The 132,226-nt window shown below is 40.7% G+C and overlaps 12 protein-coding genes across 40 annotated transcripts; 7 read left to right on the top strand and 5 right to left on the bottom strand.

Annotated features, from left to right (window-relative positions):
• Positions 1-32,579: 32,579 nt before the first annotated feature.
• Positions 32,580-42,730, top strand: si:ch73-60h1.1 (calcium/calmodulin-dependent protein kinase type IV). 4 transcript variants are annotated; one of them, XM_026996449.3, is made up of 11 exons: positions 32,580-33,400; positions 34,771-34,849; positions 34,947-35,009; positions 35,204-35,286; positions 35,866-35,938; positions 39,358-39,448; positions 39,645-39,719; positions 39,839-39,914; positions 40,158-40,284; positions 40,535-40,687; positions 41,390-42,730. In XM_026996449.3, exons 1-11 carry the CDS (start codon positions 33,294-33,296, stop codon positions 41,816-41,818), a joined length of 1,356 nt encoding a protein of 451 aa, XP_026852250.2. In that variant the 5' UTR covers positions 32,580-33,293; the 3' UTR covers positions 41,819-42,730. The 4 variants fall into 4 exon arrangements, with proteins under 4 accessions (XP_026852250.2, XP_081564649.1, XP_081564650.1 ...); XM_081708525.1 differs by lacking the exons at positions 34,771-34,849; positions 34,947-35,009 and having other exon boundaries at positions 33,286-33,400; XM_081708523.1 differs by lacking the exons at positions 34,771-34,849; positions 34,947-35,009; positions 35,204-35,286.
• A 1,399-nt stretch (positions 42,731-44,129) lies between these two features.
• elavl1b (ELAV like RNA binding protein 1b) lies at positions 44,130-50,375 on the top strand. Of its 3 annotated transcripts, none has more exons than XM_026996464.3 (8): positions 44,130-44,282; positions 45,521-45,584; positions 45,760-45,825; positions 45,945-46,122; positions 46,978-47,081; positions 47,899-48,052; positions 48,232-48,457; positions 48,592-50,375. In XM_026996464.3, the coding sequence occupies exons 2-8, from the start codon at positions 45,549-45,551 to the stop codon at positions 48,914-48,916; spliced, it is 1,089 nt and encodes a 362-aa protein (XP_026852265.1). In that variant the 5' UTR covers positions 44,130-44,282; positions 45,521-45,548; the 3' UTR covers positions 48,917-50,375. The 3 variants fall into 3 exon arrangements, with proteins under 3 accessions (XP_026852265.1, XP_026852259.1, XP_026852271.1); XM_026996458.3 differs by having other exon boundaries at positions 45,942-46,122; XM_026996470.3 differs by lacking the exons at positions 44,130-44,282; positions 45,521-45,584; positions 45,760-45,825; positions 46,978-47,081 and having other exon boundaries at positions 45,985-46,122.
• Positions 50,376-52,259: 1,884 nt separating this feature from the next.
• On the bottom strand, positions 52,260-59,806 carry slc1a8a (solute carrier family 1 member 8a). Of its 4 annotated transcripts, none has more exons than XM_081708060.1 (12): positions 59,544-59,806; positions 58,051-58,130; positions 57,743-57,955; positions 56,851-56,893; positions 56,535-56,618; positions 55,596-55,803; positions 55,344-55,443; positions 54,557-54,790; positions 54,170-54,364; positions 53,538-53,672; positions 53,252-53,348; positions 52,260-52,895 (listed from the first exon to the last, which is right to left on the bottom strand). In XM_081708060.1, exons 1-12 carry the CDS (start codon positions 59,793-59,795, stop codon positions 52,737-52,739), a joined length of 1,800 nt encoding a protein of 599 aa, XP_081564186.1. In that variant the 5' UTR covers positions 59,796-59,806; the 3' UTR covers positions 52,260-52,736. The 4 variants fall into 4 exon arrangements, with proteins under 4 accessions (XP_081564186.1, XP_081564187.1, XP_035379047.1 ...); XM_081708061.1 differs by having other exon boundaries at positions 59,508-59,686; XM_035523154.2 differs by lacking the exon at positions 56,535-56,618.
• A 1,742-nt stretch (positions 59,807-61,548) lies between these two features.
• LOC113568323 (zinc transporter ZIP3) lies at positions 61,549-64,511 on the bottom strand. The gene is made up of 2 exons (XM_026996516.3): positions 63,501-64,511; positions 61,549-63,291 (listed from the first exon to the last, which is right to left on the bottom strand). Exons 1-2 carry the CDS (start codon positions 63,705-63,707, stop codon positions 62,554-62,556), a joined length of 945 nt encoding a protein of 314 aa, XP_026852317.1. The 5' UTR covers positions 63,708-64,511; the 3' UTR covers positions 61,549-62,553.
• Positions 64,512-64,660: 149 nt separating this feature from the next.
• Positions 64,661-70,086, bottom strand: sgta (small glutamine rich tetratricopeptide repeat co-chaperone alpha). 4 transcript variants are annotated; one of them, XM_026996497.3, is made up of 12 exons: positions 69,750-70,086; positions 68,408-68,548; positions 68,217-68,320; positions 68,035-68,125; positions 67,490-67,589; positions 67,291-67,395; positions 66,756-66,894; positions 66,599-66,661; positions 66,478-66,515; positions 66,262-66,369; positions 66,020-66,139; positions 64,661-65,098 (listed from the first exon to the last, which is right to left on the bottom strand). In XM_026996497.3, the coding sequence occupies exons 2-11, from the start codon at positions 68,505-68,507 to the stop codon at positions 66,031-66,033; spliced, it is 957 nt and encodes a 318-aa protein (XP_026852298.1). In that variant the 5' UTR covers positions 68,508-68,548; positions 69,750-70,086; the 3' UTR covers positions 64,661-65,098; positions 66,020-66,030. The 4 variants fall into 4 exon arrangements, with proteins under 4 accessions (XP_026852298.1, XP_026852283.1, XP_026852305.1 ...); XM_026996482.3 differs by having other exon boundaries at positions 69,626-69,759; XM_026996504.3 differs by having other exon boundaries at positions 69,691-69,759.
• A 159-nt stretch (positions 70,087-70,245) lies between these two features.
• On the top strand, positions 70,246-77,640 carry thop1 (thimet oligopeptidase 1). Of its 2 annotated transcripts, none has more exons than XM_081708629.1 (13): positions 70,246-70,353; positions 70,931-71,137; positions 71,637-71,785; positions 72,081-72,188; positions 72,321-72,423; positions 72,559-72,719; positions 72,931-73,066; positions 73,285-73,651; positions 73,943-74,090; positions 74,257-74,443; positions 75,724-75,852; positions 76,392-76,528; positions 76,626-77,640. In XM_081708629.1, the coding sequence occupies exons 1-13, from the start codon at positions 70,341-70,343 to the stop codon at positions 76,785-76,787; spliced, it is 2,007 nt and encodes a 668-aa protein (XP_081564755.1). In that variant the 5' UTR covers positions 70,246-70,340; the 3' UTR covers positions 76,788-77,640. The 2 variants fall into 2 exon arrangements, with proteins under 2 accessions (XP_081564755.1, XP_026852235.2); XM_026996434.3 differs by having other exon boundaries at positions 73,943-74,144.
• A 153-nt stretch (positions 77,641-77,793) lies between these two features.
• On the top strand, positions 77,794-87,633 carry nwd1 (NACHT and WD repeat domain containing 1). The gene is given in 20 exon segments (XM_026996413.3): positions 77,794-78,308; positions 78,682-78,767; positions 79,052-79,168; positions 79,273-79,621; positions 79,769-81,035; positions 81,213-81,416; positions 81,554-81,713; positions 81,794-81,911; positions 82,026-82,190; positions 82,546-82,743; positions 82,947-83,069; positions 83,149-83,351; positions 83,500-83,642; positions 83,644-83,737; positions 83,828-83,918; positions 84,073-84,221; positions 84,428-84,701; positions 85,404-85,957; positions 86,176-86,281; positions 86,551-87,633. Coding segments are annotated over 20 exon segments (4,824 nt in total). The 5' UTR covers positions 77,794-78,190; the 3' UTR covers positions 86,856-87,633.
• Positions 87,086-90,294, bottom strand: zgc:113223 (tetraspanin-33). 7 transcript variants are annotated; one of them, XM_081708636.1, is made up of 9 exons: positions 90,035-90,294; positions 89,792-89,896; positions 89,439-89,496; positions 89,227-89,351; positions 88,991-89,065; positions 88,788-88,883; positions 88,533-88,661; positions 87,949-88,110; positions 87,086-87,340 (listed from the first exon to the last, which is right to left on the bottom strand). In XM_081708636.1, exons 2-9 carry the CDS (start codon positions 89,816-89,818, stop codon positions 87,224-87,226), a joined length of 789 nt encoding a protein of 262 aa, XP_081564762.1. In that variant the 5' UTR covers positions 89,819-89,896; positions 90,035-90,294; the 3' UTR covers positions 87,086-87,223. The 7 variants fall into 7 exon arrangements, with proteins under 7 accessions (XP_081564762.1, XP_081564763.1, XP_081564761.1 ...); XM_081708637.1 differs by having other exon boundaries at positions 89,792-89,881; XM_081708635.1 differs by having other exon boundaries at positions 89,792-89,877; positions 90,035-90,293.
• A 277-nt stretch (positions 90,295-90,571) lies between these two features.
• On the top strand, positions 90,572-96,637 carry reep6 (receptor accessory protein 6). Of its 7 annotated transcripts, XR_014120178.1 has the most exons (8): positions 90,572-90,964; positions 91,983-92,069; positions 92,210-92,303; positions 92,442-92,986; positions 94,273-94,460; positions 95,515-95,591; positions 95,773-95,796; positions 95,958-96,637. XR_014120178.1 is itself a non-coding variant. In XM_081708632.1 (7 exons), the coding sequence occupies exons 1-6, from the start codon at positions 90,763-90,765 to the stop codon at positions 95,791-95,793; spliced, it is 702 nt and encodes a 233-aa protein (XP_081564758.1). In that variant the 5' UTR covers positions 90,572-90,762; the 3' UTR covers positions 95,794-95,796; positions 95,958-96,637. The 7 variants fall into 7 exon arrangements, 3 of the variants coding, with proteins under 3 accessions (XP_081564758.1, XP_081564757.1, XP_081564756.1); XR_014120179.1 differs by lacking the exon at positions 95,515-95,591; XR_014120177.1 differs by having other exon boundaries at positions 94,273-95,591.
• A 255-nt stretch (positions 96,638-96,892) lies between these two features.
• c26h19orf25 (chromosome 26 C19orf25 homolog) lies at positions 96,893-99,280 on the top strand. The gene is made up of 2 exons (XM_026996779.3): positions 96,893-97,305; positions 97,852-99,280. Exons 1-2 carry the CDS (start codon positions 97,161-97,163, stop codon positions 98,031-98,033), a joined length of 327 nt encoding a protein of 108 aa, XP_026852580.2. The 5' UTR covers positions 96,893-97,160; the 3' UTR covers positions 98,034-99,280.
• A 475-nt stretch (positions 99,281-99,755) lies between these two features.
• apc2 (APC regulator of WNT signaling pathway 2) lies at positions 99,756-124,389 on the bottom strand. Of its 5 annotated transcripts, none has more exons than XM_035523187.2 (16): positions 124,311-124,389; positions 116,982-117,140; positions 114,949-115,039; positions 114,391-114,667; positions 114,006-114,114; positions 113,582-113,695; positions 112,986-113,081; positions 108,854-108,946; positions 108,217-108,598; positions 107,988-108,086; positions 107,560-107,699; positions 107,367-107,444; positions 107,093-107,209; positions 106,793-107,007; positions 101,115-106,701; positions 99,756-99,894 (listed from the first exon to the last, which is right to left on the bottom strand). In XM_035523187.2, exons 2-16 carry the CDS (start codon positions 117,120-117,122, stop codon positions 99,877-99,879), a joined length of 7,557 nt encoding a protein of 2,518 aa, XP_035379080.2. In that variant the 5' UTR covers positions 117,123-117,140; positions 124,311-124,389; the 3' UTR covers positions 99,756-99,876. The 5 variants fall into 5 exon arrangements, with proteins under 5 accessions (XP_035379080.2, XP_026852526.3, XP_081564752.1 ...); XM_026996725.3 differs by lacking the exon at positions 99,756-99,894 and adding an exon at positions 100,517-100,795; XM_081708626.1 differs by lacking the exon at positions 99,756-99,894 and having other exon boundaries at positions 100,517-106,701.
• A 2,014-nt stretch (positions 124,390-126,403) lies between these two features.
• diras1a (DIRAS family, GTP-binding RAS-like 1a) lies at positions 126,404-131,461 on the top strand. The gene is made up of 2 exons (XM_026996537.3): positions 126,404-126,678; positions 129,653-131,461. The coding sequence occupies exon 2, from the start codon at positions 129,709-129,711 to the stop codon at positions 130,294-130,296; it is 588 nt and encodes a 195-aa protein (XP_026852338.1). The 5' UTR covers positions 126,404-126,678; positions 129,653-129,708; the 3' UTR covers positions 130,297-131,461.
• The last annotated feature ends 765 nt before the right edge of the window (positions 131,462-132,226 follow it).

The raw sequence follows: 132,226 nt of genomic DNA, 5'->3' as shown, positions 1-132,226 counted from the left end.
TCAGTCACACTACAAATAAAAGCTTTTATGAAAGCTTCTACTTTGATTGGACTTGTAAAACATTTCTTGACCATATCCCATAATGAGTTCCTAAACATGGCAACACCTAGAATGGACAAATTCCTACCTTTTGATATTCAACTTTAAAGAGGCAACTACTCTCTGTCTGTCTTTAACAGCTGACAGACACATTCAAGTCTACACACACACACACACACACACACACACGTTTCTGAATCTTTAGAGCTCGGTCACCCAGCAGGCAGGAAAAAGGTAGATGCCCATGAACAGCTTTTATTTGGAATGATGGCAGAGAGGGGCTTTGAAATGGTGGCTGATGGCTCTGAAATCAGAGTGTGTTTCATGCAGAGATAGTAACCGCTAGGCTAGCGAGTCTGATCTTGCAGTGACAGAATAATAGTAAAAGTGTATTTGGATGTTTCCGCCACAATTGTGGTTATTTTCTTTCTTCCTGCAGATGTAGCTCTTTAAAAAAAGACTAAATGTGTTGTCGGATATTGGTCGCAAAGGCTGTGCGGCCTTTATATCTGCAGAAAAAGTTTCTGCCTTGGAGTTGTCTTCATGTGACTGTTAGATATGTGAAAAGGAAGGTCGTTTTTGTTTTTTATTATTAAATTCTCTGCAATATAAGTCAAGGCTCTGAACGAATACAGGCTACAGTAATGCCTCAACTTACCTCTCAACGCTGGAGTAATCAGCCTACAGTCATACCTACCACCTTTTACGACCTTTTTAATGCCTCTGAAGTCCAGCTAAACGACATTGGTCTTGAGGGACCACTGTGTACATGCTGTGGCTATGACAGAGTAGCGAACTGAGTAGCCACTCCAAGAATCGTGCGAACAAAACCCCTCTCCCCGATGACGGAGAAGTGCCACTCTACTTCAACAAGTGTGAAACGTAAAGTATAGCATTTAAAGCAGATGAAACATGAGCTAATTGGTATTCCTGGCTTCCACCTTCTGATGGCTCTCATCTCAGGCGACCGGCCGCGAGCGGCGGCAACGTTCCCTCAGCACTCCCTCGCCAGATAACGAAGCTCAGCTTGACCTTTCCGCGATCAAAAACCCAGCAGCTGGGGCCCCATCACCATCCCAGTGTGGGGCGCCTGCTCCCGACTGCTGCGCGTCGGAGATCGCACCCTGGGCGAACCCGAGATTGCCGCTAGTAATTGGAGCGAGCCACGATCTCTGCTTTATCCAGTCGGGCGCCGAGTGACAGCACACATGACACATCAGCAACAATGGGAATAACATGCTCCACAAATAACAGGACCGCCCTGTCATTAGATAGATGAGTGGCTTCCAAAATTCCAGTGGAATATAGCAAAAAAAAAAAAAAAAGTTTAATAAATGAATGGTGTAGACTTTGTAGGCTCTAATTGTTCATCTACTCTCACAGCTTGATAAGGGATAATCAAAAAATCTACTTTTTTTCAGAACACATAAAAAATTGATCATGATTAGCATCACACTGCTGATTGCTTATATCTGAGACTGCTAGCAGTATGAATTACTGATGTCCTAAGGATGTGATAACTTGTACCAAATTGGGGTTTGGTAAGGTCATTAAACAACATATCTGAATTACACAAGTAATACAGAATAGAGGAGCTAAATTAATATAACATATGCAACTCTGCTATGTCAAAGTCCTGCCAAAGGTACCCCCAAGGTACTTATGTCAAAGGGCATGTTGTCTGCAGGTGTTCATTCTAATCAGGCCCCGCCACACCTGCTAATTTTATTAGGTCCCCCGTTTGTTGAGAATGTCTGAGCATTGGCCTTGAAGTATAAAGTTGAGCGGCCCTATGCACTTACATTGCCGCACACCAAGAAAATCAGCCCGTAAGCCTCTATGTTCCAAATACCAGCGAACTGACGGCCCAGCTGCTACGGTTACGACTAGAGCCAGCAGAACAGCGTGCATATCTAAAAAATACATGATGGTTCTGTAGCAACAGAAGAATCTACACTTCAGACCAACATTAGCCATGCATTTTAAGCAAGAAGACAACCCTGGAACATCGTGTCCACACCTGCCTGAGGTACACTGATAGAAACAGGGATGACACTATCTGGTCTCACGTATAATGTCTCTCCATGCCAGAGGTGGGTAGTAAGATTCTTTTAAGATTTGTTTTAAAACAGGATACTTTATACTCCTACTTTTACTCCGTTACATTAATCAACATTTCTCAAATTACATTATTAAATCATTTTAATTCAACACGCATTTTCATGCGTTTCATTTAACTCTGGGTGCTGACACAGTCTGAGCTGTCACACGTGGGACGGGTACTGAGCTCCCTAAAGATGGCACTACTTTGCTTCAATAAAATTAGCCAACCTAACAACAGGAAGTAAGCCAAGATGGCGCATCATTTGAAGTTGGCAACAACCCTAATCTGAAGAGAAACTGTATTAGACATTTAATTGGGTGTTCCTCTGTGCTGCCTACATCAGGCTGTGAGTTCGCAATTCTCTTTTGATTGCCAAATGAGATCTGATGACTTGCTACTTGAGTCTTTTTTACTAGGTACCTTTTTATGCTTCCTTACGTGTTCATTTAAATGACTTTTATTTGAGTAATTCTTATCTTGAAGTAACAGTACGTTTGCTTGAGTACAGGTTTGGCTACTATCTCCACCACTGCTCCATGCCCTTGGTCTGGGAAACACACCTCTCCTTTACAGGTGCTCAGATCTCCACCATTAATGGCTTTATCTTTCCTTATACTTTATCGTACAGTTACAATGCGTTGTTGACCCCCTTAATTCCCTTCATTTAACAATATTTTAACATGATTAACAGGAGCAAGACAATCTGCCAATTGGTTCTGCACTCAGGCAGCTAATTCTTGCTCACTGGAGATATTAGTTTTTAAAGCCCCCCCCCCCCCCCCCCCCCTCTCTCTCTCTCTCTCTCTCTCTCTCAAGCACAAGGGTGAAAGGCTGGCCTTCTTTATTAATGAGGACCATCTGTGCTGTGGAAGGAAGGAGAGAGTTGGAAAGAAAGAAAGAAAGAAGTAACGGAGGGAAAGGGGAGGAGGAATCAAGTGAAGGAGGGATGAACGTTCAGGCAAGCACTCCAACACAATGGTAATGGATAAAGCTTTAAGACCACGGCTGTCGTAGAATGCTGTTTTGTAGTAAAGTGATGATATGATGGCCTGTGTATCGATCTTTAAGAAAGTGCCTACAACAAATCCGTTTTGGTTTTAGCACAAACGTAATTACATACATGCATCACATCACTGTACGCTGAACAAGGGTATTTTGAGAAGTTCAGTCTTTCAGTAAGTCATATGATTGATCTGAATCTGTCAGTCAGACACAACTGTTTGAAGTGTGCAGATATTTGAAAGTTGTGTCAGATTCGTTCACACTGCTCTGACATATTTTATGGTCTTTTGCCTAAGGGGTGTTTGGGACAGAGCTATTGGTTGGAACATAAATGTATTCATTATTGACATATATAATCAATATACAGGAGAGAAGGGGATTAATCATCGTTAATGAAACCAATACAAGCTCTTAATTGGTGAGGGGGATGGGGTGTTGAATGGCTCTGTGTGTTCTGCGTTCAATATTCCAGACTCTGGGTTTCATGTCCAGTGTAAGGAAGCTGGCTGTCAGTGCTTTGTCCGATTGGTAATGTGAAGCATTAATCTTTTAGAAGAAACCGTCCGAGATATTTCCTCTCCAGAACGTCTCAGTTCATCTGCCTCTCACGTCTGCCTTGGTCTGTTCTGGGGATCAGTTGGACTTTGGTACAGATACAAAAAGCAGGTAACGCAGCTTGGGTCTGACGGCGTCACACTTTGTTGATGTCAGCTGGGACCATGACTCCTTACTATTTGTAATCATTATGGCTCTGTAGAACAATTTTGTGTACTGCATATACTTTAAGTGAAATGAATGACATATTACTGGGGGTAGCAAGGCTGTGTAATAACGGTTGCCTCTGCTGTTTTGGGCTCCTGCTGAAGTTGGCTTTAAGGGTGGCATTCAGACAAAGCTAGAGGCAAAAACCTCAAGAGCTCACAATTCAACTTTTTGAACTAATAAGCTTTATGTGCTTTTATTAACTTTTTCTAAGAGAAAAAAAAACGAGTGAACGAGTATGCGTGATTGGAAGATCAGCTTTTGCACTCAAAATAGTTGTGGTTAAGTTCAGTTTTATCCAGTCACTGTTCGATACCCAAACGCTCAAGACAGAGACGTCTCTAGCAAAGGCATCAAAAATCATACCAAGCACAGACTAGGCCTAGAAACATGAACTCACTTCCATAGATTCAGTAATTGCCTGTTCCTCTCTCAATAATCCAATTAGTTTGGCCATCTGGTGGCATTTTGAAAGCATTATTTAGTGATTTTTAAAAAGGGCAAGCTGACCATGCTATCAAAGTCATGAGACTTGTAATTATATCATACCACTGGGTCATCCATGAGAACCACGGGCGGCTCAACACAAGGACAGAGTAAGACCACAGGCTATACACACACATCTTTTGAGATGTAATTAACTAAAGTCTTGAAAGAAGAACAGCATGGTAGGGACAAGGATTTTTATCTCAACCTACCAACAAACAGGGGAACATTTTTACATATTTGAGAGTTGATAATAGGAGTTGATTTTTTTTAAACAGCAGGTCACCTAAGTGAATAAAGACATTAATCTGCATGTGCTACTGCACTCCTTTAATAGCAACAAAAGACTGCTACAATATCCCCCAGTTCTTGTGGAAAGATACTGGGGTGGTTATGGAAATTTGCTTAAAAGCAGTAGGGCTGAACCTTCTTAATAGACTTCATGCTAAGATGTAACATTTAAAATTAAGAGATAACATATAAAAATACTTTTTTGAAAGAGAGTGAGAAAGAGATGGCAGATTCTTATTGACTTTCATTTTAGCAGATCATTATAATTACAAAGTCTACAATAGATTGTTATTTATCAATTCGTGCTTTTTACTAAATGTTTTTAAAAACCCTGGAATCTACCTTTTTTAAGCCAAAGAGGAAAAAACTTCAAGGTCTAAACAATCGCAATATGGCTTTCAAGTTAGTCTGCTTTTTTTATCTGGGTTGTTTTTTCCCCGTTTTGAACAATTTTAATCTCCCACTTTAAGTGTGCCTGGTTGACTACCCAGACCTAGAGGAGAAGTTAAGGCACAGGACCTTCAAAAGTGTGTTCACTCATCTGCCTCAGACCCCAATGTGTTCTCCTGCTGTTTTTTAAAGAGATGTTTGTGTTCAGTGCGTCGGCCTTGACCAGCACGGACCGTGAGCCGACTAATGGAACGGCAGCCCTGCCCAGGTCTCTGTAATATGTCACTAATTGCTAATGTGGAGTGGTGAAATATTCATGGCCATTCGCACAGCCTCAGGTCTGCATCTCTTTACTTCTTCAGCACAATGTGGATGGGTTGGAAGAGCTGCTTACTTTTAGAGGAGCATTTAGCACAGCTGGCAGAAATGGACCATTAGCAAGACCCACACCCCACCCCACCCCCAAGCCCTTAAAATCCAATTTGAGAATGTAATTGCAGTCACTCTGTGTTTTTCCCCCTTCTAGTAATTGTTCAACAGAGGATGTCAATTGAAGATTGCGATCTTGCCAAGTGAAACCACAACGCTTATTATAACAAACAGAGTCTGGAGAGGGCAAGGTCTCTCTGGGTTAGCCCCAATGCCCGGATTTGCAATATGATACACCGTGACCTTTGCCCTCCTGCTCCATCACTTGCCCTCTGAAACAAACTCCACAATAAGTAGGAAATTGAATTAATAGGCCCGATTCATTGCAGGCTCGTGAGACCCCAGACTTTTCCTATCAGATATTTCAAATGTATCTCTTGCAGTATAAGTAGCGTGTGACCAAGTATGGTCCAATCAAAAAGGGACCGAACACAGCGAGAGTCTATCTGTGGAGCAGAGGAAACTGCATGTACTTTATATGAAGATGACCTTTTTTTTTCCCTTCTGCCCTCGTCCCTAAAAAACACCTGAACCTCCAGTTGCTTCGATGGTGCTCAGGGGGAGAGACTGCTGGTCTGATTATCATTCTGAACAGGAGAGAGGGACAGAGCTGGCGAGCGTGGGCTTCACACGTGTGCACGCGACCGTAACTGAGATCGCCAACACCTCCCGCTGCACAAAAACAAAAGCGCTCCAGCGTGTGTGCGCGCGTGCGCGTGTATGTGTGCGCGCGTGCGCATGTATGTGTGCGCGCGTGCGCGCGTGTGTGTGTGCGTGCGTCTGTGTTGGGGCGTTGGGGTGTGTGTGGAGGGGGATCAGTCGAAGACATTTTTGTCCATCATGTTTCTCAGGCTGATGAAATCTCCAGAGGTAACCCCCACCCTACCCCACCACGGCCTGGCAGCTTCGGGCTGATAAAGAGAATTAACAGAGTGTGAACAGGCCGCGTTATGGGCCGATAGCTAACCTTGGTGAAAGGCAAACGCACTGGTGCAGGCAGAAACTGGGCCAGGTGCTAAGTTTGCACAGGCACAGACCCAAAGGCACGGTGGGCGGGGCTTGGGTGGGGCGTGGGCGGGGCTCCTGTTAGACAGGATATGTAAGGTGGGAAGATATCAAAATAACAAGAAGGCCTGCCTAGGAACAGCCAGGGAATGTCAGTAGAATGCAGCGGAAGGTACCTCAGTCGAATAAGCAGGGATATCACTGATATGATGCCGGAATACCTTCTAATTTGATTGGAATTGGACACCTCTACGCGGCTCTTATATAGCACGCGCCAACTTATATAGACCAGCTTGACTCTTTGTTTGACTTTTTGGTATGACGTACACCTCACATTCCTTTATTGGCAAAATAGAGAAATAAAGTGTAGACTGCAAAGCCAGACCTGTGACAGGCTACATTTGTCGAATAGATTTAATGATGGATGTTTTTTAGTGAGGTGAGTTGAATAGAAAAATCCCACTCTAGAATCAACCGCCTGAATCTTGTTCCATATCTGCCCTCTGCACATTGTGCTGCACAGAACTGGTCCGAAACCAGCAAGCCGAGGATATCTGTCACCATGCCCATGTGACGGGGGCCGTAGAAACGTCCCAGGCCCGTTGAGCAGAGCTGTGGTTTTAAAAGTGCTTCGGCATCTGCCTCCAAACCCAGCTCCGCAATAATGGCCCACAGATGTGCCAGACTAGCCTTCAGCAAGGACAAAGCAAGAGTTTAAAGGAAAGCCAATTAATCCTAAGATCTGTCATTTCTATTCCCTTTCTACGGGGAAACGCGAAAAGGTCAATTATACTTTGAAGTTGTGATTAAACAGTTGGAGAAGGGTTTTATTGTGGGGGGGTGGGGGTGGTTGCCTTTATTTTTTTACTCAGGCACTTGGAATCCAAAAGCTATCCATTTCTATTGTGAAGCCCCACAGAAACAATGGATCTACAGTGTGGCTTTCAGAGACGTGGCAGTGATGTGCTTGCGTGTGTTGTGCTGGGCCTTTGGTTCTGTTTAACTACCTCAAGCGCAACACACAGGGACATTAATTGACACAGTTCACCTTATTGTTATTATTTTTCCAGGCACCTTCGGTGTTTTATCTGCTGTCTGGTCAGGCTCAAATTGTCCTTTTGCCTCTACGCTTCATCGGTGTAACTGAGGCAGTTGCTCCATATGTGTGCATAATGTATTTGTTCAAGTGCGCCATGATCATGTCTTCTCCTCACAGACTATTTTGACCATGTTCATATGTTGGTTTATATCACCAAAAAAAAAGAGCTTTACAGATCCACATAGTTATAGTTTCATTCCAAACTGAGTAATAACGTTAAAGGTCTTTTTTTGTCGTTGTTAAATGATGTCTTCACTTGTTCGTTGAAGTTATTGAATGCTGACCACATAGACAGTCTGGCTTTCACACCCTGCCTTATTGATTGGACTGCTGGACGGAGGGAAGTTCTAACCCACAATGCCAATAACCTCAGTGACTCCCGCATTCATCATCCACGTCGAATTGTCACTTGTCCTTCAGGATCCATCACCTGTTTGCTGTTTTCAGAGGTGCCAGGCAATGACTCACATGTGCTTGACAAGGCAGATTGACTGGATTTGACTCAATTCTGTTTGTACAAACTCCGTAAAAAGTACTTGGCTATACTTGTGATTGGCACTATTTGTAATCATAATCATACACCTAGTCACTCTAAATCTAAATTTTTTTGATGACATCTGGATATAAGAATAATTTAATAGGAACATCAGGAACTGTTAGTCATTTTTATTAGACTTGCAGCCATTTCCTGCATTTGGATTTGTCTTCGTGCGCTGCCTATTTTTTGTAGTCAATTTGTACTTTATCTCCTTATCAGTGATGCGTTCTTATACGGCAGATCATACTGGAGGGAAAGTCTCTTGAAAGGTGTATTACATTCAAACGCTGTGGCAATAACCACACACGATATAGATTAAATGTTCTCAGAAATAAGAGAAAATATCTCGGATCAGCCTCTGGATTTGAAGCTCCGTTGAGGTAGCTCACTTCTGAGAGTCTCGGTAGAAAGACTCGTGTGACCTTGGCGCTAAACGCTAAACATCCAATTTATGTTCAGCAGGGAGCGCAGCAGCGGGGTGTCATAATCTGTCGGGGCCGGGAGATGAATGCAGGTGCTACTTTGCTGAGGGTTCAGGGGTGTCGTGCTGACTGTAATTCAAACACCCTTAACTATTCAAGTGGGAGCTCCTGCCTTTGAACCATCTTAGAAGTGACAAAAGTAACAGGAACCCAGGTTGTCAGAGCCTTAATTAAGTGGGGGGAGTCGAGGGAACAAGCCGGACCCTGACTTACCTAATGAGGTGAGGTTTGCTGATCTTAGACAAGAATTCTCTGCTCTCCTAAAACACAAGGCAATAATCATTGTCTTATGACATGTGTAAGTGAAAATAGGGAATTATAAAGATCCCATTTAGCATAATAAGACATGCTGGATAAAAGGATCGAAGAGATCATATCTTTTTCATTCAGTGCAGGTTTCCAACCTGTGTAATTATCAGGAAAAGACAAGTGTTTGTTTCTGGAGTTTTCTTTGTGTTAGCTTAGAGATTGGCCCTCAGACATGCTAGATTAACACAAGAGTACACATGGAAGAAGAGTAAAGATAGGTGTGTTTCTGATAAGAAAAGCAGAACATCCCTTCATCTGGGGACTATCCAAAAAAGGGAAAAAATTCAAACACCTTGACGGTTTGCTAATTCTTGTGCTCTCGTTGCTGGAAACTTGTGATCACGGGCTTGGCAGGTCTCAACCAAGCGGGCGCTAATTCTGGATAGCGGCTCGGAGTCGCGTTGTGGACAAGTTAATCCTGACGGCGCAGGCAGCCGTGGCCTAGGCAGCTTTGACCCTCAATGGGGAAAACACAGTGCGTCAGCAGGTTTCTCCATTCATGCTGGGTTTGAAAGGGTGAGAGAGTCGCACGTCGGTGCTCTGGGCACAGCGGAGTAGGGTTGCCAGCGCCGGATTTTGTCCATGTCATTCGGCGATGGTGGAGGTGGAGAGAGAGAGACTGAGCAGGGCTGGAGGCTTCAGCCAAGGAGAAGCCATTCATCTTCCATCAGCTGTAGTGACATGAGGCAGGGATCGTAGAAACCAAAAAAGGAGAGAGAAATAAATACGATCAAAGGCAGATGCAAATGTCACCTCAAAATTAATATTTAAGAGGGGATTAATATTTATGCCGGCACGTTTGTTGTCGGAATTTTCACCCTCTTTTCGGCAGCACTGGGCTTACTGAAAAGGAAAGGAGCCAAGTTGCAAATTTGAATCCCTGGCCACGCTCCAGAGAAATGGTGTGATGAATATACACCAACATTTTCCCGTCAAATATTTTATCTTATTTTATCGCCTGTCTATCTCCTTCTCTCTTGTGTAAGACAAATCCCACCCAAAAGAAAAAAATGTTGCTTTGAGGAAATCATTTAGTTAAAAATGATCTAACAGCTCAATTTTACTTTGATTTAATTTTGGCAAACTCAGATTGTCCCTTTGTGTTGTCCTTTATGATATTGCTTTTTGTTGTTTTGAAACTCAAAATATAGCAACATATTATATTCTTAAATCTGGCCAATTATTTTTTTAACATATCTGTTATATGCTTTGTAAAGCAATGCTGGCAGAAGGAAATGTTCATCAGTTGCCCTTTGTTTTCTTGTACACACACTTATGGCAGAAACAACGTTTCATGTGTCTGTCCCAGATCCTCTAAGACCTCAGTGAGTGTCTTTTTAATTTTGCACTTTTCTCTGAGCTCAACATCCGCTTCGTACCAAGCATCACTACATGACAACCAAAGCCCTTTAATGGTCTTTACTGTAAGTGTTGCATTTATTGTTTAACCAAAGACAACACTATACTCTATTTATGTGTCATACCAGGAAGAAAGTGCCAGTACCTGCTTGGTAACACTGAGCAAAGCCTAGAAGCAGCTTTTATTTCAACACCCTCTTCCTCGAACCCCAGTCTGGAGCTTTGAGAATCTTCCCTCCCCACCAAAGCTTCAGCTGCAAGGCTGCACATCTCTCAATGGCCCCCGTGTCTGTCACCCCTTAACAGGCATCACCCTGGAATCCTCCAAGGAAAGGGGGCTTTGCACCCCCGCCAACCCCCACTACCCCCCGGTCATGTCTCCCCTCACTGACCAGTCTCTGACCAGACTCTGGCCTTCAGCAGGCTTGGCGCGAGCCATTGTTTATTTATTTTTATTAGGTCTCTGGCGAGAAACTCACTTTGATCGCACCACGCAGTGTGGAGCGCATTCCTGCCGTGCCCAGGTGCCGAGTGAAGCCGTTTCCTTTGGGCTTAATTTCTTGGCCCACACAGTCCCCTTTTTGTTGAGACTGAACACGCTAGCCTGGCTCCATATGCCTGGCCGTGACACTCTGGAAGTCTGCTGGGTGACAGGCAACGCTAAGCTGATGTGTAGCGCAGACAGAATGCCAAGTCAGCCCGAAGTAAGCCGGGGCTTACACTTTTGGGTGTGGGACGTTCCAACCCATATGCAACTCCCATCAGAGATAAAAGCCACACGAATTGGCTTCAGATGTGCTTGTAAAATGGGAGGATTTATCTCTTTTCACTTGCTTGTGGAGCCACAATGGATGCTCTTTTCAGGCTTCCCCTTTTCCATCTTTTGGCCTGTATATCCATGGAGGCTTTTTGGAAAATCAGTACAATGTGGAGTGTAGAACAGACTACACTCAACTGTAGGAACTCCAGAAATGACAGGACATATCCTGACAATTACTTCTGTAACGAGCTCAGGGAGAGATTGTGTATCTTAAAACCATATTGCCAAGACGAGAGTCTTTTCACAGAGACTTGAAGGTTTCCATATTGACACAATTTTACAGTTTGGATGGAAGGAAAGTTCTCAAGGCCTCATGACTTCATCCTCATCTGTGATTTCATGGGTTAGATAGGGTTAGCAAGTGGTCAGGGTCAGGGTCCCTCTACACGGCCACCTTCAAATATACATCTCCCATCTGTATGGCGCTCTGAAACAGTAGTGGTCCCGATGTGTAGTACAGTATGCGGTGGTTTCCTCGTTATGTTGAGAACTCTGTGCCATTTGACCTACTTCTATAAACAAGCAACAAGGTAAGCATTTGGGCATTTTCGCACTCCTTAAGAATTAGTTGCAATGGCAGTAGGAAAGAAATACTTATAACTCAGTGGAACATGTCATATGCAATCATCTTTAAGCCCATTTGTAATTCGGGAATGAGCGCTCTTGCTTGTATAATATCTCTGGAGAGGCCTTTCGCTCTGAATTATTGAGCGCTTGGAGGTAGGAGTGAAAGTTGAGCCGGGGCAAGGTGGCGTCGACGGCGCCCCGAATGCCCCCAGGTCAGGTTCCCACCGGAGGCAACCCGTGCCGGGACCACCGCGGCGGACCCTGCTGCTCACCCCGCCACAGGAAGCCCCGGCCCCTGGCCCCCTGGTTTCGCCCTGGCCTCCTCACGGCAGGGACCCCATTGGACCTGTTTTTAACTGTTCCACCTTGACTTCAGTTACAGCCTGTTTTCAAGAGGAGTTTGGAGAGAGGGGGAGGGGCCTCTCTGCCGATGTTATCTTTTGATCGCGGTCTTGCCTTGCATGCTTCTTTGCAGCTGCAAAAGTGTTTATATTAAAGCATATGGAGACCTCTCCCGCGGGCGCCATAACAACCCTGCGTCAGGCCTACAAAGGAACAAGAGCCGATTTAAAGTCAGAATGAAATAAAAGATGGCAGGAATAAAAATACATCAAGATAGAAATATGTGATCAAGCCATCAAGTTGAGAGGTGTTAAGTTTTCCTTTGGGTAATCTTGGTGAAGAAATCGGTCTTCGAGACTGGGCTCCGTGTCCACAGTCCGCTCAATGGCTTTAGCCTGCGCATTTAGAAAATGTAAGGGACTAAAGTTTCTTACATTTTCATGTGGTATTGGAATAAAATACTTTAATTGCCTTTTTTCTGTAAGCAACTCCAAACTCGAGCGTGTAAGAGGTCATAGCATAACATGATCATCCAATTATTTCGTATTCAGAGGTTTTATGTGAGAATCTGGAGTGAAATTGGAAGCATGTCCTGCTCACTGCTGTGTCTTGAGACCACATACGGATCTTTGCAGGCCCCTTTGCCCTTTCGGGGATTCCTGCTCACAGGACGGAGCTGTGTGTTCTGTCTGAGCTGCACTATAGTCAACTCCAGTCTGCTCATGGCAGTCATCATCATTAGCAGTGAAACACATACTGACATCGCAAATTTATTTACTCAATATCTTATAAAGGGCAATGGGAATATGTCAGCGAGGCTGCACACAGACACACTGGTGGTCACATGGAAAGATGACTTTTGTCCAGCTATTCTCTTAGTCTTATACACAAAAAAAATGACGTTGTGGAAAAAAATGTTTTTTTTTCCTTTAATGTAAGTCTACTTTCTGCAAGGGTCTCCGTGGGTGCCCTCCAAATATTACCATTACTGTTGGTGCAAGTGAATTTGGGATTGACTCACAATGGGGGAATATTAGATCCTCAGACATGGGGAAGCAAATCCTGTTAAAACACACCATGGAATGTGTCAGTCCTCTCCCACCCTCAACCCCTCCCACTCTGCATAGGTTCTCCTTTACCCCCAAACTTGACTGACAGGTGATGGGGGCCCCCTTGGTTTGGGATGCTTCAAGCTGTCAATCAGGCGTCTGCTTCACCCCGCAGGTCGCTTCCTGTCTCCCAGCATTCCTGTGTAGTGCTAATGCTAAAACACAGGCGGCCTGTTGGGGAGGCGTTAGCATTTTTAGCATTTCCCCTCCCGGCGGATGAGGCCGTATTGATGTGGTTTAGTCAAAGCTGGATTTCGATCTCTTGAGAAGGTGTGCTCTCAGAATTCACAAAATGAAGAGTGAAGGTCAGTTGTATGTGTTAAAAAATTGTTGTGACATATCATATGCAAGAATTGCTTATCCTACTGGATATGGTTATTATTCTATACTAGAAAAGGCTAAATCATATGGAATGGTTCATCAGTGTAAGGGCACGAAACAGCAGCAGAAATCTAAATGGCCATTATCCCTTTCAAATCGGTGAAACATTAACTCTCTAGGATTAGAAATGAAAAAATAGATTTGTAACAACAAATACAAGTTTCACTTTATTTAACAAACACTGAGTGTCTCTTTTAAAATCATCACCTATCATCTATTATATTTGGAATAAGAAAAAACTTGTAAAACCTAGTTACTAGTGGCTTCCTATAATACTCGTTCATGGCGTCTCTTAAATTGGACGGAATTGCTTTTCAGCATGTCCAGATACGGCCCTGTTGAATGGTAGTGGAGAAATAGCACTGGGAGTGTCTTGGGAGTTGAAAAAGAAGCATTTTGTGGGGACAGCAGTGCTCGTGAGTCTTTCAGCCCTGATAACCGGGTGCCGACAGGAAATGGCGCTGTTACGGGGATTGCTGTAGGATGCGCATGAGAAGAGGCAGAAGAGCTCAAGTGATTTTGCTGTTTAATCATAAATGCCAGGAAAACTTTTGCCTTTTTGACACTGTATTAGCATAGCATAGCTGCAGCCCACCTGTCCCTGGTGTTCACATACTACCAAGGACATTTTCCACATGTTGTCTCTCCTTAAATGATTCATTGAGTCATTCTTCAGGGTATGTATGCACAGTGTTTCTTTTTAGCTGTGTCTTCCAGTAGTCCTGAACTGTACTCTCCTTTTCATTGATACAAATTTTAATGCAACATATTCTTTCTGTACACACAAGAACAGGATATCTCATCAAAACTAGTTATCGTTTACTTGTATAACACCACCACAAAATGCTCCAGAGAGCTCCAATTAGCATTACCCATTAGGACTCATTAACGAAGTGTGTGTCGCCCCCCAAATCTAGAAGGATTCAGTGCTAAGGCATTTAAGCACCGTGGGACATTGAAGCCACTAAGAGCTGTTACATAGGAGGGCCTTCTCCTGCTCCTGTCTGCCTCTCCATGGCGTCCCAGAGCACGTGGAGACACAAGGTCCCTTGCAGCACATCGACCCAGATGAACCCAGGTAGTGGCTTGTGTCACTATCGGACTGCGTCTCTGCGCCATCGACTGGATCCCCAGAAGCGCTGCCTTCTCCGGGTGAGCGGAGGATGGGCCTGAGCAACCATGGAGAGCCTGAAGGAGGTGATGAAGTCATCTTGCTTCCGCCTTCACTTTGTGGTATGACTCTGATATCCCTCAAAACGGTAAAAATGTTTGGCACGGGTCTTTAATGAGTGAGGATCCAATCAGCTGATATTTTGACAAGCTATTCATACTCCATTACTTACACAGTGTATTCCGCTTATTTTACCATAAGCCAGGAATGTATTATTCTGCAGACGTAGAGACTGACTGGTGAAACTCGTTTTCATGTCCAGAGTCATTAATGGAAATGCCTCACTTAAAGGGATTCCTTTCAATTGTTTTGGGGTGCAGTCAGGCCTTATCAATCGGCTGGGTAGAAATAGGAAAAAAAACACAGCCTCCTTATTATGTAAATCAAATAAACCCTACACATAATCAATAATTTAGTTAATGAAACCTTCCAAATTGAAGGAAATGCAAAACTGAAAATGGGAATGTCATTTTGAAGCTCATCCAATGCTTCTGGAGAATGGTGAGACCTGACAAAGCTTTCAGGAAAGTTTTATCATTACTAGTATACATGCGTGTGTGTGTGTGTGTGTGTGTGTATGTGTGTGTGTGTGTGTGTGTGTGTGTGTGTGTGTGTGTGTGTGTGTATGCGTGCACGTATGTGCAGATTTTTTATTTTTTTGCATGTCCCTGAGAGGCCAGGTGCTCTGATATGGCATAAAACCTGTCAGCAGAGTGCCGATGGCGATGCGTTTTTTAAGAATAACTACACTCTAACCCAGGTGTCAACTGCCAGGTCTTGGCACAGTGCACAATTGCCAGACAGTCGTCCTAATGATGCATTTGACCCTGCAGTGCGTTTCCTCCCCCATTAACCTGTCAATTAGACGTCACCTCCGGGGCTGCGTCTGCCGCAACCTGGGAAGCAGCAGTGGGGCACGTGCGGAGGGTGGGGGTGCTCCACAGCGAGGATCGCGTTGGCTGTGATTGAGACCCCCTTCGCTGTGCTCTCTAGACCTGTCCTCCTCTCATCGCCTGGCTTGGATTGCTCTAACAAGCTCTGACACACAGCACTGGGCTCAGGAGAGAGCCTGCGGCACTCTGTGCGGGTGTGTACGTTTGTCTGTGTGTGTGTGTGTGTGGGTGTGTGTGTCTGTGTGTGTGTGTGTGTGTGTGTGTGTGTAAGGGAGGGGGTGGTCAGATTGGTGCTCATTGACAATCAGGTCTCATCCCTAGAGCAGCGGTCAAACAGTACATCCCGCATCTTCCCTGCATCGCTAATCCCTCCAACATGGGCCGGTGCAGGTGTCAGGGGCTTAGGACTTCCTTGGTAATTCGTGTCAAAAAAAAAAAAAAAGTCCAAGAGGTGCAAACACACACACACACACACACACAGACATACACACACACTCATCTGCTTTCTCTCTTACCTTGTCTCTTGTGTGATATTTAATTGGTTTATTTCATTGCAAAAATACCACTGACTTGTGCACTCTTGCACATGGCCTGATTTCTGTTTGTCAGAGACCCATCAGATGCAGCATTATAATGCACCTTATTTATATTTTGTTTTGCCTCTTTTATTTTCTTTCTTTGGCTAATTGGCAATAGATCTGCATGCTGCTGGTCCAACAAGCCTCATGTTTCAATTAAAATACAGAACTAACAGCAGAATCAATGACAGAAGCAAAAACGGATTTCCTTCATCATAATCGTGGTGGCAGAGAATTCTTTTTAATCCCAGTTTGACTTGCGTTATTTTCTAAGAGGAGTACAGGAGAGTTGTGCAGTACTCTTCTGGGTGCAGAATTCGATAGTATAGAAAGATTCCACTGCCAAGCTGCTTCTAGTGTCATTCTCAACATGCACAAAGAACACACATCCACATACACGCATGCACACAAAATCACCACAAAGGTCTGATCAAGGCTGTGCCCTGCCTGTTCAGTCAAGTGAGGCACAGCGGCTGCGGTCCCAAAGGCCTGGGCAAATCTGGATGTACGTTTTGAATTATTGATGCAATGTAGACTATGCATAATGCAAAATATATGGGCTGCGCAGACTGGAGGCGATGCTTAGGAGGCAAACAGCAAACCAGTTGAGAGCGTAGCCCTGGCACGGCAGGCACCAGCTCAGAGCGTTCACCAGCCAAGGCCTGCTATAGGGAAGGAAGCCCTGCTGATTCCCTTCTGTTGAAGAGCCAAAAAGCTGGGGCTGCAGTCATTTGTGAGTCTGTAATGGCTTACCGCGTTGTGTTATTAAGGCCATGTCACAGTGGTTCTGGGTTCTATGGTTTGGGTTACACCAGGCATGCAGGATGTTAAGACTCACTTTGATACTCTGATTAGTAGGTGAATAGGTACAAAACACCTGATTATTTGCCTTGTCACTAAAAACGTCAACAAGAGAAATTTCCCTCAATTGATGCAGTGATGAGTAGGCATTTTCATATCTATTGAGCAACCTTTCAGGTTATTTTTGGGATGAGCAAAACAAACTGACAAAATGACTGCAAAGTATTGCTATGATTAGGGGAAGATATCTAGCCAATTGTGAGCGCAATGGTTTTCAGGTATTTATTCATGCCAACAGGAGCACATATACATGCAGACTATTATTTCCACTTGAGAACTGTCTCTGAACTTGGGCTGACCCCTACATTTGAGCATACACGGACCCAGACTGACAATGAGACAATCACTCCCTCCTCTTGCTAGATGCCAAAACTGTGTTTACATATCATGGAAAATGTGCATATCATAGGCACCTAGCCAACAGAGCAGTGGAAGTCTTGCGCCCCCGTTGGGCTTATTGTGGTTTTATAGACACCTATTGTAAAGATGGGTAAAAAAAGGCTCTAAACTCTATCTTACCATCAAAATATGAAATTAATTTATCTCTTCATGGAGTTAAAAATAATTTTCTAAAATTCTTCTAAAAATATATCGCATGTGTCACAATTTCAGGCAGTCCTTTTTGCACGTTCCCTGTACACATAAAGAGCGGAAGGGAAATGAGACCATTCCTCCATGTCAAATTTCTCCAGAGCTCCAGAATCCTTGATCCTTGCTTAGGGACTCTTCTTCTACACACCTTACACGTCATGGAGTTTGTCAGGGAACTGGGATGGCCATTGCAAAAGTTTTATCCTCTGGTCCGTGTCAACCGCGTGGATCTGGAAGCGTGGTCTGAATCATTGTCTTGCGGTAAGAGTTATCTTAGGCTCCTGGCAGAAGAAGCCATATTCGGACCTCAAATCTCCTGGTATTTGATGTAATCCATTGGAACGTTTAATTTACAAGCTTCCAAGGACTTTGGAAGATGTGCACTCCCACTACAACACAGGTCCACAACCATACTTCACAGTAGTGATGAGACCCTTTTCATACTTTTACTTACCTTGGCTCACACCTCACACCTTGATTCGTTTTATAGCGTTGATAGAGAGTGTGGCAGTCCCCACAATACAAAAAACACTCCTGGTGTTAGTTACCAAAAAGCTGGGTTTTTTTCATTTACCCATGAAACTCAATTCCAGTCCCAATTTGAGTTCTAGTGATGTTTAGTAAACCCCATAGGCTTTTGCATTTGTGGTTCAATAACAACAAAACTTTACTGTGTTTTCCACATAGTTTGAAGGAAGAATGAAAGAGGCATCTAATTGTTGGAGATTTGGTGAGTTAATCTCTCTAGCAACTGGGCAGTTGAGATCTTTTGGAAATATGTTTCTGTTAGATTCCTGTGAATGTTAGGGTTAGATATACATTGTGATGTTGTTAAAAAAAAACATACTAATATGTACTAATAATTACGTCTGCTGTGTATAGTGTGTGTGCTTATGTATGTATGTATAAAAATATATATTTGTGTGTGTGTGTGTGTGTGTGTGTGTGTGTATGATCACACATATTGACAACACAATTCATGTCTATAATGTCATATGTGATGTACTCCTTGGATAAACTCATGTCATTTTATGGATATGAATTGTGCTGCCAATATTAATTGTTAGTATTAAAAAAAGCCCATCCTGTGTGAGAATAATAAGATTTCATTGGCACTGTGGATAATAGAGAAGAATATGAAAGTGAAGAAACTGCTCTCTTTTTTTGCCTTGCATTTTAAAAAAATGAAGAAAAATGATTTCAATTCTCTTTCCATGTCCCCACACACCCCTCCCAGGAGCCTGGGCAGCAATCACTTCATGCAACCACACGGCCGTATTGGATTGCGAGACAGGGACGGTACACAACGGCGTCGAGCCATGCTCTCATTTGGGACGAAATGTAATAAAAAAGATGATGTCTGTGGGGGAAAACAAGCCCTCTTGGTCAATAGATTCTAGTGAGCGAGTGTCCCGTTTCGGTTGGTAGAACGCATTATGGTGGAATACAATTTTAGCTTCTGGACCCCTATGTGTGTGGATCCTCTGGACAGTTTAGTGAAGTGGAAGGAGAGAATGGGGGGAGTTGCAGAAATGCTAAAGTGCTTCACTCAGGCAGAGGTTTGACAGGACTCGTCCTCCTGTGCCACCTGACTGTGTGTCATCTTTCCTCCTTGCTCCAAATTTTCTTGTGACTGCAGAAACGGAGGGGAGCAGAACTCTTACGCTTCAGGACTCCGACAGCCTCTTGTGAAACAAGGGCCCAGGGTTGCACTGCAACGTCCCAGGACATTCTCCCGCCCCCCGGAAGCCAATCTGGAGATGTAAAGAAAACACGTTGTGCAAGGAAAGTTACAGAATCTGCAGTTTGATGTGAACAGTTTGATGTGAACCCTTTCCTTCGAGTGTTGTTAGAGCAGGAGGAGATCATTGTTGTTTTTTTGTGGGATTTTTTTTTTTACAGCAGATAGGGGTGGGAGTGTGTGGAGTTGAGAAAGTTACAAAAACAAAAGCAGACCCTTATGAACGTATTAGTTGCCTAAAAATACAGTGCATAGGATTGTGGGTGTGGGAAAAATAGAATTATTTTGACTTTGCCCTTGTCGTGTGGGAAAACCCAGCAAGAACACTGTTGCTAAAGAGAGGTTACATGCAATAGCCAGGAGGAATTACACAAACACAAATATTCCTAGTTAAAAGAAGCGAGAGCCGGATCTCACATTTCGAGGTGTGCACGCTGGAGGGAAATGCACTCCACGCCTCAATCCTGCGACTCTGCTCTTTGGCAACTGGGGCAAAGTTTCCCCGGTCCAAAGCTACGTTGTTTTGCATTCTCCCTAACGCAACACATACTCGCCTAGCGGCCCTTCATACCGCTGGGCAGCTGGGTAATGTAATGTGGCGCTGGCTCCCGTGCCGCCGTTGTCTGCCCTCGTTAGCCTTATGATCATGGCGACAAGGTTTTGAGAAATTCGACCCAGGCCTGACGTCTCAGAGCGCTTCTAACGGAACACTAGATGCCTCCTTTAACGCTGGCTTCTCTTCCCTCATTCATACAGTATGGGCCTCCTCTCCCCACTGGGCTCCAGCTCTGCCTCCAGATTCCTTCAGTGACTAACTGACAGCCCTGTCGACTTAAAGCAGATGTCTGCATTTTTGCCGGTGCACTCCCACTTTATTTCTCTTCTTATGCTCGACACAACCGATATTTGTCTCTCACGAATTTTGCATGATATTGCTTCAGTCTCCTGGAGTCTTTTATGTGTTTGACTTAGATCACCCTGTAACAGCAGGGTGTCTATTTAATGTATACGGTCCCTTCAAAGACATTAGATAGAAACATAGGCTTATAGTAATTCTACTGCCAAACCATCCCATTTGGATGCTGTCCAAGAACAGTTTCCCACAATATCTAATGCTGCAGCCAAATTTTTTATTTTTTTTCCCTCCCACAGTTAGCTACGATTGTCTTTAGTGTGAGGATGATGATGATAATCTCCTGGCTACAGCAGACGCAGTGTAATTACAGCAGATGTAGTGTAATTACCGGGGACACAGGCCGGCCCGAGCTAAAAGACGCTCAACTGAGAAACACTCAAAACACGTCGCGCTCTCAAACAGATGTTTCCGATCAGCTGGGAAAAAGGCTGCCAATGTGCTCATTTTTTGGTCGCTTTGGAAACTATATCAGTGGCTCTGGCTTTTTGGATGTTTTACAGTAACGGTATCTGCTGTCTCAAGGATGTGACTTGCACACCTTCCTCATATGCTTATGTCCTGGAACAAAAACGGAGCCTGTCTTCTTGTTCTCGTTTTCAATACCTCGGTGGCATGCCGTAGCAACAGACAATTTATTATCTTCTGCATTTACTCATTCTCAAACTTCACCACAATTTCATCAAATGGCATTTTACAGCCCTGCAAAATGAAAAAGTGCGGCCTCCTTTCACTTAGTAAACATGCCAAAGCAAACGTCTGCTTCCATTGGAAGTAATCAGTTAAATTGGAAATGAGCTCCTCTTTCGAAACTGCTCCTTCCATTATGAGCGTCTTCCCAAAAAAATCAATACCACTGTAAATGCAGAAGGATGTGGCATGAATACGGCGATAGTATTCAGCGGGATGAAGTATCTCTCGGGGTAGGGAGTTAGAACAATGTTAAAAGGCATCCTAAGAACTCGGCTAAATGCGGCAATCAATACAACGCTGTACAGCCCTAGTGGGGGAAAAGCCAGAGGAAGGGAGGAGAGACGTGACCTAACTGTTATATGGGCCAGAGTTTTCTGTTTGATACACCATTTTCCCTCAAGCCCCTATGCAAAGTAAGGGTGATTATATGATGTTCACCAATTGCATTACAAAGGGTCTGCCAGGAAAAAAAAATCCCACCCTACTTAGTATGCATGAAAACATTTTTCCCTCTGCTGAAACTACGGCAGCCACCTTAGTCAGGACCCAAGAAGGGAACTTTCAAATCCAGGCAACCAGCTGTGTACACTGGTACAATTTCATGAAGCCCATAGTCTACTGCTAACCTATTTCCTCACCTGCTTTAAACATTCTCTTACCTGCTTTAAAATTCCTGTAAAGATTTCAAAATTAGTTCTGTTCCACTGATAAACGCTGTTAAAGTTTTTTAATGGCAACAAACATTGTAAATCAATTTTAAACTCAGGCTTATCAGTTTCATTTCCTCCTGCAAGTCCTTAGTGCATGGGCTCATACAGACACATGCTCCATAGAGGTTGGCCATGCATCCCTCAACACCCAAGCCGCGCAGTCTGGCTTCGAAGTTCCAGGCGATACAACTCTTACAGTAGGTAAGTCAGATATTGTTGCTGGTAAACTGAATCTGATAGGTTAAAAATAACCCAAAAAACTTTGAACTAAATGGGTGTTATGCAATTATGAGACCATGAGACGATGTTTTGTTCCCTACTAGTCACTATCTTTGCCCCACTTTCCAAACTGTGTGTTAGATTGTAATGATGCAATGTAAAAGCCATGCTTAGTGCAATCAGGATTTTAGATCAGGTCAGACCTAGAGTGGAGCATTCTCAAAGAAAGGGCGTTGTTCAATTAAAAAAAAAAAAAAAATTTAAAAAAGGCTTACCAAAACTTTTCCACTTCGTCTGGGCCCATGTTGCTGAGATAACATAATCTGTGTTTTTGCGTTGTGTAATTTAGTTTACCTTTCTTACTCTAAAGTAACAAGTCACTTTTTAAGAGTAAAAATGACAAACGTTTCTTTATAATACTAGACAAGAGATTTTCTCCAAGGGAGGTCTTGTCCTAGGAAAGGAAAGCTGATGAAGAATCTGTTTAAAGTAGGCCACTGTGTACTTAGGAGTGTTCTAATTCATTTAACTTGAGTGGAAAGATTTTTCAGAGTTTTGCATTGGGTTGTGATGTGGGTGCAGCACTTCCTGTCACCTGACATAATGAAAACCTAATGCAACGCTAATAAGCAGTTAACCCCTTACACTCCCCTGCAGGATTTAGGTCTGTCCAGACTCTGTCCCTTTGTAACTACTAATGGAATAGTAGATAGTGAATTCACAGAAGATACTGAATAATATGCCCTAATAAACCAGGAGTTTAAGAGGTTTTTAATATATTGGATAATTGGGTAATATACCATAACAGTGTATACTATTTGCTACTATTTAACGAAGTTTATATGACGTATATATTATTAACATTAAATTGATTGTAATTATTTAAATATAACATATTATTCTCTTCTCATAGCTACTAAAAGTGTAACCTCAACCTCGGTGATAACCCACAGATTCAAACTCAATAGTTTCAAAATCAGAGCAATCATATTTTATAAGGACCAAGGGAGAATGGTTCCTTTGTTGTCTGATAAGGTCAGGGGCTCCATTCTGACAGATCTGTGTTTTGGGGTAATATATCCAGGGTTATGACCCTATTGGACTCGTTTCCCTCAGGTGGGCATTGCTGAGATTTGGAATCAGAGGTGATCTGTCTAGGGACTGCTCGTGTCATTATTAAAGCTAACAGGCAGAATTTCTCTTAAGCCTGCGTCTCGCGAAGCTTTTAATGATGTTCTTGCCTTTGGTCATGCCCTGGGGGAAGAGGCAACAAGACAGTGGATCTGTCAAACAAATGCCAGGCCCCTGAGACAGCGCGATACTTATGCATTTATATATGTCCTTACTTCGTTTGCATTCGGGGGGGTGGGAGCAATGAGAGAATTTACCCCACCAAACGACGATGGCCAACATTTCAATATAGTACGATTAGGTTTTCATCTTTATTGTTTCATTTATCAGCGCCTGTTGGTTGTTATGCCTCAAGGGATAGTGGCTAATTTGCTTTGATACCCATCCACCCGATAAGAGCTAACGCATACGGAATCCCATGGAATGTGTGTGTGTGTGTGTGTGTGTGTGTGTGTGTGTGTGTGTGTGTGTGTGTGTGAGTGGCGTTACGTAGCACGCTCCAGACATCACGGAAATAAGACACACGCTCCATATGTAACCTGCAAAGATCCTTCACTGTAGGTCATTCTGTTTACAAAGTAATATCCATAAAACAGCCCATTCCCCTCCTACATGGCTGGTGGTGCTCTGCCCCACGGCTCGCCCTGGTCCAGGCAGATGCTTCAGTGAGTGACAGACTCTCCTTATGAATATTGCATTGGAAATTATGTAAACAACAATGTTCTAAGGATTTGTCACCATAATTGATTTTGGGTCCGGTTCAGTTTTATTGATCTTCTTAGCTATTCAAAGCAGGCAAAATTCCTAGACTTCAGATTGCTGGAGTTAGATTTACAGACAGACACCCTAGCATTAACAGGATTTTAAGGAAAAAGAGTGTCCTCGTGCATGTGAACCTCCTCCTGCATGCTTTTGAGCCGAAGCTGTACCATGCGACGCTTGACCCTGTTAATAACCACACGATACAGTGTATACAGCGTCACAAGGCATCTTGACATGTCAACCCGGCAGCCCGTTTCATGACCGCATCTGAGCAGGCAGTGAACAGAGATGCATGCAGCCCAAATAGAAAAGGTGCACTCATCTAGTCTACTCTTTGCTGGGTAGAGTGTTATTAATACTCCATATCTGCATTGATACCCCGTCCTTATTAGGCTCCTAATGAAGATAAAAATGCGTTATATGATTCTGATGCTGAAACTATATAAATGCAAATCCAGGTTGGGCCTTGCGGGCTGTTCACAGGCCCCGCAGGCAGAGTGTAAGTCCTATCAGGGAGCCAGCCTGTCGCATGGAGATACGTAAACAATTTCAACGACCAAATTGATTCTCTCTTATTACTTTTCTCTTTTCTGTTTTAATAATTTCAATTGTGTTGCACTCAGCCCACTCGAGTGCTTGTCTGACGGCTCTGTCAGTGAGGAAGCCTTTCGTACTCTGACTGGCCTTGAACCGCAGAGACAGACCTGGAGACGAGAGTCGCGGGATTCGTACAATGGTACCTGTGTCAGAGATGAGTCCTGAAGGCCTTCGTGTGAAACTCACCCCAAAACATGTGGCCCCACACCGTCACGCACGTTATCATATGTCTATGTGCATCAGCATGCATCATGCATACATTACATCTGGTCATTTTATATCTAAGGTGTCAGGTGCACTGGATGGTTTCCTATGCGTGCAATACAACCTCAATTCTAATCTCACCCTAAGGGTTTTAGGTAATGATAGACCTCTAAAGCATAGCAAAATAAACATGAAGCCATATGGTTCATTGTGGCTGTGACGGAAATAATAGCCTTTTTTTTGCAAGAAAAAAGGTTCCCTTTCACTGCCCTGTGTTTAACAGACCAGGTTCTTTTTTTCTTTTCTTTTTTTTTTCTAGTGGGCACGCGAGCAGAGTCGGCCCGGGTTCTGCCTCGAGCTGCCGTTGGCGCAGCGGCTCCTTCCGCGCGGCTCCTCCGCGCGACGCGTTTCTTAATGGACCCTGGCGCTTATTATCCACGAGTCTCAGGTGTGATTGCCTTTAATTTCGTTTAACACACCGGCTCTGTTTATTCTGCTCCCCTAGCTGGAAAATTGATTTCCTTGCTTTGCGTTGTTCATTATTCACCAGTCAACAAGCCTAAATGCGCCAAAATAAAACACGGAGCACTTGTGAGTTTTAATTAGCTTCCGCTGTTCTCACGGACTCAGACAAAGTGACACAGAAGCGTTGAGCATGAAAGGATTTTTCTTTCTTTCTTTAATTTTTTTTTTTTGGTCACTAGATAAAAACCAATATGTAACTCATTCAGCGAGCGATTGTTGCCAGTGTGAAAGGAAAACATACAAAGAGATATTATGCACTGGACAAGAACACGCTTTGTGTGCAGGTTCAGGTTATTTGGCAATTGGATTGGCCGATTCTGTTGTGGGGCCATTGTTGTTTCTTGTTGTTCGAACTTAAAAGCATAAAACTTCAGTGAGGGTCTATGCACTGGAGGAAAACCTGCCTTTGAGGATTTTAACTTTAGTTAGCCAAATCATCAGCAGTTCATCATAGTGGATTTCTTAGATCAGAAATGATTTTAAATGCTTTTCTACCAATAGTCTTACAGCTTGCTCCCACTAACCCAGTGGTCAATCGCTCATGATTATGAACAATCAATAGACCAAAAATCATTAACATTGCACACAATAAAGTCACCAGACTTAATTAACACCTCCAGTGTTTACTGGAGACTTGTATATACTGGAGATTACTCTAAACTAAGATCTACTGTGGTCTTAAAATAAAAGGTGAATGTGCATCAGATAGTTGCAGCATTTCTAAACAAATGTTGAAGACATACCTGTAAGTGGTTCTTGCTATATTCAGGCAAGCTGTTCACGCTCCAAACCTCCCTAGTCTAATATCAAACCACAGGGATCAAATATTCACCAGGACCTCTTTTTTTCTGGGAGGTTCAAATGCTTCTATGTGCCTCACCTACTTTACCTTTGAGCAAGTATTAAACATATGGACTCGATGGGTTTGGGTGTCCGTCTCCCCTCTTAGCCAAGCCTGTTCATTACCTGCTGAAGCGACATGCTCAGCATGGGATCCCCTGGTAGTAAATAATCCCCATACTGCATGCATGCTGCTTGTTTGAACTGTACCCAGGGCCCAAGGGCAGCAGAGCGCTGTATTCTCGGTGCTGCAATATAATACACAAAATGTGATAGCTTAAAACCATGCAGTTTGCTTCGGGATCAATGAAGTTTCTATCTATCTATTGATCGAAAAGATCAAAGATATAAAACACTCTTGAGACATCAGGCAGTGTGAATGAAACCTTCATCTGTATAACATTACTCGAGTGGATGAGTTGTAAATATCAGTTTTTCTTTTACATAATACATAATCCGAACTCTGTCTTTGTTAGTGACATAAATATAGATCGATTCACGATTCACGTCCAGTTTTTCTATGATTTATCTTTTCATGTCTTTTGTGTATTAATGGTAACTTTAAATAGGGATTTATTTATTTATTTATTTATTTATTTATTTATTTTTAGATGTAACCCACATTCAAGTATGATGTGAGAGAAGCATAAAACTACCTTGGCTTCCATTGTAAAAGCACAGAAAAACAGTCGCAGTGCCTACATTACTGCTAATGGACACTTTCATTCCCTAAGCTTGTAAAATCTCAAAGGAGATCTGCTGTGTCAAATTAGCCTGTGCAATTTGAGGCACTTATAGTGGTCTGAAAATATAGTCATTTAGGCCTACCTCACCAGTCCCAACCAGATGAATCACCGAGCCTGATAGCTCTGGTGATGCCGTGGAAATTGAATCAGTAATGCCCTTTAATAATACATTGGAGTCATTTAGAGGTATCAATATTTTCCAGACCAACTTCAGGAAGCAGTGAAATCCCGTGAACTATAACATTTTTTTGAAGATAGGGCAGGAGGCTGGGTCACGTAGATAATTGGGAACAGGTCTTGGCTCCCCACTGCAATAGTTAACCTATATGCTTTGCAGAATAAATTTGAAACAGCTGTAAATTCTATGAACCTCCACAAATCCAATAAATAACGTAGCCTGTATTTAAAATTTTCAACTCTGGGATTCTGAGAGAATATAAGGTGGCTTGGTTGCATGAAAACATGCTTCAGTTTGTGGGTTCAATGGTTTAAAACGTGTGTGTGTTTTTAAGCTTAAACTCTAAGTGCGAGTAAAAGAAAAAAAAAACGAGTTGGAAAATAATTTGATGTCTTAGTGTTTGCTGCCACCTGGTGGCTAGTGTGAAAAGGCACGAAATAATGCATAGCAAAGGTTTCCAACTGTGCTTATGGCCGTCTGCAAACTTGAGTTTAATTTTAGCTGTAATCTAACCCCCCTAAATGTATTCAGGTTTTCAGAGACATTGTGATCTGTTCAATGTAGGTGAACATTTTATAAGCAATAGATCCTTTCAAGACCATTAAGCAGATGTCAGTCTTGCATCCTTACATAAATTCATGCCAAAAGCCATTAGACTCAAAGGTGTGCAATGTGTAAGTAACTTCAGTTTTATTAGCAGTTTGTACAACCTAGGAGGAGGGAATGGGTGGATATGGTTGGAGGCAAAATTATTTATTTCTTGATCACCTCTGTTCAGTACTCGGTTAGTACTGATTAAAGGAAAATGCCTATTGTTCAACAGTGCCTTCAAAAGTTATTATGGTTAATTTGTTTATCCTTAAATGGTCTGTATCTATGTTCTCTTCAGTGTCCTTAGAAAGAGGGAGTGATGTGGGGAATGATAAGAAAGCATCATTCACACAATGAAATAAGCCCATCTGATATATTAGAACATTAGGTAATGTTTTTACTACAGTGCAAGCATCCTCAGACAGGTCCCTAATTTTGCTGTACTTCATCTCTGAGGACACCTGAAATAAGTAGCTAGTATTTGTTGAGTGGAATGGATTACTGTAATGGAGTAGTACCCCTGAAATTAGGTTAAAGCTAACCAAGGACAAGAGTAAGAATCAGGGAAAATGTTGTCATTTCAGTATGCTACATGCACTGTTACTGCAAAACGTTTTGATATTCATTTAAAAAATACATTATAGGTAAACATATACAGCAATTACTATACTTGACAGGGCAGGCAGCGAGATGAAAATTAATATTTTGCTTTTAATTTGGAAGTGGTGCACTGACTCTACAAGGTGTGTTGTTTGAAACATAGTTACAAACCAAATACAGTTCCATAACGGCATATGTAAATATTGCCATGGCAGGACATTGGGTTCAATACTTGGAAATACTTACTACATTTTAGCATTTCACGTTTTGCTCTAAGAAAGCATGTGTTGTGCTATGGCAGTGTGGTCCTGTTTTACTATGGTTCTGGCAGTAGCCTAATCTTCTTATCAGCCTGAGCCAAGCCCAGCACCTGGAAACATTACACCTAGATTACATCAGCTTCTGCTCTTGTGTTTGGCATCTTAAGTTAGATTCTGACCTCTTAATATTGGTTTCTCAACAATTGCTATGCGTATTTGTGTTCTGAAACAGTCTCTTGCCACAATGCAGAACTCATTAAAATAGTCATAATCATGAAAAGGTCAATAACTGATGTATCATTATAACTCTTCTTCTAAAACCGCTGTTGAAAATGCATTGGTGTCTCTTCAGATTTTGAAGAATGAATGATTGAATGCTTAAAAAGGAAAATGACACGAACACCTAAATTGCTGCTTTTGTGGATATCCTGTCCCCTAAACCATTCCCTGGTGCTTTTAGTTACAGCATTTCACACATTCACTGCATTTTACATATCAGATTTCCAGTTTTTTTCTGTCCCTCTAATGTCCCCCCGTGGAGAGATGCTTGGCATCTTGCTTCGTCAGGTTTAGAGGAGCAGCGGCCTGAGTCGCTGAACACTGCAACACTGACTGTTCAGCAGCTGTGAGGCTCTGAAGTGCTTCCACCGAGCCCCGTTCATCCAGCGGCACAGCGACTGTGGGCATTTGCTCCAGCATTCACAGCACTGTGTAATTCCCTTAATTGGATTCCTTTCCGTGGTTAAAAAGGAGAGCAGCTAGTGAAGCCAGGCGATGTCGTGCAGAAACAAAGAGCTGTATAGAGCACTCCTCGCATTAAGTGCCAGGACATATAAAAAGAGGGCATCTAGGGGTGAGCACTGCCTTAAACTACTGCGTTTGGGTGATGGAGATGTGTGATATGACTATAGCTGAGAGGGACATCAGAGATGTTTTATTGATCAGTAGGTAGTAAAGAAACTCACTTTCATTTTTAAAAAGGGCTCTCTGTGAGAATTGCCGAATTTCTTATCTCAAAAAGATGTGGATATATGTTGGGTGGTTGGATGGTTTTGCACTGAACAATGATTTAGGGTGAAGCATGAATACGGTTTGTGAACTTTCTGGAATTGTGATTGGCTCAAGAAAATATTATCTGACCTTTACCAAGTTATAATAATACATAAAATTGTAATTGAACAAACAATACACACATCAATTTATATTGCTATATATATATTGAACAAAGTTTTTTCTTTTTTTTAAAAAAAAAAAAAAAGGTAATTGATAGAAAAATGAATTATGTGAAAGCAGGATAATGGAATGGAATAAGAGTAGTTCCAATCAGCTCAGGTGTGGGCATTACCTGGACATAAAACCCCACACATTTGGCAACCTGCTTTTCACAACAGAATTCTTCTGTGATGGTATAATATTGCTTCATTTGTGCAACATGATCCAGTAAAAATTGTTTGGTTGGATTTTAAGGAAATTTGTTGAAGTTCAAAAGAATGTGGAAAATTGCAAAAAGATTTCCAATGATGTTTCCAGAGTGTTCATCAGTCCCCAATCAGGCACATTGAATAAACTACCAAAGTCAGTGCACTAAATACTCCTCAAGCATATGTAAAACAAAAAAAAACAAAAACAAAACTTATGGTATCAGCTGAAGATGCCCAGGGACCACTTGCACTTATTGTCAGTGTTCCTGAGAAAAACACTGGAGAGAGAGAGAGAAAGAGAGGTGCTCATTGTGGTTTGCAGAAAAGGCTGATGTCAGTCTCTAGTTTGCTAAAGACTACTTTAATGATCTACGGCAATACTGTAAAATATGTTCTGTGGGCAGATGAGACAAAAGTTGGATGGCCACTGCATGCCAACACCAATGCCCCCCAGCTGTGATGCCAACACCATCGTACCAACACCAATGCCCCCCAGCTGTGATTCCAACACCATTGTGCCAACACCAATGCCCCCCAGCTGTGATGCCAACAACAATGTGCCAACACCAATGCCCCCCAGCTGTGATTCCAACACCATTGTGCCAACACCAATGCCCCCCAGCTGTGATGCCAACAACAATGTGCCAACACCAATGCCCCCCAGCTGTGATTCCAACACCATTGTGCCAACACCAATGCCCCCCAGCTGTGATTCCAACAACAATGTGCCAACACCAATGCCCCCCAGCTGTGATGCCAACAACAGTGTGCCAACACCAATGCCCCCCAGCTGTGATTCCAACACCATTGTGCCAACACCAATGCCCCCCAGCTGTGATGCCAACAACAATGTGCCAACACCAATGCCCCCCAGCTGTGATTCCAACACCATTGTGCCAACACCAATGCCCCCCAGCTGTGATGCCAACAACAATGTGCCAACACCAATGCCCCCCAGCTGTGATGCCAACAACAGTGTGCCAACACCAATGCCCCCCAGCTGTGATTCCAACACCAATGTGCCAACACCAATGCCCCCCAGCTGTGATGCCAAAAACAATGTGCCAACACCAATGCCCCCCAGCTGTGATGCCAACAACAGTGTGCCAACACCAATGCCCCCCAGCTGTGATACCCACACCAAAGCCCCCCAGCTGCGATGCACACTGGAGGGGGTATACTGCTGAGGAATGGCCCTGTTGCTTTGGGGTTTATACAGCACCCAGTCACTGAGGGACCAATGAATTTCAGATTGTTTCATGGATATCTGTCTGCGATCTTAAATTCAAAATAGGTTGGGTTATGCAGGGGGAGAATGATATAAAAACCAAGGAGTAAATCAACCACAGAGAAATTCCATTTTGTAGAATAAAGTCCTGACCTCAACACCACTAAAATGTTGCATTATTATCATGTGCAGATCAATCACAGTCTAAAATATACATGAATTGAACAGTATTGTATAGAAGATTTGAAGAAAACAAAGTCTTATAACTTAAGAAAGCATTTAGTTGAGGTTATTGCGTTATTGAGGTTATGAGGAATTCCACTAGTTATTAAATATATGGCTTCAGAAATACTGTACAATTTGTTAAATAGGACTTTTTTATTTAGAATTATGACTTAATATTATGACTTGGAGATCAGATCACATTTAACATTCATACAGAAAGCCGTCATTTCAAAAGCTCATAAACCATTTCTGTTGAGTATAAAGGAGACTCCCATTGACAATAGTATAAATCTTCTACAAAACCTGAAATCTTTACATCTGTAGCACTGATTCTTCCTCACTCTCTGTCATGTTAACCCAGCTCTCTGGAAGATCAAGTCAAGTCAAATTGATTTTTATAGTTTTACAACAGCCATTGTCTCAAAGCAGCTGTACAGATGTCTGAATCCAGGTCCCCAGTGAGCAAGCCAAAGGCGACAGTGGCAAGAAAAAAATTATGAGCATGGGGAAGAAACTGGATTCTGGCAGATCTAGTTATGGCTAAAAGGATAGAGCCAGAAGGAAACACAGACATGAGGGCTCTCTGGAACGTCACCATCACTGCTCCAAGCCAGCAAAATTGAGTGACAGAAAAGAGGTGAAGTGACAATATCGCAACATCCCACCCAGTTTACCATAAGTCACAATGCCCATGAACCTAATCAAATAGCTTTTCAGCCCAGCCTTAGATGTTTGATACATTGTCTGGTTGTTCCATAGCTTGGGAGCTTTATAGGAAAAGGCTCTGTCTCCTGAGGTATATTTCCTTATTCTAGGTATTATCGTTTGCACTTTTTAATCTTAGCAGATGTTGTGGGTCATAACAGACCAGGTGTTTGCTACAACAATATTCCTTCTGTTGTGTGAATTTGTTTATGATGATCCTTAAAGTGCACATCAGCAAACGGAGGATAAGTTTAAACTCTGACTTCATGAATGAACTGCATTAACTAATAAATGACAGTCATGATGTGCAAATTGTTCCCTAGAAAATTATACCTTGGAGCTTATCATGTTTATAAACAAAAACATTCAGCTTTCATTAATTGACATCGTTGTTCACACGGGAGCTGTCTGCGGTGCTGAAACGACCCGCCTTTAACACACCAAACACAAACTCTTTACCTCCTATAACAAGCAACCGCAAAGACATGCTACTGATATCCTATGACATAATAGTGCGATTAAACCCTAATGCTGCGAGAGTATTAAGTCAGTACGATGACTGTTCACCGCTGCAACACAACCGTCTCACACAGTGGGAGCAATGGATTGGTTGAGAGCCTTGGAGGGCGTGTGGTTTAGGTGGCGGACCCACTCCTTGACGTTGTCACAGCATTCCCGCCCCTATCGCCACCTACCCAGCCCAAGCAACACCGGAGATGAACACATATAATATCCGATCTTTCGTGTAACTGAGAGTATTTATGTCTACATCTCGGGGTAGACCCGCAGAACCTGATACACTGTCATTATTACGAGATAGCGCCCGGCGATGAAACGCGCGTTGTGATCAAGCGCTACACTTGCTGATAGCAGGGCTGCGTCGCTGCATTCGCTGGATTTACGGTGTTCTGTTGAACGTTATGTGTCGCTGCTGGATATGAGACGAACAGTATCTATAGAAGCGCGATGGGACTGTTCTCGCCTCGCACAGGCCTTCCGGAGGCTGACAGGCTCCTCTAAAAACAATCGGCGTGAAACGTTATGATTGCGGTTTTTTTACTCAGCACTGCGAGTAAATATATTTAGTCAGATAGGCCATGCAAATATTCTAAATTAGGATCGACTGGATGTTGTAGGCTGCGAATAAACTCTTGCGGTAGCCTGAGAATGGTTCGTCTGGAGTTCTGATGCGCGCACTGTGAGTGAAATGGAAACCTTCAGCACGAGGACATTTTAAATCACCGAGACTTGTTTTGAAGAGATTCGTCAGTGATTCGTTAGAAAGGCTGTGAGCCACGTTTTACCGGGTGCGCATCCTGATGCGTGGGCTCCCTTGATTTAGGGGACCGTTCGTACTCTGAAGAGAGAATCGTTTCGTCTTTGGGGAGGATCCGCCATGCCCACCTCTCGTTCCGGCGCCGGTGCGGTGGAATACTGGGTCGAAGGCTCGCGCCGAGACGTCCCCGTGGAGGAGTTCTACACCACGGGCCCAGAACTGGGACGGTAAGTGGAACACAGCTTTGCATCATTTTACTCCATAGCTGTGGTCACCTTTGGTACCTTTCAGTTCTGGGACATCAAAAGTAATTGTTCTTCTGATTCTAACTTTTTTTTTACTCTAGTAAAATAGCTTCGGTTGAGTCATGTGAAATTAAATCATATAAATTCTATAACATATCAGCTGTTTTCTTGCAACAGAAAATAATAGTAAAGAAAGGCTAGGTCATGTTTCCAAATATTTGCTAATGTGAGTTTAATCTGTAGAGTGGTAGCAAAAAAAAATTGTGCAGACTTTTGATCGGGCAGTGAAAGCAAGTCTGTGAGGAGCAGAAAGCAAATCCAGCCGTGCTGTAAATGAGGGCAGGCTGAGATTTAAGGACAGAAGCAGAACGTGGGTGGATTACATGGGGAGGGGGGGAGCAGGTGATGCGGTTCGGTTTTCACCCCTGACCCGATACGCCCTTATAATGTTGGTGTTTCGGTCTCACTCCCGGATGACATGTTAAAGATCGTCTTTCTCGGAGACTGTGGCGCCGAAGTGTTAAAAATTCAATCGCAAAATAGCAACTGGATCTATCTGCTGACAATAATTGTTCACAGTTTCAGACTACGTCATGCCCGGGTCCCTGATGGAGATTTAAAAAAAATAAAAATAAAAAAAATAAAAAAACGAGTTGGGTCTATTCCGGTCCGCAGAAACCTACTAGAGAAGTAAACTGTCGAAAGCCAGATCTTACTACAATTTGCTCATGGATAATGGAGCAAGGATAATGGACATCAGCAGTTATTTATATTTTGAACTGCATTTTACCTCCTTATGTAACTATACTTTTAAAAGACATAATCATAGTCATAACGCTAGAAAAGCAGAACTTCAGCTCTATTATTTATGCCATTCTCATTGAATTTACGCCATTCATCATTTGATGGCTGCTGCCAGTTTTCCTGTGTTATAGAATTTGGGATTAGGCTTTCAGTTTGATGGAGGCAATGGTTTGGTTACAAAGGAGAGATACAGCTTCAGTGTGATTGGGCTTGAGGGAGAACTGGACCAGCAGGAAAGCTGTTGTTGGCATGATATCAACAATTATGCTCAAGTTTGCTACTCATCTTGCTACTGTTAAAATGTGGGCCATAGAGTAGCCTATGCACTCTCAGAAGCTCAAATGTGTTAGTGACCCATTGATTCCATATCGAGAGATTTTAAATCACTGAAACACATTTGGAATAGAACAGTCTAAACACATTTACATTATTTGGTTTACCTGGATTGTCTTCTCTGTCAGCGATCCCCTCCCCTGTCTACAACACTTTATCAAACCTTTGTATTATTCATCCTTTCATTGACTTTGCCTTGTTTGCTTTTGCTCAAGAGGGGCCACATCAGTGGTTTTTCGTTGTGAAGAGAAGCAAACAGAGAAGCCCTACGCAGCTAAGGTGTTGAAGAAGACTGTAAGTCAACTTGCCATTTTGGAGCAAGAGCAAATTCAGCAAAAAAAAAAAATTATATATATATATTGATCAAGTTTATCAATATCTTACATTGCAGATCGACAAGAAAATTGTGAGAACAGAAATAGGAGTTTTGTTGCGTCTTTCCCATCCAAACATTGTAAGAACTTGTGCATTTTCTTTCTGCTATGTACAAACAGAAATGTACACTTATGCATTTTATTAGGCTACCAGTACACAGGTTTCTTTCCACAGCATTACAAACACTTTGTGTCAGCAATACCTTTTGTTTCGTATAAAGCTTATTTGTATATTGTTTTGTCATAACCAGTTGTTTCCCTCTGTGGGCCATAGATCCGCCTGAAAGAGATCTTTGAAACGGAAACTGAGATCTCTCTCATCTTAGAGCTGGTGACTGGGGGTGAACTGTTTGACAGGTGTGGGATCCTACCCTGTGTCCCGCCACTATTATGGATGCTGACTGTATTAAAGGAAACATTAAATTGTAATATATAGGAAATGTCCTAAGGACTGTGCCATAACACAACTTCAGTTTCCTGGAGAAAGATAGGGTGTTTAAGACTGACTTTAGACTATGGGGTCTAGGCATATGGAGTTGTAGATTTTAATCCATTTTTTAAATTAACAGAAGACTTTTCATTACATCATAATCTATTTTTTATTTTAGTACAACAATACTTTTACTACAGATAGTCAGTACTTAGTCCTGCAATGCTTAACCAAAATTAATAACATCTTAATTTATAGTAATATACCAACAATGGTCATTAATTCCTTTCCATTTACAAACATATCCCTTCAGCTTATCAGTGTGCTTGCATAACAACAGCTAATGGTACTGCTAGGTGATTTTAAGCATTGCTCATTACAGAAAGAAGTTACTTAGGATGTTTAAACATCCATTTTATGCTGATGTCTAACTGGATCTTTCATGACTGGTGTGACCAAGCAAGGTGTGAGTGCATGGAAACGTCTTGTCTCGGTCACTGTTTCAGGATTGTGGAGAGAGGCTATTACAGCGAGCGGGATGCTGCCCATGTGATCAAGCAGATTCTGGAGGCTGTGGCGGTAAGTCCTGACTTCTCATGCACTAAACCCTGATCACCTTCATATTTGTAAAGGAAATGACTGACCAGTCCATTAAAGAAAACAGAATCAAACCTAATTAAAAGCCTATTTCGTATATCATGCAAGCAAAATCTTGATGAGATGATTATTAGCTATAAACCCTCAGTAAGAAAGTTGTTCATTTTGGGGTAAATAAGAGAAGAAAGCCTTCTCTCTCCCTCCATGTCACCCATTTCCCACCTCCGAGAGCTGAATTTCTCACACCTTGGAAGATACACAGATGGTGTCAAAGTAAACTTTTCCCTGGAAATACTCTGATTTTTACAGCTAAAGGCAATTTTTAGTCATGTTAAGACTTGTTTTCTTGTTAATCTTGCAAACTGTAAGTTGATCCTATTTATAGGCCTTAATGTTGTGCTATATATGCAGATTATCACACACTATCCAGAGACGTGTGATGTGCAAATTAACTGCTATGCAGGTGGCAGTTTGATCTACAATTTTTTGTTAAAGATGGTCAGGACTAACTAAGGGTTAAAGTGTCTTTGTGTTATTTTTGTTTGAACAGGCATCAGAACCCATTTAAGTATGCATTATGTCAAATTATATTTTTTCGTGCTTGATTTAAAGTTAAAAGAAATACCTTAGACCTACATATTGTCCATTGCATTATTATTTATATAGCATTTGGTACCCATTTACCTTATGTGCTCTTCATACTATAAGCTACAGGTCAGTAAATGTCTGCTTCAATTTGTGTCTCAGCATGGGGCAGTATATATTTGGTCCAGGACTAATTAGTGTATTACTGTAGAATCCTGATCAAGCTCTCAGTGTTGTAGCTATGTGTAGCCAAAAATAAACTCTAGTAAAAAACCTTATTATTGGAGTCAAGTCAGTTCAAAAGTCTTAAGGGGGAAGTTAGCACGCTTGTCTTAGGTTTGATGGTTAAGCTGCAATGGGATCCTGAAGAAGCTTTCTTAAAAGGACATCATGCAGCAGTTAGTTCAGATGTTTCCCAGTTTTAACGTCATGGAAAAACACAATGTTTCCAGAGCATTTTCAGTTAGATGATGTCACAGCACTTGGTCAAGGCCTGTAGTTTGCAGCAGCAAGATTGAGCTAGGGGCCGGGACCTTTTTGCTGAGTAAAATGTCTAGGGGATGCGGGATGCTTGACTTGTCGCTCATGGAAGGCTGAGGGGATATGTCCAGATCGCTACAAATAGGAAGTAATCCTCTCAGAGAGAGAAAAAAACTATTCCATTGCAGTTTTCCCAGCATTTTAATCTCTTGGCCAGGGCACATCTGGGCATCCTGATATCTAACAGCCTGGGAAGAGTGGAGGCCCTGTGACAATGAACTAGATCTATGGTGGCCATATGTGTGGGTTTGAGTGTGAAGCAGGGAGTGTGTGCATATACAGGAAGTGTATGCTTGAGTTTGTGACAGTGTGCAAGAATATGTCGGCAGGATCCATTTATTCCATTCTTCTTCACATCTTAATCTCTGCCATGTTATATAATGGTCAAACATACTGGAAGCATTGTGTAAGGTTTTATTTTATTTTATTTTTTTCAATTTATTTGAAGAGTCTCAAGCACACACCACCTCAAGGGTCTGTTTGTTCACAAAGAACAAAAATAACTTCAGATTATAAAGTATTAATAAATCTTTTATGCTGTACATTTTCAATATTGTCTATAAAAGCTATGAAAGTTGGGATGTTGGGTCTTTCCAGTTAATACTTTTATTTAAACAAAATTAACAATATAACTGGTTTATTATGGCCATGCACTCATTTGGGCAGATATTTATTCTGTGCAGATTCTTCAGCTACACAAGGTGTTTCATGGGACTGACTCATGTTTACCTTTCCCTACTTATACTGCTCAGGATATGGATTGATCTTCTAACATGTCAAAGTAACACTAATTTTTAGTTGTTTCATTATTTATTGTCACCAGCTCAGTGAACTGTTATATACATATATGAGTGATAAGTGACAAGATATGGTTACTGATTTTTGTGACACGACTGAAAAAAAAAGTCTATTAAATGGAGACAAACTCCTTTGTTCACCAATCAAGCCTGTCAACATTTTTGAATTATACTACTGAAACATTTGCCCTGTGTCTCTGCTCACCAACCTAATTAACCCAACTAGACACCACATGACTCACATATCCACTTGAACTCAAATCAGAGGCTCTCGTGCCCCATTGATGGACAACGACTGTGATTATTAAACCAGACAGAACACTAGAGGAACTCTGGGGAGAGAGAACTGGTTGTAAAGGTTCAGTGGAGAGCCATCAGTCATCTCTTCACCAGGAGCCATATTTCTTAGCAGGAGCAAAAACTCATCCTGCAGCCACTGTGGCTCTGAAAGGAGGTGGAGAGGGAGGTGGCAAATATTGTGACTGTGGCTCAGGTTTCCCAGGGACTGCTTGTAGTGACATGGAGCTGTGCAGAGCTCCATGAGCCCAGCATGTGATGGCTCCTCCGCTGAGCTAATGAGCTCTTGTTCAATTTAATCTGGACATCAAAGTGCCTGCGCCCCACACTGGATTATACATGCTGGATCCACTCATAGGCTAATCCCACCATCAAGTAATAGGCATTTAGGCATAGCCAAATAAATTAATGAGGAAATCACCACAACAAATCACCTATTAGTGAAAACCTGCCAAATGACAAAGCTAGCATTCAGGGCAGGTCAGCAGGCCCTGAGCTCTAGAGCAAAGCTTATTTGGTGCTGTTGTTTCAGATGATGCATTTATAGTTTCAACTAATCTGGCCTGTGGATAATCTGATTTAATTACATCCTAATCATTAAACGGCAGTTCTCAACTTTGATGTTTCCAATCCCAAACCTCAGTCCACATTTTGTTGTATACCAGCTCCCACTGTACAATGAAAGTTTTATAGTGCTTTTTACAATGGCCATTGTCACAAAGCAGCTTTACAATCATTTGAGAACAAGCCCCCTAGTAAATAAGTCAGGGGTAACAGTGGTGAGGATAAACACCCTGAAACTGTGAGTTAGAGACCTCAGGAAGAACCCATCCTTCTCTGGTGGACACTGAACAGCACATGACCTGTGTCAGGTATTCAGTGTACCTGGCTGCATGCTGGTTTAGGAGCTGGTAGATTGCAAAAACCTGGGCACACTGCATATGACTAAAGTTATAGTAAAACAAGAAAATAATTGTTTGGCCTGTACATTTCTGATTAATTGCTCCAGTACAAGGACACAAAGTCTTTATTTATTTAGTAGTCCCATAGAAACATTGTCAAAAAGTACTAATTTTACTTACTAAAGCACGTTTGGAAATAGAAATTGCAATGGCTAGCTGAATTGGGCTGAAATACTTTCAGTACAGGTTTGAAACTGTATCTTGAAACTGTCTCTTGCAGTACCTACATGAAAATGGAGTAGTTCACAGGGACCTCAAACCAGAAAACCTCTTGTATGCCGATCTGTCAATAGATGCCACACTCAAGATAGGTAACTACTTAGAAATATTGTTTAGTTTCTTGTGTTTTAAGAGCATGCTAAGGCACATTACTTGGTAGACTTCTCTTATAAATTGATCAGGAGATAGGAAATGGATGCAGTGGTCATTTTACATGATTTTACATGATTGTGCTTTAAAGATGAAAATAGCTTTTTTTATCTGATCACTGACATGTTATCTGTGCAGCGGACTTTGGGCTCTCCAAGATAATAGATGAGCAAATGACAATGAAGACGGTCTGTGGCACCCCTGGCTACTGTGGTGAGACTGAATTTGAGATTACTGACTTTATATGTCAGTAATTTAAACCTATCATTTGTTTCCGTTGCATATATAGATCAGTACCTGTATTTCCTCTTTATCCTCTAATCTTCTGTTAGCTCCTGAAATTCTCCGTGGCAATTCTTATGGCCCAGAGGTGGACATGTGGTCTGTGGGAGTCATCCTGTACATATTGTAAGTAAACAAGTGAACAAGCTAAACAAATAGAAAATATAACAAACAGATGAAAACAACACAACTGGAATTGTCTTTCAAAATTCTCTTTTTTTGATACTGACACTACACAGGGGGACCTGTGTAATTGGTTTTCTTGCTCTTTTGCTCCACCCATAATTTAACTTTCAGCCTGTCAGAAGCCTCTTATCCAAAAATTATATTTGCTTTCAAAATCTGCCTTTCACTTCTCTCCTCCCCCAGGCTGTGTGGGTTTGAACCATTTTTTGATCCAAGGGGTGACCAATATATGTACAGCCGTATCCTCAACTGTGACTATGAGTTTGTCTCCCCCTGGTGGGATGAGGTTTCCCTCAATGCAAAGGATTTGGTGAGTTCTCACTGCTTCCAGTCACTTTAAATGGAATTAGTGGTTTGTCTCATGGCAACAGCAAATTAGCTTTTTGGGGGTCTGCTGTTGGTTGCTTAAACAGTTACACCTTTTAAACTAATTAGAAGAAGCCTGAACCCTTTTAGTACAAGCCAATAAAGAGCTTGCACAGCAAGAGCTGTCTGTTTTAGTAATCTCTTGCATTTTAGTCCATTTTAGTAATCTGTTCCTGGGTTGTTTATGCATGCAGGTGAGTAAGCTGATAGTGCTGGACCCTCGTAAGCGTCTGAATGTGCGTCAGGCCCTGGAGCATCCGTGGGTACTTGGCAAGGTCGCACGCTTCTCCCACATGGACACCACGCAGAGAAAGCTTCAGGAGTTCAATGCTCGTCGCAAACTGAAGGTTAGCTGAAGCTCAGCCTGTGTGTTGGCACCATTGTGTTTTTTATTATGACATTCAACTACAGTAAAATTTGCAAATCTGCAGGAAATGGGTTAATTTGATGTCAGCTATTCTAAAAGAGGGACCTAGATGTTTTCACTATTGCTGAATCTCTAGACTAAAACTGTGTTAATCTTATAGAAGGTTTACAGAACAACTTTCTAAATCTGATTTAGCTTGATCAGCATGTTTAATTGGTAGAACCGTCTACAGAAAGCAGAATGCAGATCCTTACTGAAGCAAAATCTGCTTTCCTTTGAGAGTGTGAAGGACAAAATGGTAGAAACAGGCATCTCATCTCACTTAAGCCCTTGTCCCCTGCTAACACCATGGGTATGTGTATGTCTGTAATTAGTGCTACTGTTCCAGGCTATGCCAGAGGTTTTCAGTCTGGTCATTTAGACCCTCCAGCCATCTCCCCATAAGCCAGGGCTTCAAGGACCCCAATAATAAACAAACATTTATTTAGATACACAGTAATACTGTGTGACATGAAATTATATAGACCACCTTTAAATGTAATGTACTGAAAACCTTTAAAGTTGGGTACTGTAATACTGGTATTAAAAGTCCTTAGAAATCACAACCATATTTTAAAAAAATAATAATAATAATGTAATCATGCAAAATGTCAGCCTGGGTTCTGAACTCTTGTTTCCACAGGCGGCTATGAAGGCTGTGGTGGCCACAAGCCGCATGCATGAGGGCTCGAGGCGGCGGACAGACAGCTGTGAGATATCCAACTCCGACAAGAACTCACGGCAAATCAGCTGCGAGATCCCCAAATCCGACAAGAACTCACGGCGAATCAGCTCGCAGAGGGAAGCTCCCATGGACATCCAGAGTGAGCGTGTTGCTGTCGAACAAGATGTGGACAAAGCTGTGGAGAAGGAGGCATTACATGATCTCATTCCACCTATCCACCCCCCACATGGCTCCAAGTCGCCCATGCTCCCCCTGGGCCCCCTTCCCAACAGGCCACCCCTGAAGGTAGAGGGGCTGAGACAGACCTCCGTCATCCCAAAAGCTCCCGTTGTCCGACCAAGGGCACCAAAGAAGAGCTGCTCAGTGGATCCTGGGGGCAAGCATTAGCCCTCGTCTGATCTCACCAAACCCCCAGCCCCAAGAACATCAGCAATGGCTTCATCACAGGGGTGGAAACTGGAAACAGTACAGACAGTGAGTGCCAGGGATCCAAAGCATTTTATTTCTTAATATGACACTAAGAGTGGGTATGTCCTAATATAAAAAAGGACAGATAAGGCCTAAAAATATTTTACTATTAAACTTTTGGATATGGATCCATAAAACAATATTTGTTCATGAGAACTTACATTGCTTGCATCTCCAAGGAGGCTCTTGCACTTCCCTTCAGGACTACACTACCAATTTTGAAATCTGCTTCTACTTCACACATACACCATTGCCAATGAGTGAGTTTCTCATCTTGAAATTAATTTCTATGTTCTTGTTATTATATGCAAACAGACATGCAAACTGTATGGTCAGTGCTTTTCTCTTATTTAGCATTAAGGTAGAAAGGACAAAGTTGTTGTGAAATTAATGATGTAAAGGTCTATTGTTTGGAATGACTGGCATAAAGGCATTAAGTTTGTATTTTATATACTATTTTGAAATAGTTATATAAATATTCAGTTATCCTTATTGGTTCTACATGCTTATTTATTGCATTATACATGAGTATAGTATAGATCCTATATATTACACTATGTTTGGACAAACGTTTATTTGATGCACAGACAAACTGAGGGTAGGAAACCACGTGTGATGATCATGCATAGCATGTTGTGTAAGATTATGTGCAGCTCAAACAGGACATTTCTGTGCCAGAAACACAAGATTCCCTCCCAAGGACTTTACTGGAGGTGATGTAATAGTGGATCACCACATAGGTTTTAGCATCTCAGCCCTTTTTACTTGATCTGTTTACTTGTAACCATTTCCATAAGCAGCAATGGTGAAGAAATCCCACTTACACTTGTATGCAAGCCCATGAGTCATGTCCAGCATTCAGCTGCATTCCATACCTGCACTGTAGAAAAAGGTACTATTTACATTTTCTAAGATGGGGAGATATGCACATTATGCTCTTTTCATATGGATGTATGTCTCAACCACACTTTCTACCTCTTTTCTGAACAGGGGCTTCCAACCTCTTAAAGACTATTCTGGAAAAAAAAAAAAAAAAAAAAGGTTACAATGTTTAGATATTAGGAATTAATGACAGACCTTATTAGCATATTGGCAGAACACAAGCCTGGCACTTCATGTCAAAGGGCTGTTTTCCATAAACTAGTTGCTGTGAATTTATTTTATCTGCCTATGGGAAAATGTACCAACATAGAAAAAATGCTTTGATATGTAAACATTTGCTAGGTATCATACTATTCTATTCCCAAAACAGAAGCTTTGTATAATACTGATGTGCATGGTAATTAGTCTTCACTGAAATACATCTATATGATTGTGTAGTAAATATATATTTTACCATTAATATGCATCACTTAGAGATGCAGGCTTCAATAAACAGCCTGCAGGCCTATGTAGGTGCCATTTGTGTCTGACCAGGAATTCTGTACTTTAATGATTAATAAATTGTGAGTTATCATTAATGCTTTTGTGGAAGAATGAGTATGGGGATTCTTTTTGCATCAGATCATAACTTTTTTTTTGCATCAAAGCACAACACACAATTTTAAAAATATATACATTGGCCCAAATGTACAAGATTTTGAACATAAATATCTAAATATATCTAAAGCCATAATCAGAGTTCCAAAGCCTTTTATAACCTGAAAATTGGTTGTCATCAATTCCTAAAGACTACACCTTTTCAGACCAAGCACCTTTTAGACCAAAATGATAAGATTATATAGTACAAATAAAATTAAAATTAATTCTTCAGCACAGGTCTGGTTCATAAATTAACTAAGTAATTCATGTATGATTAATACTATGTGCAATAATCCAGTATTAATGTAACTTTCCATCTTAATGGAAGTGTTTGAAGGAATTCTTTTTTCACCATATTCAGTGAAATAGGGTGACCATTGTAAATAAGAGATACTAAGCACTCAGCACCATACTTCAATACCAGAAGGTTGTGCTGACACTAGGACTGAACATAGACATACTGAACTCCTGATTTCATAAGTATGGTCCATAAGATGTAACCTACTGACGTTTCCATTTTGCAGGTAGTCACTCAGAGCTTTGACTACTCTATTAAGTAGTATCGGTTTGACTCCATAAACACGAAGAGTTTCTTTGTATCTTTTTGGTATTTACTTTGCTTGCACCGAACTCTTTCTGATTTAAAAGAGATAAAGTGGCTAAAGTTAGATAGAAAACGTAACAGTCGTTGTGGGCTGGCTAGCTACGTAAATTCGGGGGGGCCTGGCGAATAATTCTGACGTAACGAGTATATCCGGTACTTGCGCTCGTATTGTTAAGCGCAGGCGAGCTAAGAGTATTCCGTTTGTGGGAAATACGTAGCTAGTTGTATACTGTACAACGTTTATAGACGAAAGTTAAGGTATGTTGTTTATTTGTTGAACATATTTCTTTTGGGGTCTTAAGCGAAAAGATGATATGTGATGTAGCGAAGCCACGCGGTAAAATCTACCCATGGCTATGGCCTTGAATGCAAGGCCTAATCCCTTTTCAGATGGCTAGCCAGTGCTTAATTTTGCTTCTAATTATAGCTAGCCAATATCCTAAGTAGATGTAACTTAATTTGTGAGTTGCATAAGGTGGTGGTTATTTAATGTAGCTACTTGCGTTTTATACAGATCAGTTCCTTCAAATGTGAACCTCTTGGTTTTGAAATAACTAGCAAGGATGGCTATCTAGCTTAGCATGATAACGTGTGCCGTTGGGATCTGGTACTGCGTTTTATAACGTTAGCTAGGTAGGTTCCTAGCTAAGCTAAGTAATTTAGCAGACAAGATAAGATATCTAAGATAATGTTAAAGCGTAATGCATAGACTAGTTAGCTATGTAAACTCTAGTTACTCTAGTACATATTTGCGCGTAGTTTGCATACTAAAGCGGATATCGCTTTGCTACTACACGTTACACTGAAGTTTAAAATTTCGTCTTTTAGCCAGTCCTTACTAGCTAGCTAGCTAATGTTGGCTAATGCACGGTTTATCTCGATGGCTTAGTTAGGTTAGCCTTGTAACCCCTACCCGTGGGTTAACCAACTCGGCTAGCGTTGGGTTGGCCAATTTATTCATATGGCGCTCTGTATCTTTGTGGATAGTTGGATAGCTAGCTAGGTTAGCTCAATTTTGACTGTTCGCCGTGCCAACAGATTATCTTGCTGGATTAGAATTCTCTAGATAGCCATTTTGTAGCTAATGATAGCTAGCTAGGTTAGCTCGTTGATTGATTTTAGCTATTTTACCTTTTTACTGTGCTGAGTAGTGTCGTAGCGTTAACTTGTGCTATTTTTTTTTTTTTACGTTTATTTATTTTTTTGGTTCTCAGTAAAGTAACGGTTTAGAACCCTGGCGTGGTTTTATAGGCTTGACTCGCGCCGCGCGTGCTGCGGCCTGAGGCCGGTCTCGCGAGACTGCTCTTCTCGTGAGCAGCGCGCTTGCCTTTGCTTCCCATATTCGCAGGCGGGAGCGTTCAGACTTGAGACGGCGCTGTTTGAAATGAGCAGCGAGGCTTTGTAGTGAACTAGTGCAAACACCGTCGAGGGTTTTACACCAGAGTCGCATTTGCTGTACTTTACGATATCTGATATTTTATTCCCCCCCCCCCCAGGCGTAAGATTTGGGTCTAAAGTATCTCCATGGCTGTTAGAAGGGGACACATACGGTACCTGAAAGTGAGTATGAGCTCTTCCAATTTCTATTTTGAAGGGTTTATAGATTAGTGACGAAAACATTGAAAATATTTGCTCAAATTTAGTGTAAGATATTGTTTTGTATATGTCCTTAATAGTTTATTTGAATGTAAGTAAGCAGTACTACTCGATGCATCACTTTATATTTATGCTGTAGGTCTGTGAGGTTCAGAGCCAAGGAATTGATAGAGATTCACAGCAGCTTGGCAAGGGTGTCATTAAAGTAAGTCCATTATACTGTCATACTGATGAGGTAAATCTTAATGAATTGCTCTGTAGATTTTATTCGGCGCATGTTTGACACCAGGCATTTCGTTTTCTGTTCTTTTCTTCTTTTAGCAGGAGGCTTATGACCTGCCAAATGGTTACGAGGACCATATGGGGGATGAGCCAAAGGACGCCAAAACAAACCTGATCGTCAACTACCTGCCACAGAACATGACGCAGGAGGAGCTGCGAAGTCTTTTCAGCAGTATTGGCGAGGTGGAATCTGCCAAACTTATTCGAGATAAAATGGGAGGTAAGTCTTGCGAAACAAAATAGTTGAGTGAATCTTCTGTGTCTTGACGGAGGGGATTTTGGTCTTCGGATTGTTTTTTACACCAAACTTTTAATAATAACCTTTTGATTTTAATATTTTGCGTTTGGTGACATGATATTGAGGCAAGCACTTGGTTGTGCATATATATATTTTCCTTTTTGATTTTGAAGATGTTGAGGTGTTTTGTGTTTTTTGTTTCTTTAATAATTTGATTTTGATTTGAACTGGGGTTGTTTCTGGAAGTGGAAGCATATCTTGCAGTGTTGGCCAATTTTGTCTGTTGTGTGACATACTGTTAACCATGTTTTTATTATATTTTTGGAGGGGCGGGTGGGTACATGTCCGTGCATCATTATGGTATGGTTTGCAACTTTTGTTTTTGTTTTATTTTCTTAACTCACATTTTAGCTATAATATTCCTGTATGGTTTAACAGAGTTAATGCAAAATGTTGTGTAATTTGGAGTATTTGTTTTTTACTTTTAATTTTATGGCAGTGTCATTGTTTTAACTTGAAAATGTACGCAACTTACTAATGTTTTGTGTTTATTTTAAAGGAAGCGATGGAAGCTAAGCAGTATTTTATGTAATGCAGACCCTTATGATTTTCATATTCATGTATTCATGATATGTAACTGAGTTTTCTTATTTTAAGGGAAGAAGTAATTGTTTTGAAATTGTTTTTTCATTTCAATAATTTCCTCCCCCCACCCCCAAGATTATACTGCATTGTAACATTTGGGTTTTTTGTTTATGAAAACTACTTTAGTCTGCAGGATGTGGACAAACGTTTGTTATTTTTATTTTGTTGTTTTTTCCTTTTTTTTTTCTCTAGGCCACAGTTTAGGGTACGGATTTGTTAACTATGTTAACCCTAGTGATGCAGAAAGGGCAATCAGTACTCTCAATGGGCTGAGACTACAGTCTAAAACTATCAAGGTAACGTGCAAAGAGGTGTTCTTGTATCCATGTGTAAACTGATAGACATGACATGTTCAAGTAGTTGCTATGCAGCGGAGGGAAAATCCCAATACTGCCCAGTGTGTTTCTCAATAAGAAATGCACTTTTATAGAGGTCTGAGATTTGTTTTGAAATTTTCTTTTTCAGTTTCAATATTTTTGTCTGTTTCCAGGTTGTCAGACCCATATAATTTTAACAATTGGCTTTCCCCATTGACTTGGCAAGGTTTTAATTTTCGGTACAGAATTATACTGAAGTTTTTTGACTTTCATAGATTCAGATGTTTTGCCTCCAGTATTGGTCACTAGGTGTTTTTGTTCAGTTTTAAGTTTGTTTGGTGGAGGGAGGCACATGAGGTCATTTTGCTTGAGTATGACGTTGTGCCGAACCAAAGCCCTGCACAGCAATCCCTGATGTTTATTTTTATTTTCCGTATTTTTTGCACTAATGGGATTGTTTGAAATGGAAATTGTCCCTTTTTTACATTTGAAGTTATGCTCTTTTTTTTTCTTTTTTTTTTTTCTTTTTTTTCTCTCTTTTTTAGCTTTAGCTTTTAGAGTTGTCGTCATGTACAAAATACAGATTGTTTTGGGTTTTTTTTCTCCCGTCAATCTGTTGTAAAACTAACAGCAATGTAACGTTAACATTTAATTTGGGATGAGTTTGTTGCCTCTGTAACAACTTTTATCTTGGTACTTTTGTTGAATTTTTTTACAAACCATTAATTAATACTATTGATTTTTGATGTGCTCCTTGTAATGTTGGTTTCTTAAACAATGGTTCTCCCTTTTTTAGGTTTCTTATGCCAGGCCGAGCTCTGACTCAATCAAAGATGCCAATCTTTATATTAGTGGTTTGCCCAAGTCCATGACACAGAAAGATGTCGAAGACATGTTTGCCCGGTATGGACGCATCATAAACTCACGTGTGCTGGTTGATCAGGCTTCAGGTACTGAATGATTGATTGTACACCATCACCACTTGTCTTGTATTTGCTATATATTCAAACAGTGAAACCAAAAAAAAAATAATTCTGGGTTATTTTCCCATTTCCTCCTTTATGTGTGGTGGTGTTTATCACTTAGCTTGTGTTGGCATTTAAGGCTGGTAATGCTCCCTTCATCTTAGGTTTGTCCCGCGGCGTTGCCTTTATTCGGTTTGATAAGAGGGCTGAAGCAGAAGAAGCCATCAAGGGCCTCAATGGCCAGAAGCCCACTGGAGCAACCGAGCCAATCACGGTGAAGTTTGCTGCAAACCCCAATCAGGCAAAAAACTCCCAGCTGCTGTCCCAGCTGTACCATACACAGTCTCGGCGCTTTGGAGGCCCTGTTCATCACCAGGCCCAAAGATTCAGGTGCGTTCATACAGCAAAGGCTCCTTTTTTGTATTTTTGTTGGTGTGGTTTGTATTACCACAAAAATGACATCATTGTACTATTAAACACTTCCTCTTGTAATGTTAAGGTTGTTTTCCTACACCTTTTACTAGGTTTTCACCCATGAGTGTGGATCACATGGGTGGTGCATCTGGCATGAATGTGTCTGGCAATACCACTTCTGGCTGGTGCATTTTCATCTACAACCTGGGCCAGGACGTGGACGAGGGATTTCTCTGGCAGATGTTTGGCCCATTTGGTGCAGTCACCAATGTCAAAGTCATTCGAGATTTCAACACCAACAAATGTAAAGGGTTTGGGTTTGTTACTATGACAAACTATGAAGAGGCAGCTATGGCCATTACTAGCCTCAATGGATATCGTCTGGGGGACAAAGTCTTACAAGTCTCGTTCAAAACCAGCAAGTCCCACAAGTAAAAGGACAGTGTATTACTTTTTGGGTTCTAAGAACTTGTATGTTGCTTCTTTTTGCCTTGGCCTTCCATCCCTCCCTACTACACTTCTATTAGGGTTGAGTGTCTCCATAAAAGTACTTGTGTATCTTTTGATGTCTGATTGAATAAGTGATAGTGTTGTATTACTTTTGGATTCAACAGGCCAGTTGAATTAAGTTGGATATATGGCCTAAAATAGTTGACACAAATTGGATATGGGGGTGCCTGAACACTAGATTCATTCAGATTGTTCAAGGACCAGTAAGACATACGGGCTGTACCAAAAGCTTGCAATATTCAAAGTCCCAGACACTGTCAAGTTTAATATTGTGCTATGTGATGTTGCCCTTCCCTGTTTGATATTGTATCAAGGTTCCAGTAATTTGTTTTTCTTTTTCACCACAATTAATTGGCTGGCTGACGGCTGTGTCAAATATTTGACTATGAATGCCTGATCTCTTTGCCTCCTTTGTCAAATCACTTGCCATAGTTTGGAGTTTAAATGCAAATCAGAGCAGCAATTTCAGTGTTTTTTCACCACTCATATGACATGATTGAATTTTTGCTGTAAAATGTAAGGGTTTTTAGGAGCATGCAAAAAGTGTTGACAACATGCTTGTCAGATCTTTGAGAATATTACCGAGCCACCTTTTGTTTTTGCTCGATTTAAGTGATTTGGGTTTAAAGGACCAAAGAAATTGGACAGTCTGTATTCATTTGTTTTTTTTTTATATATATGTAAACATTGCCCTTTTTGTTTTTGCAATTAAGATATTAAACCTGTTTTGCATTAAAACCTGTTACTATTTTGTCTAGCTTGTAAATTTAGCAAGAGGCTGGATTTAAAAAATTCTTTTAACTCGCCTCAAGTTGAACAGTGTGTCTTATCAGCCTTTCTGGATCAGCTGTCCTACTCAAGTGTTCAGCGGTCAGTTGTCAGTCCATGCAGAATATTTGAAGACGGCCTGGTCATCATGGTGGTCTGGCTTGTAGACAAGTTGGGATGTTTTGTCTCTTTATTTTTAGTTTTTTTCATGGAGACACACCCTCCTCACCCCTTTTTAGTACAAGTAATTAAATCAATACATGTTTGTGTAATTTAGTATTCCCATCACAACTCCTGTATATAAGATTTAGCAATTAGAGTGAAGTTCAGTCTAGATTAATGACGATTTACCCCTATGAATACTATACATAGATTATTAAAAGTTTGGATTGTTCTGCAAGACACCTTAATTTCTGCTGGTGTTAGGCAGCAATGCCTGTCTAGCGTAGACGTCGCATTTTTGCCTCCATATATGCATGTTCATTTAAGGCTTTGTCAGTAGCAATCACATAATGTATGTGCTCTGTGATGTTGACCTCATCAGAAGTGTGAGCTTAGCTGTTGTAGCATGAATCTTTTATGTATTTACAAATAAATGCTATTCTTTTGTTGTAAATTTTCTTCTGAAGGTTTTGTTGTACAAATTGACCATTTCTCTTAATGTGTCGGTATAGTGTATTTTAGAGTACTTGAGACTGAGCTACTGCTTCATTTGTAAACAATTACTAGATGCTAGAATGTTGCTAATTGCTTGATCATTCATTCATTTATTTATTTATTTATATAAATGTGTGAAACCACCTCAGTTTGTATCAAGTGTACACAGTTAAAAATTATTAGTCCCCAAGGAGATATGGAACATTTTAATAACATTAGTCCCCATGTGAAATTTCAATGTAGCAAATTGACCATAAAGGCCTCATGGGTAGCATCCCAGGTAGATACTAAATGCACTCCAGTGAACAGTGCTAGTGACACTTGAAGGCTAGAGTGAGAGGCAGCACTCTTACATTCTTTTAAGTTATTTGATCACGCCAAAAAGCAAACAAGTCTGGATCCGAGAAAGAAGGTATTGGATAATGGGCTATACTAACACTTCAAATTGTCTCCAGAATGACTATATTTGCATCATCACAAGGTATAAGGAGATGCATTGTAATTAGAAATGCCTGAGCATATTTGCAACTGCAAGATATAAAGGTGTTTGAAGAAAACAATCATCAGATATGTCAAGAATCCTTGGATCTGTGAAGATGACTTGCTGAAATAGTCACTTCTGGACTTTGTGTAGTGTTAAGATGGACTGCTGTGAATGCTCTTCATCGTGGGCTTTGAGGTCATCATCCAAGGAAAACTCTTGATCAGAGCAGTGAATACAAGCAAGACTGAAGTTTGCTCATGACCAATTTACACATGGGAATGAGTTTTAGAAGTCTTAGGTGTGAAGAGACTAATCTGGAGCTGTTTGCATACATAGATGTTGGTTTTGTTTGGCGAAGGAAAGTAGGCCTTCAACTGTTGACATTTTGAAGGAGAATGTGAAGAAATCTGCTGCCAGTCTGGCTTTAGGTTGCTGTGGGGTCTTCCAGCAGGACAGTGACCCAAAACACATGGCCGAGTTGCTTCGAAACTTTTGAAGGACACCAAATTCAAGGTTTTTGAGTGGCCCTCTGAAAGGCCAATCCTATTGAGAACCTACAATGCAAAAATTCATTGTCCATGCTCAAACATCACTTAATTTGTATGAGTTAGAACAATTTGGCAGCCTGGCTATGAACCATAGTAAGGGCCAGATGTCAGCTGTGAGTCAGTAAGATTGACAATTAATTGTTAGAGGGCTAATAATTTTGGCCTTGTCATTTTGTTTTTGTTTCAACCCAGTACATTAGTAAAATATTTTCAGCAAACTAGATTTTGTCTTTGTTCTTGTGGAAGTAAAATACACTATATCTCTTTGTGTTGGTTATTTTCTTAGAAAAGGTTTCTGTTTCTGATTATCCATGCTCTGGCTTAATATACTAACAAGGCTTACTTCTATGGAGTTGGCAAAACACTTTTGTAAGTTGTTAACAAGAGTGTCTAATAAGTGCTGTAAATGTCATTCACTACCATTACATATCAAGGAGATAAGCACTTTATAATTGGGTCTATGCCTTGTTCGGTACACAAAGTTTGTTTCTGATTCACAAAGCAATGTTTAATTTCTCAGCTACTTAGACCGAAGGGTTACACTTTCCTTTTGACCTTGTCACTTACCTGAATAACAAGACATTTTAGTTATCATCACAAATGAATGGATAATGTGCAATTAATTTCCCTGAGTCTGTTGATGCTGATCTTAAGAACCTGAGGCCAAGTAAGCCTGCCTAATTAATCTTAATTAGTGTCTGCTTGCTTTCTTTGTAGTTAAAGCTTCTGTTAATCCTGGAGCCATCTGTCCTTGTGCACTGTCTGTGGGGTCTCACAGCTGCTAGTTCAATTAACTGAATGATGTACTTCATTACAAAATATTTTTCATTTATTACAGATGAACAAAATACAGTAATGCAAATATATCAAAACATGTCCCAAGAGTCACCTTGTCCTGATAAGGTGCACTGTTAAAAAAAGGAAACAGTTTGCCTTACAACATTTTTAGTCCTCAATTGTTACCTTCTGCTCTATTACACACCTATTTAAGGCAACTCTTCTATAGTCTTCATCATGCTGATATGAATAGCAGTGTCATAAGGTGGATTAACAAATATCAATGCACATGCAGTAAGGAGCCTGTTCTTTTTTGCATTTTGTTTTGTTAAAAACACAAACAAATTTGTCACCCATAAGAAAAAAAAACAAACAGTTAAATTGTGCTGTGCAATGTCAAATAAATATTTTTAAAGAGAACCATGAGAAATGCATTCCTTTTTGTACTGGATTATGGCACAAAAGTAGAGATTTGTCTTCAGAAGAGGTGGTTGTAAGGCTATTGTTGAGCTCAAACTTGACAAATGTTGTAGTAGACAGTTGGTCGCTCTATAACCGTGTCTCCAACCACCTCAAATATATAGTCTTTTCTGGCAAGAAGTGGCACTTCTATCAGAGGCATGTTCATGTTTTGGGCATGTGTGTCTTGTGACAGCCCTGTAGCATTGCCCTGAAAAAAGCCAAATTCCATAAGAACTGTTAGTACATTACAGCTGAGAATGTGTTTGTATTCATTTTGTATTAATCCTTGTAAGTGCTAATTTTTATAAACACTTCAGTTAGACTGTCTATATATATTACAGATGGCTATTATTAAAATAATTGCTCTCAGGGGCAGAAGATGCACTCTCAGTGCAGTCTAGCATAAATTAACATAAGACTGTAACACTGATGGTAATACTGATTACAGCAGCTTTTTAATGTATAGTTTACAGGTGTTGTACAAACTTCAGTTGAAGAGACGCTCTCAACATTTTGTAATTTGCTGTTTGTTAATACACTAGACATTAATGAGGATTAACCTACCCCTGTGTCAGGTGCAAAGTCTTTCCGACACAAGTGACCAATGATTCCAGCTGCCAGGGCATCTCCTAGAACATTAATCATTGTTCGGAAACGATCCCTTTAAAAAAAGAATAGAAACACTTGACTCTCTCTCTGTCCTGTGAGCTGATTGTGAGGACTTAACTCTCTCTCCTGTGAGTGGATTATGATTCATTACTTAGATATGTCTCGCACAGGACAAACTATGTTTTACCAGATCATCCATCAGAATACACTACTAGGCACATAGAAGTCATTGTGTACTTACAAAATCCAGTCGATGGCCACAATTAGCGTGATGTCATCTGGTGGCAAGCCCACAGACGTGAGTACTATCACCATAGTTACCAGGCCTGCCTGAGGGATACCGGCAGCACCAACGCTGGCAGCAGTCGCTGTGATGCTGTCAAGAGGTACAACAGTAAGCCCAGTGCACAGGGCTAAGAAAAGCACTCATCTCTGTCAGTTAATCATGCCAAGGCTTTGTGCCATGTGGCTCATCTCATTGCTGATACCATCTCCACAGAATCTGCCATAAGATCTGCATAAGCGCATAACAGGAAAATCGCAATGGAAACGCATCTTATTTGCAAAGGGCGGGGCTTTCCAACCAGGCAGGAACATACCTGATTCTACATATTGTTTGTCCCAAGCTTAAAATAAATAGCAAGGTACAGTATGTTCCTCCTTGGCTGGAGTCATGTCAGTCCTTTGCAGACACCCTGGTCCAGGGTTATAAAAAATCCTAGATTTTATTTCTCCATAAAGTTTTCTATGCTCATTCAGTATAAAATGACAACATGGACTACAGGTTAGGAAAGTGTCCCCTGTGATACATTTTGCCTGCTCACGGTAACTCCTAATGTCACTGGCTAGAGAGCAAAAGAGTGGTGTGGTTACCTTATTGTGACCAACTGTCCAAAATCCAACTCATACTCATTGACCTGAGCAATGAAGATGGTGGCCACTGCTTCATAGAGGGCAGTGCCATCCATGTTGATGGTCGCCCCCACGGGCAAGACGAACCGTGCTATCTGCTTGTCTACACCACAGTTCTCCAGCAAGCACTTCATTGTAATGGGTAGTGTGGCAGAACTGTGAAAACCAGGAAAAACAATTACTCGTACAATATACCAGATTTAATCCATGCACAGCTTCATTTTCTTCTCACACTTAAATTTAGGGCATGTGAAGGCAAACTACCTTCACATTGCCACCAGCGCTTTCTACCTCTAACCCTCACAAAACCTCTAACCTCTAACATAACCTCTGCATTCTCTCTCTCACCTTGATGATGTGGCCAAGGCAATGACCATAGCTTGAAGCAGTCCTTTGACATAGGTGAAGGGGTTCTTCCGGGTCAAGAGGAAATACAACACAGGAAGTAGAATGAGGCCATGGATGAACAGCCCAGCCAGAACTGTTATAGTGTACCAGCCCAGTTTCCTGCCCAGAGTGGATGGGTCACTCATGTCTAAGATTTTCCCAGCCACCAGGAAGATGATCCCAAATGGGAAATACCTGCCAAAGAAAAAAGACAAATTGTGAATAAAGTATGATTTCTCTGTAGACACGGCAATAAGATATGGAAATGTATGTTCTTATTTGCTCAAAAATTTAATCACAGTGCTAAAAATCTGTCCTAACCTATAGTCCTATTAATGAAACTCTGCCAACAGGAAGAGATTTGTGGGGTTCTTAAATAAGGATATCCCTGGTTGTGACCAGTCTGCTAACTGGGGGCGGGGGCACTTGAGTGCAGGTGTCTCATAATCTGCTACATATGTTGGCCTCCTTTTAACACGCCTCCTTGTTCACATGCCCGCTATACACTTAGTCCCCTGTTTTTGACTGCACTGACATGTGAACATTAAATCTTGCTGGCTTGTAAGTTCTCAACATCTCATTTCCTGGATGACTGTGCATCAGTTTTGACTCTGTCAGATAAGTGTTTGCAAATTGCTACCTCATCACTTCTAAAATACACTTTTTCCCCAAGGGAAAAGGCAATGTTAAATCCACACAGACACAGGTACAGTTCACAAACAGATATTTCATGTTTTGTTTCTCTTACCATACTGCTGCATTGATGATCTTCATGACGCATTCATTGATGCACTGGCACACACTGATTAAGGGTGCTCCTCGCTCACCCATTTTCCCGAGGAGGAGACCTAGAAGTGGACAGCATTGCTTGAATTCTTAAAATCTTCATCAGCTGTAAGACCTTTAATGGCAGTGATGTGCGCTGATGTCCACATGGAGCTGTAGTGGCTACAAGCCTGCGGACCTGTGAGATGATGAGAAGCTGACTTGAAGGCCTTACCCATAGTGGCAGAGAAGATGACGATACCAAGTACATTCATCTGCTGGCTGCTACCAGGCCGAGTCCTATAGTGCACGTCAGGGGGTGGAGTGAGCTCCAGGAAGACAGCACGGCCTTCATGGCTGCCCTCGTCCGGTAGGAGGTACACGAAATTGGGTTGCCGGGAGCTGACTTGGGTTTTGAAAACAGGGATAAGTTCGGTCTTATACTGTAAAGAGACAGCAAATATAGGCAATGTTACATTTGTAGAAATACTGAGACAATGACGAAAACATTAACACGTTAACACTGTTGGTAAGGACATACAGGGAAAGTTTATTTGCACAGCACTTTTTACACGCCACGGCAATTCAAATTGCTTTACACAAATGGAAGAATTATAAAGATTTTAACATTCCAAGATCTATGATCTCAAGGTTATGCCAAAAACAAGGAAAAGCTACACAAAACATTTTATTTAAATACAATTAAATACAGTTGATTTAAATAGAAAATAAATAATAAACTAATAAAAATGAATTAAGAGGAAAATGATTAAAATAGAAACAGACACAATTAAAAGAAAAAAAATGATAAAAGTTGGTAAAAGACATAAACTGCATAAAATCATAGTTGGAAGATAGTACACTACTCGCCCTGTGAGATAAAAACAGTGTCTGGCACCTAACTGTAAGCTAGATCAAACAGAGAGACTATTAGTCTCCATTTGAAGGTGTCCACTGATGACATATTTTTGAGGTTCTGTGACAGCCGATTTCATCTGAGAGCTACATAGAAGCTGCATGCTTCTCTTCTGCGTGTTTAGTGTTGACCTTACGATGACCTTAGCTGATGAGCTCCTAGTGAGCCAAGAGGCCTGCTTGGATTATATTGTTTGAGCATGTCAGATAGATACATTGGCCCTGAACCATTTAGTGATTTGTAGATGAGTAACAGTACCTTAAAGTCAATTCTGTAACATACTGCGTGCCAAGGTAAAGATTTAAGAATCGAGCTGATGTGTTCCTGCTGTAGAAGTAGTTCCTGCTCTGCAAATATGACACAAACCAGTTTAGAACTGTTCCTGCGAATCCAACTTTTTTGTCAAGTCCATCTAAGAGTATTTTATTATCCGTGGTGTCAAAGGTGGCACTGAGATCAAGTAATAGATGAACAGATGTTTTTCCAGAAATCACATTTCAACATGTCATTGAGTATCTTTATAAGAGACGTTTCAGTGCTGTGGTAGAGTTACAAGAGGTTAGAAAACCCTCACCTGTTGAAAAGTTGCCTCAATGAGATTTGAAGGAATCATATTCCTGAAGAAACAGAAACAAGTGGGAATAAGTGGTCCACTTTTCAAAAGTAGTGACAAAACTAAATCCATTAATCTTTTATATATTGTATATAAATTGTCTTTGAAGCACACAAAACACCACAAACACAGCAATGTATTTGGTTAAAGAAAGACTCTTCATTTTACTTAAAAGCTTTAAGGCGTTTGATTTGTTCCATCTGATAGTGGCATGTTTCTTGCTTTAAGAGCTTTGAATAAAGCCTACACAGTAAGGCTTAGTGAACATTAGTTAGCTTCACAGAAAACAGACACTTCCATCACTGCCTTCACAGAGGTGACCTCTGTAGTGATCCCCACTGTAAACTGTAAACCACACCTTTGTATGGATTACCAGAAATATCCTTATCACCATTCTGTTTTAATTGGATTAAAAAGTACAGGTTAATCTGAGTTTTGCAGACCTAGATGCATCTTGTGAAAGACAGAGGACCGTGAAATGAATTCAGTTTGTTATTTTTCTTCTGTGTTACAGTGTATGTTACTGGTTTTGTCCTATTGTTATTGTTTTTTTCAAATGTGGTCTTTGTGTCATTGTTCCGTTTATGGTTTTTGCTATATTGATTGTACAGCTCTTTGGTCAACTGCTGTTGTTTATAAATGTGCTTTAGAAATATATATACAAATGAGAATAAGAATGAAAAATACATTAAAATAAAATTATTTTTTATTTACATCAAGTTGTCCCAGGAAGCGTACATTGTTACCTACAGTTTGCCATATTGTTTGAGCATAGAACATCACATAAAACCTATTGGTAGCGACAAGGATGAACTTCCAACTTCTCAGAAATGAGGACACTGGATTTACATGCCTGACAAGGTCTAGCAAAGCATCCGCAGAAGTCATAACCGGACCACTGAGTCTGTTGCTCTCCATCTCAGTCCCGTGGCCCGGCTTAATGATCTCCACAAGCACAATGCCAACCACAACGGCAATGAAGGTGGTCCACAGGTAATAAGTTACGGTTAGCAAACCCACACGACAACAAGCCTTGGATTCCATTGATGACAGCCCAGACATCAAACTACACAGAAAGACAGAGAAGTTAAAAGGAGTTCCATTGTGAATGAAGTGTGGCAGAATCAAAGATATTTAGCTAATTCAACCAGAGATAAACACCTCGAGGTGATTAGGGGCAGGATGAGCATTTTAAGCATTCTCATCAGGAGTTCTCCAGGGAAAGAAAAATACATTTTTGCCTGTTAAGAAAGCAGAGAGAAGTTGATACATTTAGATAAAATAATAAGATACTAAGTTTCAAAAGGTGGACTGATATATATTTCGTCAATATATCTGATTCATTTTTTGGATTTCTGTTATTCATTACTTCAACATTTGGGCTGTTTTATCGTTAATGTTTTATTTACAAAAAAGTATTTTTTTACATTTCATTAGGTTAGATTTGGTATTAGGTCAACTATATCAAGAGGATTGTATTTTTGTACTGTGTGTTGTGCACAATATTGTGTACATTGTAATTACAATATATGTATAGGCACCAGAATATTGCTGTAGCTGAATATAAACCATGCAACTGCATGCAAAAATTAAACTGCAACATGGTTAAGACAAGTTCTCAAAACCCTGTCCTGCTAACTTAATTTTGTAGCTTTAATTTACTTTATTTGGATATCTGTAATAATGGGACCTTTAAAGTATACATCATATTATTAGACATATTCACATTTTCAGAACACAGTACTGCCCAGTGGTTTCTAGAGAATATCATGATCATTTTTGTAACATTGTATCCAGTCACAGTTCAACTGTGTACTCACTGTATAAGTCATATCTAATAATCAGACTGATGTCATGATACAGTACAATAAATGATCAATCTTCTGCAGCAGTGTCAGAATTCCCCCATCACTGTTAATAAAGGAGCCACTCCATACAACAGGTCCTTTAACACTAAGGGAATTTGTCTGCTGAGTACACAAGTGTTCATTGACCACAGGTTGTTGTCCTGTGTCATGCACAAAATGACCATGGACATGTGAGGCTGTTTGCCTAAAATGACTAACTTGTGGTAGGATTTAAAGCCAGCTCAACCTGGATTGGTCCTAAACACTCACTAATGTTATTTACACCAGCTTTCATTGTTGACCTTTGACATAACTATTTGACTGGTAAAAACAGTTACTAATGTATGAATGTTTATAGAACAAATGAGTAGAACATAGCTGACCATGGTGCTAGTAACACCAAAGTTGTGGGTTTGATTCCTGGGGAGCACACATTAAGTCATACTGATGTAAGCTGCCCTAGATAACAGTATCAGCAAAATGCCATGTACAGAAATAAGGAGCTAACATGAATTGTGTCTCTGTACATGCAAGTGCAAGCTATACGATAGAATTCTGTGTGCGCGGAGCTACAAGGATGCTTCACCAATATTTGAATCCTTCCAGGCTTTTCATGTGTGATCTGCATTACATGTTGCACCATTACTTTGCAGTATTCCCACCACTCCTCAACCATAAGTCTGTAATCAAGTCTGCAACTACAGGCCAAGGTAGCCAAGCGCAACAAGCTACAAGCACCAGTAAGCATTTCAATAGCTGCGATATACCTACCAGTGACTTTTATTGTTGTGAAATCGTATATCCTACCTGCGCAGATAGCTCAGTTCCCCTCAGCATATAGCCTAGGACGCATCCTGTTACCACTCCCAGCACAGACAGTGTCAACAGACCGTTGCGCTTCACATACTGTTTCAGATGATCGCTTATTTTTATAGTACATATGTCACCCAGAAACTCCTTAATATTATCCAGCAGGTATTTTCTTGTGCCAATCGGAGAGAAAAGCCGGTGTTCCATATGAACATTATCGGCTCCCCCAGATATCAGTAGCTCCTCCATGCTGTGGCCAAACTACGGTATCTTGTTCTACCATTGGATTAAGACGTGCCTGGGACACCGAAGGACCATGGTCCTCTTGGGAAACTAAGAGGATTACGCTTGTTTGTTAATGCCGCTGTCCCATGGGATTTAGACATGACTGGTGTCAAACCCACATTTTTGCACCGACGTACTGTGATTCTGTGTACACGAACAGGACTTTGTTATGATCCAAGAGGTGCATGGAAAATCTCCGTGCACCATAGGGAGACATTGGTATGAGCCATGAACCTTAATTATCAAATGTTACTGAACAAAGAGTTAACCTGGCTTTATACAATGCGACTATCACGACGAGTGTTTTCTCTTCTGTTCTGGCTCAATAAAACTGGACGAACAGCGCACTGGCCTGCGTGCAGGGATTCAGATGGAGCAGATGGGATTCAGATGGAGGGATTCAGATGGGACAGCACAGCACTTTCTCTGCCACAACAGATGTTCTCCAGGGCGAAATAGCTGTTGAATTACAGATTCAAGAAATCTAAGAAATCTATGGATGATTAAAGCAGAATGTCATATCTTCAGTGTGGAAAATCTTTATCGTATAATCTGATTTTCACACATGCACTAGGCTCCCCTGCGTTATGAAGGATTTACTCTTCTGTGCCATTGCCAGTCTAATGGGGAATCCGTTATATCGTTCTCTTTGGTCCATTACTGTAGATTTGACTAATTTATCATTTAGCCTGCATCTTCATATTAATCTATCAATTTTTATGTTCTGTTTTCTGCTTAAGGGTCTGTATTTTCACCTTGATTCAATGCGTTTCAATATTTAGTCTTTGATCAATAGCTAAAATTAATAATAGAAGCATTTATTTCATCATCTTTTTATTCTTAGTGCAAAAGGTTTCAGAGAACTCTGCCCACTGGGTAGATTCTTGCTTCAGTAATACAGACTCAGGCATTCATCAAAGGATTCAGAAGTTACTTTGCGATATGTAAGCGCTATTTATCAATCTAAAATCTTCGTTCCCAGGCCACCTCTCTGAACACCTTTTCCTTGAATAAATTTTTTAATTAAATTTACTTAAGTTTTCTTTCACTCCATGTGGCAGTCCAGGTCTGGCCTTGATCTGATACTTATGGGACTGCTTTGCTAAAGAGGCAGTATAAGAAACACCATACCTGAGCATGAAATGGATCTCTACACCTGCAACCCTGTTCTGATGTTCAGGGAAGCAAAAGGTCTGTACATAACAATGCTCTAAGATGTAAATAGCACCCGTGTTAAGGTGGTGCCATCTCAAATCAGTAGGGTGGCATGACTTTGAATGCAAACATTTTTTAAAGAAACAATGACTAGGCTGTATAAACTTAAAAATGCTGGCTGTTAGCATTAATTTGAGGATGTGCACTTTGTATCACGTGAACCTTGCAAGAATCTTTTAAATTGATCTTTATCAATTCTTTATCAATAGAGTGGTTTAACGAGATCACTCCAAAAAGAGAAAAATAAATAAATAAAATAAATATTTGTAACAGTAACAGGGATGACAGCGGAAATAAGCACCATGTCCATGGCAAAATTTGGCAACATGTAAACAGGTTACCTGGTTGCTTAATGTGTGCATGGGTGTTTGTTAGCATAAGTCTTTGTACAAGTAGTTTTTTCCTTTCTTTTTTAAACAGTTCTACAGTGGACATAAAAAGTCTACACAACCATGTTAAATTAATGGCTGCTGTATATTAAATAAGAAATGTTACCACAAACTAAAAAGTTGACAAATTACTTTACTGGATAATTTATTTGTTTTATAATGACATCAGTGTGTGTGTGTGTGTGTGTGTATACACACACACACACAGCTAAATGTAAAAAAAAAACAAAAAAAAAAAACAATACACCAGCTGCCACAGAAATAACTAATTTACAAACATAAAACTAAAAATGCAAGAATATATAAAAATATGCAACCACAGAAATAAACTGGATATTAAAAGATCAACTGATCCAATATCCAGTTATTCTCTGCAGCACAGTATTTCTTTTAAACTTCCACTGCAATATTACTGTCCTACTTTATAATTCTTCCACTGACTGGGATATAGGTTATTGCATGACTGTACATGTATATCTTTACCTTGACTAATTATGTAAATTCAGGAATGCATTTTTACAACACTTGTTACAGCCAGTAAAGCATTTGGCAATTTCCCCTGATTCAGTCATGTTCCAAAATCATTTTGATAATGAGCTATATTGCAAAAACGTACAAACGATACCTTTCCATAGCACGAGTTCAACACTGTTACCAATTAGAAAATTTCCAGGTTTTAGTAACAACTTCAGTAAATACCTGGAAAGAATACTATAATTGTGTATAATTGTATATATTTGATCTACAAGGATGCAGTCTTGTTGGCCTACAATTGCTTACTCTTGTTTAAACAGCCAACCAAACTATATTTAGCTGCAATACACATTTAAAAGTCTGATCATGTATGACAAACTGAAATGAAAAGACATACTTCACATTAGTAATATCACAATCAGTAATAAGCATGTATTCTAAAATCTGCAGCTTCCCCCAGCAACAATTATAAATAATGTGTTTCAATACATTTAAAAACTTTTTTTTTTTTTTTTTTTTTAAATTCTGAAGTTCTTAGATATCTAGTGTAGTACTTCAGACATGGTTATGCTGGTGAGTACAAGTACGTAATCTAAACACAAAGCCACCTCGAGATTATTCTTCATGTAGACTGCTAAAATCCATCACCACTTGATAAAAACAAGACCTGCTAAGACACCATATCCCAAGACAAGAAAGAGCACCTTCAGTAGCCTATCGTGCTTATCCTCCAGCTCTCGTGAGAGGATTTCAAAGAAAGTTATAAAAAGAAATGTACCTGCAGCAAGGCCTTGGAGCACCACAGAAACTATACTTCCTGCCAGGTGCTGGGCCCTCTCAATACCCATTCCAAGGCCAATGCCAATTGGTATCATAAGGCTGACTGTGATGCCCAACTTGCTGGCATCTTGCAGTAGCAGTCCTGCTTTAGCAATACTAACCCCTAAAGCCACAGCAGCCAGGGTCTCATGGATTGCCACTCCAGTGAAAAGGCTTCCCAGCTTTGCCCCATCTTCCTGAAGCCCTAGTGCAAGACCTTCAAAAATTGAATGAGCTGAGAGAGCCAGAACCAAACTGGCTAGCCTCAGGGGCCCTGCACGTGTCAGTTCTGCAGGGTTAAAGTGTCCATGGTGATGTAAGTGGTGCTGGTGGCCGGCTGAGCTCCGAGGAGGAGCAATGAATGGAGTGTCGTATTCAGAGTCACTTCCAGCCTCCGAGCCTCCAGCATTAAAGGTCTCCAGATCAATGAAGGAAGGCTTCTCTTTCCTGAAGGTCAGCACAGCCTGCTCAATAAACACTGTGAGGAAAAAGCCAAGCATCATCATGGTCTCTGCCAGTGGATAGTCTGTAGTCTTATTTAGCATTTCAAGGACTTTCTCCACCTGATGGAAAAATAAGACAAAGAATGAGAAAAATTTGTACTCACAAAAGGTGAGAGTCTAGGCTCCTAAATGAGAAAAAGCGATTCCTGTTAGTAAAACGATAGCTAGAGAACCTTGTTATGGAAGTCTGCATTTTGTCTTTACTTCTGCACAGAAACTTACGGAAATGCGGGTTTACTAAAGACGAGAGATCGGGCTCCTTAACTCACCTTTTCCCTAACAGCTGGCAGAAGAGCATTGAAACAGGTAGCCAGGAAAACACCACCTCCAAAAGAATTACTGAGTGAAAGCGCCTTCCTGTACTTGGCGGCTTTGTCGAAGTCCGACTGGATCACACGCACAGGAATAAGGATGCCGCCCAGCATAAGGGCAAACACCCCTACTAAGCACAGAATTTTGGCCACAACTATCTGCATGCTGGCATTCAGATTCACATCATCAGTTATGGCAGAGAAGTGAGTTGCATGGCGTGCCACAAATCCTTCGCTCGGCCGAACCGCACAGAGAGAGCACCGTTCAGGCCGCAGTCTGGGACAGCATATTTCTCCTTTACTGTTTAGTTAAATAAGGGTCGTACCGAGAAGGTACTTCAGCAACAGCCGGCTCTCTCAAAATGACACATATGACGGGCGTACTGAGAAACTTCTTCAGCTGTCTTAGTTGTCAGCTCTGGAAATCTGATTATAAATTTGCAAAGGCGAACTGGCCTGGCTGGCAACAAACCCAAGCTAACCGTGCTAGCTTAGCCAGCCTAGCACTTCGCTAGCCAAGTCAAGTCGCGGTTGTATACTTTGGACAGGTTCGTTGCATTTCATGCCCGAATGTATCCGTTATATAACATTAAGATGAAGCCTAAAACATAAATGACTTAATGTCACTTCTACACAGGGGTTTACCGTCGAGGATGATTACATGCTCCTCTCCGTGTCCGCAGCCATCTAGCGTTAGCCAACAAGCTACGACACGTTAACGCCGCGCTCGGCAGTGAATTAAAATTTTATACGAAGAGCAAAATTTTAAGACGAAATCCGAACTCGTTATGCTAGCTGGCTAGACTTTATAACCTAACAGTTACGATCGCGTTCCCCGGTTACTTCCTGCTGCACAAGCACCTGTCCGGTCTTGATGTGTGGGTGTTAGCTGGTCTAAACATCCGCAAACACCACCTGTTTTTATGACCCAGGCTATCCGGATGTCAGGCATATTTCCAAGTGAACATTCGGTGCAATACTTACTGTTAATCCAAAAAACTGACGATAGCTATTGAGTCATGCTTACATTATAAGAACGCACTGTATAATGATCGTGACCGACGATACTAATTTGAAAGCATTACAATAATATATGCTAGTGGAGGACAAAGACGACCTACTTGAAATTTGACATTTAATATCCATAACGTCGACGTTGTACATATCCCTTACAAACTCATGTGATCAAAGACAGCTGTTACTGTAAAAAGGAATCACTTTGGGTCAATTCTGCAAGTTTGCATCCAGTCCATGTAACAGTGATTCTTGTATGACAATCCAATAGCATGGATTAGTTACACTGAAATCTTTTTGTTAAACCAGTCTGAAACATCTGTACAACTGAAGTTGTTGGGGGTTTTTTTTTAAGTTGACCTGCTATGACCTAAAAATTTAGGCTAGACTGGTTTCTTCAAAAAATAGCCAAGGCAGGGAATGGAGCCAGTCACACATGCACTAATTGTGATGTAAAATTGGTCTTATCCCTGGGGTTAAAAAAACAAAAAAAGTAGACAGTCAGCCAGTCTTCTTTGCATGTCCCCATGATAATTCTTTAGCTATTGAGAAAGAAAAACAGACACAGTCTAAGGAACTGGACAGTGACCATTTCTAATTTAAAGCTCTCTCTCCTGCATACTGTCCTTGAATTAGATTTAACAAAGACTACGAGATTAAAGTGCAGAATGTTAGCTGTAACTCAAGAGTATTCACATCTATAGTTGTTGAATGTACATCATGCTCTGCCAGTGCTATGTATGATGTAGCTATCAGTTCTTGTTTCTTCCAAGTCTTTTTGCCTCCTGTCTTGTCTTCTGAAAAGGATTCAGTAACTGATTTGGTCACTTTCTCACCCTGGAAATCATCACAGCTTTAATAGTATGTGAATGGAAATCTCTAACAAGACAAAAACAGCAGATCCATCTTCAACCATGATGCCACATTAAGTGCTCACCAGTGCAATATCTTGCAGGGCATACATGTGGCTATACAGTACATCCCTGTCATGAAGGTTTTTTCTTTTACATGTGATCCTCTTCCCATAACACACCTAATATCCTTTTTTGTTCCAGGGCTACAGGCCTTTAAACATTCATTTTATCTGATTTTGTGTTTGGGGGCTTAGCATTGGCTGCATTTGAAGTAAAGTGATTGAGCGCAGGCTTGTATATTCTTTTCATGTTTATATTTGTCATCTTCAAGCAAACATGGATTAAAATACCCTGTTGTAAATTAAACTGACATTTTGCACCAAATTCGTAGTTTTTGTTTCATTTCAAATAGAATGTACTAGATTACACAGCCAAAACATTCTGAATTATTAAAAGACTTCACCATACATGCCATATCTATAATTTTACAACCTGACCAACTTCTGAAATATTTCTGGCATGTACGAACATATTCAGGACCCGCTGTTGATCACAGAGTATTTTAAAAACATTTATGTTACGTTAGACCAAGAAACAGGTCAACCTTACCATTGTAAGCATCATTGCTCTTCATTACTAGCGCTAGGTGGCCGGCTTCGGATTTGACTCCTTAACTGCTCAATGAGCTCAGGGTTCTGCTGCTGCATTTGCTGTGCGAACTGCTGACCACTATCCAGGTACACGAAAAACCGGACTTAATAGAAAAGCCACCAACTAACAACGTGATAATAGCTTGGTATCTTAGCTTATTTTGTTTTTTAAAAAAGAAAAACAACGGCATGTCATCTTACGCTTGAATTAGACCTGAAAGGTCTGCGGGAGCAGCTCCTGCTCCAGAAGACGCAGCGCTGGTGCCACCCATAGGACCACCATATGCTCCTGACATCATTCCTGACATGCTGAACAGTTAGAGTCCTTCTATATGATATTCTGCTAGCGTATGTGACACTGCATTAATCAGCATACAATATGCACAATGTGTGTTTAATGTATTCCATACTACTCACAGTTGTTGCACTTGTGGGTTATTCATCAAGTTAGAAGCCTGGAAACAAAAGTGAACATCAATAACTGGATTCAAGAATCGAACACTGGCCAAGTTAGACAGGCAATGACGAACATACTCACCATGCTCATGAAGCCAGGATTACTAAGCAGTCCAGCCAGGTCAACCCCACCCATACCCCCTGTCTGACGAGAGACATACCAAATACAGTAAAAAAAAAAAAATAATTCTTCTACTGCCAAAATGAACTGAATTTAGACTGTAATTTTGAGGACTCACTGGGCTGGCTGTTTCTTTCAGTTTCTGCTCAGCTATTTTCAGATTTGATTTGTATGTCTCATTCTCAGGATCCAGTTCCAGGGCTTTCCTGTAGTAGCCGACAGCCTCTGTGTGTTTGTTCAAACTGGCAAGAGCCAGTCTGGTTAACAAAGGAAATCACAGTAGTTTAGTTACATTAGAATATGAAGTATGTGCTCTAAACATAGAAGGAATACTTCAGATAGTTATGCAAATGTTCCACATTCATCAAATGTAATGAAAGTTTCTGGCCACCACTAAGTATCATGAAGTAGGCATCATGCTAATTAGGTGACATTTCATTACATAATTTTCCATTATTTGGTAGCAATCTTAAGTTTTGTAGCTTCAGCACTGTAAACCAAACAAAAAGCAAAATTTACTCACCAAGTACATCTTGCCTGATCAGATATATATTAGTTAAAGATATATATTAGTTGTTTGACCGTTCCCTATTCATTAAACAACAAATGAAATGTACCAATGTTTAGTCGGTTCTAATTATAGTTTGTCTTACCCCATTCTTCCGTACGCTTTGCTGTAGTTTGGATCAATTCCAATTGCAAGTTCGCAATCTTGTACAGCTCCAGCATAGTTACCAAGTTTGCTGTAAGCTGCAGCTCTTCAACATCACAAAAAACAAGCCTTTAAACATTATAGAGATCAAATAATGGTTAATATTTACATTTTTACAGGTTTGAAGTACATGGCATTACCTGTTGCAGTAATACACTGCATTTTGGGGATTAATCTGAATAGCTTGTGAGTAGAATTCCACTGCCGCACTGAAGTTTTCTACCTTCATTTGATCATTGCCTGTGTTAAAATACATTTTGCATCCATTATTAAGATGAACTCCAGTGCTACACCTATATGCTATCTACCTTTACAACACATTAGGTAACTACCAGTTTAAAACAATGACATTTTTATGTCATGTGCATCAACGAAACTTCTTTATCTATTGCTGTATATTCATTATAAAAGAGATGTCTAAACAGCTTCTCCAATGTGTTTGTTTAAACAAAAACATTTTTTGGGGAGCAACTGTTTTGTGGAAGCCCCCCCCCCACCCCTTCTGAGAGCGGTTTTTATTCCTGCAACAACAAAGTTCTAAAACTTTGAACTGTTTCTAAACATTAAGAGTAAGGAATGTTGGTCATGTTTTACTGCACAAATCCAATGCAGTGGACATTCAAATAAGCCAAAACTAAACAATAATGTTTCCAGTGTAGCTCTACATCCTGCTGTATGGACATACCATTGCTTTTAAGTTGTTCTGCCTCTGCAAGTTGCTCCTCTGTAGGGGAACTATTGGCTGAGTTGACTTTAACTTGAGGTGTATCCGCTACCTGGCAAATGAAATGCCTTCGGTTAAGCTACAAAACATTAGTAAGCTTAAATTCTGAGTTGACACAGTCAGACAGACTTAATATGCGTTACCTTGTCTGTGGCCATTGCAAATATTTCTGGCAAGGTTTGTGAGACTGCTAAACTCTGGTCTTCGGTAGAGACACCGAATGCTGTCTCCAGACACTGGACAGCAACTGGAAAGCAATTCAGAAGAAATTATAAATTGGTAATAATTCTAAACTGAAAATAAGTTAATGAATTTAAAATGATTAGTATATTACCCTCTAAACTTTCCTGAGCATCTGAAGACAGTGCTCCAGACCTGAGCTGGTCGTGGAGAAACTGAATAATGGAGTAGGCAAGACGCTTTGTGTCTGTCATTTTGGCTGGAGGATAAGAACTCTCCAATTATTGTTGGAGATCTGAAGAAAAATCAAAGAGTTGTTAAAAAAAAAACACAAGAGAAAGAATTTATATCACGTTTCACAGTCAAAAATTAATAACTGATTCGAGCCACAAAGCTGCAACTATGCAGTACTGGATATGATTGTCTTTTGGGACCTTAGGCATAAACAGTAAAGTGCCCAAACGCTCCTGGAAAGGATTGCAGAGTTTCAACCGAGGTCTAATAAATGTGGATCACGATCCTTGCATGCTGGTGTGTTGCGAGTAAAACTCAGTAGGGCAGCATCTCTCTAAATCAATAGCAAACTATTAAGACCTGACTAAGTTTTCGGGATGCAGGTTTGATGCAGAGATCTAAACCACAGTACTGTTGCCTTCCTCAGACTCGGATTTGACACCAGCGTAGCTGTATTAGCTACAATGCCCAGTGCATTACAGCGTAGCTAGCAAACACCCATTGTGGAAAAACAACATGAGGACAAAGCTTAGCTAGCTAGCTAGCTAGCTAATGTTAGCCCCAACTAAGTATCCCAAGGAATGTTATCATAGCACAACTAATACTGTCTTAAGAGTAGTGCAAACTACAATAATGTATCTAGTTGGCTAGTTGTGTAGCTAAAAGTGTTTTTGTTGTGATGGAGCAATTTATCTTAACGTAGATATGTCACGGTCACTATGCCGGATAAAACGAATCAATGCAACGGCTGGAGTTGTACCTTTTGAAATTACCAACTAACCTAGCTAGAGTTAGCTTATAGACATTTGAGACAGAATATTCTAGCAAACACTGAATACTAGGATAAACAGCCAACGTTAACGAATGCTTGTCTGGATTACTGGCCAACATGTACAAACTAACAATCTGTATTAAGTTGAAAGTTATAATTTGCTCTTTCAGATTTAGTTCGGTTGTTGCCAGCTAGCTAATTTAGCGTGCTGCGTAAATCTAGCTAGAGAGCCTAGCTAAAATAGCTACAGTAGCTAACGTTGTAGTCAAGATACTAGCGGCATTTAGCGAGCTATCTTAGCAACCCAACTAGCTAATATCGCTTGCTATGTTAGATTTAGCTCGCTTGCGTACCTAGCTATCTTACCAAAACAAAATTCACGAGTTTTTCGAGACCAGGTGAAAATCAAGTCACATCCTACGCGCAGTTACCATTCACGCCAATTGAAATTACACAGGCCAACGTCCATCGCGGCTTCGTTAATACTTACTAATCGACCCACTTCAGGGATTCCTCGCGAGGGGCACGTATACGTTTCGCCTCTTGCGTAAAACGTAATTCCACGTAACAATAGTTGTCCGTCACAAAAAGTTGTCCACCGGTAAAGACTGTATATAATCAATCTATTAACCTTATTTCAATGTCTATAAATATAATGTATTTATTTGGGACAATGTATTCAAAATCTACTGTTCCACTTCCTAATTAATTGAATTGTCTGCACTAAATATAAATACGTTCAAGACGATCTAGTTATTTCACTGCGATTTATTTTTTAATTATACTAGATGCAGACAAATCCCAAATAGCAATATTATTCAAAAATGTAATTTAAAATGACAAACAGCAATACTGGTATTATCAACCGTAAAGCAACACTAAATTCATTGCAGCAAAGGAAATTTGCAATTTCCAGTTTTCGCGACAGGCCTGACGGAGTGCTAAAAGGGTGGGCTGTACTGATGGACAGAACATTGGTACAATCGTTTCCTTGCGCTGTGTAACACGCAATCTTAGGCGGGATTATTTCCACAATCTGCACACTGCTTGAGTTAGCTAGTGTTAGTAGACTGTGTGAATAATGGCACCTACAGGTAAGTTAGGTGGTTTGTGCATTCGTATTTTAAATAAATATTTTAAAGCTTTTTTTTTTTTTCCTGCTAGTGGTATATGACGCCAAGTAATTCAATAAATAACGCTTGCTAATGAAACTAGCTATTTTAGCTAGGCTATATCACTAGTTCGTATAGCTATCAGCTAACGTACATCGTGCCATTATTACAAATACATCTTAACTACCTTTATTCGTGAGTTTAGCCGTAGTTTGTGAAAACGAACTCCTGTACGGTGTCGAGATTTCTGTCACACTAATGTGCTGGCTAGATATCTATCTACCTCACTTGCTAGATGACTTCTTGGCTAGCTAGATAATCGCCATGATCCTGGCTTCATAGTAAATAATTTTGTCGTCCTAAGCAAATTGGTGACACATATAACGATGGCTTTATTAGAGTGACTTTTCCTATAGCTAATTTTAACTTATCTGATGGTTTCTGAATTTGAAATACGTTTCATGAACCGAGAATTAAAAGAGGAAGTCTGATCTTATTTTCAGTGCAAGTCTGACATGGGATGATCCACTAGAAATAAGTGCAGTTTTTCCTCATTCAGGTGAAGTGGTGTTTGGCAGTGAGAAGAGAGTTTGTTCTGAGACTCGTTTGCGCTGGGATCTTACACCCGATCAAATTAATGAGCTAACGGATGAGCTCATTGTGAAGACCAAGAGAGTCTATGACATTGTTGGGTCCTTGGACTTAGCAAACGTCACCTACGAGAACACTCTGAAGGCCCTAGCTGATGTGGAAGTGGAGTACACAGGTAGTCGGTCACCTTTTGCTATTTTGGATGATGAATACACGTTTAAATCACATAACAAGCTTTATAACAAAATAGCATATCTTTTGATCACTATTGTAAATGATGTTAAAAAAAGCAAACAAATAGCCCTCAACTCAGCAGTTAAAGCTGTATGCAAAGGTATATACCATTCAGCACTTTGTCCTTAAAGACTGGCTGGCTAGCACATTCACACCCATGGTGTTGGGAGTTGTTTGAGTATAATGGCAGAGGCACTTGCAAACAAACTAAAATATGTAAGGCAAAAGAATGTTTGTCGTTCATTCCTGTTCCCTTCACATCTAAGCTCCCATGATATGCCCTTGTATGTAATGCATTAGCAGTCTTATTAGGGGACTCATTACAATATCATGATACCAAACCTAAGTTCATTCTCTTTTTGAGAAATGAAACTTCTCAGGACAGCCTTTTTAACAGTAGCACAAAGCCGATGTCTGTAACCCTTCTTTCCCTTTTCCAGTCCAGCGGAACATGCTGGATTTCCCCCAGCATGTGTCCCCCTCTAAGAATGTGCGGACAGCCAGCACCGATGCAGACAAGAAGCTCTCAGAGTTTGATGTCGAAATGAGCATGAGGGAAGATGTCTATCAGAGGATTGTTGCTCTTCAGGTCAACTTTAATTGTGTTCATGTATTTAGGTGTTTGCCCTAAAAAGTATACATTGTTTTTCCATCTTGGGAACACCCAATTGCCAGATACAGTTTTGTTGTGCTATTGCGATTGGTCAGGCCAAGTGCTTCCTGTTTTGGCAAAAATAACTCACTGGAGTACAGATAAAAAGCTATAAAACTGAAGGCAGCTAATGGCTGATTTGTTGTTAAATTCTCTGTGTAGGGATCCTAATCCTTCAGAATAAGAATGAAACGTTTCTTTTTCAGTGATTTTGAATGTCATTCACTTTTAGGAGAAGCTAAAGGAGGAGAGTCTTACCTCTGAAGCCAAGAGATATATGGAGAGATTGATCAAATTGGGAGAGAGAAATGGGCTCCACCTTCCCAAGGACAAACAAGATGTCAGACCTCAGGAAGTTATTAGCTGTTAACTGAAGAAAGAAATACTTTTTTCTTTCTGTTTTGTTTCTTGTATATAATGCTAGGGTAATATAATAAATATCTTGCCTAAATCATTTTTCCCCTTGTAACAGGAGATTAAGAACATCAAGAAGAAATTGAGCACCATGTGTATTGATTTCAACAAGCACTTGAATGAGGACACTACAAGTCTCTCTTTCACGCGAGAGGAGCTGGGTTAGTATGAAGCGTTGAAGTTCTTTTCATTGCCTCAAAGTAATGGCAATAGTTGCTTGCTGTTGTGGAACCAGCACAGAACATTTTGCTTTTGATAGTTGTGCTAAATAACACCTTAACCATAACCTATCATAGGTGGCCTTCCTGATGATTTCCTTAACTCCTTGGAGAAGGATGAGACTGGAAAGTTAAAGTTGACCCTCAAATACCCTCACTATTTCCCCACCATGAAGAAATGCTATGTCTCTGAGACACGCAAAAAGTTAGAAGAAGCCTTCAATTCTCGCTGTAAAGAGGTTGGACTTCAGTTTTGAGCTTCATGCCAGAGTTCTAATATAGAGTTATCTCACACTGCACCGTTAGTCTAAGAACTTGGCCTGATATTAGATTTAATTTGCTTTGCATCTTATGGCTGTTTTTGTATTAGAATTGTCAAATTAGGCAATGATACCACATTTTCTCATTTTGAGGAGCTAAATCTTTAACTAATGAACTTTCTGGTCACAGGAGAACTCTGCTATCCTGAAGGAGTTGGTGGATTTACGCTCTCAAAAGAGTGCTCTGCTGGGCTTCACTACCCATGCTGACTTTGTGCTGGAGATGAATATGTCCAAAGTGTCCCAGAAGGTTGCTGCGTTCCTTGGTAATCTTTTTTTTGTTTCAGGGTCTCGTAGAGTAGCCCAAAAATTAAGCATAAATAAATTATCAGAAGTAACATTTGACCATCTTTGCTAACATTCAAGGTTTGATGGTGTATAGTCTTGATGTTGATGTATCATCTTCCTCACAATTGGAACACAGGTCCTCAACATGTCTGTTTTGAAACGTTGACACTCTTCATCCCTGCCCTTTTCTCATTAGAGGATCTGGCCAGGAAACTAAAGTCCCTGGGTGAGGAAGAGCGTGCTGTCATCCTCAAGCTGAAGGAGAAGGAGTGCCAGCAGAGGGGTCTCCCCTTTGATGGCAAGCTGTACGCATGGGACACGCGTTACTTCATGACCCAGGTGGAGGAGACTCAGTATGCTGTAGACCAGAACCAGCTGAAGGAGTACTTCCCAATGGAGGTGGTGACCCAGGGGCTTCTGGACATCTACCAGGAGCTGCTAAACCTCTCCTTCCAGCAGGTAGAGGGTGTGTCTGTGTGGCATGAAGATGTCACGCTGTACTGTGTCAAGGACCGCACCACTGGTCAGGTGGTGGGCCAGTTCTACCTGGATCTTTTCCCCAGGTATGAGTGAGGATTTATTTTGACCTTTTTATGAACACACAGAATTGGCAGATGTATTTTCTTATTTTTTGTGTCATGCATGTGCATTTAAATGTTTTTGTTGTTATTGTTTATTATCCTAAGGATGGATTAAAGCTTACAAATAAGAGATGAACTTGGGTCATTAAGTTATATTATACATGCGTGTGTGTGTGTGTAAAATGATATTAACACTACATTTTAAGAAACGATGCCCAGATTAGTAGTTTTAGCCTGATGTCATTAATAGCCAATAATCCTTCCTCTTGGCAGAGAGGGAAAATATGGGCATGCTGCATGCTTTGGCTTGCAGCCTGGCTGTCTGCTGTTTGATGGAACCAGGCAGATGGCTGTAGCTGCCATGGTGGCCAACTTCAGCAAACCCACTGCTGATGCCCCTTCCCTGCTGCAGCACGATGAGGTGGAGACCTATTTCCATGAGTTTGGCCATGTCATGCACCAGCTCTGTGCGCAGGTCTATACCCTAGACCCATTGATCTTTCAAATTTTATCCTATTTTTTTAGCCTAATTTATTATTCTCATAGCATCCAAAGACAAACGGGTTTTCTGCTTATTTGTGTTGCAGGCGGACTTTGCCATGTTCAGTGGAACTCATGTAGAGAGGGACTTTGTGGAGGCACCTTCTCAGATGCTGGAGAACTGGGTGTGGGAAAAGGAGCCACTGCAACGCATGTCCAAGCACTACAAGACCGGCAACCCAATCCCGGATGATCTGTTGGATAAACTCATCAAGTCCCGGCTTGCCAACACTGGTAATGACTCGTTCCCTTCAGGCATAACCTGTTCTAAACTTGGCTTGTGCTTGTCTCTTACTGGGCAAGGTTTTTAATTTACATAATAGTTGATTAAATCTGCCACCCATCTGTGTCTTGTGTATGCAACCCACTGGGATTGTAGACAGCTAATAATCACAGCAGCAGTCAGCTCTGTGTTTAAGGACTTCTCTGTAGAATGTCTTTGTGTAGGACTTAAACCTTGCACTGGAGGTCAGCAGGCTTTAAACCACATGATTGTTGTGCCTCTGAGCAAGGCGCTGAACCCTAAAATCTACCTCTTCTTCCTCCATTGCAATTCCGTTCCTCTGGGTGTACCCGGAAATTGCTCTTCCCTGTCCTTAGAAGAACCAAAAGCTGCCCTGGACCTTTTTGAATGAACATTTGATTAAAAAACAAACTGCCTGATCTCTTCTTCTTTACTTCCATAATTTGATATAGGGCCTTCAAATGGGTTGCTGTGAAAAACAATGTAGGTGGTTTAATTGCTGCAGCCTGTTCCTGGAAACATGGGTTATACATGAGTATCAGTAGTATTAGTTGGCTGTTAAATGCATTTCTTTATCATGCCAAGATGAACACATGCAATATTTTGTCCCCTCTAAAGAAGTTAGCTTGGAAGCTTCAGTGCAATATAGGTAATCTTTAAATATGCAGAATTCTTTTTAATGTACAGATTTGACCAAATAATATGTAATAAATGCCTTTTTATTAATAATTTTAAATAAACATTAAGACAGTAAACTCAACATATGGGTCCTTTCACATAATATAGACATCATTGCTGCTCAGGGGACTTCCACAATAAATCTACATACTCCCTGAAGAAACTTGTGTTTGGTGTGTACATTTGTGGCGGTTGCCATGCTATGCATGACTAAACTGCGGGGTGACTAACTCCTCACAGAGCCTGTTTTAGATCTGCCTTCTGCTGTAATTATGTGGATTTCATGCATTAAGAGAAGTTGAGTTTAATTTGTTAAACGTATGTTGGCAGTTTTTGCAGCTAACTTAACAAAAACAGCCAGCCAGTAATTTAGTCAGTGCCCTTCCTTTTTAGATTAAGAAGTTAATTGGCTAATTCAGGCATTGGGATTGAATGGAACAGATGTCCAAATACCCACAAGCAATTATTTTGTCATTGGTAACTGTGATTAGTGCTTCTGTGCTCATCTGGCTCTGCATGTGGCAATGGTTTTTTCCTTCCCAGTATTCCTCAAAGGTTTTCACTAACTGATCTGTTTCTGTATACTGCTCAGGTCTGTTCAACCTGAGGCAGATTGTGCTGGCTAAAGTAGACCAAACCCTCCACACCAAGACAGGAGTGGACCCAGCAGAGGAGTACGCCAAGCTCTGTCAGGAAATCCTAGGAGTGCCTGCCTCCCCAGGTGAACGCTAGTCCATTATCCACATCTCAACTGTTGTCCTGGGCCTTCTATCCACAGTAATTTTAAGGGTTTTACTGAGAATGGTACAAAAAGCAAAGTGATGCTGGGGACATGAGCAGGGTGCGGATCAGACAGAAGCATGGGAAATCATGTAAGGAAACAAAACCCAGGCTAATAATGAATGTCAGTTCAGAATGCTGTGCATTAATGCACAACAACAGTAGAGTCAGGTGACAGTTGTTGTACAGTAGTATCAAAACCGGACCATACAGGAGTAGGAGGGGAAGAAGGCATCCAGGTTCCTTTTGCATCATGCTGATGGATCTGAATTTGGAACAAGCAACATGAAGTAGTTGACTTACATGAAGTCAGGTGACTACAGAACTTGAGCACTGTATGCTGGAAAATGCGTGTTGATGGGCTTTATGATCAGCAGTGCTGAGAAGCCTAGTTTTACCATTGCCCTTGAAATGTAATCTGTTTCAGAACATATTATTGAGTGGTGCTAACAGTTTCAATTGTCATTTGTTTTGGTACAGGGACAAACATGCCAGCCACCTTTGGGCATCTGGCAGGTGGATATGATGCTCAGTACTACGGTTATCTCTGGAGTGAAGTCTTCTCCATGGACATGTTCTATGCCCGCTTCAAAAAAGATGGAATCATGAACCCCAAGGTCAGTGCAAACTACCATTTGTAGCAGTTAAGAACTTGTGCTGAGTGGCAGGGAAATGCTTGAGATGAAATCATATGAATTTGCTGTGCCCTTTCAGGTGGGTCTGGACTATAGGAACTGTATCTTGAAACCTGGAGGCTCCGAGGATGCAGCAGAAATGCTGAAGAAATTCCTGGGACGTGAGCCCAATCAAGAGGCGTTCCTCCTGAGCAAAGGACTTTCAGTTGAACTGGAGCCGGGCACACCGTGTGCTTGCTGACCACTTACATTCGCAATAGAGTGTTATCCATGCCTCTCGGAGGAACATTTAACGCACAGGCACTGGAGACTTGTCACTCAGATCTACCTTATTCACCACCCTGAAATTTCACTCGCAAGCCGTCTCAGCAATTATTGGTCTTTGGTTCAAAACGTGTTCAGATACAGTTCTCTGTCTTGAGCCATGGATAGTTGTTTTAAAAATTAAAATTGTATTCAGTTAGGTGAAAAGAAAACGTTCAGCAAAATGGTCCTTTGACTCTGCACTCTGTAGCCATAGTGGTTTTTTCAAACAGATTGAAATAATCTCCATAGTAAGTTCACTTAATGAATTTTAATTACTGTATGAAATGAAATGTGATGTCATATTTTTGACCAATTTACCAGTTGCTTGACCACTGTGTAAATGGGGGAAAAATATGCTCAATCATATTCTTTGACAATTTGAGTCAAAATCATTCTGGGTTTGCAGGTGTGTTTTTTTTTGTTTTTTTATTTATAAGATGTCAGCTGTTGCAGAGTTCTGCCTGGGGAATATTTAGCTTTGCATGTATGCTCTGAGTGCACTTGCGGACAGTTTTAAGTCTCAATTCTCAGTTCTTTGTCCCCTCAGGACTGCAATCAACAGGGTTTAAGGGGAAGACTGGAGCAATACTCCACATGGCCATATTTAATTGATGCAAATGGTGTATTACTGCACAGTGGGGCAGATGGGTAACGTCTTGGTGGTTGTTTTTCTTATTTGGCTCTTGCAGCCCTCATAGTAATCCAACACGTGCAAGTTATTGAACTAAATGTCATTCTTGCTTAAATAACAACGGTAGATGAATAAAGGGTGTTTAAGGCATGTTGAAGCCATGTGCGCTTTGGTGAATGTGGAGTTTTGCACTCAAACCCATTAATTAATGGCATTTTACAGAAGCATTTTAATTATCCTTGAGGAGAGAAACCAAAAGGCATTTCCAACTGTTACACTTTATGCCAAATGGCACTTTAGAAAGCTAACCTCTTCCAGGTAATTAAGTGGAACAACACCTGCTAGCTCTCCCAGGGGATCCATCACTAAGGTAGGTAGAAGGTTGTAAACAAAGGTTCCTCCAGGTGTACCTGATCTCTGTGGGTAAAATTCTGAAGAAAAAAAAAAAAAAGGTACAAACAGGTTCTGATGAACACTCCTCACTCTGCAGTCCAGGCTGCAAGGACCATCGCCACAGGTAGGTAAGCCGTTCATGCCGCTTTGCCAGCGCGCTCAAACACTTCATTTTAGCAGCATGCAAAAGAAACAGCAATGTGGCTGAGGGGCTGTCCAATGCTTCGCTGTCATGCAGTACAAAGGTGTGCTCGAGGAGGTTTGAGCAGAGCAGCTGCTGACAGGCTCAAGCTGGTAGGTAACAGGAAGCCAGGATGGCTGTGCTGGGAATGACTGAGGCTCTGGACGTGGGAGCACTGCGTGGACCCAACGCTCACAGTTTGCAGCCTCAGTCCAACACAGTAAGGGTGTTCATCAGCTCAACGTTTTCAGGTATGGAGCCTCCAGAAGAGAATTTCTATGGCAGTTAAGAACTCTTCCAAAGTAGCTGTGTAGAGCATGACCTTTTTATTATTTTTTATTATTATTATTTTTTTAACCTGATCCATTTGGCTGAAAACTTGGTTATTTTTACTTCTTAAACTAAAATTTATTCAGTTAAAGAGTAGAATGATTCATTACTACAAATATAAAAGCTGCTAAATCGGTCTGCAACAATTATATACTGTGATCAATTGGCATTTCTTGTATCTATGCATGTTTTAAACTAGAATAAAAATCTAAATTATAGCTCTTGAATAGTTTTTCCCTCTTTGTAGTGCACATTTCTGTTAACACCATTCTTTAAAAAATTGACATTCACCAGATTTTGCCAGTGAAAGGAATGCGTTTTGGGACAAGACTTATTCTGAGTTACAAGACTACTGTCAGAGTCTTGGCCTAGTCCTTGAGGTTTGTTGCACCAGAGCTTCCTCATACATTCTAATTACCAAAAGAATTGAAATTTCAAACTGGATGCAGGTAAATCAGTTATAAAAGGTAAGCTACAGAACAAAAATCGAATGTCCCCTTGTAAGTACATCATCTTGTTAATCGTCTTGTGCCAAAAATGTTTCTGAATTTTAAAGAAGGAAATGCCATTTCTTAATTTGCTATTTTTTTTTAAATATATATTTTTTAAAATACCTAGATAAATTATGTTTTGAACTTGAATTTTGAAGTTCAAATTCTCTTAGGTTGTAGACTTTAGATGGGGTTTGAGCAGTTCCATCACTCTGGATCACATGACAACTGAGCTGTGCTTGCGGGAAATACAGTTGTGTCACAAAGTATCAGCCGGCCCTAGTTTCATTGTAAGTGTTGCGTTAAATTCAAGTTCATAGAAATTTAACGAATCATTTTATAGACTGGCTTTTATTTATCAGTTGTTTTTTGCTTCTTTGCTGGACATTCACAGGCTTTAGTAGGAAATCAGTATGGTCAGCGGTCTATCCCTCATTCTATACCAGAGAATGAATTTGAGCTACTACTCAGTAAACTTTCCGAGGACCAAGAGGGCTTGACTCTTTTTAAGCGATGGTTCATCAAAGACAACAACTCAGTACCTCCCCAATATGTCCTACAACCAATCACCAAACACTTTCCTTGTTACGATGACCCCGAGTCAGGGCCGCAGCATGAAGCCGAGGTTGTGGCATGGAATCTAATGGAGGCTCGCCTGTTGCATTTATTCCACACTGCAGCGCTGGAAGCTGAGAGGGCTGGGGACATCAGTGCAGAACAGAAGCGCAAATTCTTCAAGTCATGTGAGAGGAATTTATTATTTTTTTGAATCAGTTTGTAAAAGTACAAGTGTCTCATTGTGGTATTTACTAAGAATTAAATATTTGCATGTCATCTTTTTTTTTTTTCTCTCTCTCTCTCTCTTTCTCCATTGCTTCATTCCCACGCAGTGACGGAGCGGGAGATGGAGCAGGGTTTTCTCAGTTCTCAGCAGGACAACTGTTCGGCAGTCATCTTTGTGAGGGAACTGCCTCAGCTAAAGAAGAGTGAACAGCAGAAACACAGCAGTAAGTTCTTTGATGTCACGGCTGATGGCCTCCTGGACACTGAGGCACAGGAGCTCTTGAATCTTCTCAAACACCGTATTTACAACGCCCATCCAAGCAACCTTGACCTCCACTCCATAGAGCTTAGCAAGGGCGCGATGGACAAGAGCCGCAAAGAGCACAAGGACTATCTGGACAACTTCTGTGAACTGATCGTATCTCAGGTAAAGGGGAAGATTGGCAGGCAAGCTGCTTCACCAACGGGTCCAGCGTGGCCCTGGCTTCAGCAAGAGCTCTCCCATCAGGCAAAGCTGAGCGAGGAGAAGTGTGCCGTCTTCACCGGACGAGACAGCCTTCTTGGCAAGCTCTGCCTCATGATGTGGGAGTCCACAAACATTCTCCACGCACCCCTCGTAGTGTACGGACCTCCAGGGATGGGAAAGTCCGCTCTGCTGTGTAAGCTGGCACAGGAGATGCGCTCTGTTCTAGAACCGCAGGCCGTGGTCGCGCCAAGACTGCTCGGTACATCTCCGCTCAGCTCGGACGTGGACTCTCTCCTCAAGGGAGTGTGCATCCAGGTCTGTGGCGCTTTTGGATTGACTGCCCCCTGCCCACAGACTGCAAATAGTCATGCAAAATTGGTTAGGTTTTTCCATGCCATGCTACAGAGGGTGTCGCAACAGGGGGAAACGCTCCTTCTTATCTTGGATGCCCTTGACAACCTAACACAGGCCAACAATGGTCATAAATTGCACTGGTTACCCAAAGAAATCCCCCCCAATGTTCATTTGGTAGTGTCTACCCTACATAAAGGAACTGCTTTGGAGAGTTTGAGAGCACATGTTAATGATGATAAATATTTCTTTGAAGTGGATCCGCTTACTTTCGATCAAGGGCGGGACATCGTTGACGCCTACATGAATGCAGCTGGGCGAAGACTCACCTCAGAGCAGGTGGACGTCATACTCCACAGCTTCCACCAGAGCGGAAGTCCCCTGCATCTGAAGTTGTTGCTGGATATGGCAAAGCAGTGGTCATCCTATACTGCTGCGTCTGACGTGCGCCTTGGCAGTTCCATACGTGAAGTGATATTACAGTTCCTTCAGGCACTTGAGATAAAGCACGGCAGACAGTTTGTTCGCTATGCGCTGGGTTACATCAGCTTATCAAGGTTGGTTGTTCATACACTTCATTAACTACAATGGCACTTGTTCAGCACTTCTGTGAGGAGCTAAACCCATGCTGAAACTGCATTCTTCTGAACAACAACAAAAAGAAATGCTGGAAAGCGAACCTTGAAAATGTTTGAAAAATGTAGATTATTGAAAACGTTACTGTATGTTTGCAGATGTGGCTTGTCAGAGGCAGAACTACGAGACGTCTTGTCTTTAGATGGTGACGTTCTGGCAGAAGTGTACCAGAAGTGTCTTCCACCTAATCCCACCATTGTCCGCCTTCCCCCTCTCCTCTGGGCACGCCTTAGGCACGACCTGGGGGAGCATCTGTTGGAGAGATGGGAACAGGGCATTATTGTGTTACGGTTCTCCCTCAGGTGAAAATATTTCTCTTTTATATAGTGTTAACAGTACATTGTTTTTATAGTCTAAGTGTACCAAGAGCGAATACTTTTTAAATTTGAGCAAGATTTTCTATTACACAGTTTTGGGCCATTTAATTTTTGTTCAACAGCCAGTTTACTGAGGTGGTGAAAGAGAGGTATCTTTCTGTGGAGCGGCGGGTTCAAATGCATACTGTTCTCAGTGAGTACTTCTCAGGTCAGTGGAGTCAGGGCCGACTCAAACCGATACTTTTACCTTCGCTGGAGACACAACTGAATGCTGACAGAAAGGTACCACTTGAAGTATGCTATTAATTAGTGTGCTAAAAAAAAAAACTCATTTAAAGCATTGAGTGCCTTGTTTTCTCAAGGTGCCCTCTCAGCCCATGTGGTTCGCTGAAGGAACCGCCAATCTCAGGAAGTTGCAAGAACTGCCCTATCATCTTGTACATGCGGGAAAATGGGAGGAGTTACGCCACTCCCTGCTAGGTTGGGTTCAGTGATGATCCTGTAATAACTGTTAATAAATTGTTAATCCATAACACTTATTAAACACCTTAAGAGGTTTATGGATCTAATACAAATCTGTGATTCCTTTTGCAGGTAATTTGGACTGGTTGTATTGTAAGACTCTCAGCTGTGGAGTGGCCAGCGTAATCCAAGACTTGTCACTCTGTGCCAGTGTCATGGAATGCCCTGAGATTCAACTGATACGGGACTGCTTTCTCCTGCTAAAGCCTACCTTAGACTTTATTGATGGGCTCATGGGTTAGTATTATTGCAATATGTAGTGTGTGGGTGTGTTGTATGTCGTGCAGCTCGTCATTAGGCTGTGTAATTATAATGTGCTCAGTGAAAGTAGAGGGTGGATATCGATCGATTGACTGATACTGTGTTTTTACTCTATTTCAACATACTATTGCTAGTTACTAACACTGTTTTCATGATTTAAATGGACGGCCATATGGTAATCTGACCATATCAGTACTAACAAAATCAGAATGGCAATGTCTTTGAATTCCAACTCAGGGTAATTCACGAAGGGTCAGGGTAATTCACAAAGGCATTTACAGTAGTGTCATGGCCTACAGTTGAACTAACCTTGAGCTGATCTTTTTTAAAGACTCCTCCCTCCTGTTCACCGAGATCTGTGTCAGGCTTCAGACTCTGACTCACGCATACCCTTCCCTTATTGGACGCTTGTGCTCTCAGTGCCAGGACTGGTTTGCTTCCTGTGCAGATCCAGTGCTTGTTCCAAGGTGTAGCTTCATGCAAGCCCCTGGTGGGCCTTTAAAGTGCACCCTCAGTGGATTTACAAAAGGCAAGTCACTTTTATTAATAATTGTTAACTTATTTAGAGCTCATAATGATATCTATTTGAAGGACCCATTTGCTTAAGCGTGATGGTTCCCCGATTCACTTTATATTGAAAATATTTAGGGTGACCAATTCTGTTTGTTAATTCTGCGTGTAGTTAAACAGCGGTGCAAAGTGCCTGTTGGTGACAGTATGTTCTTTATATAGGAGTTACTACTGTAGGTCTTAGCTCCAAGAGAGACTTACTGATCGCAGGTTCTGAGGATGGAGTGTTGATTGCATGGGACTTAAAGCATCTTGAGGTGCTTCATACACTAGTAGGACACACAGGTTAGCAAACACGAATGATTTTTTGTTCTTTTCAAATTGGCATGGGATTGTGTTGTGTTCACACATTTTCTCCTCATAGGGGCGGTGCAATCTGTGAAGCTAACAAACAGAGGAGATCACTGTTTGTCTACTGGACTCGATGGCTGTCTTAGAAAATGGAGTTTGCTCAGTGGCAAACAGCTGTTCTGTATTCAGGTTACGGTCTTGGCCGAAGCCAGACCTGCTGAACAAATCCATGTGCTTGAATCCCGAGCAGTGGTGCTTTCCAACACACAGGGAGGGGTATGTTCACTGCCTCTCTATTGTGTTTCAAGTTACTCATACTTACTGTTCAGCTATTCACTACATTCACTAAATGGAAAAGCATAACTGTAGGTCCTGTGTACAAATATGCTTGATCATCCTTCTAATCTACTCTTTTCATGTGTAGATCAAAGCTTGGCATTTAGACACTGGAGAGCTGCTTTATGAAGTGAGTGGGGAAGGAGACCGTTTGATCCTTGGTGTGGTGGGCGAGGACGTGGCAGTCATGTCCACTGATGGCCGATTCTGGCTGCATGACTGCTGCACTGGTCTGCTCTGCTCATGGCTTCACTCTAACCAGTGTCCTCACACTTGCAAGACATGAAAAGCTCCTCCTGGCAATTCAGCAGTGCTCTGTGATCTTGGTAACTGTTTCATTTTAGGCATAAGTGGCATAAATTCAGCTTCTTCCTGGTCTGCTTTGCCATGACTTTCTCTTTGACCGTTGTCTCTAGGTTACAGCCGCTGGCCAGCTGGCTGACGTTGAGCTGCCTGCTCCGGCTTCATTCATGTGTACCTCTGATGATGAGAGTGTGCTCTTTGCTGGTATTTTTCCACTCTGATATTTAGCTGATTTGTTCAGATAGATTTCCTTAATCTTCATCATTCATACATAATAGAAAGGGAGAGCGCGAGCAGGCATGTACTAATGAGAGTGCTGTGTTTTTGCTCTTCTTATCCCCGGACTCCTCGGATCAAGGCTGTGAGAGAACGCTGGCTGTGCTCAGTGTGAGTCCAACCTCTCTACACAGGACCCAAGACCTACAGCATGATTCCACAGTCTTATCAGCCTTTTCTTACAGTTGTGGCAACAAAGTCATCACTGGCTCTCAGGATCAGATCATACGGGTCAGTTTCCCTTAATCTCTTCGGAAACTTGAGATCCTCTATAATAAAATACAAATCAATCATTGTTTGTGAGAGGGAACCCAAGTTGAAAACCATACAATACTGACTTGGTTAACTGGATTTTTATATTGTAATGCATAAGGAACAAAATTGATGATTGTATACCAGTTTTATCTGATATTCAGTGTTTTGCTTGTCAATTGAAGGTTTGGGGTTTAATCACTGGACAGATGCTGGATTCCATCAGTGGTATGGGCTCTCCTGTCAGCTTTTTGTCTGTGTACGATGGCACCATCATCTCTGCTTCCACTAGCTCTCCCTGCCTCAAACTGTGGCAACTGGACTATGATCCCAAGCACAAAAGTCAGACCTGTATTCCTGCCAATTGCTCAAGGGTGGTCATATCCAAAGATGGCAACACCGTACATCTTGTTAGAGAAGAAGACAGAACAAAAGTGCTCACATGGAGCTCTAATGAAGGTGAGCCACAAATTTACAAATTGTATGAATTTTGGTGTTTTTAAAAAAAAAGGGGGGGGGGGGGGAGAGATTTCTGATTCATCAGTTCACAGTGATTTTAAGTTATCAAGTCTTTGATAAAGGCTTGTTTCTTTAGATTATGAACTACTGGCCTGTCTTTATTTAAAGCTGTGGGTGGGTGTGTTTTTAAACTTATTTCAGTTTTGTAGCCAATTGAATGACATCAATCGTGTCCTTGTTCTACTCGAACAACTTCGCTAACAAATGGCTACTTTTCAAGCTACATGTAACATATTTTACATTTGAATGTCATTTAATGATCATATAAATAATTTTATTCATTTAAACAATGTTCACAAATTGGTTGCACAAGTTAAACGATAACCATTAACATGCATTTCCAGTGCTCCTCTAGTTCTTGAAGCAGTTCTTCAGTTTTACCAGCTGTTGTCTAATGCTATATTTATCCAATTGTGACAAACGTGTTAAGTGTTTTTGCTATAAATACCTCAAGCACATAAACCAAGGGGTAACAGGTTATCATATGCAGGCATAGAATCTGCTGCTTGTATTTCCTTACATCATGGCTTATGGCGGTTTGTTGTGGTCATTTTAATTCTTTTTGTATCCAGATGAGCCTTGGGCGAGTGCACAATGTCACTGTGTAACAGGTCTGACTGTAAACATCTGCATCTTCCTCAGGCCTTTCCCGTTACTTCATGGAAGTGTCCTCTGAGGTTTGCTGTCTGGAACTGGCCCAGCACAAGCAGTTGCTCTTCTGTGGCCTGCGGACCGGCACGGTCCTCATCTACCCCTTGGCCTTCCCAGAGGAAACCCTGTGCCTCCCCCCTCCGGAGAGCCTTCCGGCGGTACGCGGCATGGCCATCAGCCCCCTCGAGGACCGAATTGCTGTGGCCCACGAGGACGTGGTGCACCTGTTCGAGATCACGGCCAGGGACAGCTTCCCCTGTGTGGAAGGCCCTTTCCACAGCTACTCACTCACCCTGCTGCACTCGCCGGTGTCCGCCGTGGTTCTGCTGTCCGACAGCCGTCTCCTCTATGGCACACTCGGTGGTGAGGTGGCTATCTATGACTTCAAAAGTGCCTCGGCAGCCGAGCTTGATCACCACGGAGCTGCTATTACCTGCATCGCCCTGAGCAACTGGGACACACATGCGCTGATTGGTTCTCAGGACTGTGTCCAGAAGCTTTGGAGTTTGAATCCCTTGTTGCTGGACCATACCATGGAGTACAAGGTTGTGAAGATTAGGCTGAGTCCTTTCAATTAAATGAATTATGAATTTTAATGCATTAATACATTTAAATAATGATATAGCACACAATGCTAAAATGTGCTTAAATTAAATATCTACCACAGATTTGATCCTCTACATCTAACTTAAATTCAGATGCACTTGCAGCATGCATTACTTATCTGACACCTTGGTGTTCTTTGTTTTTCTTCACTACCCAGGACTTCTATTTTGAGGGCGTTCTATGTGCAGCTTTCTCTGTAAATGATAAGTATGTGTTCACTGGATCTCGAGACAAAACCATCAAAGTGTGGGACGTTGCTACAGGTTAGTACCAGTTATCTTAATTTGAAATATTCTGTACTGTATGTTTAGCAATGTGTTTTGTTTTGCTTGATGCACAAACAATATGACTGTGTGCTTTTTGATTTAAATTTAAATTGAATGCTTTGGCCTTGATTCTTACAGTGACTCAGTACCATAAATAAAAGTAGCTTCCCTTTGTATTCTCTGCAAATGGCCTCTGTGTACAGCTGTGCATATTTTAATATGCTCACTAATTTAATGTGTTTTTCTTATTACAAATGTCATTCCAGGATGTTTATTATATATCCAGTATGTGTATGCCACGATCATGAAAATCACCCCCTATAAGGACGGCTTTGTAGCCATCTCACAGCATGGGTCTTATATTAAGGAGGGCTTCCGTTGTCCTGACAGTCTGTCACCAAGCTACAACCCGCTCCGGAACTTCAGGGCACATTATCGTGTGACTTCACGTGAAAAGGTCCTTGAGCGACCCCACTCCTATCTCAAAGGAGTCCATGATTATAATCCGGCACAGTTTAACTTTATGAACATGCTCAAGATGAAACAATCCAACACATGTGTCCTGCTATGAGAAATATGTGCATGGGGTTTTCATAGATAGTTGTTATTCATCCTGGTAGTTGGACAAAATGCTTTCTTAAAAAAAATAAGATCCAAGTAGAGTGATATGATGTAAAAAAAAATAGAATACTGCAAATGAATTTATTCACATTAAAACATTTAACATTTTGAAAGGGCTTATTCACAGGAATTGAAAAACTTGAAAGATTTGTCATTTTTTGTTTCTTGAATCAGCCTTAATTTTAAATACCTATTCTACAAACAGAATATTTCACATTACATTCACATTTTAACAAGCTTTGTGTGTAAATTACAAATTAGTTGTTGCATTCATGGAACTGCAATAGATTTTCCCTGCAAGGACTGAGTTTAAGACTTTCAAAAGCTTGAGTCACCTTCTGAACGAAGTGCTGTTCGACTTTCCACCTGCTTCCTCTTGTCTTGCACTTTTTGAATTTGACCAATCTGAGCAGCTGCCAGTGAGATCATGCAGATCTGAAAGAAAATTAAGTCAAAGCAACATTAACATGGCACAATAAGCACAGTTTAAAGCTACTGGTGCATATGCTGCACATTTAAATAGTGCCTGTGTGTTATGGCATGTAAATTCAAGAACATTTAAATTTGTAGTATGGTTATATAACAATGTCCCATTTTATTGTTGGATGGTTGCATAAACTTTTGTAAAAATAATTATTCTATATGTTTTATGTTTAGAATGATATGTAGTATGGTTGTTTCCTAGTTAAGTGAATATCAATTTAATAAAATTTATATTAAGAACTCTTGCTATATTCTACAGAATCCTCATTTTCTTTACCAAATTTACCATATGATGTGTTCACCACCTGTTTATTGTTGTGCTCATGGTGAAGATGTGGATCCATACAAGTCACTACAAGACTACAGGTTCCCACTTGCAATACAATGCTTTTAAGGTGCCATGTAGTTTTGCTGATCTTTTAGGTAATGTGCATATCTATGCTCTGTGTGTAAACGTACTCAATAGCTAACTAGCTTTGCTCGCAAATCATAGAAAAACCATTAGATGACCTTCTAAAGAAAACGCTGAACGAAAACATATTAACTACAGCAAGACTTGCCTCCAGGCAGAGTGAGCTGATGCTGATCCCTCCCACCAGCGAAAGGTTCTGCTCCCCCCACAGTACTATCTTCGCCAAGCAGCCGTGGGTGTGAATATGTTTCCTGATTGAGGATTCTTCCTTCCTCTGACTCTCGTAGCCACACATGGAATTGAACACAGTCTGAAAACAAAACCAGTCCACAGCTACATTCAAAACTAGGTGATCTCTCTTTCTCCTAAAACTGTTCATTGAGATTTTATTTATATATATAAAATTATATAAACATAACATTTATGTCCTTTTATAGATCTACAGAAATTGTTTACCAAATGGAATAGTTCACCTAAATGTTTGTGCAAGATATCAAAAAGCAAGTTTCTGAGCTGGCCAGCAAATTAAAAGCTTGCTATCTTTATATATACAGCAGAAGACAAAACACCAGTAAAATGTTTAACCTCTTAAGATTCAAGAATAAAAGTGCTTATCTGGGCATATCTTTGTTTTTGACTGATATAATTAAAGCTTGAAAAAAGTGCTGTGAACATGTTGGTAGTGGCACATTAGGTGTTTCTGGGCTAGAATTTTTAGTATTACGGCCTGACCTCATGTAGTTGTCGTACACAGCAGGAGAAGGGTACTCCACATGCCTCTAGACTGGGGTTATTATCAGAGCAGTTAAAATATGCATTCTGAGACCAGTCTGTGTAGTAATCCACTCCACAACACAGGAACTGCAGTCGACCAACAAGAATTCAAAAGCAAGGAGTGAATAATTTAATGGAAGTTCATTTTAATGCTTATTTTCACCTCCACATTCTGAAATGTAGGCTTGCTTGTATGCCTAAAGTCTTTTTCACCTTTTTCTGAACAAAGTCAATCACATTTTCTAAGTCCATATCTTCTCTATACAATGCAATGGCTTTCTTCATTAGCAATTCTGTCCTTGCTAACACCTAGAAAAGGAAAAGACATCCTCAGTAATGGCTGAAATTTAAGTCAATTATGTTTAAAACAATTTGTTTGCCTCCCAGATGAACAGCAGACTGTGACTACTATGTACCATGTCAGAGAAGAGAAAGCCCAAAACAGCAGCAGTGATTTGCAGCAGGAAGACGACCAGTAAAATTCCTAAAAACTGAAAACATCAAAAGACGTTGCATTTGCTGCATATGAATTAGCAACATTTATGGGAAAGGACCTATTCTATGTTCAATACCAAAATGATCTTATAGTTATTATTTTAAAATAAAAATGTCAGATATTATCAACTTTGCAATCATGTCGTAGCGGTCCCACCATTTTCAGCAGTACTGAACCATCGCGCAGAGCTCCAAAACACCCAAGAAATGTTATTAGAAACATAAGCGATCCCACGGCGAGCAGCAAAAGAGCTGGATCGGTAGTCAAAGTGTCCACCACATCTGTGAAACATACCGACGACATTTAGTGTTAACCTGAACAGCCAACATGTTCGATTTGCACATTTTGAGTGATGGCAGATTCAATACCGTTTTCTTTTGCAACTTTCGCATAAATGCCAACAGATATCAGAACACCACTTGCCACCTTAAAAAATAAAATAAAACGTTTGTATCTTAAAATATATATAACATGATACATGATGCAATATTGTGGGATAACACAGGTACACCACTAAAGCCATCCTTTAAATCGTCACATTTTTTATACTTGCATGATACATTTGAACTTGCAAATGGACATCACATTATGATGTGACTTACCCAGAATATGTAACAGCATACAAACAGAGTGTACTTAATGGCTTTATAAGTTTTCATTACTGGTGTTTACTTTTGTTTATATTGCAAAAGAGAAAGAAAGAAAAGCGATTCCTCGTGACCTCTTCGGTTCCTTGCGTCTTTTTCATCTTTTCTTTTGTTTTTGTAAAGGCATGCCACAGCTTGTTAGCGATGTCTTCAGAAATACCTGTCTGACGACGCAAACGCTGTAGTAATTTGAGACAGACTTAACGCCCTAGGCTATGTATATTTTTTTCACATACAAATAGAGCGTCATATTACATTCTTTATCTTAACTTATTTGTAAATGAATGTTATAACGATTTCTACTGAAGTTTACCTACCTACAGGCCAATCGAAGCTATTTGACTACAGTAAGCCGCTCCACTATAATCTTCCCGCAGGCTGAGCATTTACATGTGGGAAATGTAGCTATGACATAATGGTAAGATATAAGCAGATATAAGCTTTGTCTCATTTACTCCTTCGCTTTCAAAGACTCCACGCTGACGATCATATAGGTCACGTTTTTGCTCTTTACAGAGTAACAACACTTTTTACTGCATCATTGCTCTTATATCTACGTTGTACTGTCGCTCCTATTCCCTACAGGACAGACGAAATTTCGTCACCACCGTGTTCGAAACATATTGCACACTCGAATATTACTGAACGGGTTGGCCTCGCGTCAGCGAAACTACCTGTTCATTAGGTGCAGCCTACGTGTTCATGGTGTTTGCATGTATGTATTAATAGGTAATATACTGGGTAATATATTGTCGGGCTGCTTCACAATGTTTCATCTAGGCCGTTGAATAACTTGGATATATGAAATATAGTTTTATAATAAAGATCTTAAAGTTTGTCATGTTCTTAAATAAGTGTATAAACAAATTGGCCTCTCGTTCTCTTTTTTACCAGTCGTAATAGGTCACCCTTATGGCGGTCCTGTGCAATATGGCGCATCAGGACATTTTCATAAAGCGGATTGACTGGAAAAAGTCGCCCCTTGTCATGTCAGCGAAACTACTTGTACATTAAGTACAGCTTACGTTTTACTGGTGCTTGCCTTATGCTTATATTTTATTATTTTGCCACGCAATATATATATATATTAATGGGTAATATGTGGCCAGGCTACTTCACAATGTTTTCAATCTTTAAAAATATAAAAGACCGTGCAGAAACCTTTCTGAAGGAGAAGAACTGTATAACAGATTGTCTCAGCAAATCTGAAGATAAAACCGGAATTAAGAAACGTTATCTTGCAGTGGGTAAGTTATAATTTTAATTTTGCAATAGTTTAACAAATAAATTAGACCTGATTTTAATATCCAAACAAATTAATACGAGAGGCTTAGAACGAGGCAAGACAACAGCCCTAATCCTTTGGGTAACAGGTGGGATTTGGTACTGCCAGGGCGTCTTTATTCTTGTGTTCCGTCAGTGACAGAAAATAAATATTAAACTACTTTTTTTTAATTATGTAACGTTTTTGTTAGGCATTATGTTTCTCTCTCCACATTTCCCGCGTCCCATAACTGTTGTATAGGATATCTCCGTGGAAAAGGCGCATTGTTCACGAATTCTACAGACTTTCCCCCTTCAGTTATCCACTGTTGGGTTTTTCGTGATTTGCCGGAGAGCTCTCTGATTTACTATCATTTCCCAGCCTCATCATGCTCTGCCTTACTGGATTTGACAATTATTGGATGTTTGGGTTGTTGGGAGACAAACTCGACAGCCCACAGATGCAAACATCTCATTCAAAATTGACATTAGGCCTTTTAATTCTCTTGGGCATAAACTAATATTGACACCCATTAGGCTAACTAGGAGCCAGTTCTCCACTTGTTGTGTAAAACTGGCAATTTACAGTATGTCTAATTGGGATCTACAGTACATATACTGGGAGTTTACATTATGTGTACTGGGGATCTACTGTAAATATACTTGGAGTCTACAGTATGTGTACTGGGGATCTACTATAAATATACTGGGAATCTACAGTATGTGTACTGGGGATCTACAGTAAATATGCTGAGAGTCTACAGGTATGTGTACTGGGGATCTACAGTAAATATGCTGAGAGTCTACAGGTATGTGTACTGGGGATCTACAGTAAATATGCCGGGAGTCTACAGTATGTGTACTGGGATCTACTGTAAATATACTGGGAGTCTACAGTATGTGTACTGGGGATCTACAGTAAATATGCTGGGAGTCTACAGTATATGTATGCTTTGTTTCTGACAATCCTTTGAACCTCATAGTCATTTTTTTTTTCATTAGTGACTCACTGCAAACATAATGCTCTGGAATACAGAGCCCAAAATAAACCCACTTTTTACTTGCAGGCTGCATTGTATACGATTTATGGTATGTGTAATACATTACACCTCGGCACTGTACACAGGCCCATTTGACATCTATCATTATTTGTTTGTTATTATTACTATGAAAATTCAATAAAGAAATAGCAGTTTGTACATTACACCACACATGTCTTGTGTTTACAGGTGCTGTCTCTATAATGGGACTGTATTTATTGTTTGGATATGGAGCCTCCCTGCTCTGCAACTTGATTGGCTTTGCCTATCCTGTATATTTCTCGTAGGTGTGATAATTCTTATGAGCTGCTTTCAGTTGAATTCAAGGTCAATAATTACTCTAATTAGTAGTCAGTATAAACCAACATTAAACTGCCAGTCTCATGTTTTGTTCCTGCTTTGTTTTGAATCTCTGTTCTAGTATTAAGGCTATTGAAAGTCCAAACAAAGAAGAGGACACGCAGTGGCTTACATATTGGGTTGTCTATGGATTCTTCGGCATATCAGAGTTCTTCTCTGACATCTTTCTTTTCTGGTTCCCTTTTTACTATGTATTCAAAGTAGGTGTGTTTTGTGTGCAGTTTCACTGGGTCACATGCCTTCACATATTATTTAAACTAGGAGGATTTGTCAAAATCTCTATGTCTAAATGTTTCAAAGCTTTGTCTGTTGCCATTATATGCAAACCAACTAGATTTGTAGTACATTATTTGTTGTTTGATGCAGGTCTTTTATTTTCCTTGCAATATTCTTCCCATCACCCATCTCTATATCCTTTCATATATCCATGGGGCCAGTGCCTGTTCTTGTTGTGGTGCATGGCCCCGTTCTCCTGGAATGGCTCTCGGGTGCTGTATCTTCGCTTTGTGCGGCCGTTTTTCCTCAAGTATGAGTCCGCTGTGGACAGCGTGTTTAGTGATTTGAGTGGGAGGGCTGTTACAGCTGCAGAGATGGTCACAAGAGAGGGTAGGTGATTGGTTGCTTTGGTAACAACAAGGATGATTGAAGCTCCTCTGTTGTGTTTCTCATTTACACATTGTGATGTTTGCTGTATTTATCAGGGTGTCCAATATTACAGAATGTCTCTCTAATTCTGACCTTTATTTTATGTTCACTTATGTTTATCTAAGCACAAAAACAAACTAATGTGATTGTTTTATACAGACTCATACATTGCAATTATATACAATACATTACAGATTAAAGGCTAAGCACCATCTTGAAGGTATGAAGGTGATACACAAAGAATGAAAGTGTTAAACAAAGAAATACAGCGAAAGCTGAGTTTCTAACCGAGTTTCTTATCGATTTTTACAAACTCAAAGAATATGTATTAAAAATTAGTTGTTTTACCTCGCCCGCTGTCTCCGGAATCTGTCATAAACGTAATCCGTGTGACGTAGATGGTGGACCACAACTCAAAAAGTTGAATTGTAGGTGATACAATATGACAAAAAGGTGTGTTGTCTTTGGCTGAAATAATCCAATGTACAGTGGAAACCCCATGCATAAATGGCCAAAATATCTCAAAATATTTAAAAAAAAAAAGAACAAAATTTTAACTTGTCAACTTTAAAAGGGCACATTGGAAAGGGCCACCCACTTACTCCATTATCTGTAGAGCTGAAGATTACCACAACTATGGGATGTGGAAAGCCGTGCTCAAATGATGACTTGATCTTAAGACTGCTGCTTTTCCAACAATATGGGCATGGAAAGACACTAAAGAGAGGTGTTCAAGATCCTCTGTGTGCATGGAATTAAACAGGGTAAGTACAATTATTTTGGCCATTTTATTTGACATTAGCTAACATTAGCTAGCCTTGCTGGCTAGCTAGGTTAGTAGCTAACTGTCAGCCCCACTCACCTCTAATGTCACTACTGATTCATCATCTTCATCAAATTCAAAAACATCTTTGGAATATGAAGAACAAGGAATGTAAAATTTGCAGTCCAGGTCAATCATAATCGTGTTTGATTATGGCCTTGTTCACTGTTGTCCACCAGTGACGTCACTCGGCAACTTTCTAGAATTTCCAGAGCGTCATCACATTTTCCCATCAATTTACTTGAATTTGTCATTTTTAAAGAAATGTACATGTTATTTTCATTTTAATTCACATATACACTTTTGCAGTAGCTAAGATAATGTGAAATCATCAGGGAGGTTCATTAGGTGGTTCTTAGCCTTTAACTGTTTTATTAGGCTACTGCAAGGCTAAACTGAGTGGGAATCATGTTATTTATTACAGGCAAGAAACAGAAGAGTGAACAAGGCACTGATTCAAAAAGGCCATATTCTGCCCAACTATACTTTTACCACTATACGAACTACACACGTGTCCCAGTGGTCCAGATTCACACTCACTACCCAATAGCACCACCTGACAGCTATGCTCGTTGACAAGTTTACATGGCTAAATACAGTGGTGTTTATAAGGTATCTCTTAGGTATTCCTTTTTATATTAATGATAGAGCATAACCTGTGTGTTGCCATGTGCCATTTGTCAGGCCCAGTGTACCCTTTTCAACATACAAATATTTGGTTGGCAGACCATTCTCAATACTGCACTTGCACTCACATTGTACTGACACCATTAGTGTATCAGCAACGTTGCTGTAGTATTTATACATGTCATGTCTCTGTTGGGTTGAGTGTGGTCTGTCCCCACTAACCATGGTCCTGTAGTCAGACACTCACCAGAACTGGGGGGCTGCCTAGCACAAACTGCATGTCACTATAGTCATTCAGAGCTTCCTGGAAAGGGCCTACAGTGGTTTTGTTAGCACACTAGTGATCCAGATAGATTGATAAGATAGATAGAATAAATAGACAGATTCAACTTTATTGTCATTGCTCAGTACAGGTACAAGGCAACAAAATGCATTAAGCATCTACCATAAGTGCAAATATTAGCTTTTTGCAATTACAGTACAGATTGCAATAATAAGAGTGCAATAAATATGAGGAATATAAAGATGTATCTATGGACAGAATATACACAATATAAATATCTGTAGTTTTATATACATATTCACACATATACATAAATATACATAACATACATAGAACTATGTTAAATGAAAGGAGTAGATTGTAAAAATATTAACTGAAAAAGCAGACAAAGGTTATTGATAGTTCATAGCATTGCACCATACAGTACAGCTAGGACAGAGCAGGTTGCCACAGGTATAAATGGAGATGTTTAAGGTTTTTTGTTGAGGTTATCCTCTTCCATTCTGAGGACCTGCCAGTGGGTCAAGGCTCAATTCCTCATCGTTGTGACTACATAACCTTCGTGTCAGTTTCAGTGTAATTACTGAATAATTCACAAAAGGTACTAAAAATTATGTGGATTAATAAGACTAATACCTAAGTAAAAACTCTGGAGTTAAATAGGGTAAGCTGTTGCAGTTTAGATTTTCTTATAGTGTGCTACACATTGCCTTTAATTTGTTCTCACCTTAGACTGTTGTACTTGTCTTTTGTTAGTTCTTCAGACTTTGGCAAAAAACAGGGCCATTCACCCAGCTGAGCCACCTGCCAGAGAGCTCCCCAGTTCAGCTCCGGTATATAAACCACTCTGCCAATATAGCAGTATAATACAGCTACTCTGACATGTCATTACTTTGAAATATTTTGCTTTGGAAATGTTTTCCTCATCATATGTTGCATCATATGTTCTGCTCCTTTAACATTTTTAAAATTTTAAATGTGTTTCTCTCTTCAATACTATGCTTGCACTTTTAGAATGAACCCAGTGTAGACTAAATTGTAAGTACTCTGTAATCTTGCTCAGTAATCAGTAGATTAGATATTTTTGGCTGTTATGTATCCCATGTTTGATTTACATTTCACAGTCACACAGGTGGCTGTTTCCACTCATACCAAGGCTCAAAATGTGACTGATTGAATGTGCATATCTTCATCACCAGGACATCAGCCTGCAGTAGAAAACAAGCATATACAGTACCCATTCAAGACCCTACAAGAGGACTGATGTCATTCAATCGTGGCAGTGTAGATTCTATGCCACATTTGCTCACACGTTTTAATCTTTTACACTCACCAGCCAATTTATTGGAAATATATACCTGTGCTCACGTTATCATGCCTATCTTATTCATCCTCTTTATAAGTGTATAGCTACAGATCCTTTGCCATGCTTGGGTCAACAGACCATTGACCACTGATGAGGAGCTAAAGGATGCTTAATCTGAACTGCGTATTACAATTGTAGCCATAGGATTAGTTATATATTATCCTGTGCCATTAGAGCTGCATTAGGGCTTCACATAGGGACCTGCTTACTCTCTTCACCCCAGCCAAAAACAACACTGAGCTCTCTTTATATTCTCTTATATGAACCACATTCTCTATAACCTCTGTTTTTTTTTCATCTACTTTGCTATTTCTTTATGTTACACTATTATTTTTTTAAAATTAATCTGTTGTTTCTTTTCCTTCTTGTTTGTGTTTTATTTATATGATTATCTCCCATGGTTGTACAACCATTATTATTATCATCATAATATGGACAATTATAATGTATACTTAATTATTTAAGTCTCAATGTTACTCAGTCGAGAGTTTTCAGGTTCAGTTTAAGCTGTATTTTTCTGACACATTCATTTTTATTTGTGATTTCATTATGCTGCACATACATTTTTGTGCTGTCTTTTTCTAGCTGTATGTTAGGTGAATATAAATATTGGTATATATATTTTTGTAAGGTGCATCATTACATTTTTCCAGTGCAGAAAATAGGGGATATTTTTTCTTACACTTTACTTTCATGAGACTTGAAAACGGCTTTAGCACTGCACTCATAGCCTGCATCTCTCCAAGCCAGGAGGTGGCAACGTGTGCAGTATAACGTGCGCCAGCAAGTCAGGCCGCGTCATGCGTTTTGCGCATAGCGAGCTACCGCTTTGAATTACAGTAATATTAGCTAAGATAGCTTATTTCCAAACGGTCGGGAGGATTTATTTTACGCGTGGTGTTTAAACACTGCCCAAAGTCATGAGTTCTCACGGCAAGGCGTGCACTGAATTTAAAAAGAACTGGAGCCAGCTGTGAAACGGCTTTAGCTAATGCAAGGCTAACTGCTAACCTCGGTAGCTCGTAAAAAGACGAACATGGGATCCAAAGGAAAGAAAAGGATGGTTCTGCCAACTCGACCTGATCCGCCGTCAGTGGAACAGATAATCGAAGATATACACCGTGCCTACGCCAATGATCCGGTCTTCAGTATTTTGCAAGATCCAGTAGTTTGCGACGAAGGTGATGTAGGTTAGCTAACCTAGCTAATGAGAAAGTCTAACTGTACAGTAACATTTAAGTTAGTTGGCCAGCTGGTTAGGCTGTTTACCCCTCTTCACGTTTTCTTACTAGCGATATATCCCTTTAGATTTTGTGGGAAGAGATTCAGACTAGTTAAGATAGCGGTATTTCGTTAAAGCTTTTTGACAGACGGTGCACTCAGGAGGTTTACGGTTTTGTATGATGACCAAATAAGGTGTAAATCGTGTTCTAATTATGATCATCATGGTGATCGATACGGATAAGCTGCATCCAGCTATGCTAAAAATCAAGTTCAGGGAAACCCATTTTAATTTAGGACTATTCCATAGGTAATTAATTTGTGTGTATTTGATCTTTTTTCTTACCTATAAGTATGTGATTTATTGAAATATTTGTGATTTTTCTTTTTAAGCAACATCTTAATTTAAGCAATGCAGCTAATTTTGGAGAACATTTTTATGACCTGAATTCCGTTATGTTTGCCTGTGAAAATACTAACATGTAAAATGTAAACTAATTTTCCAGAATTGAAAGAAAGCTCAAACAGTGAAGTGGAGGCCAGGTACTTGCAGAGCAGACGGTATCTGGAGCTGTGCGAGAGGCTACAGGAGGCCCGCGCTGACCTGGTGCGACGAAGAGAAGCGCTCATAACTGCTGGGGAGTCTTTAGAGCGTAGTGTGGCAGAGGTGAAGAGAAGCGCTATCTGAATGACCATTACTTGCGGTTGGGACAGTCCCACTTCTTGGGTTGGACTCACTGAATGAGAGCCAATTTGGGGACTTGTTTCCAAGTCTTGAATTTTGCTGAAATAGTCAATAATACTGAGATAGAAGCAGAAAGACTTGAAGTAGCAACAGTTGAAAGCAACAGTTTAGCTTTTTTTTCCACCTTGCCTCTGTACTTCAGTGCTTTATTCATAGTGCTTTTTCTTGACAGACTTGAGAACATTTTATTTTGCTATACAAGATATAAAACCTTTTGTTTTCTCAGCTTTGAGATGACCAGGTGAGAATTAACAACTAAGTTATGTTTTAATGATTTTGAGAAGGGTTTTTGGTTGTTGTCACGGAACTCAAGGTATAGACTGCTAAAATGTAGAGCCAGAGCAGGAGTTTGGTAGAAATACTTGTGAACAGCAACAAAATCTTTGAGACTGAAATACTTGTCTGTGCCCTGTCATTTATTTTTGCCTAAATCTTTTTTTAGTTCTGCATAGTAAAAGGGTTGATTTGTTACTTTTTTTTTTATTCAAGATGCATAGACATTAGATTACTTTCTGCTGTCTTGTGCAACAACAAAAATCACCAAAATCAAGCCTCTTGTCCATCTTTAATGTATCTCTTTGATTTTGTAATATACTGTTGCTGTTCCATTGTAGGATGCCTTTACCTCAAACTCTGTTTAACATGAGTTAATCTGGTAATAAATCTGGTAATGTCAACTAATTAATTGAAAGTGCTAGTCATGATTAATACCCTTTGGCATTGTACTGGCTATAACTTAGCATACTATAATTCAGTGTAAACTAGTTCATGGCTCTCGATAAAGGTATTTCATTGGTTCATGCAGAGTATATAGATGATTCAGAGGATTTATGCAATGTCAGTTAAACATGGTGTTTAATCTGTTAAATGAGTCTTAAAATTAAATCCACACAGAGTCTTGGTGAGAACATTTATTATGGAAATTAACCCTTGGCCATCATTAAGTAATACTGTTGGTGACAAACACAGAGTTGCATTTGGCAAAAGGTTCTTAACATTTCAATGTACAAGTGTGCTGGCCTATAGATTGAAGCATATTTCCTCAAAGAATATAATTAAGTATACCAGTAATTATCTTCCTGCTGATAACTAGTGAAATGCAACACTTCAAATAAGACATTTTCACTCATGTGCCTGTACAGAATTTCTCACCAACTAATGAGAAATAAAGGGATATTTATTTCAGGTCATTGCAGATTTTGTATAATGACAATGATTTTAAAACATTTCTGCCAACATGAGTGTATTTACATGTCTCACTCAAAACACTGTGCATTTCATTTTCATGAGCCACTGAATTTCACAAAGCCCTGGTGCTTCTGTTTCTTGTTTGAAAGTTTCTGTTGTAGTAAGAATAGTTGGTAATCGGGGCTTTAAATATAAGTGGTTCGCTATGTGTGGGCCAACAATGTCAACGTCTCAACACCAGACCTTGGACATTTGCGTTTCAATTTATAGAGATCACACACATACTGTATGTTTGATTCTTATTAATTTTTCAATCAAGCAGGTATAAAACAGCTACACAAGGATTGTTAAACTACTGCACTTAACCATTTGCTAAATAATAAAGGACATTATATCATATAGCTAGTAGAAGAGTGGGTTTACCTGTTGCTATTATAGTATCCATCTGCTTGTGCAATGGTGGTTTGCTTTTGATTGACACATCAGTGGTACTGTATCCTCATTATGTGCCGTTTACACAGATACTTGTTGAGATGGTCAGTGAGGTCTTAGTTCCTCTTGAATAATCCAGAGAATTTCACCTCATTGTTCTTGTTCTTCATGACTTAAAGCATACCTGATCATACACAAAATTACATCATCGAAGCATTTAATACGCAGTAATATGTAAAACCAGCTAAGTGTACTACATACAGTTGCCAAACAATTAAGAAGTAGGTTTTTATATAAAAGAATGGCATGGTGTGGTTTTTGTGTGGTTTTTCCTCATCGCTTTCTTCAGTTTTATTACTTGCGCCTCAGAGGAAAAGATTATTCAACATCAATAACACACAGGTGTGCAAACAAGGTGAATATAAAGTAATGGTATGCAAATCAAAGACCTCAAATCCAAATCCGGTCCTGGATGTTGTAATCACTAGCAGTTTATTAAATGATTAATGTAACTGGTTGGCCACTTTTTCATCATACCTGACTCCTAGGTAAAGGGTGGGTGGACCTGTAGAACCTGGAGCTTGAGGACTGTGATTTGAATACCTTGGATATAGAGCATGCTATCAGTAGTGGTGCTAAGAGCTGTTTTTGCTTACTGGGAAGCATTAGAGTCTTTGTCTGCAAATATGTACATTATCACTAAATACCAACAAGGATTACATTTTGTTTTTGATGTGGTGATTTTGGCTCCTCTACCACAAATAAATTTACCTGCAATAATAAAATATGAAGGCTAAGATCTTTCAAAATCAGTGTTGGTGTGGCATAATGGCATACAAGAAATACTGTGCGTAATGCATACATTTGTGTTTTTCTCTTTTGCTCTGTAACAGTCTTTTCAAGGTTTTGGTGGCACATGTTTCAAAATGTCTAATAAACAAGTCTCTAATCTTGGGTGATTTGCATATTTATTTCATGATCATCAACTAGATGTGGTCATCCATCGTGGTCCATAATGAACAGTATGTGTGTCATTTTGTATGATCAAGTGTCCCAACAAAAAGGCCAATGGTTCATGTGTGTAGCTGTACAAAAATATAAAAAGAAAAAGCAACTGTTTCACTTGTATAGTGTGTAAGTTCCATATAATAGCTTATATTCATTGCGTAACTACAGTTCATGCTTATTTTTCTACATCCAATGTCCAGCGATAGAAAGCTGATAAAAGACAATGTTTGTCAGATAAATAATTGTTGATGCAACTGACAAGCACAAGACTAGAGTATCTGAGGTAAAGAGATTAATGTTGCTCACTAAACCACCTGAGTTTTTACAGCATCAGAAACAAAGTCAAGCTTGTAAAAAAAAAAAAGATATATTTTAGGCTTCAAGTTTTTCACCAACCTTCTCAGGTGTTGTTGGTGCTTGACCCTGTGTTTCTGGAGAGCAACTGGCCATAGGGCTAGGGACATAGTTGAATGGAGTGACTCTAACAGCTTTGCTGGGAGAGCTCTGTCGAAAGTGACCTCTGTGAACACTAGAGCTGCTCTCCACAGATTGAAAGGTTGAGGTGGAAGCTGTGCTGTAGTTTCTGAGGGATCCATCAGAATCACCGTCTTGTAGGTTATTTCCAGAAGACATGCTAATTTTTCTGAGAAGAGCAATCTTTGTGGCCTCCTCTGAAATCATAGTACCATTTTCAATTGTAGGGGAGGTACTTGAGTTGGTTTTGGTTGAGAGGTCTTCAGTTTGAACTGTTGCATCACTTGTTTTGCGTGATAGTAGTGTAATTGTTGGCAGTTTTCCTGGTAATCGTGGAGGCATTGGCTTCTGTCCTTCAGGGGAAGGCATCAGAGGCAGTGCAGTAGGTGGAAGCGTGCTCTTTAAAATCTGGGGAACATCTTCATCACGAATCCTTCTCCATGTGACCTTATTATTATTGTTTCGTGATCCACCTCTGTTTTGCCTCTGTTTTGTATCCCTCTCACTCTTAGCCCGCCCACTTGAGTCCGAAGATGAGGAGCGCAGGGAGGAGCGGCTAGTTACGCGACTTAAGACATTTATACTGGGAGAAGAAGAATATCTTTTGAATGTATCATCTCTTTTCTCTCTTTGCTTTGGCTCAGATACATTTTTCTGAGGCACTCTGGAGGGACTTTCTGAACTTGTTCTTCTGGCTGGACGTTTCACTGTGAGATCCCTGTCACTGGAATTTGCCCTGGATAGTACCATACTTTGCTTAAGGATGCCTTGTTCTCGTCCGTTCCTTGGCCCTTGAGCTCCCTGCACTCTTCTTGGATCTTGTGCTGCTGGCTTTAGTTCCTGGCAACGAGAGGAACATAGGAAAACTGCTGAAGCTCCTGGGCCTGCTCTTCGTGGAGATGCATGCTTAGATGTAGGAACAGAGCGTGAGGAAGGAACATTTTGTCTTGAGAGGTTTGATGATTCTTTAATGAAAGTTAGCTGTCTCAGGAATCCATTGCGATCTGATTCACCATTATGTGAGTGAGTAGATGTCATGCGAACTAAATCCACTCGATTAGATGGTAGGATTCTCTTCCCTGATAACTGGCTATGTTGTCTGTTGATAGTAGCAGGCTGGTTAGTCACTAAAGGTGAAATTGCTCTTGACTGTCTTGATGGATTCTGCATGAATGGTATTCTCACGGGGGATTTTTGTGTTTTATTGTCACCTGGAGATCTTGGGCTTTGACTGGTAGTGGAGATATTTCCTTTCTTCTCTGGTGGACTGTTTGGAGCTGAAGATGCCATTTTCTGGCCTTGTTTAACTGTTTGAGTGGGGGAGGTAACCTTTTTTTGTGGCTGCCTGGAAGGGGTTGAATTTTGAGATGATCCCGATGATGAGCTCTTGGGAATCCTGGCAGGAGGAGTTGAGCTTCTCTTGGGCAATGAAAGCTGAGTAGAGTCACTAGAGCGTCCTAGTCTATGAAGACTTCTGGACCGATGTTGAGCCAAGCTGGGATTTTTTGGGGCATCTGTCTTGGTGTTTAGTTTCACAGGTGGTGGTCTTTGTGAAAGTGTTGTCTCTTTCTTGGGCATGTATATCACTGTTCTGCCTCTGAAAACCACAGGCAAGTTTGGAACTGGTTTACGTGGGGCAAAATCAAGTGGCTTATTAGACTTTTTGTTGTCTTTGATAACTTTCTTCTTGTCATTTATGTCAGGTTTTGGGGTAAAGCTTGATCCAGACATGAATGAAAGAACTGACTCTGATTCTGAAGATGGTTCTTGGGACTTTGACGCTTGCAACTTTGTGATTATTGTATTGGCTCCCTCCTGTATTGCTCGCCATTCAACACTGTTGAGATCTGAATCTTTGTCAGATGCCATTTCATCACTGTCCAAATCATTTTCATGACCCCAGTCCCCAGTTTCCTTCTGAGTTTTCTGTTTTTGTTTTTTCTCTCCTTTCCTTTTTCTGGAGACTTGTTTTTTCTTCTGCTTTGGCATAGCAGATGTTATGCATTTTAACAAAAGATCATCCTCAGAATCCATGCTGACTGAACTCGGTGAACTGTTATTTTCAAACTGACTTTGGATATTCTGGGGTTTGGAAGGACCCTGAACTGGGTTTGACATTGAATTTTGTTTATTTCTGAACCATACATGCTGTGATTTCCCCTGGTGCTCTTCAAAATCTGCATCACTTAAGGAACTGAGAGATGAACTGAGAGAGTAACATGGGGGCGCTTCTTCCATAATTAGATTTTGCTTGATTCTGTGAAAGCCATTTCTTTGGAAATTGTTAACTCTGCCTTTTGTGTTAGCATAGTGGATTCCTATATTATTTTTACATGAATCACTCAAATGTTTCTGTCTAGTCCTTGCCATCATACCATCCTCTTTATTCATTTCATTATCATAGAAGCAGCAAACTGCATCATCCATGGGTACTGGATGGGTACACAAGGACTGAAATGCAGTGTTTTCCTGTGTATTACCCCTGGAGTATGCCTTCTGATTTTGGTATATGTCTGTGCTTTGCTTTCTGATTGGTTGATCTAAATGTGGCATGCTCTGTGATAGGTTCTGTCCCTGCTTTTGCATTTGACGGACTGGGGATTGGCTTTGGACCCGTTGCTGAGTCATCTTTGCTGCCATCTCCTTCGTTTGTATGAGTAACCTTTGAGTAGGTGTTATATGTTTGATTGTTTTGTTCATTTGGTTTGTTGTGTCAGATTGACATGGCATTTTAGTTGATTTATGGAAGCGAGAGAAAAGGCGTAGTTCTTCAATTCTCTTTGCCTCTATGTCAATAAGCTTCTGTGTCTCTTTGTTGCGGGAACGCCAGTCCCTTGACCCTTTTACCTTGACTGGGTATTGAAGGGTCTCATCACTTAAAGAAGTGGTACTTGAGAAATAAATGGGAGTACCTTCAGCAGAATCAGTGTAGGAAGAATCATCATGATGAATATCTTTCATAGATGATCCAACCTTTCGACTAGAGCACAACTGATTATTATTATTATTCTGAAGCACCATGTATACTGGTAACTGCACAGATCTTCGAGATTGGGTATTGAGGGCAGTCATCACAGTGGGTCTTACTTTCTTAAACCTTGAGGGCATGGCTGAATTGATGCATTCTTTGAGAATTTCAATGTCATCATCTGAGTTGCCCTCACTGTACTGATCTTGATCCATACATGATGGATCATCAGCAACATCTGTTTCCCCAGAGTAATCAGGGTCTTGCTGATTTAACAAAGGAGTAAGCTTGAGCTCCACATCCTTCTGCACGTAGTGCTCATGCAGAGGAAGGGCACTCAGACTAGAGGCACAAGAAAAGTTCTCCACTGGTTTTTCGACAGTGAAGTAGATCATTGTGTCCAAGTCTGGAGGTAAGTTGAACCTTTCCTTAAAGTCAGCGATTTCCATGAACTTCCGCAAGCTGTTTTCCCACTGGCTTCCAATAGCACCAAGATTTTGCTGCTCTGGTCCACTTGTTTCAGCACAGCATGGAGTTTTACTACGACTTGGGGGCATGGTTTGCCCTGGGCTGTCTGGGAGGTCGCTTGGGCTCACAGTTCCACTTATCATTTCACTACATGGATCGCTTTGTATAGAACTGGCAATTGAAGGGGACTCAAAGCTGCCAAGTGAACTTACAGAGCTGCAACGACTCATCACTAGTGGAGTTTCATGAATGTAGTTGTCTGAGGAACTGGATGGGGTCCTGTCCTCCTGTATCATTGGTGATCCTGCCCTGAGGAATGTTTTTTCATGTCTCATTGGAATCTCAATTGGATTAGTAGTACTGTTACTAGTGGGACAGGTTTTCTGGTCAGTCATAAGCAACTGGCTGTCGCTAAAATCTTCTAGAGTTTCATCCTCTTCCTCCTTCCTCACTACTTCACCATCCTCAAGCTCAATTATTTCAAGAGATGAGTCACTCTCCAGCTCATTTTCACTTTGACTCTGTCCATCGAGGGCTCCATCACCAGAAGAAAGGGAGGACAGAGAGCTGCAGCGTGAGAAGCAGATTGGCGTGTTCTCTACTGAATATTTCTGTGGTGTCTCAAGCTGACCTATTGTTGGGCTTCTTGCAGAGCACATTGGAGAGAACTTGCTAATACTTCCTCCAGTCATCACAGTTGGGACCCAGGCTTGTCTTCTCATTGCTTGAGCTGCCTGAACATTAATAGCAGTCTTTGCAACACCAAACTTGGCAACACTCTGGATCAGTGGAACATGTTGGTAGGAGGGGGAGAGCTTGATGGTAGGTACACTGGTATCAGAAGATACTCTTGTTGATACAGTTGCTGGTGTTGCTATACAAGGGTCTTGACTCTTTTCTTCATCTGCGTTACCTTGATCAGGCAACTGTAGATCTTTTGCAGTCACAGAATCCCTCTCAGGTATCTCATTCTGACAAATTACTTTGGAAACACCACCACTATTTAGCAGCTGTTCATGAGCTACCTTAAGTTCAAGCCTGTTTGGACGCCTTTGATCTGGTGGCCTCATAGAAGATCGTATCTGGTCCTTACTACCACAGAAGTCATCACTAGTGCTGGTACTGTTAAGGCTATCATTGGACAAACTTGAATTGGCTGTTTTTAGCCGCAGGAGGGCATGGGCTTTGCTGAGGCGGTCTTTATGTGAAAATGAGTTGGTTTCAGAAAGGCGGCAAGGGGAACATGAATTGGCTCGTGCCTCGTGGAGATCATCAGGACCATAATTCCAATCTGCAAAATGGTCCTCAGAACTGAGGCTGAAGCTGTCCTCTGAAGATGTATGCATGGTAATATTGCCCACCAGCTTGTCAATTTTAGCCACAGTGTTGGTGATCTTTTTTGCTAACTTTTCTGTTGCCATAGTCACTTCATCTTCGGGAGGCTTTGTTTTTTTATCCTCTGCTTGTTGGGGTTCCACATCTCGCTCAGGTTCTGCCTCCTTTTTGCGAGGCAGATTCTGAAGGAAGTTAGAGTTGTTCAGGAACATAGAAAGCATGGAAAATGTTCCTGTGTCTAAGCTACTTGAAACATTTGGGGCCTCATCATCATCAAAACATCCAGAGTCTGAGGCATAGTCCTTAGCCAAGCTTTCAATGTGTCGTAAGGGCTTGTTAATACTCAAATGCTTAGGGCTTTGCTTCTCAATTGTATCAAATGTTTCTGCTAGGTGCTTTGCATCTAGCTCAGCTTCCAATGCTTTCTGCTTCCTCATATAAAGTGAAGGCATGCAGGAGCCTGGAGATATAACAGCTGCATCTTTATATTTGAGTGGTCGGTTTGTGAGGAGGTTTCTCAGAGCTGCAGCACTTCCCATGGCTATCATTTTGTGCTTTGAATGGATGAGATTCCGTAGCATGCTCACAGCTCCTAGGTCCCACAGTAATTCTTGGTCCTTTGGACTTCGAGCAGACAAGTTCCACAGAGTTCCACAAGCATTGCTTACAATAGTTAAACTGTGAGATCGCAGATGCTGTAACAAAGTCTGGAGGCAGTTGTGATCCCTGAGGATTAGTCTGGAGAAAAAGAAGGGGAAAAATATTACTGATTCAATAAGAACAACAACCATAATGCAATATTTGTTCAAGAAGGAGTGCAGAATAATACCTGTAGTCATCTCGGGTAGCAATAAGACTAGACACATTGCGTAGAATACCTCCACCACTCTCAATGATTGCCAGCGAGTTGGTCTGACATCGGTAGGTAAGAGTACTGACCAAAAATCCAAGCGCACCATCAACAGAGCAAATTGCCACCTTATTCTCAGTGCTATGTGCTGATAAATTCCATAAAGCACTTAGAACACTTTTTAGGGTAGATTCCTGTGTAGAGATAAAAATAGTAGATTTAGTACATTTTAATGGGAACTAATATAATAGTATTAATTTATAAATAGGTATATTTTACCTTTGTAGCCTGAAGTGCACAGGTCATTAATGCTGACACGCTACCAACATCACGAAGGGCCCTCTTGCTGTTAATATCAGCACGCCAAGAAAGATTCCTAAGAATACTTGAGACCACCTGCATGCACAGAAAGCATAATGCAATTTTTTTAGAGGATGAATGGATAGAAAATCTTGCAAAATAAGATAGAACTATGGAATGCTTTCAATTTGCTATGTATTCTAAGTTTAAAAAACAATACATTTAAATTCCACCAGCAGCTGAATTTCACTACCTGCTGTAATTCCTCACTATCAGATGCAAGCTGGGCAACAATGGCTTGAAGGCAACTTTTCTTTGAGCAAAGTGTGGCCTGAAACGAAATAAAGACCATGGTATCCCTGTTAAAAAAATATATCCCAGCCATCTAGTTTCAGAAAAAATGTCATCTCATCGCTCTAGGTTAACTCCTCTGTATTTTAGTCTACCTTATTTACGACATCTCCATATGTGAGGTTAGTGAGTGCCATCCCAGCATATCTTCGCAGGGCCATGTTCATGGGCTCATTCTGCATGCCATACAGCTCCTGTTCTAGTTGCATTAGCTCTGCAATTGCCTGAAGACCCCCTAAATGAAACATACAAACACACTGAATGTTTTGCATAAGTGCAATAAGCTGTTTTTTTTTCCCCAGTATCAATGCACAGTGCAGAACCTAAATGTGATCCTGAGCCATCTAATTCTTGAGAATTCAAGAGTAAGGTGTCAGATTATATAAGCACTAATGTACTCATCTGCTTATTTTTACTTTACTATGGCTTGTACTTTTTACATTTTCCTGTAGTCTTATATAATTGCCCCATGTTACAAAGTAGGTCTGTTAAAGTCTTTTGAATGAGCAGCGGTTCCACATACCAAGTTCATTCATGGCCCTTCGGTACTCCTCCTCAAAGGAAAGCTTCATTATAGCACACAAGGCTTGGCAGATTTGGGGATCAACTGGCTCTGGGATGTCTGCGTAGTTCAGGTGCACAGTTCAAATCAAAACACGTGCATGCCAGCAATGTGGTATGCTGCTCTTGTTTCACAATACCAAAGATAAGGTCATAATTCATTTAGACTGGTTTTCATCATCATGCCTTACCTCTGATCTTCGTAGCACCGGGTGATGGCGTTGCGAGGTGGTTCTCTATCCAGTCCCAGCCATTCTCACAGTGTGAGCGGATCTGCTCTAGCACATGCAGGACCCTCATCTCACGCCGGGCTTGGCCCTCGTCAGGCTGCGAGTACACAATGTTGTGCAGGGCGGCGCTGGCTCGGGACCGAGCGTCACGGCTGCAGCAGGCCGCCCCGGGAGCCTCTGCAGCACTCACGTCGTGCAGCATTTGCACCAGTAAGGGGACACAGCCTGACTTACGCATGGCAAGGCAGCTTTCCTGCGAGCTGGACATGGCTAACAAGGTACGGGACATCTCTTCCCGATCTCTGGAGGCCAGCATAGACAGCAGCCAGAACACCATCTCCACCTGTGACGTATATTCAGTTCGCATTCAGTACAAACCCTTAAATAAAAGCAATATGTTGGGGACACCACACAGTGTTATTTTGAAAATAACATTTGTTATAAATTCTAAAAATCTTCACACCGAAAATGATGTGGATGACTGTGAAGATTGTCTACCATCTTAGACCGACTGTCATGATATGCTGTGCATTGGAGTTTGGAGAAAACACATGACACCTCCAATCCATAACACATAACGTGAGGATTTCTGTCTTACTTTGTTTCCTGCCTCTCCAGGTGCCTCAATAGTGCTGCTGCTTGCTCCACTTTCCGTCTCAGGGACAGAGACTTTGGAAAGGGTGTCACTGCTCTGTAAAAATGGAAACGAAGAAGCGTGCATTTCGTACACCCATTTCTAACACTGCATTCAGCACTTTGTGTGAGGTGTGCAGAAAACAATGCTTAATAGCTCTCTAAAATGACTCGAGCTGTCATATCACAAACATCTGATTTCATTTTTGGATTGATTTACTTGTGAAAGCTTGTCAGTCAGGTTTAATGCATTGGAAGGAGATGAAAGCAACAAAAAATGCTTTTGCACTCTGCATTCTGTAACTAGTCCGAAGGGCAGCATTCTAGCTGTAGCGTTCACATTTGTCAGCCCACTTGGCTCCTTTGCAAATCCTCCAACAGCCAAAGCAGTAAATTCATCCTTTCATCCCCTAGCCCATCGCTATGGCAACCTTCGGCGCCATGGGAAGGCATGTGATCCCTTGAGGTCTTCCCAGTCACGTGTGTGCTACACACATACAGTGTTGAATATCTTTAATAAAAGTAGGTACTGGTGTAATGGAACTAAGGAAATCAGTTGCTATGTCATTTAAACAATGTTAAAATATATACTCCATCTCTTTGAACCGAGTGCCAAAGTGATATCCGGCATTTGTAATAACATTGTTAATCAATCAGAAGATTGAGTTACTCAGTATTTTGTAGACTATACAATTTTATTTTGTTCTTAATTTAAATGAACAGCCAATATGGTATAAAGAAGTTGTTACTGTTTTGTAGGGAGCTCTGGGCTGACATGGCAGACAAGCATTCGGCCATGCTTCCAAATGACAGCTTCACAGTGGGAGGGCCAGACAGGGGTTAAGCAGCCAATCAGAAAACTGTGAGAGTGCATGCCCTGTTTTCTGCACAGCAACCTTCAGTGACAGCTTGACCTGCCAGACAGCAGTGCAAGATGAAACTGCATGGAATTATAGCACCATAATGCAGTATAAACAAAAGATGTTAAACAGGTAGCGATTTTCCCTAAATCTAAAGCTACTATCTAATGAACACACAGTTTGAACACAAATATTATATATTCTTCAGCAAAATTATATATTCTTCAGCATCAATATTAAACATTAGATATGGTACATATATACATTAAACAGTAAATTATGAGCAGATTAACTACAAGACTGACACACAGTATGACACATGTAACATATGAGCTGCAGGTTTTTATTTTGGTTATTTACACACAATTTAATAGTTAACTAATTAAATAGCTGATTTATATATATATATATATATATATATATATATATATATATATATATATATATATATATATATATATATATATATATATATATATGTGTGTGTGTGTAAGACGATCCAGGGAGTAACTGCAGTTTAGTAAAAGATGTAAATAACATCAAGTACATAAAGTTTCCTAGAAAAACAGGATGTCCTATGCAAGCAAAGTGTTTCTTACATTTTAGGAGGTGAAACCAGTTTACGTTCAAATCAGCTGTGAAAGCAAAGTGTTTCCCTAGAATCTTAGAATCTTCTATTTATGTTCTATTTATGTATATATCTATATCTAAGAATATATATATATATATATATATATATATATATATATATATATATATATATATATATATATATATATATATATAAAGAGAGAGAGAGAGAGAGAGAGACGAGAGAGAGAGAGAGAGAGAGAGAGAGAGTCACGATACAGCCCCTCCCTCCTCCTCAAACGTCTGTGTGTGTTCATTAGTGTGTAGTGCCACGCCCTCTCATGTCGTCCACCTGATCCTTGTTGTGTATTCGTCTTGAGTGTGTTTATATATGTCTCGTGTGTTGTCGTAGGTTTGTCAGTGTTTGATGTAATATAGCACGTTTGCTAAGTGTAGGTGTTTTGTGTTATTAAAGCGTTTGTTTCAACGTGCCTCGTCCCCGCATCCTGCTTAAGCCTCGTAGCTTCACAGAAACACGGACTGATCAAGGATGCCTGGGAGAGGAAAACGGAAGAGAAGGAAGGGAGGTAGATGCCTCCCACAGCCGTACAGGGAAGCCCCCCGTGACCTTGGGCACCTCCTGACGCCCACCAGAGGTGAGCGTGGGCCAGGTGCGGAGGCAGAGGACTAGTATAATGATTTCCACTCCTCCGTGGACTTCAACTATCCCGCGGAGAGGCCATCACTCATCCTGGCCTCGCTCCAGGGATCTTCGACGAGGGAGGAACCTGGTGGACGATTTTGGGGGGGCCCTGTATATAGTCTGTGGTCGGACTTGGCTGTGTCCTACGGAGACCAGCCGGATTATGAAAACTGGCACTCAGAGGTGGACTCCACTGGGTCCTACGACCCCTACTGGGAGGACTATAGGGGCTATGCTGGTTATGGAGCTATTAGCGAGGTTAGTCTGCGGTCGGACAGGGAGTCCGATAGAGAGGGGGACCCTCATAGGGATCTTCCCTCCTACAGCGACGCTAATAGCCCCAGCAACGATGAGTCCCCAGTACCCAAGGTTTCACCTTAGGCTCCGCCCAGAGTACGCCGCCCCGGAGCAAGCAAGCTGCCCTGGGTGGCTTGCAGGGAGGCAGTGTCATCAGAGGAAGACACTCCTCTCCCTAAGGTGAGAGGCCCCAAAGCGCATGTGCCTACGCCTAAGCTTCAGGGAGGCAAAAAGGCAGCGACACCAGTGCCTGCACCGGAACCGGGCAACATGGCTGGTGCGCTCCCCGGCGCGCATGCGCCAAAATCGGGACAGTTGCCGCTACCCAAGCCAGTCCTCCCCAGCCTGGTCAGCCTCCAAATCAGCCGATGACTGGTGGATTGTCTGGGGTGCCTTCTCCCTTCCCTGGACTATTGAATGTGTGGTGTTCATGTTCCTGCCCCCATTACCCTGAATATACCGGTAACTTTGTTTCCATCCCTGTTAGTGTATGCATTCCTGTGTCTGTCATTGTCCTCGTCCCGGTCCTTCTCCCCGCTGTCATGCTCGCGCTGACCCGTGGCAGGTTGTCTGGTCCTATTGCCTCGCCGTTTGGTGAGTTTGGCACCCGACAGGCTGGCGCGCCAGGAGTCGCACCCTTGAGAGGGGCTCTGTCACGATTTGGCCCCTCCCTCCTCCTCAAACGTCTGTGTGTGTTCGTTAGTGTGTAGTGCCACGCCCTCTCATGTCATCCACCTGATCCTTGTGTAATTGTCTTGAGTGTGTATATATGTGTCTCGTGTGTTGTCCTAAGTTTGTCGGTATTTGATATAATATAGCATGTTTACTAAGTGTAGGTGTTTTGTTATTAAAACGTTTGTTTCAACGTGCCTCGTCCCCGCATCCTGCTTAAACCTCGCAGCGAGAGAGAGAGAGAGAGAGAGAGAGAGAGAGAGAGAGAGAGAGAGAGAGATAGGTAGGTTTAACAATATCAGAGGCACAATATGTCAAAGCATCAAAGGGTCATAAAAAGATTAAAAATGCATGCTTAACATCCATGCTTTCAGTCAATCTTTCTTGTGACCAATATAGTGACAGTTCAGATACTGTGATATGTGCCAGGAGGAGTATAACACTAGTCATCCACTGATTTGTCTCAGGATTTACCAGATATCTTCTGTTCAATGAGAGATCACCATTACGGACGGTCGGTCTTTGTACTGTATACCATGCTTGGTATGTTATTTGATTGAGGTCAGATTAGTTTGTTTTGTTTGTTTTTTTTAAACCTCAGCATAAAATGCTTGCTGTCTGCCCTGTGCTGACAGAGGCAGAGGCTAGATTGTGATGTAGCATGACTGGGAGGCAGGGACCTGAGTCTTACCTGACTCTCTGACTGGGAGGCAGGGACCTGAGTCTTACCTGACTCTCTGACTGGGAGGCAGGGACCTGAGTCTTACCTGACTCTCTGACTGGGAGGCAGGGACCTGAGTCTTACCTGACTCTCTGACTGGGAGGCAGGGACCTGAGTCTTACCTGACTCTCTGACTAGGAGGCAGGGACCTGAGTCTTACCTGACTCTCTGACTGGGAGGCAGGGACCTGAGTCTTACCTGACTCTCTGACTGGGAGGCAGGGACCTGAGTCTTACCTGACTCTCTGACTGGGAGGCAGGGACCTGAGTCTTACCTGACTCTCTGACTGGGAGGGCTTCTCCTGGGAGCTGCGAGAGCCATGCGCCTCCTGTAACTCCTTCTCGAGTTGCTCTAGACGAGCCACGCGGATCTGTAACGCGTGATTATGGCATTTGAGAAGGTTTTAAATCAAATTAAGTGAAAGGTTAGGTTTCCTTATCAATTTATTTGTGATGAGATGCTAAGAAAGCTAGCATACTCTTAATTCAGTTAACCAACATATAATAGTAGTCGTAGTAATAATTTAGTTTGGTCCATAGTAACAATGTTCAAAAATGAATGCATACATAGAAATATACATAAGGCATTTAGTTTATAGAAAAAAAAAGAGAGGCTGTAACAGTAACACAAAACACAAGCAAAATCAAGAGATTCTAAACATTTTATGTACAATCCTCGTTATATCTCAGTTTTACATTTATCTACCAATTTAATTGATTTATTTTTATTTCAAAGTGAACTACACATTTTTAATTCCATGTTACAAATATTCTACAAGGTTACTCCTTTGACAAATTTGCATGCGATATATAAATCACAAGATATCTGGCTCTCTGTCCCACAGTTCTTACACCCTTAATTTTTTATTACCTGAGTTCTCTGGACCATTTCATCACTGGTACCAAAACGCTCTTCCATGACTGAACGCAGCTGCTGGGCCTCAAATTCTAACTGCTGGCGAATAAGGTCCATTTGTAGGGAAAACTGAGATCCAGAGAGAGCACATATACAAGTGGTCATTGTACTGCTCAGATCCTTCATAATCAAGGCATGTTGCTTTGAGACAAATTGTGCCTCTAAACAATTTGGCCCAAATATCCAAAACATCAATTTTATCTGTGCACAAGAATATCTACTCAGTGGCATAATAAATGTTATTTAAATCTGGGGCTTGTGGTCATCTATCAAAAATGCTGTGAATTCAGGTGACCTGGTTTTTAGACCGAGACAAACAATGGCTGTGTATTTCACAAAAGCATTATAGCTGGGGAATGTGGCGTGTGGAGTCTCTCACGGTGTCGATCCGGGGCAGCTCCACCAGCCTCTGCGTGAGAGCCTGCAACTGAGAGTAGTACCAGCGCCGTTCGTTCTCCTCTTTCTCAATTTCGCTCAGCAACATCGTCCTGCCAAAACAACAACATCAACACGCCATGCAATTGTTCAAGCACCAATCAAAAGTACCTTTTCAAGTTCATACAGTAGAGGGTGCAAGGATTTGAAACAGCCATGGATGGTATTGTTCCACGCAGTTGTGGAGTGTCAGGATTTGAAATGAGTAGTTTACATGTATTATTCATGTGAGGTGGCACTACACATTTCCTCTTTATAAAAGACATGCTGAAGAAAAGATCGCAGCACGATTTGGTAGTTTGTACCAAAAAGATCTGTCTGAATCTTACCTCTCCTTACAGAGCTCCTCTAAATGCTGCGCAGTGATGCGCCCCTCACCCATCATGGCGAAGTGTCCGGGGTGTATGGCTGTGCCCTCCCCAGATACAGTGGAACCCTGGCAGGACGACAAGCAGACAGGGCTGCGTGCTCTGCTCATGCTGACTGTGGAGGGAGGAGTCCGTTCATCCCCCTCGCCTGGTTGCTTGGCCATGCTCTCAGGGAATACCCGCAGATTGTGAGGCTGGTACTTGAGCTCATAATAGTTGGTTAAGTCCATGTGCAACTCTGAGAACAGGTTTGAAGTAACGATTTAATCAGGCTTTTCTCATGTTAACTATTTTATTTCATTTCATCTTATTACGTAATCCTGGGTTCATGTCGGATTTGCATAACCAAAAAGCTAACTTTTTTTTGTAATCATTTAATCAATTTGGTGTTCAAAATTATACTCACTTGAATAATTATCCATATTATAGCAAAATTATAAATACATATAACCTGAACAATGGAATGGTCTAAGTGTGCATGCTGGGTTTTGGCAACTGTGCATGGAATGCTCTGGTTACCTTTCAACTGGTCGAGCACATCTGCTCTCCCTGAAGAGGCTAGCGTGCAGGCCTCCTGCTCTAGCTTGCTCTGTAGCTGCTTCAGAACTTCCTAAAATGGCAGGAAAAAAGTTCTGTTTGCCTCTATGCAGTGGCCAAAAGCACATTGATCACAAGCAATGCCCAGGACCGCAAGGGTGCTTCCGGAAATTTAGAAGATGAAAAATTTCTGGTGAACAATAGTTTCTCGGGATTGTGCATCTGTATGCTATCCAGTGAGTGTCCCACTACATTTGATGACAGAATCAACTGACCTTCACAATAAAATCTTACCAGAGATTATTTAGCATCTGGGCATGTGTCACGTGTGGAATCACAGGACTAAAATATGACCCATAAGGCCACTGTATTACTAGATACGCTTAAAAAATATGATTGAAAAACAATGTTAAGTAGAGGTCTGAAAAGAGCTGCGAGTATGAAAAGCAAAGAATTCACAAGGGTGTTTGTGGTATCTGAAAATGGTGGCCATGACCAAGGGCATAACATAAAGTGTAAAATCACACTGTAAACTATTATGGCCACAATAAAAGCTACATTTATACTTAATAAACTTCCAAACTTTTTGAGACCATTATTTCAACTGCTAGTAGCCCAGCTCTTCTCAATGCAATTTATAAGACTATAACCTCATGTATGCTACATGTTATATATTACCTAAATAAACTCTGCAAACATCAGGATTTATGAATGAATGCAAATTAAGTCAAACAAGTAAAAAATCAAGCATTTCAAAAGAGTCAATTTGTTGTTTTTTTTCCTATTGTTAACCTTCATCTAGGGGCTTTCACTTAGATGGCTTTAAAATAAAGAGCCACTTTAATTAGTATGTTTCAGTCACTCAATGGCTTTGAACTGAATGACAACCAACAACTTTTTCACTTGGGTTTAAAAGGTTGATAATTCAACATCGTTTTTTGCATTGTAAGTGGTTAACCCACAGAATCTAATCCAAGCCGTTTGAATGTGTATATATGCCAGTGTGAGTTTAATTTAGAATAATCACGCAGATGAATTAAGACATATTTGTGCATAATAATCTGAAGGCTTAATGTTTTGAGCATCTGCATGGGTAAATAAGACAGGGTCCCATGAACTATGAGTGCCTTATAGTTTCATAATCTTAATTTTGAAGTGAGGCCAAGTATTCTCCAGGTCCTTCGTAGGCCTGTGCTGATAGTCAGCAAGTTCTTTAGAGGTTTTCTTCATTGCAAAAGATTTATATCCCCTTGCAACACAGAGTGGATCCAAATGAAGGGGTTGGCTTGGATGAGCAGGATTCAATGGATTAATGACCAAGAGCCAACCTTTTACAAAAAGAAAGAAAGCTAAAGGAAAGGGAACCTAAATGGCCTTACAGTTTTGTAATGATTTAACATGTCATTAGTATTAAAAAAAAACCTTACGCTTTTGGTTTCATGTGACACCCATACAATGATTAATAAACTTGAAACATAACTCTTATCTGGAATTCAGCATGAAGCTTTGGAGAAATGTGGCTATCAAACCTGTAACAGTAATTCTGCAATCTGATAGTCAGGATCAATAACAAGTGGTTCGGTAGTAAGCGTCACCTTATATTTGACCTTTTTTTTGCACAGTGTCCATCCTCTGCTGCTAGTTTCTTTACAGTAACAGGGACATTGTAACGTTTTCAGTGCATTTGCTCTGAGATTTAGGAGTGGCTCTGTGCACAGGCTTCATTCAGACTGTGAATTATGGCTGCTACCCATTAGTGTCTCCAGACATTTTGTGGAAAGTGGGTCGCCACAGAACTGAATACATGCAAATGGTGCCTTTCCATTTACTGCAAGGCTAACATGGAGAGCATATTGCTTGCTGAGATCAGAAAATAATATTTTAATGATAAAATGAAAATTACATCACATGAACATGCGTGTACTTCTCAGTTCAGAAACATTTTTGCTACTGCAGCTAGGTTAAGTTCAAATTTGTACTCTGGTGAATGAACAACCTAAGAAGGTCACTCTCACCTTCATGTCAGAGGTCTCGTTTTCCAGCTTGGACAGGTGGTGCGAGTTGTCCTCCAGCTCACGGCGCAGGTGAGAGTTCTCCTTGCGGAGATCCTCCACCTGTTGCACCAGCTGGTCATAGGAGGCCACTGAGTTTGACATCCTCACACGGTCATGTCCCTGAAATAGACAAAGGCCACACGTCAAAACAGCAGCAAGACCATCAACAAAACACAGAAGCTTAAAGATCGTTTTGATCAGACAAGTACTGCTAATTTGTTTAGTTAAGTCTAAAGCACATTTCCTGCTAAGGCATTTTCATATCAAAATTCAAAATGTATTTGTACAGTGCTTTTTACAACAGATGTTGTCACAAAGCAGCTTATACTTATTCCAAGTCATATACTGTGGAAACCTTTCCACTGAGAACGTCTCTTTGGTAAACGACACCACACTTGAGATTTGCTATGTATGTTTCAATTCATTGTTGTGACTTTAACAATGAAGCAGCAAGCTATATAAACTCGACTCAATCACCTGTCAAACTCAGTTTATTTCCATTCTCATAAATGTTTTCACTTGGCCATGCCCACTGAGAGCACACAGACAAGAACAGATAACCCACCACAATAGCAGGACCATAAAGATCTTGTTACAGTAGGTGATCCTGTTACTCTGGGCGATCCTGTTACATTTGACCCACAACATCTTACATTTGTTTGATGCACAGAGGGGACAACAGATTTAAATTGGATTGAAATTACTGCTGTGTCCTCGGTCTGTGCCTTATATTTGGAATGAAACCCGTAACACTCCAGAATCTCATCTGCACCCTGACACCAAACTTAACATTATATACTGCCAAAAAAAAGATAACTTAATAAAAATTCCACATATGATAAATTCAGGATCAAAACAGGTACATTCACAAGAAAAAGAGGTTACAATTCCACAACCCAGGTTTCAAAGTAATGAAAATAATTTCCAGTTTGAGCAATGATCTTCATGAAACTAATTTGTCAGATACCACCAGAGTATGAGAATAATAGGAATCCAAGAAGGTAGATGTGTTTTGTAAATAAAAAACCAGGAAGATTTTCAAACACACTACTGGTTCTATTTTAGCCTAATTATGCTAAAGGAGAGTTTCTCCGTGTGTTTATTTTTCCTTATTATGGCCGGATTCTCTCCTACACTTCCTTTCTGTTTCTATTATATTCGCACAGAAATGTTCTCCACGAGCGGCTACTGTCTGGAAAGGGGGAAAAACACGAGGCTCAGAATATTGTATTTCCCTGCCATTTCCTCAGTTCTGCACTGTCTGCACTGCAGTGCTGGAGATGGAGCTCTCTCTCACAGTACTCTCTGTGATGGAGAGCTACCCACTAGAGAAGCTTTGTTGTTTCAGGCTTTGCTGTGCAGTGCCTTGATGGGGGAGGTGAGTTCCTCCGACTTCTAAGCCATTTCTACGAAGGCTGGCACAAATCCGTGCAAATGGGGGGAGTGTGCACAGTACAGGGGTCACGCATTAGACCTCAGCATTTGGGATGCTTGCGAGGTATAAATGCCTCAAGCTCAAATTTAGTGCAATGCAGATGACACATATTTATTCTCATTTGCTATCGTACATGCTGGACCTGGGATGAAACTATGGAGGTTTTGTGCCGTCTAATGACTTAGGACACAGGGACAACTGATGCAAAAATTTGACTATTGTAACTCAGAAGGGAAACCATTTTGAGTCACCTTCTAATTTTTAATTTTTAAAAGTCATATTGTCACTCAAAGCTCAGTATTCCGATCCAGGTATCTTTTTGTAATGGCTAGTCTCCAAAAAACATATATAAACAGGTAAATAAATAAATAAAAGTAAATAAATAAATAAATAAAACATTGAGTTGCTCAGCCATTCGTAGCCATCTGTTTGGATTCTGTTGAAGTACATTTAAGGACAGGCTCAGTTATGTAAAGTCAGTTCACAACTTCAGAATCGATCGATCATATCAGAGGAACAGCGATCAATGCTGAACCAGCTCAGATGGAGTGAGAAACCAGGGGCTTGGTTTTCATGGCTGACACCAACTCCATGTCATTCACATGGAAAATGCACCAACTGTCAGCACTGTAGGGCAAAAATGTATTTAAGGGGGGGGGGGGAATGCAGTATAACAGTTTCTGGTGGTACTTGCTGCATATAAGGACACATCAGTATAGGCTATCTGTTCATTTGAAATTGCATGGCAGGACCAGGAGTACATAAATTATTTTAAGACATTTGGAAGGAACAGTTTTATAGCGCACAGTTTGAAAAGCAAGGATAATAAAGAAGGAAGTGATGGCATGTGGGACAATCCTCAGGGATTTAAACACAGATGGTTCATCCTTTTTATCAACTGGTCTAAAGGAGTGAATTCATGACCAATTGGGCAGTAGTCCCTGGCGTCCCTCATTTCTGAATCTTAATTGGCTCCTGGCTATGTGTGCATTGCGGTAAAGGCTGCCTCTTAAGCTAGGAAATGGAGCCACTTTCTTCTCTCTTCTCGGCTGCTCTCCACCATGTTTTTTTAATCTTTATCTTCAGTACGGCCATCTGGGTAATCTATTCGGAGATCCGTCCCTTGAGAAAAATAATTCCGGTGGAGCCAAGAGACATTGATAGTGCGCTGCCAATGAGGTGTTGCCACTGTACACCGTTACCATGGTGACACCCAATCCCTGTCCTGGGATGGGGGTGATGGGGTGGGGGTGATTATTTTGCAGTTATATGGAGAATCATAAATATATAAAAACAAAGTGCTTCTTTTTTGGTGCAGTTTTCTGTCTGGTCAGCTACTACATCTACTCATTCCTGAGTTCTTTTGTACACTATGCTCCCATGTGTGGTGTTTAACAAAATAACTGCATATCTACCATATCTAATATGTATATTTTGCTATATATGAATAATCAAAATACTATGGAGATTGCATAACACATCTGGCTGTTTTCATTAATGATAGTTAATACATAGACACTATTGTTTGCCCTTGAACACTCGCTTTAACAGTAAAATCATATGTCCACAAGCACATGAGCCTGGCATGAGCAACACAACAGACTACAGGATCTAGTTGCTGAAAATTCTTACATTCCACTGTTATTTCTACTATGGTTTAAATTAAGACAAAGCACAAAATAAAATGTCATTAATACCCAAAGAATATAAAAATATAGCCTTATGATGTGGTCAGCTGGTCAGGTCAAATCATACACTTTGAAGCACAAATGCAAATCAGGTTAATTATCAAACCCAATTTTACATTAGTTGTATGAATCACGATAAAAACATTTCAAGTATTTAGAACCAAACTAAGCCCCTGATTCGTTTACACCAATTGAGAGCAAAGAAAGGGTTGTTGAGAGACAGGGTCAACAGCATAGGGCCTCGCTTCTCCAATCATCATAGTCTTAAGATCATCTTAAATGAGAGAGAGAGTGTAATACTCTCTCCATCATTTAAAGATTTTTGTTTTATGATGCTTTTGGGAAACCCAGACCTGTTGGTTTCATCATCTAGATAGCAAACAACCTACCCAGTAATATAATTCCAGTCCTGTCTTTACTAGAGGCTATTCAGTCATGCACATGTAATAGTATCCAATAGGTCCAGGACATATTGACTGAATACAATTACTGTTCATGAGGTCCAGTGAAACAAAGCAGCTCAATCACAATCAATGTAACATACATTTCAACCTTTCCTTTTTGTAGAAAACTGTGTTAATTGAGAGAAGGCAATTGGTACGCAGTGAATGAACTGGAAAAATATTATCTTTCATTATCAGTGAAGCTTGAATATGGGCTTGGAATAATGCTGTTAAAATTGAGGAAAGACCTTGTAGGAAAACAAATTGCAATAGATGCAGAATGACCATTTCTCTCATGTGAAAGCAGGATGGTAATAAAAACAGATGGATGTAATTTTGGCAGAAGCCTGAATTCTGATATTGGCCAATTAACTGCGCCGAGAGCAGCAGGAATGAGAACAAAGAAGATGGAGTGCAGTAAGCTCCCCCACCCCTCCACACCCCTCTTCTCCCCCCCACCCACATAACCCACCACCCATTTACTCCTAGACTGTCTGGTTGCTATGGAAACGGCACCTGCACCGGAGGGTGGCATGCCTGCGAGTTCTGATTGTGAGGCAGGGCGTTCTGTGTTTCTTTATTCCAGCGAGAACACTCTTAGTGTACTCCTCTGAGACCAGGCCGAGCACAGGTCACATCGGCACTTGTTTTAAACACAGCCTGCTCGTTAAATGTGTTCTATAATGAGACATTTGGTTTTAAAATAATAGTCCATTCTGAAATAAAACTATTGAAATGTGCACATTTTTTTTAATGGACCGTTCGGAAATAAAATGATTGAAATGACATTTAAAAAATAGTATATTGTGTTTTTGACTAGCATCATAATATTTAACCTAAATACTGTAGATGCCTTGAAAAGAAAACCAAAAATGAAAAAAAAAAGAAAAACAAAATAACTGTTTGTTTTTTGTTTTGTTTTGTTGTTTTTTGGGTTTTTTTGCACGATGGATTATAGTTACCATAATGACATAAAGAAGGTGAACAGTAAACTAAACTTGTATAAATGGGTATAGATGATGAGTAGTCTCTTTGCACTCAGCAGGGCCAGGCAGTAAGTGTGGAATGCTGTGGATAGGTGCCCTAACTCTGCCCAGGCCAACAATGCCAAGGGCTTTTGTTCATAGAGTAGCAGAGATTTCTCATCCACAGTTCACTGAATTATTCACCAGACCAAGGGCCCTGATAATGGTTTAATGAGTCATCACCAGTTTTATCTCTGCAGTTCATAATTCTGATACACGTAAGGGGTTTTTCTAGACAAGCAAACCTATGTTCCTAATATACTCCAGATAAGACAAATACACATGATACTGTATAGAACTTGTCCCTGCAAATATGTGGATTTTGAATGATATAGGGAGAGATGTATCAGAGGGAGAAGACCAAAACAACTGATATCTTCTCAAATGACTTCCAACTAGTGTTTGTTTGCACCAATTTGGCACATCACCTGTTCCTAATTACAGCACCATGTTTACCTTCATCAAGAAGAAAAATTATGTTGAACAAAGCTTCCCTTAATAATGACTTTGTCCTGTAAGTGTGACCAGTTCATCACTGAGTAAAGACCAGAAGAACAAAAAGTTGTAATTCAGATCATTTAAGAGACAAAATCCAGCAATGCTTACTCAATGGTCACTTAAAGCAGCTTTAAAGATAAGCAGAACCGTGACTCAGTTACGTAAACAAGGACGTTGGTTCGTGTTCAGATGACACCTTATGTTATGTTGGCCACCCCCAAAATATCCACTTTGCAGTAGAAGTCACAAATGAAAAAAATAATGACTTAAAGGAATCTTGTAAATCATTTCATCAGCTAATCTAAAAGTAACGTACATGTAATGTAATATAAATGCAAATGGTTGGGGAAAACCGAAGGTTTTTTTTTTTTACTTCCTTTATCTTCTTTCACGTTTTACATCCTTCAGTGAAATATAAGTAAAGTACAATAACTCAAGAAACAGACAGACATGACCAGGAAACTCAGCAGCCAAGCAGAGGGACAAAACATGATAATAATTAAAAAAAAAATTATGTTTATGCAACTGAATAAAATATGTTGTTAGTGAAAGAGTTGTCAGTAGTTGTGAAGTTGTATTCCACTGGATTTGTTCAGTTCAAGTAGCTGAACCAAGTGAAACTCTGAGAAAAGCCTGAGTAGCAGTGCTCTGGCTGGGATGCAGTTTTAAAGATTCAGACAGGAATTACAGTCCTGAATATGGCATTGCATTGCAATAACACCCAAATCTGATCTATCTGACTTCACACACCATCATTTCCTAATTGTATTAGTCAAGAAAATGATATCACAGGTGAAAACACGAGCTCATGATGTTCATGTCTTCCCTGAAATGCATAAATTAGCATCACATAAGAGGCCACAAAGTTTCTAGCTTTTCTGCAACTCATCCAGGGGACCAGCGACCGGCTCATCATACTGTGTACCCCTGCAGCATTACACTCGGGTTTCTGGCAGCACAAGATTAGATGCAATAACATGCAGAAACAGGAATGCTGTTGGCGAAAAATGAACAACAACTGTTTCTTCAGAACTTGAGGGCCTCTGTGTGTTGCAATTAATGTCCTATTGCATGTGTGACGACATAGGTCACGGACATTCGTAAGTTTTTCACATAGGCAAGTAGCTATAGTTCTCATGACGTATTTTATAAGACACAGCCCTGTTACATTTTACTTTATTTCTATCTGTCTCTGCTGTTTTCCTTTGCACATCAGTGCATATACCTCCATGTTCTCGTTCAATTCATGCACGCCAAACTCAACCAGGATTGGTTCATATAACCCACAGAAATTTAGATAGATCACATTCAGCAGTAATTTAAAATATTCTAGGCCACAGTGGTAGACCATCCTAATGATTGACTAAACATAGTTCTACTACTAGCACGAAGGCTACCAGTATATGCACATCTACAAAGTGCCTTCAGTAAATTACTGTTATTGAACACATCAAATGCCTAAATTAATGTATAATAATGCGTTTATCTCCGCCAAGAGAACCAACTAAACTATTTTATTGATTTCTCTGATCCCAAAGGTGTTTGAAGATTACTTTCAAACATAAAATTGTCTATCTCTGTAAAATCTTTTGTCCTTTTGCTTTCTGAAACAACGCTGTGATCGGGATGGTGACCATAGAAGTCGCAGCGCCGGTTCCGTTTTTCCTCTTGGTTATAACTGACGCAATAATATGTACCCGCACAATATTCGTACTGAGCTGTTATTTCGGGACTCTTTTATTATATCTGGCCGAATGTTATGTTTTTCTTCAAATATAACCCAAATATATTCGTCAACTAATAATTCAAAATACTCAGGTAGAGCACATACCTACGATTTCGCTGTCGACCTTGGTCGTGGCTTCGACGTCAGAGTGTCGAGGAGGGAGGAAAAAACGCCTTGTGCAGTGTACCCTAAAAAATCTTAATTTCCCCGAAGCCTACGCAGGTAAGCCTAGACTCTCTCTCTCTCTTTTGTCCCTCGACATTCACATATATGCCATTTGCGAAGCGATGGTACGAGCAGCCATGTCAAGTGCTCCCTCGTCCTCATAAATATTCTCATCAGGACACCCTTCCTTTCCGACGACACAAACAGCTCATTCATGCGCTACGGACCCGTTTGGTCAACAGATTCACGCATTCCGCTGTTCTGCACAGCAATAATACGCGATTTAAATGTATTAACGCACGAATCTTACCTCATTCTCAGCAGCGTGGATGGTACTGGGCGTGGATTTGGACCTATCCTTTCTAAGACTACGCGCAGTGATGCTGCGTGGTTTGATGTCACTATCCCCACCTCCCTCTCTCTCTCTCTCTCTCTCTCTCTCTCTCTCTCTCTCTCTCTCTCTCTCGCGCAGGAAATTAAATTCTTAAAAACAACCTTTAAAGGTTGTTATGCCCAAAACCTGCAAATGAACCATCAACACAAAATATATCAATCTCTGTAAAAATAACTAAATAATAATAATAATAATAATAATAATAATAATAATAATAGTAAGTAGTAGCAGTAGTAGTAGAAAAAGAAGAAGAAGAAGTTGTTATTTGGTTTGAAGGAATTGTCTTATGGTTTAATTGTTTTGATGGAATTATTTTATGATTTCTTCCACTGCACTGCAAGGGAATATATCAGCCTAGATGGACATACTGCATAGGCCACCTGAGTCCTATATAAGGTAAGGTTTTCATAGTGAATTTCCATTCCAGTATCATATCTTGATAACAATGCCACTCAAAGACTATATTAAAAAAGAATGTTAGGATTTGTGACAATGATACACATTTAACAGGGTTACATAAATAATTGCAAATAAACTTGCTGATTGCAATCATATGTTAAAAAGCTGAAAATATAAACTATGGAAGAATATCTTAAACCAAATGCTTACCATTTCAGGTTAAGCAAATCTATCTGTTTCATTTGATACATCATGGCCCTCAAAACTGCAGAAAACAGACATTTCAGAGAATGTATAATCATTTAGAATATACTGCTGATTACAGATTTAATACTTTTAGTTGGGTAACCAGTAATCTTCTAAGGATATTCAATGCCTGGTCTTGTTACTGTGTCAATACTTTGCTGATTTCAGTAATACCTGTAGGGCCTGCTTCATATGCTGCGAAGAGCCTACAATATGAAGACCACTGTTCTTATGGTGAGGCACCATATGAAGGCCTCTGTTCTTATGGTGAGATACCATATGAAGGCCTCGGTTCTTATGGTGAGGTACCATATGAAGACCTCTGTTCTTATCCTGCAGTACCATATGAAGACGTCTGCTCTTATGATATTTGCTTTGGTTATAACAAATGAAAATCTGGGAGGCCAATGTGAAAACCTTTGTGTGGTGATCTCATTATGAAAAGTCTAAATTGTTGTAATAGAGATGTCCACAGCATTATTACCTTATCAGTCTTTAATCAGTTAATCAAACTTAAAATAAACTTAAAGTTAAAAATAAATAATGTTTTTTTAAATCTGGATGTATATATGATGTTTGATGAAACTTGCATTATGGATAAATATTTTTCTTTTCATCTCATTAGAGCGGTGAATTTTCATTTGTAGTTACTAGTTAAAACCATCGGAGGGAGACATAGGATAAGTTTTCTGAATATCTAACGGACAGACAAAGCTAGAGGCAATTTTTAATCTTAGTTGATGGCCCGCCATGAGCCGTAATCCAGAGTCAAGAGTGATGTTTAGAGAGGCTTTGTGAAATTCGGTGGTCTGCATTACTTTACAAGTAAATAAACAGTTATTTCTGATAAAAGGCCCGTAACAAGGCCGTTCTTGGTCTCGCAAGAACAATCGTCTGCTGAACTGATTATGTCAATATTCGGTTCAGATAGGCCCGAAATAGCCAACCTGTGCAGCAAATAAAAAAAGATGCGCTGTAGTGGCCGGTTCACGCAGAGGCGCACGATCGTCATTAGTCACAAAACTGCTAATTAGCATTTTGCGTAGGCAAATCTAGTTCCTCTGAAATCTGGAAAATACTGTCAACGAAGAATGAATAACTGTTTAAAAAGTATGTTGATCGATTGCTCACCACTTAGCGCAAACATTTCTAGAATTGGGTGAGATGGTCTATTTTTTATTTACTGGGATCAGTTATTGATAGCTTTTCTAACCATCAAGGCGGTCTTAAGGATGCAAGTGTTGGCTTTATCTCGCTCTCTCACTCTCTCACTCTCTCTCTCTCTCTCACACACACACACACACACACACACACACACACACACACACACACACACACACACTGTCCACGTAGCGGACAATGCCGAGGAACGGGACACAGTCATTCCCACCGAGCGGGGGTGAGCGAATTGTGCGTGCGTCAGAGGACGTCGTAGGATAGCTGGAAGCGCATGTGAGGAGCAATAACAGCAACCTTCAGTTGGGTGGCATCCTTCGACTTATGCCATGCAGATTAAAAAGACAAAATGAGACGGGATCGGCGTGGCATAGAATATAACATATCTGTCGCACATTTGGTTACCTATTGCTTCCTATGATTTATAACTAAAATCTTTGGGACACTGCAGAACGGTCGCCAGGTAAGACGGCATTCCACACTCTTAATTTAGATTTTACTTTGATTAGAGTCGCTCGCCAATCGCTCGTGTATGCTGTCGCGCAAATGTCTCTCAGATGTCTTTCATGCGCGTCCTTGAATGTCGTGTGTGATGCACCGCGATGTTGGTCGAGCGAAACACATGGGCACGCCAAAGCAATGACACCGAAGACGTGCTGCTATTTTAGCATTTGTGGCCAAGGGCGAGAGCCGGTCCTTTGATGGCGAGGGCCTTCTTTTACCGACCATCCAAAATCAAGACCTTCCACTCCCCATCCAAATAACCGCCCCGCTCTCCCACTCAGAATAGGACAGTGTCATTGATACTGCATAGAGGGTTTTACAATAATCCAGCCTTGCTGCTGTATGCAGATTAAAAAAAAATATATCAAAATTTGGTCGTGAATGAGAGCATGCTTTTAAATGGTGAATTCACTTACATACTGGTTATTATTATTTAGCCGTTATGTAGCACGCATACTCTATCCTCTGAAATGGAATGGCCTACGATTAACTACCCAATGAATTACAAGTCAGTCGTCAAACACAGACGGAGTCGTTGAATTTTGATAGTTTCGTGTTATAAAAATCGGTGTCCCTGTGTTGTATGGCATCGGAGAAACATATCCTGTGCGTTTGAGCCGCAGTGAAGGATTTGGATGGCATGCTGATATATCACTGAAGGAACACCGAAAGACCATGGAGCCTCATGTTTCTGACCTTTGCGTGAAAGAAAAGTCATTACGACGAACTACATTTCAACTGTTACAAATGGATCTTTATGAACGTGTACTATTTTTTTAAACACAGAATGAATAGTTATATTTTATTAAATTGGACAGCAAAGTATAATTTAAGATAAATGCCACGGCATTGCTTTGTGAATACAAGTGAGCTTTGAAGTTAAGCTCCGTTAGCACTTAAAACAGTTGTAACGCCACATGCATGTTGCAATAGCTAAGTCAGAATACAGTCCGAACTAAAAGATGCCATTTTCTAATGGCTGTAATGATTATTTAAATTTCAGAATTTTCTCATTAATTCTGTCATTAACCCGATCAAAGAGAGTGAGTTATATACTTTGTTGTTGTTTTTTTTCATCCTTGTGGTTATAAGCTACTTTGATGTAAATTAAACCTACTATTTGTTGCCTGGTTACCAGAGGAACCAAAATGACAGAGCAAAATGACATATTTGTAGCCTTACTACTCAATGTGAGAAGTCTGTTAGTTTGCTCGCTCACTGTGATGTTTCCTTGGTATCCCTGTTGATGTCCTCGCACTCCAGCTTGCTGTCTCTCTCCCCTGTACCTGCCCCTAGGGCCTGTTCCCACAGTAACCAGAGAATTCCCAGAGTTCCAAAAAAGACGCACAGAAGAGATGTCCCAGGGATTCAGACAAAGAAAGAATCTATGCTTCTTGAACAAACACAGTGCACATGAGTCAGTCAATATTTTAATCATGACTAGCAAATAGATGAATGGCTATAAAGATGCAAACTGAGTCCTATTTAATTTTTTGGCAAATAATTCAGTGGTGCTCCTAAGGGTATGGATGAGAACTAATCAAGACAATCAACATGTCTTTCTGAACCACTGGTCATGTAGCACTGTCGGGCTTCTTACAAGAGAGCACCAAACACTCAATTTTGTATTAGTTTGTGCTTAGTGATGAGTCAAAGAAAGACAAGGCCATCCTTGTTCTCAAGGACCTCTGACCATGGACAACACCCTGGACATCTGGGATCTGAGATCTAGCATCTTGCTGGGATCTGAGATCTGGAATCTTGCTGGGTTCTGGAAGGTGACAGACTAAGCATTCATCAGCTTACCCTTTTAAATGAAGTAATAGATCTGGCTCAAAGCTATATAAAATTTAGTTACATATAGAGAGAATTGTACAGATGTATAGTTATTTATTGTAGTTATCAAAATTCTCCACAAACAAAAAAATGCATTATAGAGTTTAGGCATGATTTAGACAGGTGTCTTCATAAACCACGTTAAGTAAGTGATTCTTCTTAGTCATGAAACCAGACATTTCCAAGGGAGAGATTCCAGTGCTTTGCATCTTTGCATTTTTCTTTATTATCCTACTGGCCACAGGAATGCTTTCACATGCTCAAGTGTCATCTATTACCATCGATTATGTTCTCCTGGTCAATGTTCCATTTCTTGTCTTTTGCTGACTACATGACCTACATTGTGCTGTCGGCCCTTTAAGAACTGAATGAGACGCCGAGTTGTTTGCACTGCCTGTTTATGGTAATCAGATGCGTAAGCTTTGTCTGATTAATGCAAATCAGACAGACACCTGAATCTCACATGAAGGAGGATAAGATCCTACACTGAACAGAAAATGGAAATCAGACAGAAATCTGAAGAGTGGAAATAGCCAGTGCGATCTTGCTGTCCACAGCAGACCAATGGCTGCGGCTGTTTCACAGCAAGATGAGTGAGTCATTAATAGATTCTGACCTTGGTGCTGATGGCAGCAGAGAATGCACTACCTATTCATACATGTAGACACAAGCACACACCAGCACACACAGGCAGAGACTAAATAATTGTACCATGCAAGAGTGCAGTGATTTGTTAGAACATGACTAATCAGCAGATGTCTGTAATGCACTGTACTTATTGATACATTTGAGGATAATGTGTCTATAGAACATTATACTTGCAATCTATTCAGGGTCATATCTATATAAAAAGTTGGCAGGTTATTTGGAAAAGAGCCATGTTATGTGTTTATTGGCTGGATTTAGAAATCAAAAGAAATTGCTTTTGAATTTGTTTCACATGAAAGACTATTGAGACGGACGTTTCTGTTCAAACATTATCATTTGTTATACCCATCCATGTAAATATATGACCATGGTAAGGAAATATGTATCAGACATCAATAATGTGGCATGTCGCATATTTATCAAACACACTTTCCTTTTTGATTTTTTAGATCTCAGGGTATCATTACGTGAGAACACTGACACGCCCTGAGTCAACTGTACCAGCATGCCAGAGCAGAGTAACGACTACCGTGTGGTGGTGTTCGGGGCCGGGGGAGTGGGCAAGAGCTCCCTGGTCCTGCGCTTCGTGAAGGGTACCTTCAGGGACACCTACATCCCGACAGTGGAGGACACCTACCGGCAGGTGATCAGCTGTGACAAGAGCGTCTGCACGCTGGAGATCACCGACACCACCGGCAGCCACCAGTTCCCCGCCATGCAGCGGCTATCCATCTCCAAGGGCCACGCCTTCATCTTGGTCTACTCCATCACTAGCCGCCAGTCCCTGGAAGAGCTAAAGCCCATCTACCAGCAGGTGCTGGCCATCAAGGGTAATGTGGAGGGCATCCCCATCATGCTGGTGGGCAACAAGAGTGATGAGACACAGCGGGAAGTGGAGACCAGGGAAGGTGAGGCCCAGGCCAACCACTGGAAGTGTGCCTTCATGGAGACGTCAGCCAAGACCAACCACAACGTCACCGAGCTCTTCCAGGAGCTGCTCAACCTGGACAAGAAGCGTGACATGAGCCTCAACATGCGATCCAGCAAGCAGAGGAGGGCAGACAAGCTGAAGGCAAAGTGCAGCGTGATGTAGGAGCCGAGAACGCGCGAAGGCGGAATCACTTCAGCAATGACGTGACTCATTGATAATGTACAGAAAAGTCTCTCATCGCATCTAATCCCCATTCCTTTGGATCTGAATCAGGTATTTCTTCGGTGCACAGTCGACCAACCAGACTCATTTTCTTTATATCTCTCCTTTGACTCGTGTAGTGACCGCTGGGATCTAGAGCGAGTCTTGAGATTTGACTCCAGGCATTTAACTGAGTTGTCATTGACATCTTGAGTATTAACCTGCCACTCTTCTCTCTCATGCTCCTCGCTCATGCACAGCTTTCAACAAGGTTTGTGTTCAGCCTGCGGAAAAAAATATGTTTAAAAAAAAAAAAAAAGGGAAAAAAAAATCGCCATTGTGGTCACTTATAGGCCTGTGTCTTGTAAAAGATTTCATTCATAAGCCAGATAGAAAAACGTCTTGAACTGGTTATGCACTTTATTGTAATCTCAGCGGGCAGACAGGACCATGAGCACGACACGACAGCAGCATTATCCCGCTCTTCCAAACGAGACATGAAAACAGCACAATAGCATGTTAGAGGTCAAAAGATTTGGGACCACAGACTTTCTTTGCTGGCTTTATAGTAGTACCAACTGGTTCAGTAAGCAAAAGTGAATAGTGAATGATGCATATTTGATGATGTAGAACCACCTTCCTCCTCATTGTGATAGAGAGTTGTCATTAAGTACAGAGCTTTACCTAAACAAAGCACAGCAAAGCAGTTTTTAAATAGCGATCAGTTCTGAAAGCATTCTTTTTCCAGTTATTCGTGCCACCTGAAAACCTGAAAATATGCATTAGTCATTTAACTGATAACATTTAACTTGTGTGTGGAATTCTAAATGAAATCTAAACGTGTATTACTATCATTTGTATTGAACCCCCTTGTACAGTTCATGGTTTTCTTTATTCAGTGTGTAGATTTACTCTATTTAACGCCATTGCTTTAGCAATACATTATATAAAAGCACTTTTAGAATCTTGAGCACATTGAAAACATTGAAAATGAACCTTTACGAAAATGTTTTTGTCAAGCACTCTGCGTTTACAATTTTAAAGCAGGTACAGTGTTTATCTAATAATATTGTGTGAAGGACCAGAGATAAAAATAAAGAAGCACAAACGTATGGTGTATAACAAATATTTGACTTTTGTCTTGTTCTGTGGTTTTGAAATGATGACAATCATGTGAACAATAATGTATTATTAAAATAGTATGAGGTAAAGAGTTATAGGTATGAATATTTTGCAGCAATTTAGAAAGGTAAAAAAAGAAAGTACAGCAACAGTTGCAAATTTTATGTGGTTATGTATTATGATATGCAAAATCAAAACAAATTAAGAAACTGGTAAGTTGTATTATGTTTCTAATCACATTATTTCTACTCCACAGAGGACTCCACATTACAGTTATAGTAGTATATAAGTTAGTTATATATAAGTACACTTCTCTAAGCACAATGTTTGTTTCCCTGGAGTTATGCTACACGGTCCTTTATTGAGGACTTTTGACAACATGTTCTCCTGCTTGGCTGTTGGCCTAGTACATGTACCAATAAAAGAACAACAATACACACACACACACACACACACACACACACACACATTCACAAAAGTGTCATTTCCGGATTTGAACTGATTTGAATCTGAATGACTGAATCCAGTGTTATATATCCAAGAACAACATGAGCTCTTCTGCATAATGCCAAAGGCAGAACTGGAGCTGTGACAGACAATGGAGCTGCCCGGCACGATGTTCAGGCACAAGGACTGAGGTTTTCTTGCCTATACCCTCAGTACGTTTACTATTCTGAATTGTTCTTGCCTCTTCAATTGTTCACTTGTGATATTTATCAGCTTTAAAAATAGTCACTGAAAATTTGAAATTACAACCCTGACACGTTTT

Source organism: Electrophorus electricus, chromosome 26 (assembly GCF_041902795.1).
Source record: "Electrophorus electricus isolate QZ-2024a chromosome 26, ASM4190279v1, whole genome shotgun sequence".
Taxonomy (NCBI): Eukaryota; Metazoa; Chordata; class Actinopteri; order Gymnotiformes; family Gymnotidae; genus Electrophorus; species Electrophorus electricus.
This window is presented reverse-complemented; position numbering and strand designations above follow the sequence as displayed.

Excerpts from the sequence above, each read along its gene's own strand:
- si:ch73-60h1.1 (XM_026996449.3), top strand. The coding sequence starts at position 33,294 with ATGCCCACCTCTCGTTCCGGCGCCGGTGCGGTGGAATACTGGGTCGAA. Across the intron at positions 35,939-39,357 it reads AGATTCTGGAGGCTGTGGCG|TACCTACATGAAAATGGAGT; the intron begins GTAAGTCCTGAC and ends TGTCTCTTGCAG. Across the intron at positions 39,449-39,644 it reads AGATGCCACACTCAAGATAG|CGGACTTTGGGCTCTCCAAG; the intron begins GTAACTACTTAG and ends TTATCTGTGCAG.
- elavl1b (XM_026996458.3), top strand. The coding sequence starts at position 45,549 with ATGGCTGTTAGAAGGGGACACATACGGTACCTGAAA. Across the intron at positions 48,053-48,231 it reads GCTGGTTGATCAGGCTTCAG|GTTTGTCCCGCGGCGTTGCC; the intron begins GTACTGAATGAT and ends CCTTCATCTTAG. Across the intron at positions 48,458-48,591 it reads CACCAGGCCCAAAGATTCAG|GTTTTCACCCATGAGTGTGG; the intron begins GTGCGTTCATAC and ends ACCTTTTACTAG.
- slc1a8a (XM_081708060.1), bottom strand. The coding sequence starts at position 59,795 with ATGGAGGAGCTACTGATATCTGGGGGAGCCGATAATGTTCATATGGAA. Across the intron at positions 57,956-58,050 it reads CTGCCCCTAATCACCTCGAG|TTTGATGTCTGGGCTGTCAT; the intron begins GTGTTTATCTCT and ends CTTTCTGTGTAG. Across the intron at positions 52,896-53,251 it reads ACTTTGCACCTGACACAGGG|GGCAATGCTACAGGGCTGTC; the intron begins GTAGGTTAATCC and ends GGCTTTTTTCAG.
- LOC113568323 (XM_026996516.3), bottom strand. The coding sequence starts at position 63,707 with ATGCAGATAGTTGTGGCCAAAATTCTGTGCTTAGTAGGGGTGTTTGCC. Across the intron at positions 63,292-63,500 it reads TGCCAGCTGTTAGGGAAAAG|GTGGAGAAAGTCCTTGAAAT; the intron begins GTGAGTTAAGGA and ends TTTTTCCATCAG.
- sgta (XM_026996497.3), bottom strand. The coding sequence starts at position 68,507 with ATGACAGACACAAAGCGTCTTGCCTACTCCATTATTCAGTTTCTCCAC. Across the intron at positions 68,126-68,216 it reads TTGCAATGGCCACAGACAAG|GTAGCGGATACACCTCAAGT; the intron begins GTAACGCATATT and ends TTCATTTGCCAG. Across the intron at positions 66,516-66,598 it reads ATCCTGGCTTCATGAGCATG|GCTTCTAACTTGATGAATAA; the intron begins GTGAGTATGTTC and ends TTTTGTTTCCAG.
- thop1 (XM_026996434.3), top strand. Across the intron at positions 73,652-73,942 it reads TACCTGGATCTTTTCCCCAG|AGAGGGAAAATATGGGCATG; the intron begins GTATGAGTGAGG and ends TCCTCTTGGCAG. Across the intron at positions 75,853-76,391 it reads AGGAGTGCCTGCCTCCCCAG|GGACAAACATGCCAGCCACC; the intron begins GTGAACGCTAGT and ends GTTTTGGTACAG.
- zgc:113223 (XM_081708634.1), bottom strand. The coding sequence starts at position 89,729 with ATGAAAACTTATAAAGCCATTAAGTACACTCTGTTTGTATGCTGTTAC. Across the intron at positions 88,662-88,787 it reads TTGACTTTGTTCAGAAAAAG|TTCCTGTGTTGTGGAGTGGA; the intron begins GTGAAAAAGACT and ends GGTCGACTGCAG. Across the intron at positions 88,111-88,532 it reads GTGTACGACAACTACATGAG|ACTGTGTTCAATTCCATGTG; the intron begins GTCAGGCCGTAA and ends TTTTGTTTTCAG.
- reep6 (XM_081708630.1), top strand. The coding sequence starts at position 90,763 with ATGCTTATATTTTATTATTTTGCCACGCAATATATATATATATTAATG. Across the intron at positions 92,070-92,209 it reads TGCATTGTATACGATTTATG|GTGCTGTCTCTATAATGGGA; the intron begins GTATGTGTAATA and ends TTGTGTTTACAG. Across the intron at positions 92,987-94,272 it reads AGAGATGGTCACAAGAGAGG|GCAAGAAACAGAAGAGTGAA; the intron begins GTAGGTGATTGG and ends TATTTATTACAG.
- c26h19orf25 (XM_026996779.3), top strand. The coding sequence starts at position 97,161 with ATGGGATCCAAAGGAAAGAAAAGGATGGTTCTGCCAACTCGACCTGAT. Across the intron at positions 97,306-97,851 it reads TCCAGTAGTTTGCGACGAAG|AATTGAAAGAAAGCTCAAAC; the intron begins GTGATGTAGGTT and ends CTAATTTTCCAG.
- apc2 (XM_081708626.1), bottom strand. The coding sequence starts at position 117,122 with ATGTCAAACTCAGTGGCCTCCTATGACCAGCTGGTGCAACAGGTGGAG. Across the intron at positions 114,115-114,390 it reads GAGGAGCTCTGTAAGGAGAG|GACGATGTTGCTGAGCGAAA; the intron begins GTAAGATTCAGA and ends TTGTTTTGGCAG. Across the intron at positions 108,087-108,216 it reads CGGTGCTACGAAGATCAGAG|ACATCCCAGAGCCAGTTGAT; the intron begins GTAAGGCATGAT and ends TGAACTACGCAG.
- diras1a (XM_026996537.3), top strand. The coding sequence starts at position 129,709 with ATGCCAGAGCAGAGTAACGACTACCGTGTGGTGGTGTTCGGGGCCGGG.